This window comes from Falco rusticolus, chromosome 5 (assembly GCF_015220075.1).
Source record: "Falco rusticolus isolate bFalRus1 chromosome 5, bFalRus1.pri, whole genome shotgun sequence".
In the NCBI taxonomy this organism is placed as follows: domain Eukaryota; kingdom Metazoa; phylum Chordata; class Aves; order Falconiformes; family Falconidae; genus Falco; species Falco rusticolus.
Window position 1 is genome coordinate 65,834,933 of NC_051191.1, and position 123,810 is coordinate 65,958,742.

Genomic DNA, 123,810 nt, shown 5'->3' on the forward strand with positions numbered 1-123,810 from the left:
TTGCAGCTGTTTTAGTAGTTCAGGTTATAGAATAGCTGGAGGAAAATCTTACACAGCAGAGAGGTTTCAAATACTGGATGATACTCAGCTATCTCGGGTAACTATTCACTTCTGCCAGGCTGTGCCTCAAAGCAGCCTCAGTGCAGTTGCAGAGCCCATCTGAAGCCTAACTTGTGTATCCCATGCAACAAATTTAGAAAAAAATTGATATCCCATCAGTTTCTGGTACCTAAAGATGATGTTACGGAGTTCTTACTCTCAGAAGGTCACATATGAGTAATCCACTGATGCCACTGAAAAAGTAACCAACCGCGTGTGTTTTCAGTATACTAAGTTCTGCCTAAAATAGAGTACTGAGATATTAGTCCTTTGGAAACAGCTGGAAATGGGATCACTGCCATTCCAGCTTTCTCTTTTCTGTTACATAACTTCCCAAGAATCATTTGCTGGGTTGGCTTGGTGGAGATGAATATTGGCTAAGAATTTTTATTACAAGTATTTTATAAAACTTCTTGGGAAATTTTAGAAGAATGCAGATACTGAAGAGCATATCTTCCATACTAAGAAATATCCTGCTCCAACATAATACAAGTAAGTAAATAAAAGTGTTTGCATTATTAAAAATATCTTAAAGGCAACATGTATGGTCTAACATTGAACAGAGATTGCTAGAAAGGGTGAATCATAACAAAGTTATTAGGTATTAATAAAACCACAAGAATTTCTTTTAGTTAAAGTTTTGCCGAAAGAAATGGTAAATTTGGGAAGCACTCTGACAAAGACTAAAAATTATTCTATGAATCAAATATTTTAGCCAAACATATTATTCAAGATTAATATAAACCTATATCGGCTGTTAATATAATGTCAACAACACTTCACTGCTTAGTATTTTCGAGCAGCTGGTACTTTTAAAGTTTTCTTTACTGTATGCTTAACAAAATGTAACAAATTTACCCATGTTGTGGAAAACCTGAATAAACTTAAAAATCTATTGACAGAAGTGGGAAAGTGGATGTTACAGTCCTAGGAAGAATATGTACAAGTTGTTTCTACTACAAGCTTTTATTATGGAAAAACCAGCCAAAGTTGAGAAAAATACACAAAACTGGAAGACCTATATTGAAGACAAAAATGAAGAAGTAAAAAAATGTTGAATCAGTCATCTTTAATAGTTCAGCTAGCCTGGTACATGGCTTGCAGTTCTTTGGGATATGAAGACATTTTTCAACTCTTGCAAACAAAATCTACCATTTGCTTTAGTAAATGAAGTTGGTTTTAGCTCATTAGTACAGCAATTATTTTTCACAGCTACTGCAGTGAAATTGTTTATTCTAACATCCCTCGACCAAAAATTTTATGATCAGTAATGTATCATTAATAAAGAAACAGAAAAATAAATTTGTATCTCAAAGAGTGACATTAAATGATTGTGTTACAAGTATTTGGGGAAATGGCAAGTTTGAACGTTTTCTGTGTTCAGGTGTTTGTTGGGGTTTTTTTGTAATTTGTAGATTTCCCAACACAAAAAGGTCTTCTTTCTGTATACAGTACACACTTGAAGCTAACTGTAAAGAAGCCATTATTTAATTAAATAAAATTTAATTAAGAAGCCAGGTACTCTAATTAAATAAGTAGATACCATTTTAACAACCTACAGAAACTCCTCTAGCTAAGATTTAGAATCAATAAATCTGTAAATCTTTAAGCCTCATTTACCTTGCACCCATCATCTATCCTCTAATTTATTTAGTAAATAAATAAAGCAAATTTGGAACGTTCATTTGAATTACAGTTTTAGCAACGATAGTTCAAACTGAGTGTAACCTTTATCAACATATGACTTGCAGTTTGTTATTATTCATCATATCTCTTGAAATTAACTTACATTCATTTAACAGCACCATAAATGTTATGGGAAAGGTGACTTTAGATTTTTCACAAATATATATATCATCTGCATACAAAATAATCTGTCTTTTCAAACATAAAGTATGTTTTTAATATTCCACTAGGGTAAGGCTAGCCAAAGACAAATTGCCTTAAAGGAAGACTTCCAGAGGACAAAGCAATGTCCATCCTTTTGGCTGACTGGGGTAATGTTTCACATTCAACTGTCTGGCATTTCAATGTACCTTGATAAATGCTGAATGCTGCAGCTGACCCATTCTGAAATTTCATAGTGTCTCCATGGCATCACCAAGTAGAACTCTGATGGTTTTTTTTGTGGCACTTGCAAACATTAGAGAGGAATGGGAGAAGCAAAACAATGAAAAAGCAGCTACTTTCACCCTTCTTTCTAATTTCTGACCAAAGAAGTAGTGGAGTGCACTTTATGAACTTTCTAGGGTAAAACAAAACTCCTGTGTCTGCTCAGTCCATCTTCATTCGCTTCATATTAAAATTTAAAATTGCAGATAAACCAAATAACTTCCATTAACTACAGACAATGGAAAAGGAATATTTTATGATAGGATTGGGAGAGTGAAGACACACAGGGAGGTCTGGACACAGACAGTGAGGGCATTGCACAAGATAAAATCTGAGTAAACCACTTTTCTCAGGGTTGTATTGAGTTTAGAGGCCAGTCTGCCACAGGGAAAATGAGTGTCCCAGAAGGGAATCAGAGGAACAGCTCAATAAGAAGGGGGAGAGTTAAACACACAAAACTTCTGGCATCAAAGGAGGAGATGAAGGCAAGGAGAGAGAGATTGGTGTATAGCAGACCAGGAGTTTATGGAGTGATGTACAGTAATGTAATCCAAAAGTATGCAACAATTCAGTTACTCATCACTTTCAAAATGGACAAGAGTGATAAGGAAGAAGAGGAACAAAGGGGATGGCAGGATTAGTACAGGAGTTAAATTTCCATATTCCCTGACAGTCATCTTTTCTGTAATGAATTGCTGTATTTTCAAGGCATGATATATTACAAGTCAATCTCCTTTTCAGAGTTTGAGTGTACCTGATTAAACAACAAATAAATGAAGATTCAGTGCTTCAAGGAATGCAGGTGCTTCTGCATTCAGTCAAATGCTTTGCATGATCATATATTGTAAGTCCAGTCTCAATAATCAGGAGTATGAGAAGAAGAAATTATAAAGAGTTCTACAATCCTGTGTTGATAGTAGTACCAACAAAACTGCAGAATACAGTTTCAGAATCTGACAATATCAAGCTGTCCACTTAAGTGCATTATTTTTTTAAATTGTGTCTCATCACAGCTTGTTTTATCACTGTTAGAAAGAATGCGTCTGTAAAATTAACATTTGGGCATGCAAATGTTTAGTTTGCATGCTAAGGTGAGATCAATCCACACCTGAAAATCATAGCAGCACTCTCCTTCAACCTTGGCTTCAGTTCTAAGTCTTGGTGTTGTCTTCAAAGTAGCCAGAAGCTCACATTCTTGGGGTTTGTCGTTTTTTGGTCAGCTGAGCAGCAATCTTTTTAGAGGAAAGTTGTCACATTTTTTTCTCTATATTCAAATATATATGCTTATTAAAGTGTTCTTGCTTAAATTTTCTGCCACTGGGAAATGTCTAAGAAGCTCAAGAAAGGGTGGAGGCACCTTCTCACAGTTGCCCAAAATAGCAAAATAATGAAGCTTAGCCTTGGAGAACTGCAGCTCCAAAGAAGCCAAACCAAGCAGTTGATAGCAATTCATGGATTTTTACCTGTTCTGTGGTCTGACAGTGCTGTAGCACACTGGATGGCTTGTCATGTTGTTGGTGGACACCTCATATTATTGTGTTAATAATGCAGGAGTGTTATTGTGTTATTATTAACAATTGTGTTAATAATGTTACTCTACCAGTGTAACATGTGGCATGGGGCTTATCAGGTTTATTTAGTAAATTTTGAAAAGATCCAGGCCTGGAGGGATGGAGATGATCATTGGAGTTTAGTTTGTACCATCATGATAGATCATATTAATTTACAAAACATCTAAAAATTTTTAATAAAAAGTTTCACATATGTGATAGTGCTTTTGATATTCTAAGACACACAATATCACAACTTAGCTGAACAGTTCACAAATGGGGTATAAACGAAGAAATATTCTAGAACCTTTCTAAAGGGAGATTAGTGTTTTAAAAATTGTCAAGGAAGCTCCATATAAATAACAAGACATAAACATTTCTGGCTCTCTGCTTGGTAATAAGAGCATATTAAGGCTACTTAAATGTCAGCAGCTATTTTTTGTATCATTAACTCATGCAACAGCCAGATAATAAATAACCATTCCAGTAGCATAGATGAAGGAGTAAATTTTTGAGAACCAAATAAAAATTTTAATACACAAGCAGAATTTTACATCCCTACTAGCAAGCAGCCTTTTAGAGTTGACAGATCAGCTATGTGTTTCGAAACCATGGTGATAACACAACTTAAAACCCAAAATGCACAGATAAAACTCATCACACAACACAGCACATACTCAGTTTTCCAGATGTTTGCTAGAAGATAGATAGTTCCAGTAAATTTTAAAAGGCCTTCAACATACTCAACTTTAATTTTGTCAGATAGGAAAACAGAGGTTGATTTGCCAGTTGGTCTTTCCCTACAGACCAGATATACTTTTCGATGTGTTTGAATGAACTAATCATTGTAGATTTAACACTTCATGATTACATTGTCTCTACAGACTGTCTGTATCCTACTGCAATTCAAATTACTATTTTAACACAGCAGTACCTTTCTCCTCACGTTAAGCATTTGGCATTTTGGAAGATTATACCACTTGTCTTGATATTCCAATGGAGCCTGCTGGACTGTGCACTTTCCAGTGGTGCATAATAGGACGGGCATTATCAGCCCACCAGACAGACCTCAGGTTCTGGGAAACAAGCTGAATTCACAAATTCCCTTTGCTCACCTTTTCCCACCCTATGATTCTTCTCCTTTTGACATGTATGCATCACTCCCAGCCAGTACAAGACTCCATAGCTGCTGTATGCCAGTTGTTAACACAGACTTGTGAACAAGTTTCCTTAGTCCAGAGGGCTTCTGCTTTGCCAGTCAGCTGTAGAGATACAGACCAATTATTTCAGCAGCTTTAGCATCTGTCATCATGCCAGATATAGCAGGAAGAAGGGGTAAGGAAAGCAGCAGAGTGCGGTGACCCCTGCTCGGTTGCTCTGTAATCTGCTTTGTATCTGCCACACTTCATGTAGCATGAATCCCTCTCTCACAAAAGAGGTGCAAGCATATATAATGCACCCCAGACATGGGATGACTAACTATGTCAATACAGGTTTTGAATGCAAAAAAATGATCTGTTTTATACAGATCTAGAGCTAGATAGATAGATAGATAGATAGATAGATAGATAGATAGATAGATAGATAGATAGATAGATAGATAGATAGATAGATAGATAGACAGATATTTATGCTTGAATAAGCACCAAACTTATCTGATCTGTAGTGGCAGCAAAGTATTTAAAGGCTATTTTAATTAATAACTTAATTTACTTTTAAGTTCATTTTCATTAATCAAAAGTAGGTTACAAACAAGGGTTTATCACATACAGTTGCTATTGCTAAATAATTAACCAACTGCAATGTGAGCAATCTGGGGATGCTGCAAAGGCTAACTAGCTAGTTATTGTTGGTGTGGAATACAAGGCTTACAGATGTGGTTTTGCACCCATCACTTTTCCAGTGTTACCAAGGGAAATTGGGGATTGTACAGCCTTATCACTGCTGTTTCTACCAAGACTCTTAGTTCTTAAGTAGAAGGTGGTTTGTAGTCCAAGATGGGGCTGCTTATTATGGAGCAGACCTGGTGAGTTTCACGACTCATTTAATAGGAAAAGATCACTTGCTTCCATGACCATTACTGCAGACTTTAGAGATGCTTTATATTTCCTGTGAATCTGCAATTTGAGATTTATCTTCTATTTCCTTTGTTAATTAAGTTTTCTGGTGGATACTTTCAAGTTCATGCTGCACAACATCATGTCCAAAAAAAGAGTGTACTTTTCAGTGAAATGCTAAACTTATCAGGTAGACATGCTTCAGCTAAATTTTTTTGAATGTATTTCACACAACGCTATGATAAAATGCTGCACTAAATACTTCAAAATGTCATTAAATTTACAATTGCAGATTATATGATATTGATCAAACTATGAGGCACACTGATTTCAACTTAGCTGATTTCTCTCATTATTCAAAGAACACAGCTACACCAGAATTGCCACACTGAATTACAATGGGAAGGGCAGCAAGAGAAGTGAGATCCTAAGAACATGTCTGGGATAAAAAACAGTACTGTAGGAACTTGGCAAGAAAGATTTTTATAATGAGTATCCAAGGAAGAAGCAGAGGGAGGAAGAAGCAAGAGGAGAGAGAACACATGCCCTGGGTGAGGCAAGACAAGGAGAAGGCAGCAAAGGGAATGTATGAAGAGTGTAATGGTATGAGATGGTAAAAGACCTTGTTGCAGCCGGCTAGTCTGGAGAGTGCTGCGACAATTGGTGCCCCGTATGAGGCCCTTCAGATGATGAGACTGAGTGTAATGAGCGGCGACAGCAATAATGGCTGTGCTGGGGGATGTTTGAAGTTTTGAACAGTGACAGCAGTGCCCAAGGTAGCGGAGACAGGTGGGGATAACCTGCGATCCAGATCACGTTGAGATAGGCAGGAAAAGCCTGGGGATCTGGATCAGACACCGGTAAAGGTGAGCCGTTGGGATCAAAGAGAAGGAAGCCTGACTGCCGTGGAGTTAAGAGACTGAGGGTAATGGGCGATAGCAGCAGAGTACTTGGCCAGACATCGCAGCAGCCTGCAGCAGCGGTGGGTCCAGAGGAGGTCCGGCCAGACAGCGGTGATGGCTGTGCTGGGGGAAGGCGCGGGAGCAGCGCGGTGCCACAAGCAGCTCCCACTGTTGCTGCTGCTGCTCGGCCTGGTGGTGTTCTTGCCGGTGTTTATGTGCTCATTGAAGGTGTCTCCAGCTGAAGAAGAAATGGGCCACCACAAGGATGTTAAGAAGATTTTTAGGAAAATCAAAATCCCAGATGCTAAGAAAGCAGATAAGAAGAAAGGTGATCAACCTGCAGAAGATGAAAAGCCCAAGATAAAAGTGAAGAAGGAATATGAGCATGAGTTCAGGGACAAGTTGTCCGGACTGTATGAAAAGTTTATTTGTAAAAAGGTTATGATGGTTGATAAAAACATGAGGTATGAAATGTTAAAAAAAAAAGGGGGGAAGGGGGGGATACGTAGAGGAGTTATAGAGGAATGTACGTAAAATTTATTTGTAAAAAGGTTGTAATGATTCTTAAAAACATAAGGTATGAAAAGTAAAAAAAAAGGGGGGGGGAAGTGTAGAGGAATTAAGCTGGGTTAATTAGCATTGATAATATACAACTGTGGGCTGGCTTCAGGGGTGGCGGATTGGCTGATGTAGATAAGGTGCAGCTGTGGCTGGTTAAGTTAAGTGATGGAGAGCCAATGAAGGGAGAGCAGCCGAGGAAAAGGCAGATGGAGGAAGAAGAAGAAGAGAAGAGAGAACACATGTGCTGGATGAGGTGAGGAGAAGGCAGCAAGGGGACTGTATGAGGAGTATGCTGGTATGAAATGGTAAAAGACCTTATTGCAGCCAGCTAGTTTGGAGAGTGCTGCGACAAGTATCTTCTTTTTTTTTTTTTTTTTTTTTTTTTTTTTTCTTCTCTTCTCTGTATCATAGAAGGAAAAGCTAACAATTCCAAGAAGCCCTCTAGTTGACCTCACTAAATCACCCAGGTAGTTTAGTCAAATCCAACTACAGTTCATAACTTTCATTTCTAGATTGTACATATATTCTTGTTATCCCTTTGTTTTTATAAGAGCAATTAATTATCAAACTATATCTCCTAGTCAGTTATGTATTTCTAGCCCTTGCCTTGTGTAATCACTTACTCTTTTGATTGTTTACCTATTTTTCTGTATTGCTGTGGGGTTTTTAGTTATTTTCTTATCCTGCTTACATTCTAGTTAGAAAGAGGGCACTCGTGTTTGCAATCAACAACTTCACAACATTATATTCAACCTTTAAAGTATTTTTGTCTTTCAGTGCACAAGTTTTACCGCATCAATTTACTTTTGCTGAGAATCTGGCCCACTACCTTCTGTAATAACTGATTTAATATTGCTTGCTGCCAAATCTGCCACCTCAAGCCATATTCATATGCTAAATGACCTCATAATGCAGAGGGTAAATTGTTTGAGTTCACTTTAAACATTTTCTGTAATCAACCTAAATAAGATTAATATCTAAACATCTTTGGTAAAAACAAGATTTCCCATTCTAATAAGAGTTTGGATTGTTTACAGTTGGGTCTTCAGAGATAAATATTTTCATTAATCTAGACAGAATCACACTGGAAGAAAATTTATTAATAAATTCATCGGTTTAAGAGAGGAAAAGCCTTTTTTTAATCAAGGCTATGAAATATTAATTTTCAAAAATTTATTTGTACTACTTGTCCAATGTTTTGACAGTATATCGTGACTTTCCTGATCTGTACTGTTGCTGTTAATGTGGTCACAAATTTGGTAGTTCATTTTGACAATTTCACACCATTTGATTAAACATTCTAAATGCAGAACTATTGTCCTACCTAATGTCACGTAAATGCTGTACAGCAAATGTTACTAGTTTACCTAACTCTCCTTATTTGACTAAACTGCTCACCAATCAAAAAGAAATCAGATCAGTTTAGAGGGAATTAATCTTTTTACTGATTTCGTTCTGTTCATTAGGGGAAGAAAACCCTATAAATTCCTGGATAAAAAGCAGAAGATTTTTCTATAAATTCTTTAGAATTAGAAACTATTCTTTATAAGAAAGTGTAAAAAGGAAAAAACAACAACAACAAAAAAAATGGTTCTTAACTATAAACTGTCAAAACAGTACCTTTTAAAAATATTTCAGAACAAAATTCTGACAAAAAGTTGAAGGCTTGGTCTTGTGGAGCTAAACTTACACAATAAAAAGGTACATTTTGCCTTTACAATGGATTTTATTATTTTCTGGGTTTTCATTTAAAAAAATTGTTTATTTAAGTCTTAAACTGGAGCAAACACTGAATGACAGAAAGACCTTTTCAGTGAAATTGTGTCTAAACCATGAAAAGGGATATGAACATATTTATGTAGTTATCTGAAGACAAATATGCATTTTTAAACATAGTCTCTTTTCCTGTTGAAAAAAAAAATAACAGATTGGTTTTTAAGTTTTCCTTTAGGAAGCAGCATTTGATTGTCATCTTGGAGCTGGAAATTTCAGGGGGGAAAAAAGAAGTTCTGCTCCTTAAAATTTGTGTCTACTTATTTCAACACAGTGTAGTCTCATGAATCCTAAAACAAAATACACAAAAATTATCACTGTTTTTCCTGGCAGGCTTATAGCTAGGAAAACCCTTATAATCTGGTTGTATGTACCCTTTGCTTACATAGATACACCTTGATTAGGAAAAACACATTTTTACCTGCTTTATTAATAAGCACATCCTGTTTAACATCTTCATTACTGATCTGGATGATGGTACAGATTGTACCCTCAGCAGCTTCACTGATGACACAAAAGTGGGAGGAGTGGCTGATATGACAGAAAGTTGCATTGCCATCCAGAGGGATCTCAACAGGCTGGAGAAATGAGCTGACAGGTGCCTCCTGAAGTTCAGCAAGGACAGTGTTAAGTCCTGCACCTAGGGAGGAACAACCCCATGCACTAATATATGCTAGAGGCTGACCAGCTGAAAAGCAGCTTGGCAGACAAGGATCTGGACACCAAGTTGATCATGATCCAGCAAGGTACCCTTGTGGCAATGAAGCCTAACAGTATCCTGAGCTGTGTTAGGCAGAGCACTGCCAGCAGGTTGAGGGAGGTTTTCCTTCCCCTCTTCTCAGCACTGGTGAGGTTCAGCAATGTGTTCAGTCCTGAGCTCCCCAGTATAAGAGAGATGTGGACATACTGTTGAGAGTCCAGTGAAGGGCCATAAAGACAATTAAGGCACTGGAGCACGGCTTTTAAGAGGAAAGGCTGAAAGAACTGGAACTGTTCAGCCTGGAGAAGAAAAGGCTCAAGGGAGATCTTATCGATGTATGTAAATACCTGCAGGGAAGGTCAAAGAAGACAGAGCCAGGGTCTTTCTAGTAGTGCCCAGTGACAGGACAAGAGGCAACGGGCACAAACTGAAACATAGGAGATTTCCACTGAACATCAGGAAACACTTTTTTTACTGTGAGGGTGGCTGAGCACTGGCACAGGTTGCTCAGAGAGGTTGTGGAGTCACCATACTTGGAGATTTTCAAAAGTGATCTGGACATGGTCCTGGGCAACCTGCTCTAGGTGGCCCTGCTTGAGCAGGGATTTGGAGATGTCCTCCAGAGGTTCCTTTCAACATCAACCACTATGTGATCCTATGAAAACAAGGGAACTGATTCTGAGGAACAATACAAGTAAAAAGTCACGCAAAGAAATGCAGTCCCGTTAGACACTGTAGACAGAACATCTGGAGAAAGACATGCACAAAGGCTGGAGAATTCTGAAACACAGCAGGGAAAGGAAGAGAACCCAGGCTTCTTGCTTTCTATTTCCAATCTGTATCTACAGATCTGGCAACTTCTCACAACTTTTCTTTAAATCTGAAGTAAACATATTGTTGATGGAAGTGGAAAACTCACAATCGCTATAGCACCTGAGAGTTGTTGAGCTTGGAACTTCTGTGGAAAATATACTGTGTAACTTACTGTAGTATCACTTTCAACCTAATGTCTCGCAGGACATTGCCTTTATTTAAATACATGTTTTAAATCTTTTCATCATTTTACTTGCTTGACGGTTATTAGCAATATTGATTCTTTGGTATTTCTCAGGCTCCTTGCAAATCTGATCAATTGATCAAGCAGGCTTTGGAATCATGAAGGTGAGTTTGTTCTGTCTAGCATTTTAATATTTAAACATGTTATATCTTTACTGTATTTATACATGGCACCTGTCCTGGTTTTAGCTGGGATAGAGATAATTTTCTTCTTAGTAGCTGGTAGAATGCTGTGTTTTGGTTTTAGTATCAGAATAATGTTGATAGCATGCTGACGTTTTAGTTGTTGCTATGTAGTGCTTACTTTAAGTCAAGGACTTTTCAGTTTCCCATGCTCTGCCAGTGAGCAGGTGCACAAGTAGATGGGAGGCAGCACAGCCAGGACAGCTGACCCAAACTAGACAAAGGGATATTCCATACTATAGAACATCATGCTCAGTACACAAACCATGGGGAGCTGGCTGGGGGACGCTGATCGCTGCCCAGGGACTGGCTGGGCATCAGTCAGAAAGTGGTAAGCAATTGTATTGTGCATCACATGGGGGGGGGGGGGGTCCCTTGGGTTTTATTCCACTCTCTCTTTCTCTGTCCTGTTCATTACAATTGTTGTCGTCATTGTTGTTGTTATCATCATCATCATCAATTATTAAATGGTATTTATCTCAACCCACAAGTTTCAGCTTTTTCCAGTTCTCCTCCCCATCCCATTGGGGCGGGTGGGGAGTGAGAGAGTAGCTGCATGATACTCACTTGCTGGCTGGGTTTAAACCATGACAGCACCACAGGTATGTTGAAAATGCAACTTCTCATAACAAAATGACCAGAATATTGTGACTGGAAAAGCTTTTGATTCAAATGCATGGGTATCTATCCTGAAGTTACTAGGCTCAGTGAGAACTTAATAAGGATTATTTAGCATATTTTAAGAAATTGAACTTGGAAAATATATCACAGAGGCTTTTTTTTTTTTTTAATTAGTCACTAAAGCAACTACACTCAGAGTTGTTCTCACAGATTATAGGCTCTACTTACTGAAAATTATTCTCCCAGAGTCAAGAAATGCAATTAATTAAAATTACTTACTCATACTTACTGTATCCTTGCAAAACCCCTGTTTTCCAGAGGAAAAGAGACTCCAAAGAACTTAAAACTAGAAGGATAACTTAGTTGGATATAGGCACACAGTGTAACTAACAGTTTCTTGCTTTTTTCAAAGTCCAGATTTCCTGCAAGTCCAGTAGGAATATCCTTTTGCTGAAGGCTGATCCTGAGCAACTCCCACAACTCAAGTCAACCCAATTTCACTGAAGGAGAGCAAACTAGAGGACAAAACACTATAGGTTATTATTTTATCTTCTTTTCCAATGTAAGGAACGTTTCCCATCTTCTGTTTCATTCTGTTAGGAGTCCAAGTTTAGGAACCCACAGAAGTCACTGTGCTACTGAAGGCATTCTTCATACCGATATCCAATGTAAATAACAACAGTATATAACTATGGAGGTAGCCAGTAAAGACTCCACAAACTATAAGCCAGGCCAGACCTGGACAATATTCAGCTTGCACTGACCGGGTGAGAGAATCGCCATGGTTTAGTCACACACCTAAGCATTCTCTCAACATAAAACAGGTGATGGAGAGGCGGTTTATTTTCATCAAACAGGACAGCTATTATTTGCAAGCTACAGAGTGCTTTCAACAGGAATTAATCTTTTAAAGAATATTTTTTGTCTCTCGTATTATTTCAAAACTGGAAATCTACCCAGTGACTTTGTCCCATATTTGCTGGAATCTGGACTTTCACTCTCTGTATCAGGATGCAACCAAAGTGGATATGTGCAGTCAAGAGTAATGTTAGGATCTTCAGGATCAAGGTTCATGTAAATACTTGATGATCTTGCTTAAATTGGGCAGGATGCAAAGTAAGCTCATTCATTATAAAATGACACAAGAGTCAAATGGAGGTTGGACAGATTTTTTTGGTACTGCATATACAACCTGTTTGGGCAATGACAAGAAGGGCAGACTGCTTCTGGTGCTGCTTCTCCTGCACAGGCTCTGTTCCACAGATTGTACTTTGGTGCTAACGTCTCCTCAAGCCTAGAGTGAGTGTGATGTCCAGTTATCAACTATTCCCTTTCCCCAGTAAGAGTGTGGTGTGAGGCCTTCATCTGCGACATTCTCTTTCTAGTGGGCTGGTGTTGCAGATGTCTCTTTCTATAGCCAGTAGCAAGGTAGACAAGAAGTATAGTCGCTAACAAGCTCCTTGGATCCTAACTTAAGTCTTGTCCATTAGTAACCCATATCCTAATTGCAGAGAAATATCCCAACCACCCTTTCACTTCTAAGTCTGTCTTCATGCCTTTCATTAATACATGACTACATTAAAGGATACAACACTTCAATTGCTCTTAAAAATTCTTCTAAATTGAGCTTCTTTGTGCACAGATCTCTTCAGTGCCTGAAATACTACTTAAAGCATGGACCTGTTTTCCCAAGGTTTACCTAGTAATTGCTGCTGACCACCTCTGTAACCTTTCCAGTGGCATTACTTGTCCCTTTGCTAACAACAACTTCACACAGTTCTTAGTTTCTTCCATTCAGCTAACAAAATTTCTTTCCTATGTATGTGATGCACCTCTCTTCAGCCTGCAACTAATAAAAAGGTCTGAGGCATTAAAGTACAAAAATATTCAAAACTTTTCATCTTCAAAAAGTACTGTTTGTTCAAAGGAAGGAGCTAGGCCGATGTGCCATCTCACTAAAACCAACTGTGAAATGTGAAATTTTGATTTAGTCTTCAAGCAAGATTTCCTCATATCAGCTTCTTGGCATAAACCATATGGAAACAAATTATATAAACAACTTTCAGAAGGTGTATGAAGCAAATTTCTCCTTCTATTTCTAAAGGAAACATGAAACTGTTTTCTAATGTTAATAATCCCTACAATATGGGTACAATCAGTAAGAATTACATGATGATGAAGGCAATACAAATATTAATCTAATATTTTTCATGAAGAAGCCCAAAGACAATAGACAGCATGGAATTCTTTGATGGCATTCGGTAGAAAATTTTACTTTCAGTCAGTGATAGATATCTTTTTCATGGTTATATTATTTGAAGCAGCAGTGAATTAAAAAGTTTACTCAAAGATCCTGGCTTTTCAGATCAGAGAGTAGCACTGGGCATTTTTTAATTTTTATTACAGTATTATTATGCATGTTAACCAAATTGATTTTAAAAAGGCATTAATGTTTTGACAACACATTAGGGCACTTGGATGTGATCTGAAGCTCTATGCCAGGGGTCCTCAAACTTTTTAAACATGGTGCCGGCGCATGGATGAAGTGGCAGGCAGTCATCTGCGGCTTCTTGGTTTCACCCCTCAACCCCTGGCGGGGGGGGCGGGGAGTCTGTAAATATGGGGGGGGCTGGATTGAGGACCCTGGGGGGCCGTATCCAGCCCGTGGGCCGTAGTTTGAGGACCCCTGCTCTATGCCAAAAACACAAATCTCAAGAAAAGAAATACAGTGCAGAACTGATTTTTTTTTTTTTCCAGATGCTCCCAGCATTCTTCTCGGCTGTACCACAGGTGTTAATACATCTTCTTCAGCTTGTGCTATGCATTCCCAGGCACAGCTAGCCAGGCTATGAGAGTCAGTAGTGCCACAGGGAAATTATTAGTTCTAACAAGACAAGTGAGAATGTGCCTATTTTTAACAGAAATGGACTTCGGTCTCTTCACTGTCCTTTATGACTGAAAAACACTGTTTTGGAGGAAGGCTTGATGTTCAGTGTGTTTCTATGTTCCTCGTCCAAACTGTAAAGCAAGGAAGAGCTTCATAGGAAAAGCTATGTGTACTTTTTAAAAGCAATGGAATGTGTTTGTATCTAAGAATATTTGAGTTAAATATTTCCTTTGAAACAATTTCAGCTTCTTGCTCTTTGTGAAGAAGGAACAAAACCCTGCAAGGAAAAATAACAGCAGCTTATCAAGCCTTTCCTATGTAGATTACTGGTCACCGAATCCAATTCAAGTTAGTGTAAAGCAGAATCTGATGTCTAATCATTGTTTGCTAGCCTTGAGGAACTGAGTTGATCTGAGCTCAGAGCCACAGAGAATGTGATACTCCCTACTGAGAAAAGGGTTCCGTTACAATCGCCATTTCACAAGTCTTATCAGTGAAGCAAAACCCAAGAGGAGCTTAGACGTGATTAATTTGATGAATAATTTTCCAGTTATTTTCCCTTTTAAGAAGAAACTTCTTGGTCTTTGTTCTAAGGACTGTTCGGGTATTAACTGTGTAAATCAGACACAACTTGCTCTGGTTTTGGTTTGGGCACAACTTTGCTAGGAAGTGCATGCTGAGCATGCTTCCTGGTTCAAGCACCTTGAGACAGGAGAGGAACAACTCTTTTGTATGCCTGGGTGGCAAGCCATGAGTTTTAGGAAATGGGCTGCTGAGGTACTGAGGTATTTTAGGAAATAAGCAGAAGTTGAACTTTATGTGCATGGGGAATTTTAAGATGGAGATTCAATCACATCCAAATTAGAATTCAGATTCCAGTTTTGCAATGCACTTCAAAAAGCAATTAGCTGGTATCCCAAATAGGAATGTCTTTATGAAATGAAGATGGTATAAGGACATTACTGTTTGCCTCGGGCAGTTTGAGAAAATACCTGAATGATTTGGAAATAAGCAGGCTGATCCTGGAAGTGAGAAGACCTGGGGAAGCAGCTATCAAGTATTTTCTCTGTGACTAACAAAAACACCAGGTGGCTTTACTAACAAGCAAAATGATTTTGCCCCACCATCTCCTTCTTTCCTCAGATGCTTTTGTATTCCGAAAGAAAACTCCATATATTGTAGCTAGCATTTATTTAATTTGTGATTCACAATCACATTAGGACAAAAAAGATGATTTATTTCCATTCTTTGAGAGAAATACTGATAAAATAATAAATGGCCTATTTTAAGTGATTTACTCCCTTTCCCCAGGCCATATTGTTATTGTTCTACATTCTCTGGCGACTCCAAAGATGTAGGTTGTCTTTCCTCTACCCTGCTGTTTAAGGACAAGCTTTCCTAGTCAATGGTGATCACCGTAGTTCTTCCTTATCTCTTGTGTTATCACCTCCTGAGCTATCCTGAGGATCACTGGAAGATGTGTCTGACTCTTTGGATACCCTAGAGAAAGAAACATGCAAGGTTCTGGCTACTGAAATTCTGGTGCAGGACCCTAGTTTAAAAATGAAATGCCATACAGATGAAATTGTGGGATATTAACTATCTAACTTAAAATTAACATAGCCAAAGCAGAAAAATAGTTAAAGTAAATAAAACTTTGTTTTTAAGTTTTAAAACTTTTGGCTTTGTTTTAAACATTTGTTTTTAAAAAGAATCAAAATGGACAACATAGGTCCAAAGATTTATAAAGTCAAGTGACAGGTGTAGAAGTAAAGCTCTAGTCAATTTAGTTTAAGACCAAAATGTAAGTGTCTCCCTCTCTGTACACATCCAACAAGCTATTTAGAACATATCAAGTGAGACACCTGATTTGTGTGCATATACTGTGTCCTCGGATTTAATACAAAGCAGTAAACTTCAGTATGGGGAAGCAGACTTGCTTCTGTATCCCATTTCCTCTTCAGAATTTCTCTGCTGTGTAATTAAATTGTCAGCCGATCATTAGCCCACTGTAAGTAAAAGGCTTTTTTCTTCCTGGCTGGAAATTTTGACAATCCACATTCAGACTTTCACAAAGCATGTAACTTGACAGGCAAAGATTATTCAATCATAACACTGAATCAATACGTTCAGCTCATTATTGCTTTTTGTTTGTGACCAGACAAAACAGTAGCTTATGATTTGGGGTTGTAATAGGGGGTAAATTGTCTTCCTCCTTCTTCTCCATCACTCAGTCCTTCTGAACCTGAATTCTCACTCCTAGAAATTAATTTAGTTATTCCAACTTCCAGAAAATTACATCAGAACTTACGTGGAAACTTGTAACAAAAGGCTAAAATGGATTGTCTTCAGAGTTTTTAAACGGTATCCCAAATATTATTGCTTTTAAAAAGTCAAGATAAAAGCATAATATCCTCTAGTTGTGTAAGAGTTTTTAAAGATTGCAAAATTATTACATGACAGGAAGTGGCAAAACCCAGTGAGTTCTGTATATTACCATGTTTTACATTAAAAACGGGACATTGTGCTCCTTCATAAAAGGAGCCCACACCTATGTGAGCCCACACCTCAAAAGCTCATATCCTTGTCCTCGGGTTGATCTTTTCTTCCTCTCCTCAAGCATTGGGTCTACAGAAAAGTAGCCATGAATCCTCTCTAACTTCTTTTCAGATGCTGTTATGTTGTTGTTAGGCTTGAAGAGTACCCCAGAGATCATCTTAAGTAATCTTCCCCACCAAAATGAGATCACATAGGCTTTGTCCATCCCTCACAGATCTTACTGAAACCTGATTTTAAAGATTTCTGGTGAAAGCAGTTTCTCAGCATCTTCAGGTAATCCAGGGCTGTGCTCCACCATCCTAGCCAAGTTTTCTAAGTTTTTTCACCCAAAATTTTCTATGCTGAAAACCAAATTGATTTCTTCTGGCCTTGGAAAACAATTGGTGATTATCGATATTGTAAATACATATAATCAAGTCACCCTCAATCACCTCTCAGCAACCAAGTTCCCTCACAGACTGTGCTTTCTAAATCCTTCAGCATTCACTCTGCTGGATTCTTTTTACTTTTTCTTCACTTTAAAAATGCATTTCCCAGAGCAGAGAATATACCTTCCAAGGCTTCTTTGGAGTTAAGTGAGCAATGTAAGTAGATGTTTTGTGTACAAATTTCTGCTTCATTAATCTAAAATAAAAACTACTGTCCTACTATGTCTTTTCCCACTATACTGTTTTCTTTATGGAAAAATATCCACTTTCAAATTTCAATTTGCTTCCTTTTTTCTTAGATGCAAAACTTTGGTTTGTAAATACTTAAACGCAATCTTTTTGGTTTCTGACCAGGTCTCCAAACTGCCAGTAGTATTTTTGGAAGTTTTCCCAAAATACTGAAAACTTTCGGCTTCATACAAGACACAAATTAAAAGATATAGTTTGCATTCTATTATGCACATTTTTCAGGAAGATGCCAAGCAGTATTTGACAAAACATAGGGTCGTAATGGAATTTACTCAGGATGTCTTCTATGATTGATGTGGATCCATAGACAATCCAGTTTTTGACTAGTTATATAACCACCTAAAGGTAATTATATGCATGATATATTTCCTCATCAGATTTTAATGTTTGAAAATGTCTAAAAACTTTAGAAGACTTAATTTATACATATATATATGTATATATATATTTATACATATACATATCTACTGCTTTTCCTTTCTACACTAAGCTGCTACCATTCTCAAAATGGTAATCAGATAAATTTGATCTGATCTTTCTTGACAGTTTCTTGTTAGCTGCTTTTACAACATTTACATTCTGTAGGTACTTCCAGTTACTTCAGTAATTTGTTCCATATTGTTTCTGGGAACTGAAACTACACTGCTTGATCTAAAATTCCTCGGATCCTCTTAAAAATTTAAAAAATTTTGGTTTTCTCTAGTCTTCTAGGATCTCTTCCATCTGCAGCTTCCCAGAGATAATCACAAATCATTCAGCAATTACTTTGCCTTATTTCTTGGGGTGGATTTCATTAAACCCTAAGAACTTGAATGTACCATTCTTACATAAATATTCCACGAACTCATCTTTACTCTAGCCTGCATTCCAAACACCTTGTTAAAATTAATTTGTTAAAGTATCCAGCACAATCTATGTTTTCCATGAAGGTGAACGTAAACAATTCTGCTTTCTCTGATGAAAGCAAACAATTGTTTTCTCCATAGAACCTCTTATTCAATCTCTTTTCTTTTTCCCATTTTATTTCTAATGTATTCACTGAAACTTTTGTTGCTTGTGGTGTCCCTTGCTACTTGGAACACATACAGCGTTTAATTTTTCTTATTTTATCCCTATATGCTTGTGTAATTCCTTTGTATTCATCCTTATTTATGAACCAACTTGGCTTCAGTAGTTTAAATAGCAGGCATTTCCTTAGCCAGCCAGCCAGGAATGCTTATTTGAACAAGGCTAGGGAGAGTGTCACTTCTGATGATGAAGCAACAGAGCAGCTGGTGAAACATCCATGAGTAATCTCTTGCTCTGAACAGCTATTTGCAGAACCTGTGCTGCTGCTTGTCCTGAGAGCCTCATGGAGCAAGGCAAGCTGCAGGGCACCCTGACAGTCAGGTGGAAATGATGGAAATGGAAACTGGGAGCCTAATGTGTAGGTTTTACATGTTCCATGCTTTTAAGTTATTGTGCACCTGCTATATGCCCTCTGACAACTTCAGTAGTGATTTTTGAGTTTTTGTTCTTCTCCCCCCACCTCCCATTTCCTTTCTCTCCACAAGGATTTTCTCATAGCAGTGGCATTCTGGCTGTTGCTGGAATGACTTGGTCGCAGAAATCAACACGGACATCTTCCAACTGTCCTCAGTGGGCACTGCTTTACGTCCTTAAGTTGTAGAGGGGCAACAGGCCTTCAGGCAGTAGAGGAAGAAAGGTAGGTGTCATATACATGTCAGACCTGAACTGTTATTCTTGTAATTTAGTTTTATTTTGCAATAGCAATAGTCCAGTCTATAAAATCTCGAAGTGCTGATATTGATTCAGATGAATGGCTTGGTGTCTGCTTTGCAGTGGGAGAAACGTCTCTCCTCCTCTTTCCCAGAGTGTAATTCTTAGAAAGAGTCCACTGCCTCCCTCTGCTATGACTACAATGATCCATAAATTGACAATACGGGTTTGTACTGGACCATTTGATGGTCCTGCGAACCATTTCTGAAAGTGATATGAAAGATTTGCATTAGACATTGAAAGTTACTGATGGCAAATGGCAGCAATCATGCACAATATACCATATCATGCTCAGTGTGTCTTAAGAGAGAAATTTATTTATACTCAACTTTTTTCTGAAAAGTAATGTTAAGTCCTTAAGTGATCTCTGTATAACCTTTTCCCAAAGACATTTCTTCATTTTTACTTTCTTTTTGTTTCTCTAATCTACTTTAACCCACAAAGCTGTTATAAAGATGACTGTCTAAAAAAAAAAAAAAACCACGTCTTTTAAACCTGTAATTTAGAATTTGGGGGAAAAAGGTCTCTGACAAAAAAAAAAAAAAAAAGCCCCTGAAAAGGTAAAGATGAAACCAAGAATTCAGTTTCATTCTCAGTTGTTACACTTTTTTTCCTTTCTCCATAAGCAGAACAGCTACATTTTATGCTTCAGAGTAGATTCTGCCTGGCAGGGTGTGTCTTTATAGTGCAGCCAGAAAGCATGTCAAAAGTAAATTAACAGTAATTAGTTATGCACATTCACTGTTCTGGAGATGATAGTTAAGGCATTGAACTAAGATGCAGGAAGCTGAGGTCCAAATTTCAGCTCTGCTAAAGGTCTGTTTTGTGGGTTTTATTAGAAATCACTTTTCCACTTTTATCTCTTGATTTTGCTTTATAGTTAAGACTGCAGGGAGAGAACTGCCTGTGCATGTGCATAGCAAAGCAGCCTAAGAAAATAGGATCCTGAAACCATCTGGGGCCTTTACTTACTCTTGCAGTATCACACAACAAATAATCCGTGATAAATTTCACTTGTCCTCTGCAAAACCTTTGCTGAGACAGATTTTGTTATGTATTATAAATGCAACGCAGATTTCATCACAGCCTCTGCCAGTAGTTTTTTATTCTTCTGGGGTTTGAATGCCACATTGAGCTGCCTAGAGTCACTAGCATTGCTTTGTCCAACTGTTAGCTGAAAATACATTTTCCCAGAGCTGGCTTAATCTAATCTGTCCTGATTATGTACCAAAATAAGAGAGAAAGAATCATAACAAATGCTGGTCACATATTCATTCAAACAAGAAAGCAGGGAACGATTTATGTGGTCATATACATTCATCCCACCAAAGGGGAGCATTTTCACATCAATTTGATGGTCATCTAGCCAAGGAGAACAGGTTGTTCTCAATACAGTGCTAATTCTGGCAAAAGCCATAAATTCTGAACTACATTAGAAGAAAAATGGTCTCATCAGTGAAATATATGTTTTAAGGAAGAAAGAAGGAAGGAAAGAAAGAAGGAAAGGAAGGAAGAAAGAAAGGAAGGAAAGGAAGGAAGGAAGGAGAGAAAGAAATGAACCTTTAAGTCCTGCAAAATAAGCTTTTAGAAATGATGAAAGAAGAGAACTTATGTTTTCACAGTCATCTACTCACATTTTTCTTAAACTGATATACCAGAAAGCTATATACAAAAGGCAGGTTTCAAATACATTTATATACATGGAACAGTTTAAATGAAAAAAGGAGAGAAAAAAAAAAAAAGAAAAAAAAAGGAAAGGAACTAAAGAGCTATAAAGGACCTAAACAGCTATAAAAACACAGCAGCACTGTCCCATCACAGGAGTTCTTCTCAATAGGGCAGACTCCTCTCCAGGGCAGCAACTCAGAAAACATTTGACTACTCGGGGAACTAGAAGAGGTGGTCTTGACAGGGTTTTTTCCCTCCTATGGCTTTTACCCTGGAGATTAAGCCTTTTGGATAACATCAGTTAATCTGTTAAATGAAAGCAGATGAATGTATATGTTAGGTCAGATTCACTGCAAGTACTCTGATCTTGGTTATGAGGTATGAACTGGGAGGAACTTAATGAAATTTAAAAAAAAAAATAAAATCATTTAGTTTGCCTGCAAGGGTACAAAGGAGTAGCATCTAGACCAGAGACTCTGACCTGTGGTCTTTTTTTCCCTGTTTGGCATAAGGGTTCTTACTCATGTAGATGATTATTTCTGTTCCCTTTTATAATTTATTGGGTCTTGATTAAGTATTTTTTGTAGGCAACACTTGAAATATGTAAATAACTTTTCTTCTTCAGGAATATTGCTTTAATGGGGACCTACAAAACCTCTGTCCCCTAGCAACAACTCTGTGCAAGTTCTACTTATAAATCAACGTCAGATAGGTGGAACACAGAAGGGACAGAGATATTAAATGGGTTTTATTGGTCAAGACCACTTTTTTACCCATGCAAAATCCATCTTGATTCATTAATTAAATCAGAAAAAAAACCAAAACAAAGTAACATTTGCCGTCTTTCTCTTGGTCTAATACCTACTGATTATCTACCAGTTGTCTCAGAAAGTCTGAACAGTTTTGTAATAATGAAATGCTATACAATATTATATTAAATGGCTACCTTGAAGACTTAATGAGATCTGGGTGTTTCATTAGCAACAATAATAATGATCGATTATTGCAATAACCGTAAAATTTGCTTATTGTAGAGAACTGATGTCTATGGTTTTCAAAGACTAGTTCTGCCTATTCTGGCTCATCTGTATATTTCATTTCCAGAAGCATTTGAGCAAATAATACAATGCAACCTGAATCCTAACTAGAAGTATGAGGATAGATATGCTTATTCTGCAAAATTTTGACTTAAATATCACAGATACAAATGTCATATTCATGATCTAAGAATAATACATTGTCTCCTTGTCTTCCACACAATGCTCCTTACTTAGGGTAAAAATTACTCTGATAAGAAAAAACAGACTGCAGAAGGAAAATCCATTTGCTGTTATTTAGATGAGAGAACTAAAAGATGCTTCAATAGACTAAGGAAGATGTAGAAATACATATAATACAGTTGTGTTATCTCTCTGCAGATGGTGATTATCAACAACTTTGGATGGATTTGTATAGTGAGAATGAAGGAAGCTGCTTAGCTTGACCCTTTTATAGTTCACTTTTCTTATCTTAATACTTGCAGAACCACTGCTGTTCAAAATAATTGGGAAAAACAACCTATTTTTACATTTCATTCTTAAAAGCAAACAAATCCTTTTGAATCAAACTCTCCAGAAAACCCCTAAGAAACATACCAAGAACAGGAAGTTTCAACCACCAAATGGTTAGAAAAAATTGCTATAAATTCAAAGGTGACAGATAGAAAGCATTGAGTAATATGCCTCAGTGCAGCACTGGATATAATTTAACTCAGAATTTGTTTGGCCATCCATTAAATCATTTACACCTTTGAAATGTGTAAGAACACAAAGATGTAAGAAGTCTGCTATAAAGGAGAAGGCAAAGTCCTGCTTCAGAAAGTGGCAGGAAATTTTCTGGGAGCATAAAGGGTCCCATTAACATCTCTATAATTTGATCTTACACCCAATACTGGCAGACAGCTGATTACCCATTCTGCACTCCCTTCAGCTGTAAATATTTCAAACCTGACTGGTTTATGTCCCTTCCCCATAACAAAGTTACAATCTCTAAAATGTTTCTAACCTATACAGCTTGTTGTAAAGGCATAAAGTCCATGGTCTAAGAAAGAAATTGTAGTCAAGAAATCAGCTTTGTTCCTGTTTGTCAGATTAAATTCAGAAGAAATACAGTATTAGTATCCAAGCAATGCAGCCTCTCAAAACAAAAGGAAGGCAAGAACTATTAGGGCTGAAGTAATGGATAATAAAAGCCAAGGGACCACCTGGAAAGTAGCTGTGCTTAATATGACCTTAGAGTCAGAAGTCTCTTTCTGAGCTCAGAAAAGCACATCTGAGATAGCCTTTATACTCAGTCAGTGCCAAACAGCCCCTTTTGTGCTCCATCTGGTTCACGGCACCAGCAACAGGAACATTTTTCTGATGTAAAGTAAAGCAACAATAGCATTTTTAAGTGTTGTAGGAGCTCTGAACAGCCCCAGCATTTCCACTCTGGCAATCACAAGAAGTCTTGTAGCCTTTTCACTGGCATCGCACACAAAGACACAGTCCCTCACACAGTGCTTTCATCTTGTTACAAAAGAAAGTATTTCTCAACACATCAAAAAAGAATCCAGGAAGGTGTAAATTTGGTGACAGATTTGTTTATATTTCTGAGAAATCTGGCTGTGTTTGTGCGTATATCATAGAGTTTTCTTATAAATGCAAGGCAAACTCCAGCTCTGTAATAGCAATGCAACAAGGCTGGGATTTCCAACCAAAAACTGGAACAGGAACACAAAAAGTGGAGAGGAAATGCAAAAAAGTGAAGCTGAAGTACAAACAACTTTCTGCAGAAAGCAGCACTGAACTTAGAACATAACCATCAACTACAGTTGTACGGTGGTATCCTGAAAACCTTCAAGGACAGAGATCCTACAAGCTCCCTGGGCAACCTGTTCCTGTGGTTATCTATCCTAACTGTGAAAAAATTTACCTTTATCTAGGTGGAACATCCCCTGCTACCTCTGTTCTCCCACTGTGCAGTGCTGCAAGGAACCTGGCTCTGTCTTCTCCTGAACACCCCGTAGGCACTGGGGGGCTCATGACGTTCTTTTTAAATATCTTCAGTTTGTGTTTGCTTGGTATTCACTTGGGGAACTGGTGAACTATTAAGATGGTTTAGAGATGGGGCACTTTTTATACTTTGGAAGTAGCTGACTACTGGTTTTGTTGTCTGTGTTTGTGGCGCCTACCTACAACCCCACTCAGGCCTCATGGGACTAAGAACTTAACACATTGAAATTGATTCCTGTCCCTGAAAGTCTAAAGCCCACAAAGAAAAGCTCATGAAAAAGGTACAGTAAACTGTTAAGGAAGCACAAGGTTAATGGCCAGTTCATATAATCACAAAGGTCTCTTACCCATTCTCATTTTGCTCATGGAGTACAAATATTCTGCTACTGCTTGAAAAGAATTGATGTTTCTCCTCATTTTTACCTCTCTAAAAATAAGGAAATTCAGGATGGCTGTCAATAATTTTCCACCTCTGTTCAATAGGTACCGTAGTAGCAAAATCAAGATAGACTCCTATATTTCCACGTCCATGTGCCCTTTCTTTTAGGGATTATTTTTAATCATAAGGAAGGTGATCACTGTCAAAAGCCAATCAGTCCCCCTGCCTTTTCTGCAAAGACATCCATTTCTTTAAGTCACTAAATTTTGGGTTTAATGTAGTTTAAATGACATCCCCATGTCTACTTATAGCCTGCATTGAGATTTAAAGTATATTGTATACATTAAGAGATGAAAGTTCAAATAAAACTCTGCCTGCAGGACATTAGCTTGGTGATTTACATTTGTCTGGAACTGTCTTTAAAATGCTGACATTAAGCAAGTGGGCAGAAACTGCCTCAAAGAGCAACTAATCTGTTGGAGATCTTTACTTCCCCAGTCACCCTGACCTCAGGCAGGGTACAGTCCCCTTCTTGACAATGTGAGTTATCCCCATGACTTGTGTAAAGACATCTTAGGTGGGTGCGTTTTCTGCTACCTCCCACTAATGCCAGCAAGAGTTACCATACGCTTCAAGAAAAGAAAAACTCTGGAAAATTCCACACACACACACACACACCCCAGGCAGGAATCCAGCAGTGATTTTGTGGCAAGAGCTACAAGACTCAAATTAGAAGTGAGCTACAGTTAGGACATTCAATGGTGGTGTCACTGGGTATTAGGGCTGTGCCTGTGTGTTTATTCAAGGCACTGAATTTGTTCATTCCCTTTGTGCTCTAGGAAAACCCAAATAAGTTACCTGCACAGATGGGACAATGGACTGGTTTGTGGCAATTGACCAGCTTAAAACTGGTGATTAAGTGATTGACTGAAGTCCAAACCACCTTCATCATTAAGTATTTGTTCCCAGAGCCATCCAAGCAGAATGTTGGGCAGTTCTTATTCCCCCAGGCAAGTCCTGCTGTACCAGATCAGTGTTATCCTTGTATGGATTATAGATATGAAAGTAACTGCAGTGGTAATATTTAGTTAGGAGGAAGTCAAGGCACTTCCCTCTAAAAAACAAAGCATCATTACCTTCTGGAGCAAATAGAGAATTATTTTGACCAGAGCAACAAAGTTAGCAAAAGTTTTATCATAAGACTATATCGTATGCAACAGAAGTTTTGCAATCCTTGTGGATTGTCAATTGTTTGGTTGCAAACAGAGCATCTCATAAAATAATGTTAACATTACTTCTAGGAATGCAAATCTTAAGACTTTGCTAACAACTGTCAAAATATGGAGAATACATTGGCTTCTACAGAAGCAAAAATCCCCAGTACATTATGGTCATATAGGACACTGACAGCAAATTAAATTGCTCTGTTTTCTGAAATTCACCTTCAGCTGAGGTTATACACTTCAGTAAGGCAAAGCCTTCATGTTTTTCCAATAATATACTAGCTCCTGTTACAACAACAACAAAAAAGCTTGGATAGAAAGAGCCTTTCTCATGCATTATGATGCTTCAAAGCATAAAAATTTCAAAATGTTCCCAAGATTTTTTTTTGCAACTATAATGGTGAAAATAGAAGAATCTTATCTGCTTGATTACCTGTAATATGGGAGTTAATCTGCATTAGGGCTGCCTGAAAGTGAAGAAAGTGCAAATGGTTTGAAAATCAACGATCTAGCACCATTTACAGCTGATGATGTAAATGGTAACTTTTAAAAATACCCATGTGATTTAAAGAAAAAAGAAAATCAATATTTTCTTCCTATTAGTTGCCAGTCTTATATGCTACATAAGGGAAAGTGAACTGTAGCTGAATTTCCACTGTATCTTTAAGATTTTAGAAATTTGCAATCATTTTTTCCTCATTTACGACAAGAAATTCAGAATGACCAGACTGTTTTCTGCCAGCATTAATGTATGGAACATGGAGACACATCCTTACAAGTGGGTTTTATGAGCAAATTTAAAAAAAAAAAATAGATAGTGAAGTAAATTGATGTTTTAAAATGGACTTGTTCATTGAGGATAATAAAAGGATGAATTTAAGATAAATATATAAGAAATACTAAAGGAAATAGTGTTTCCCAGAAAACTCTTGAAAACATGGGGTTCATGAGAAAGGTGATCATCCTGAAGCTGAACGCTGCATGATGGCATTTACATACATACATAAGAGATTACATTCTTTCTGTTTTTCCACATGCAGGTGGCTTCTGTTCTTTTTCCTCTTACGTTTGTGCTGTACTCTGTCGTTCTCCCTGCTGGTTTTACTGGGCTCTGATTTTCCTTTGTGGGTGTTAGTATAGGGTTTTCTGAATACCTGAGTGGTTTTAGTTTTAATGTTATTCGGTTAACTCCACCAGACATTTTCTGCCTTAGATTGATAAGAAAATCTTATAAGCCCCATTTTTTTCTGTACCTTATATACATTTCTTTTCAGTAGAAAGTTCAGAATTCCTCCAATACTTGTATTTAAAATTATGTCTTCCACTGATCCAAGTTGACTGAAAGTCATTCACCAAGCAGTTTGAAATGAAACCCTTCCCGGAAACTATGGCCCACAGATTGTTTGCTACATCTCTAGAGATTTTTAGCTCCTCCGAAGACCTAAGTTGTTCCCTTTGTGTGCTCAAGACACTATCTCGGCCTCTTTTTAATCTTTCTGCAATGTGATGTGAAGCAGAAACCTCAGTGCTTAGGCGCTTAATTAACCTCAATTGCACTTGCTGCTCCCTCCGTGCATCAGCAGATGACCGTGACAGTGACTTTACCCTGTAGAGTGACTTTCCCTCTGAAAGCAGGTTCCAAATATTAACTGAGCTGCACAAGACACCCATTACTTTAGGAATATTTTGTATGGGACCGTGAATAGGAACCTCTCTGCAGAAAACTTTTGTTGATTCTTTATGGAGATATCAGCTTGAATTCCCCTTGTACATACATGCACTTGACCTCCTGCAGATGCCAAGAAAGGATATCTATACATTCACAATATTTCCCTAAAACAGCTGAAAGTAAGCTAATACTACTGATTTCATCTATAGCACCACCAGAAGAGCCCTCCTGGCACCATTATTACGTTTGTCCAGCATGTCCCTGATGGCTCCAGAGGGGTCATGTTCTTGCTGAGATGAGCACCAGTGACCCAGCTCCACTGGCAGAGACTCCATATAGCAATATAATGGAAGGTACACCTCAGCCCCTTATTCCAACCTTCTTCAGCCCAGTATACAACTGAGCCCCAACAGGAACTCATTGGCAGAGCATACCCAGCCTTCTTGTGACCTTGCCAGCAACTAACTAGTCCATCAGAAAGGGCACTTGTGCTGCACCCTTGGCTACATGCTGATGAGCAAGAAGCTGCCTGAGCTCCCTGCATGGCAAAACAACCTCTCCAGGCAGGAAAATATGCAGCTTTGTGTCCTAGCCCTCGGGAGCCAGCAGTCTGACACTATGGCTAAGGTCCAGATTTGCTGAGTGATGGGGCTTCTCAAAGCTGGATGCTCACAGTGCACTTGTGTGTGCTACCAGGCACAACCACCCCTCGGTGGCTGTGCAGGCAGCCCCCTTCCTTCCCCTCCACCAACCAGTTTCAGGCACCTACTGGGAAAGTTAGGGCTGTGACAATATTGCCTTAACTCCTGTTCAGAGCCATGACGAAGAGTAGATTCCCAGTAACAAACTCCCAGTAACTGGACAAGTGACAAAAAGACATCCTAGCAGCACCCTGAGGGGCTGTTGCTGCTGGAGGCCCCCAGGCAGTGCACGTCAGGGATATGGCAGAGCAACCCAGCTGCACCCCAGGGTCTGCTGAGGCCCTTCACTGGGGTGGCACCACCCAACACAGCTGCTATGCTCTCCTATGTTTAGGGAACCAGCTCTCCCTGGTTCCCTAAACAGCATTTTCCACTCACTTCTGGTCTCCTGAGCCTTATGGATGCCTTACCATACACGGATCCAGGGCGACCTTACCGGAAAAGGTCAAAAGGGGGGTGATGAAATAGACCCACAGGTTTATGACCATAGCGGAGATGTACAGTGACTTACCCTGAGGTGGAACAGCCTTTCAAAGATAGGAAGTCAGAAAACTTCAGGATGCAACAGAGATACAAGGCTTTGGAAAGGTCATTTCCAGCAGCAACTCAGAAAGTCACAGCTCAGGATTCCAAAGTCCTTTGTCTTTTACAGACATCGGGCAAATGCCATTTTCACTAAGAACATGTTTGATGGCTGGCTGGTTTAGGTTCTTTGTCTGGTTTTTTTTTGAAGTGATAATAAACAGGCCAAACTAAATACCGACCTTCATTAAACTTGGATCCCATTAGCCTGCCTACAGTAATATTGCTGAACTATTGATAAGACCTTTGAATCTCACACAACCATAAATTAATTCTCAGGCTGCAGCTCCTGGAGGAAAGGGAAAGAATGAGGGAGGGGCAGGAGGTGGTAGTGGCGGTGGGGTGTCCCCCCTCTTTGCCTCAAACCCATCTTTTCACCTTCCCAAGCATGTCAGGCCCAGGAGGGGGTTGCTGCAGCCATGGGTCCACAGGAGGGACGTCCAGCCAGCCCCGCCGCCCCCACAGCTGCAGGCCCTGCAGGCCGCGGTCCGAGTCTCTGCCCCTTCTTTCCTTGGTCTGTCCAAAGCACAAGCTTGTTTGTGAGAATATGGAGCAAAGCCACAGTAGTGAAGCTGTATTGCTTTCTTAGTAGCTATAGGTTTGTCATTTAAAGGATTAAAATGATGTCAACCAGGATTATACTGAGCACTGACATCTCAGGCTATTGGTGCATGATTCAGTTGTTACATGATTATGTATGTATGTATGTATGTATGTATGTATGTATGTATGTATGCATCTGCCATTGAGCTGTCTGTCCGGATAATCTGACTTGGGAATGACACAAATGTTCTGTTTGATTCAATATGCTTAAAGTAACTGAACCCAGGCTTGAAGGAAAAAGACCAGGTTCGTACAGTTGGCAAGACACTTGTGCAAGTGTTACTGCGTTTATACTCTTGAATTTTCTTCTGGGGTTCCTCTCCCGCTCTGTGTTGATGCAGATTTACAAATGATACGTATCACAAAAAAGGAGATCCTGAAAAGTCACAAAAATCCAGTGTGAATTTCAATGGATGAAGTAAGTTCTGACAGAAGAGCTGCACTAGAAACATTATTTTTTTTCACTGGTCTGCTTCATGCATTCAAGCATCTTGTGGAAGCTTCAGTGTATGTTGTTCAGCACACTTCAGCAGTAGCTTGCACCCCTGGTCTGGCAGAGACTACTCCTCAAATACAAGTACACAAAGATCTTCTCATACCACTTACAGGACTGATTGCTTACAAAAAACTTTTTTCAGGTTTTGCTAGCTTTTATAAAACCTGTCTCTAAATGGATACCAAAAAGCTAATGGCTCCACAATCCTTTATTTCTGTAGCCTGTATTACACTACCTTAAGTGGCCAGCAAATTGAAAAATAAGCCATAAAACATTTGGGCAGAAGTGGCTTTTTTCACAGAATATTTTAAATGTGACCTACCAAAGATTCAAAATTGAAATTAAAAACAAGAAAATTCATTGTCAAACAACATTTTCCATTGTTAACTGTTTTTTACTTTCCTTATTTCCTTCTGAATACTTTTCTTTGGAAAATAAATTATAAGGAAATTATATAAAAAAAATATCTAGAAAATGTTGGAAGAAGACTTTAAAATTATCACAATTTTTCTGTTCCAAAATGAAACCTGTAAAGTCATACCAAATGCTTAAATTTTGATGGAGCAAACTGCTCTGTTAGAATGTAGTTTCTAGAGCCTTTCTTCAGATTTCTCTGTCCATCACGTTAGAGGAAATAATGAGCAATTTTGTTTGGCCCATCTTAATTCTTTGCCTAAATAAGGTAATAGATTCACTCCCCCTTAACAGAAGACACTTTCGCACCTCTTTGTGGAGTGACATTATTCCCACTGAGACTGCACTGAAATAGTGTATTTCAAGCGAGCAGAAATAACTGAATCTGCTCAAAGTGAATGTTTCTTTTAAAAAACTGCACCAGAATAATCTTTTTGCAAAGTGATTAACACATAAAGAAAATTTTTGATAGATATATTAACATCTTCTATTACCTTTACATGGGGTAGCACATCTAAAATTTTCATTTAATGTTACTTCTATTTAACTGACATTTTATGAGCAATCACTAAACTGAGTCTGACACAGCTCTTCTAAAGGGTTGCAGCAAAGTCCCTTTGATAGCAGAAATTACATCCAAAAATTAGTTCAACTTTTATTATGATAATCTCAAAATTACAGACCATTTGGGGAAAAAAAATCAAAGACTTCTACAGTGCATGCATTTCTCTTAAAAAATAAACTAATAAAAAATAGACTAGTAACATTTCACACACAGGAAAGCTGAGAAAGAGGCAGAGAAGCAAAAATCCTGCACCGGGTCACCTGGAAGACCAGTGGCAGAGCCAGGGGTAATTTCTGTAGAGTAATATCCTTATGTGTTTAATCCTATTGAATTATTCCACGTGTTTGGCCATAGAAGAACTTTTTTTCTGAAGAAACAAATCAGAAAATGTAAAACACAGCCTGGCAATGAAATCCGTACAGACAGAGCCCAATACCCAGCACAGACCCACTAGCATAAGTAAATTTGTATATGCATAGGGGGGATCTCATTGCATATGTATATGCACACCAGGGCTTAAATCATAAATCACAGTCTTAAACCAAGACATTTTAGCATCTTCACTCATAATCCTGCTACCAGGTAGATATATGGAGGACATATCATTTCTTCCTCCTTTATGAGTTGAGGATGCAGAGCTTTGAAATCCTAACAGGTCTGCATCTTTTACAGTTTTGGGTTTACCTGTAGCCATAAACAGAGCATGAGCTTCAGTTCAGTTACCTGTCCTGGGCCAGAACTGCCAAATTTAGTCCAGCTGTTGAATACATAGTTCTCCAAGCTTAAGCAATGCACAGAAATGAGAAGAAGATGTATTCAACTTAAGCTGCACTGTTTCAGTTTCTCCTTTGAGGATTCACAGCTCATTACAGAATGTTGAAAGTGTCTTAACGGCTTAATTCATCAGTCCAGACATTTGTGGATGAGGAAGTGTTTATAAATTATTTGTTCAAGGTATGTTGCTCTAATGAGTGGAATCTGTTCTGAGTCAACCAAGAGCCACAGTCCAGAGGAACAAGTGTTCATTAGGATGAACAGCTCCGAGAATGAAAAGAGAGGTCTAATAAATACAGGACTGGTATTTCTTAATGCTTATTTATGTTTTCATGAGACAGTCATTCAGAGCATCATTTTTTGACAGAATCTGACAGAAATATTTCTAGAGCTTATGGCATTCTTATGTCCACGTTTCCCATTTGAGAATGTAAGCAAGGTCAACAGCGTGACACCTGGCCAGTTTTTCTGCAATTTCAATTGTGTTTGTTTTGTACTTGTTTTTCTTAATCTACCCACGTGATCAGACATACCTTTGCCCTGGGTTCCCAGCATGGTCAGGTCACTCCTGTTTAAATTTAGAGTATGTGTGGGCAGGAAAAAGAAAGTAGCGCTTATGTATCAGCTGCCTTGTATCTGCTGCAGGAGAAGCACAGGATGCTGAGTTCTTGGGAAGGCAAGGAAAGGTAAAAGATCCTGTAATTTCCCTGTATGCACATAGCTCAGGCCCTAAACTTCCGTCTGCCTACCCCTCACTCTGCCACTTGGCAACACACGAGTGGATGCAGCAGACATATCTCAACCCTAATACAACCTCTCAGGCAATGCTGGTAGTGATGACTTTTTTCCACATTATGTTGGAAGGAATATTTCGTAACTTCTAAAAAAATAGTCATTGCAAAGCGTTCTATAAGCATGGTGCTTCTGAGGCTGCACTGGTGCCACATCTGCAGAAACAGTGCTAGAGTACTAACTTCTGGAATCTTTTCTGCGTCTTCTTTCTTTTGGGGAGTTTAAAGGTGATGAGATCTGCTTCAGAGAGCTACCTACTGCACAATGAGTTCAGGAGGTGAAGATGCTTAATTGTTGTCTGGTAATAACCCATTATCCTGTAAGTTTCCACTCAAAGAGAACAAACTGTTTCTCCCAACCACTTGCTTAAACATTTATCCTTGTCAATCCCTCTCTTTCCTTGTAGCTCTAAAACCTTTCTTTACTGTGTAGAAGGAAGAAAATGTTGTGTACTTTTGTGAATGTAAACACATCAGTTGCCATGGAAGCAGGCGCTGGAGCTATGATTACTGCCTGCAGCTGCCACATTTGCTAGGTGCCCAATTACCTTACCTGGTTATTGTAACAGAAAGGAGAATGAGCACAATGCACATTACTTAAGAAAAATGCTTCTTGACTGGCAACTATAAGATAAGTGGCCAAAGGGTTCATGATCTGTTGCTTGCAGCACCCTGTGTCATGTATTTTCATTACAATATATGTTACCTAAGGAGCAGCTAATTAACATAGATGAGAGCAAAACAAAAAACAATGATGAAGGAATGTGTTTATAAAATATGAGATAGCTTTTCAGCTTAGGATAAACAGCACTAGAAGTGGGAAGTGTAACAGTCAATCTTATTTTGATTGTTGAAAAAAGAAGGAAAATATAACTTCCTTTTCTAGAACCAAGTAGCCTCAGAGGCCGTTCAAAACAGGACAAATAAGCATCAGTGTAAGATGATTATAGATGTCAGACCATTCTCTTCCTTCTCCTAACCCTCCTGCTCACTTTGCTCCTTTGCAATCCACTTTGTTTCTACTATAAAACTTTTCATACAGGGCTGAGCCTGATCTAATTAACGGACAAAATAACAGCTAAATTCCGAAACAGAGACCCATGAAGGGTTTGTCTGAGTAGAGTTCCCTGCATCAGTCAGTGTGAGACCTAACACAGACAGCAGCAAGACAACTAGAAAGCCTGGGCTGCACTCACAAGCAAAATAAGAGAGGGAAAGCTTTTGAGCCAAATTGCTGGCAAAGCCTTGAAAGCATAAGCATGCAAACAGTTTTGTCTGAACACAGCAGAGAGCAGGTCTCCATGTCTGCTCTTTGTAAACGTGCAGAGCTGCACACAATACTTGACTCCACCAAAGTTCCCTCTTCTATGCAGAATTAATCCCTCCAGACCCCAATTTCTGTAGACAACAGGTCTACAATGACAGTGTGAATGGATGCTAAATGGATTACTGTGTAAGGACGGAAAGTCTGGAATTTTTTTGCAATCATCTATGAAAAGTGAAGGACCACATCTGAGATGCTGCACTTTCCAGGTGTCATGCTATTACTGATGACAGGACATCAGTCCTGAAAAGTGACATCCTAGAGGTTTAGTCCTTTCCAGCAGGTCTTGTCCATGCAGGTTCTTTGTTAATTTGTTACAAGAAACACACATGGACAAAGCAGATGAGACAAAATGCAAGATGGCTGTAAGTGGTCTAGGCTCTTTACAGTATGTGCAGCATTGCCCTTAAGTCACCTCTCCGTTCTGTCCTGCCTCAGGAGCAAGGCCAGTGTGCTAGAAAAGCACCTGAGCTGGGAAACCAATGGAGAAGACCATGAAGAGACAATACTTAGGATACACTTTGTGGACAACCTCAGGTGCTCCAGAAGACCCAGACCACTGCTTTCAGCTGTCGCAGTCTCCCAAAACCCCTCCCAAAGGCATCCCAAACACGTCCCAACACCAGACCTCCCACATGATCTCCTCTTGTGTAATGCCATAGCACAGTCAGCTTGGAGGTGGTCTCCTCACAGAGGAACTACCAGCTAGGACTCTGATTAGGAAAGGCTATATGCAGTGCCGCAGTCAGAGTCAGGGCCAGTCCCCACCCTGCCGGTAACAAGCAGAGTGGCACTGACATGATCCAGCCTAATGCCTCACTCATGACCTCAAGTTCCCTTGGGATCCACCAGCTTTGCCCTTGCCTCTCCCATATGGCATCTTGCAGCTGGCCAAATGCTATGGATAACCCATGTGGAATTTGCCTTGTCCCCTTTTTCTGGGGCAGTGGTGGTAGAAATTTCCCTCCCTGTCTTGGGGAAAGTCCTTACTAGGTCAGTCCCTTTCCCCATCTTGAAACATGGACACAAAAGCCCAGAAAGGAACTCATTTCTAGCCACTTGGTATTTAGCACTTTTGATCAGTATTTATTCCAGGCCTGACCAAGATACAGGTCCTCTAAAAAAGAGATTGCTCTGCAAGGAGATGATGGCAGGCATTGCTAGTAAGCCCAGGTCTGGCAGTCTCCTTGAGGAGTAAGGAGACTCTTCTTCTCTTATACATTCCAAAGATGTAGATAGTGCCCGTGGTTTTTCAGATTTGGGGATAAAAAAGCCTCTGGAGAACATCAAGGTCCCCTAGGCTTATCCTTCCTTCTTCTTGAGCCTTTCTCACCTGTCTAAATACACAGCATATGTCAAGCAGTGTCCTGGGCTGGCTCACTTGTCTGAGTACTGTAGACAAGTTGAAGGGAAGACAAAAGCTAGAAGCACTCTACCAGATGTGCCATAAAGCATAAAGGTCAAGGTCAAGGATGTGTTATCCCAAATTTGACACGGATGTGCTCAAAGCCCCCTGGAATCATTTCTGTGGCCCAACATAGAGATGTTGGTAAGGTGGTTTTGTCCTGAGCGCCCTTACAGTGGCAGTCTTTGGGAAAGATACAGGAGAGTAGGGCTGCTATTTAATCATAAAAAGATGGTCTAGCTTTAATTCCTGATTCGGCCTATTATACTGTAAGTTTACTTCTGAAGGCATTCTCTTCTAACCCAATTATTAATGTATGCACTTAGATTGCAAAGGGCGCCCAGGAGATGAAACATGCTTAAGTGTTTTGCCATATGGGGACAGCAGCATGTACATATTTCTGAGGCGTGAGCAAAAGTTTATAAATTAAGAAACAAAACAGTGAATGCCATTTTATGGATTTCTCTATTTTAAGATAGTTTAGGTAATAAATTATTCCTTCCTGTTCTGGGAAACTTGTTATCCAAAATATTCCTTCTTTTTTTTATAGTTTTGTAAAAGACTATAGCATGCAAAATTGAATAGGGCAAACTGAAGTTAAAACATGGATATACATTGCAGAAAAAGTATTTAAACTTTCTAGTATACTTATTAGTATCCATTAGGATTTTTAAAGAATACACAGAAAAGTGTATTTACATACACTTTACACTTTACATACACAGAAAAGTACTTTACATTAGCAAAGTAAAATAATTAAGCATTTTTGTGAAACCCATTGGATGTGAATCCAGCTGTTACACCTATCTCTCAAAGTCTGGCCCCTGGACCTAAAGCAATTAACCTTGAATCATAAAGGGCAATAGAGCTTCCTAAGTCTAAAGTTTAAGGCATATTGGTCACAGAAGATGTATCTCTCTGCTAGGAAATAAGATCTCATGTGAGTAGAGGTAGAAACCTTACTGCAATTAATCCTTCATGTTTTATGACTATTTCAAGTAATTCAGCTCACAAAGAATTTTTTAAAGAAAAAAATGCATACTTTATTGTTCTTAACACAATAAAATAGTTGCATTATATCCAAAACCATACTTCAGAAAAATAGGTAAGAAACTATCTCACAGATTACCTACTAATTTAATTAATTTACAAGGCATAGTACATAAATTATTAGCTTAGCTAGGAGCTGTGATAATTTAATCTAAGATAGATCTAATACAATTTAAGTTTTCCCTAATGATTTATCAGAGAGGAATTGGAATTGCTTTTAAACAAATCTGAGAAAATTATTTGAAAAGCAAGAAAATATTTTGAATACAGGTAGCTTTTAAAGTTGTGCAAACCAAATTGTACAACAATTATAGTGTTGGATATATTATTATATATTATGTATATTACAATTACAGTATAAATTCTTATTCAAACAGAAGTTAATAATTTGAATCTAGGACTTTGTTCTGTTTTATCTTTTACCACTAATTAACCATTCAGGTATTTTTTTGGGCAAGGGAGAGACCTGTGTTCCAAGTTTAGGACTGGACTTTAATGTATTAGCCATTTATGTTTGTTGTAAATATGAAATAAGATTGTGATTTTCCATCGTTGTTTTACAGAATGCCATGGTTTCTTCCTTGGTTTCTTCTCTTATTCTTGTGGAATTTTGTAAACTGAATGGTGCTAGTAGTGTTTTCCCTGGAATTCAGCTTGCATGCATCTTAGACCAATTTCTATTTTTTGTATTTATTTATATTTTATTTCTGAATCTTCATATTTAGAAGGTGAGTTGTAATAGGGAAAAAAAAATCCACTTACATGATTTAATAAAAGAGTTTTTTATTTATTAAGAACATAAAAATAACCAGCAGTGAGCAATCTATACATTTAATATTAGTACTAGCAGTACAACAGATAAAGCACAATACTGAACACTTCAATGTCAGTAAACACTTTACATTTTCTAAATAATCTCCTAGAATTAATCACAGAAAATTATAAAATACACCTCCCCTCTCCATATTCACAAAGTTAAGCACTCACGTGGTCCCCAGCCTCCTTCACAGCATGTGTGGTTAAGGGCATCCATGCCGTTTTCTGTGGGTGTGGGTGCTCAAGCATTACACATGCCCAGGCTGCTCCCTACAACCCACTCATCCTCACTGCAGCAAGAAAACACCCTACAACATAACATATGCACACTGCAAGTGTGGGTCCCTACCTGCTGCACCAGATACCATCAGTCCAGTAGTTGGGTACAGGCTACTCGCAGCCTCTGACAGAAGGATGCTCCATCAGGCGCAGACAGAACTCACGGCACTGCCAGGATGACTTCTGGCAGTGCCCAACCTGGTTTCATTTTGATACCACTTCTCACACCAACGCCTGTCCCCCTTGTTACAAATTTTCATGCTTCTAATACAATTCAGCCTGCTTCCTTTTCTCAAGAATGTCTCCGGTGTCCCCTGGTAAGTGTTTAATCCTGCAAATGGTCATTTTAGGCAAACTTCATTGTTGTTGCTTTCCTCTCAGCATTACCAGTTTTGAGGCAACCACCCTCCCAGAGCAGAAAGTGTGGAGTATTGCATTTTCATGCAAGGTTTGTACGCCTGCTGCTTTCCTACCCTGCCTGCTTACCCATGACATCTTACCACGAGTGGCTGCACCCATTTCCTCACGATGGATCATTACGTGTAGAAAGCAGCTCGATGGGATTGACATACAGCGCTCCACTGACAAAAGTATGACAGTAGGGAAACTAACGTAACTCACTTAGCTAGCCAAGGTCTGTTTACAACATTTGGTTTATAACCTCAACTTCCACAGCCACTCACCTGTACGTGGAACAAATAGCTCCTGCTCACAGCAGAACAGCCACTGCATCTGTTCATTAACCCCCAGAGCTGAGCACATAGCTTGTTTGTTCTCTTATCTATTACCGAAGGCTTCTGGGTGCATTTGTTGCCTGGATGCTCAGGGTCATTTGGACAGTGCAAAGCCTACTGGGGGCAAACTAGCCAGCATTATCTTCTCTGTTTTGTTACATGTTAGCTACTGGCTATTTCTTCTTTCTCAAAGAGTTATGCAAATCTAGCAGGTACAGCATTTTGTTTTACTGTTGAGATTCAAAAAGCAAACATGAACAAGATCCCTCCTGATATATTCCCAAACAAACTTGCATTCAGACATAGCATGTAAAGCATTTCTACAGACTATTCAACAGCATCTCTTTCCTTCTCACCACCCAGAAACAGATTTCACATTGTGCTGATTACAGCTGAAGGGGAAAACATCTAAAATTATTTAATCAGACACAACCAAAGGGTGCCCTTTTGCAGACTTATTTTGCATAACTTCAGCTATGTAGTTATGAAGCAGATTTTAAATCATACTATAAGCAGCAATCCAACAATGGAAACCAACTGAAAATTAAGAAGTCATTTAATTGGCTGAAAGCAATTGAGAGCTACCTTTTAACCAGGCAATGCAAATCTTCCATGCCTGAAAAATTACATGATATCGTGACATTTTAATCACCAAAGAACTTTAACGTACCCCATATCTAACTACAGCAAGGAGCACTTATTTTAAAGTATCTTAAATTCCTGGCTATGTCAGCACATATGTAATGTAAATCTGCATGTATTAAAGGAGGATAGGTTGTTAAAGCACTAGTCTGCAACACAAGAGAACTGAGATTTGACACCCTATGTCTTTCCCATGTTGTCTTGGGCAGTTCACTGATGTCCACATTTACAACAGTATCTGATATTTAAAGATGCAGGCAGATGCCTAGTGAGATTTGCAAAAGTTGGGTACAGGCCACTCGCAGCCTCCAACAGGAAGGATGCTCCATCAGGCACAGACAGAACTCACGGCACTGCCAGGATGACTTCTGGCAGTGCCAAACCTGGTTTCATTTTGACACCACTTCTCACACCAACATCTGGTGTGCATAACAACGAACTGGGTGCATAACTTCCACAGTTTTTTTAATTCAGCACATGCTGGAATCAATGGACAGCATTCCTCCAACCTCAGTGGGTTTTAAGTCTATACTTTCATTGCCTGTCCAGAAAACAAAGAAGTCTTCCTTTGGGCTGCTTTATCCCACTGTAGCATAACAAATGAACAGACATGATTCACATTAAATGTATTACTTCAGTGACCCCAAATAATTAAAGGTAATTGCAAGCAGGCAGCTAGAGGGAATAGCATGTTATATTGCACTCTGTAATTCACAGCAAAGAAAGTGGGCCCCTGATATACTGGGGCTGACATTACTCATACTTGGTGAGAAGCAGGTATTAAAAATCCTTTGGTACACATCTCAGCATTGTGTACACTAGAAGTTACTTATTTAAGCATGTACAGTCCTGGTAGTTCCTTTTGCTGTCTCCTCATTAATTAAATCCCTTTGTACTGTATGTGTTGACTTCTAAATTACATTTTGTTTGACCAGTGTCAAACAGGGGAATTCAAAGCGGAGTTTGCTGCTGGTAGAAAGAGTGACTATGAAAAATATCTTTTACATGCAAGTCCTATCCACAGTGCTTTGGCAATGGACGTGGCTCCCAGGCTCTAAGCCAGTCATTACTTCTGCTTACTGGACAAATTAAAATCCCTATAAAAGTAATATTTAACTTGGGAAGCCTTCAGTTCTGGATCAATTCATTCTGATTTAAAACATTCTGGTATAATAAAGCTGCACACACCAGGGTACCAGCTGAACCAAATTCTTCCTTCATAGATATGGAAATCAGAATCTACTTCTATTTAAAATATGTCTTACGTTGCCTCACATTTTTTACATTTTTGTTATCACCTTTTTGTTTCTTCCTTCACTAGACATAAAAGGGAGAAATGTGCATTCTTCTCAGTTTCTCAGATCCATTACAGTGTGGGTCTTCAATTAGGCACTTATACTGAATACAGTTAACAAAACAAAATTCAGTAATCTGGCCACTAAAAAGAAGCAAAACCAAGAAACATTCACCGTAAAATCCTTATTTCTTTCCAAGTACCTGCTAAAGTGTATTTTCTCAATGATCTAGTATGTTTTTGAGTCAAAATCCTGTCTTTTCTCTCATCCTCCATAGTCCACAAGAGGTTAGCCACAAGTGTTCCTTCTAGCACGAGCTCACCTAGACTGTTTCTTATGAAGTAAGAGGAACATATTCTGCTGCCCTTCTTTCCACAGCATACTATAGCTGGCTGGGAAAGAAGGAAGCCCAAAGAAGTTACGTAGCTCCAGTTCCACCTGGTTTCCCTTGGCAATTAAACCAGGTCATTGGAGGGTGGAAGGATGGTTAAGAACACACCTGGCAAAAGTCCAAATCTACAGTCCACTGCCTATGCCATGACTTAGACAAAGACGCTATGTCCTTCAAGCAAGGTTCTGAAGTTCTCAGTGTCATTTCTGAACATGGGTGTCCTATGCAGTAGCACAACTTGCTGCCCCTCTCTATACTGCAATTTGATGTGCTGGTTCATATATTTCCAGTGGGTTTATTTCCTACTAAGAAATTAAGGAAAGAAAAGAGCAGTGGAAGAGCCCTTGTAATGAAGCCAGTGACTTTTTTCTCTTGAGTCAAGTTTTGCCAGTGTATATATTTAATTTTACAACTGGATCATAAGTGAACAAAGCCATTTTTAAATGAAAAAAAAATCCTTTTTTCATTTTTCAGACTTTTTAATAGAAATTGCAAAATATTTTGTTTGGGATTTTAAATACCATGTTCTTACTGAGCAATCACATCTTCATGGTCCTTTCCTTAGAAAACTAGAAGCATTTTGGAGGTTTCCTAAGGACAAACTCTGGTAGATGACTCAGCCAACTTCTGCATCTCATCTGACATCTAGCAGCCTGCCTCCTTGTGTTGTTTTCCAGACTTAACTATGCAAGATGAAATTTTCTTAATAAAAAAAACCCAAAACCTCCCACCATTACTAACACAAGTTTATCTGAAAAATTTTAGAAAATTAGGAGTAAGGGATTGACCATGTGATTTTCAGTACTGCTAAGAAATTCTCTTTGCAACTGAATTTATTTTATATCATGCCATGCAAATGATCTGGAATACAGAAATCCTGTCTGTACCATGCCTTCTAACATAAATAAAGCCTTTTCATTTTCAGGTATCTTGGTACCACTGTGAAATTCTGCTTTTGTTTCCAGGAATGGACAATGTCTCTGTGAGCCACACCACAGTAAAAGCCAGCCAGTACAGCTGATACTGTCTCTGTCCCCTTCCTGCACACAAACCCCGCTGAGTAGTGACTTCCAAACCAGCTCTGCATTACTCATCAGCTGTGATGGGCCACAATTCCCTAAAATTTTGCTTTACGAGAGATATATTAGCAGAAACTCATTTCATCACCCCATACCAGACTGAGAAATTGTTATCACCTTTTCTTGGCAGTCTCTGTAGGTCTGGAAAAGAAAGTAAGAAAGTCGTGTGTGTGTGTGTGTGTGTGTGTGTGTGTTCTGCTTTCATCTGACAGCCTTCTCAGTCCTCTTGGAGGAGCTTATTTTGAAGATCTACAAGTAAATCCTTTGTACCACTACACAGACACAATTATTCATGGTGGATGCATAGATTACAAGAAACAGCTATTTATAGAGACCACATTTTTCTCTCTTTCTGGTTTGAAAGAAGAAAGGAGAATATTCTGAAGGTCTAAATTGCACCTACATAGGTGGACAAATGCCTTTCACAGGGTGAAATGCATTAAATTAGGAGCTTTCAAGATCCAGCCTGTCAGAAACACTAGACTTAGAGGCTAAGGTTGAATTTAGGCTGACTGAATATGGCCAATAACCTCCAGCAACATAAAGCAGTTCTTGGAAGCTAAGCCCTAAATCACCAGCAATGTGCTCTCAGTGATAAAAGAGTAAGACCAAATGTTTCCAGCACACCAGTAAAATTCAGCTGATGTTTTAAATATAAACTGGAACTAAAGATTAAATCTACAAAACTTGAAAGCCAGATTACAGAAGTAATACTTTATGCACAACCAAAGCCCTGTGACTTTTGGTGCACTGTGATTTTGAATGTCTCACCTGTACTCAGGCCATTAATCCAGCTTTGTCCAGACTATTCCTAGCACTGCAGCCCCGAACAGCTTTTAGAATCTGCCTCAAAACAATATCTAATCTCCAGATAAACTTTCCAAAACAGATGTTGGTTTGAGGCATGGGACTGAGTATCGTTTAGTTCTTTTGTATACAAACAAGACACTTTTAGGCTGGAAATATCTATATACATTACTTTAAAAGGGGATGAGTCAATTTTACACTGAGACACAGAGCACTACAGCTTTTACTTTGAACAGTTTTGAGATATGACCTGTAGTGACAACAAAAAGAACAGCTCCTCCGGGGAGTGCTCAGACACCTCAAAAACCTATTTCATGCTCTGTGGTGCCTGCGCAACTGTAACAGGGGTCCAACAACAAAGGTGTCTTTACCATGAAGATGATTGCTAGTACTGTCAAAAAAAAAGCTTTACTGAAAAACATACATCAGGTAGTAAACACATGATACAATAATATAACCACCTTCTGGGATCCCTGATTTTATATTCCTCACTGATAATGAAACTATTCATACATAGGCTAGTTAAAGTTGAACAGGACACTGTTGTACGATATTAGCAGCAGTGACAGATGAGAGACACAATCATAAAAGGGCTAAAAAGCAATTCATGTTATTTGACTGTTTAAGGTGGGCTTTTAAAGGGAAGAGCAAGTTGGATTAAAGAGAAATAAAGAACAAATGCACATTCTCTCCCATCTGAGCTGGTTACAGCAGGGAAATGATTATTTGGCTATTATTCCAAAGATTTATTTTCTGGATGGTGAATGCAAAATAAATGCAATTAAAAAAAAAAAAAAGAAAAAGAAAGAAAATATTAATGAAAAGCCTTGAAAAATAAATGACTGGATCTGTATTTTGCTTTGGCTTTTATTTAACCTCTCACTAGCTTACTGCATGTATCTTCCTTTCCCTGGTAGTGGCATGAAGCCAACGTTTTGCTCAGTATCTATGGTGGGCCCAGGCACAGGGAACTGCAGGAAAAGGAAAGATAAGAAAAGCTTCACTGACCGGCAGCTGACCTGGCTGCCCAGGAGGACAAGCTGCTGGAAATACGAAGGCTGCTACCCAGCTTCACAGTGTCACTGGAAAAAAATTGATCCAGCACTGAAAGTAATTTATAACTGGATATTTAAGGCAAGAACCAGGAAGAACACACACACTTTTACACTTCAGTAAATGTCTCCAGGCTTGTTTTAAATTATTTTACACACGCTTGTTGTGGTGTATTGTGTACAGAGCACTGGCTTTGTTTTATTTGCATTGTCATTACCTGGGTTTAATAGTGTTCGTTGTATTTTCTTAGGCTAAGAGAAAACCCATTTTAGCTCAGGCATACCTTTTATGACCTTACTAACAGATTTACGTTTATGGTACCCCTTCAATGTTAAAACCAATGGCAATATTAAGAGAGTCAAAAATAACAACTTTATAATAAAATTGACAGAGTAATATATATTTTCAGCTAGTTATAAGTTATCCTCCTTTTCTAACAAATAACATTTACATTACAGAAACTAGTATTTGAGTGGAATAAGTAAGATAGAAAGAAATGTACTCCATCAGCGACAGAGTCTGTCATTAACCCTCTTGTCATTTTTTGCTCAGAAATATTTGTGAGATATAACTTTATGCTGTGGTACTGTTGGGATCAATGGCTATCTGCCCACAGGCTTCAGCAAGGTCAATATATCTTCTTGACCTTTTGATGAATAGTTAGCTTAGTGGTAATGTGACAAGAGATAAAAACGTCGCATTTAACTAGCTTATTATGCTTTACTCGCCTTTTAACAACTCTTCTGTAACTACACCACTATTTAAAAAGTCAGTAAAACAGTGCCTTACTTTGTCCAACTGTAAGCTACTTTTGTACTTCTACATAGTGACCAGACAAAATTGTCATCTGGGTTTTTTGTGGGGGTTGGGTTTTGGTTTTGTTCTGAAAAGATCTTCTTTCCTGGAAGTAGATAAGCTGATTAGCTGCCCTTTTACAGGAATTCGATCATGGGAAGATATAATACTGCAGCACTAAGTACTTCGTTGTTTTATTATTATTATTATTTAATTGTCTTTTGTGACTTTAGAACACCATTATGGAGACCAGAAAGCTATTAGCAGCACAGTATGTAAAGTGGGAATTGTCTCTTGCCCTGTGGCCGTCATTTAGCAAAGTACTTAAGCCACTTATCCAACTTCATGCAAATCGTCTTACAGTGCTTTGGTCAATGCTGATGTAACTGCTAAATGGGTGCTTCAGTACATTGCTGAGGAGGGATCTAATTATTCATCTTTTCAAAACTGGGCACACCGTGAGCTCTTTCAGTGTAGCAGGTCCTCCTCTTAACTGTCATAGATGCCATAGCTATTCTTTTTTTTTTTTTTTTTTTTGTCTGTTAGTGTTTTTTAAGCAGCTACTTCACAGTAAGAAGCCCAGTACTTCAACATAACTAGCAGTCTGGGCCTTGAGGGGTTGTAAGTGTGGATCTCCAGTGTATCTGGATCCCAGCTGTGCTTTGCTAGGAAATCACCGCCCACTGTAGGATTCATCTTGCTAACTTCAGCCATCTACAAGGCTTATGTCTTCATTTTTATTGATGTCCCTTATAGTCAGCAAAGTGAAAAAGCAATATCTAAGCAATGACTCAAGTGCCTCATTTTAGACATGTACCCAAGAATGAGTGGAAGTACATAGTTCTTTCTAGTGATCATAAAGTCAGCCTGGGGGTTCGGTTCGTGTGGTAGATATTAAGATTCCTATTATGACCACTCTGGCTAAGGAAGCTGTCATATCAGGAGGCACATAAACAGAAATGCAGTCACCCAGAAATGTTAGAGTTGGGCAGACATCTAATCATTTTAGGAGTCTTAGATACCTTGAAATGTCCACTGCTTTATGAGGGATGTTGCCTCACAGTCCACATGACTACATTTTGCTCCAGGTGAAAAAAGTTCTTGCAACCACAAATCCAGAGGTCTTCAGTATATTCTGCATAGGGTCCCTTGCATGCATTGAATCTAAGTGAGCAAACAAGACAGAAAAATATTAAACAGATTAAATCTAGATTCAGCAGAGATACATGATTTGTGTGTGCAGTCACTGGATCCATAAATACTAGGCTGCTGCCCTTTTGAGACAAAGGTGTTTAATGAGTACATACAGTTAACTTCTGCACTAGACATATAAATACCTAAAACGGGGAATAAATCACAGCTACTAAAGTATTTCCTTCCTCATAAATCAGTGTATTTCTAGTAAACAGCTTACACATTATGGGTTCTTCACATCCACCCACATGTATTTTACTTCTATTTAAGCTGAAATAAGAATCTGAGATCCCAAAATGCTTCCTCCTACTGCCAGATAAATAATGAGACAGAGCCAAGAAGTCTGGTTTCAGAAATTATTAAAGCACAAATCTCCATTCTGTTCACATAGCACTCATAATGCTGCACTAGAAAGATCCAGGTCCACAGGTAGCACTGCAAAGTATCTCATCACTGTCAGTACTCATCATAGCCAAACTGGGAAGAAAATCAAAATGTTTTGGAATCAGCAGATCAGTGTTTCTCCATTAAAGGGGTGCTGACCAAGGGAACTAGGCATCTAGGTAGCATTTTAGCTTTTAATACTTCTGTAAATGAAACCTGTTGCCTTAGTACCAGAACATGTGGCTTTATGTATGACTATGTTATTTGAATGGACTCAGATTATGAAACGGCTGCAATTGCTTTGTATTGGAGACTTGCCTGCTTTATTCTTAAAAGACTTCCTGGAGTTTTAACTGACAAAGAATGAAGCAACAATGTTTTCAGATTTCCTTCAAAAACTTTTCATTCCAAGGACTCACTGGAGCTGCCAATGAAAGAAAATTCTCCATTTAACAATTACAGTTTGGTATCTCTGACTTGGGTGATCACCTGATATGTTATACTGATTTTGCATCATTCACGTTCCTTGATCTAACTAGGACAAACAACCCTGCAGAACCCAGGTATAGCACACAGACTCAATTATTTCTATGAAATAAGTCATCATAAAAAATACAAAGTTAATTGAATCAGGTGAGATCAGTTGTTCATAAATTCATACCGATTAACCTTAATTATACTCCTTTCACTTAAATTTGTTATGAGATTGTTCCATTACTTTTCACTGACACCATATCAAATTGACTATAATGAGCCATTTACCCCCTTTACTGCTCTGAGATTGTGGCATCAACTTCAAAACCTCTAGAATATCCCTGTATTTATTTCAATGTAGTTAAATCAGTACTCTCTGTCATGGTTTAACCTCAGTAGACAGCTAAGTACCACTCACTTGTTGTGCCTACTCACTGGCAGGGCAATATGAGGAGCAGAAAAGGCCTTGACACTGTGTAAGCACTGCTCAGCAATAACTAAAACATAGTTAATCAGAGATAGGTTTGTACTTCAAAGCAGGAAGTTTATGTTCCTTTAATAATTTCTGATTTGTGTTAGATTTTAGGTTTATTCTCCTCATTTCATGTGTATTCACCTTTTGAGAGATTTGGTGACAATACAGGGATTGAATTTTACTTATGGTTAGCTGTACAGTACACACAGAAAAGCTGAAATTTCATTTATTATTGTTACAAAACAGGATAAAAATCAGAACCTGTGTGTGCTTAAGCCTCTGCTTTATGAACACCTCTGCAAGTGAACGCATTTAGTTCAAAGTAAGACTAATAATTTTATCAGGCTAAGCATTATGTAAGATATGATTCCATTAAATAAATGGGAAATAGGGGAGCATTTGCTTTGCTTTGGTTTTGTTATCATTTTGGAACCAATTGTGTTGCAATTAAACTCATTTAGGTGATCTATACAATTATTAACACATTTTTGTGTTAAAAAAATCAAATCAACCTGGAAACAGAAGTTTCCTATATTACCTGGCTTCACTACATTGTTCTTCACACAATTACTAATATTTTTTTTCAGATCTCTAAATAAGCATGTGATTTTTTTTCTCACATTAGCCATTCACATTTTTTAAACCACCTATATATTATAGAAGTTCACGTTGTCGATTCATCTGATGAATGCAGGCAGCCCACAAATCTGTTAATATAATCTATTTCAGTTGAAACCAGGACATAATGATTTCTGTTTCAGTAGCAGTCATTCTTTTTCATTTTTGAAAGCATAACGTCTCAGTTTTCCTAACGATCTGTTAAAAATACAATGGAAATTGTTTGTTTTTAAGGTATAAATTGGGCCCTTAAGTATTTCCATTTCAAGCACACCCTGTTGCTGTTTACAATAAATCTGTCCCTTTCAGGAGCACTGATGATTGGTTCCCTGACTTACTCTCATTAATTCATTTTAGGGTCTCTCCTAATGTTATGGAAAATGTTAGAAAACAAATTAAGGGATAATATATAGCACAAGCCTGTTAACAAGCCTGTTAATCTAAGACTATAAACCAAACTGTCTCATTCAAACTCTTAGTTTGCTATAAATATAAAAAAAAATGAGCTTAGGTGAGAACAGAAGGATATGGAAAAGGTTTGCTCAGTCTTTGCTAATATTAAGGAATTATGAGAGGTTATTTTTCAGAACAAAACTGAAGAGGTAAGGAGAGCAGAAATAGTTGATGACATTAAACGGAGTTAGGGAAAGAGGTGACTTCATCAGAGGTTTTGTATTCTGCAAAACTCTGTCCATTAGGTTTTCCTCTTAAAAAACCTGCTATTTTGATGTATCTCTCACCATTATTTTCAACTGAGGAAGGTAGGAGCACTTGGCTAAAATGTTTCGGTTTGATCAAATCTTTAAAGAATGAAAAGGAAACAATGGAACAGTAAAATAACAGGTCTTATGTGCTCGGATATTATTGTTGAATGCATATGTTTTAGGCATATCCTGTTAAATTTATGACTGGAGTTAACATGCAAAAATATAAAGGGTTAAAGACCTTCTACACATGGTCCTCCTGGGAAATTTCCAACGAGAAACAAACAGTATTCGGCTGCTGCCTCCCGTGTCAGTTATATTATCTTCCCAACATCATTAAATGGATCCCGAGCCTAAGAGTGATGTAAAACAATTATTGCATCAGTGGTTGCAGGAAAAAAAAAAGAAGAGACGAAATAGCGTTTAAAATTTTATCGTTGTAGTTGAAAAATATCTCATAAAATATGCAGCAGCATTTTTTCTCACTTTTGCTATTCAGATGGCTTTTGAAAGACCTTATTAAATCTTTAAAAGAATTGTGAGATAGTAACTTGGGCTGTAACAGCTTACAGGAATGTGCGTGATCATCCACATTCCAGCACCGGTCTGCCTGACAGCTTCTGCCAGAGCACTTAACCTCTTTGAATGACTTTCTCCCCATCCCTGCTGCAGAGATAACATATGCTAAAAATCAAGAGGAGAAAGGTTTTCAGACAGAGGTTTTACCAGATTGTCCCTTACTAAGATGGAGATCTGAGGAAAACTGAGACCTCTGGGGACAAAAGCTATCCACTCCTTACTCTGCAGGGAACACAGGGAAGCAGCCCGGAGCTCCACAGCAATTCACAGGCTCTTACACAGTATTTCAACTCAAACTCACAGTACAGATTCCCATAAAAATGAACTATGTCGGAGTGAGACAGAGGCAAGTTGTGGTGCTCCTTTCATCATGCTCAGAGTTGAAGATGTCCAAGATATTTCTGGGAACAATCGCGTTGCCTTCATTAGTACAGTGATGGATTTCAGCCTGTACTTATGTATTAACTGGGACCTTTCTAAAGATAACTCATACGTATCTTCATATTCTCCAGTTTTTGCCCTGTGATGGCTCCACCCTTGTCTCTCTCCCACAGCTTCCATTTTGAGGTGCTGTGTATTGCCACACAGAACAGGCTCTCCGCAATCCACCATACCATCCAGCCAAAACATTTGGAACAATTTAGTTTATTTTGGATCTCGTGCTTGCTTACTGGTTTGTGTTAAATGGTTTATCTATCCCAAAGTTTACTGGATTTTTTTAAAAATTGTTTTAAAATGCCCACAAAAAGTATGATATTTCATTTATCACTTACCAGGTATTGGATTTTCTCCCTTAGGGTTTCCTGCTCCAGTAAGACATTTTAAGTTATCCGTTTAAGGATTACTTGGTGTTAGTGCATTCCAACAGGAAAGGAACTGTGATCCCATTGAAGTCCACAGATGCCTGAAAGCGTGTAGTTTGCAAAGTGTCATACTTCTATACATGGTATTTGTGTGCATAATATAAAAGAGTAATTTTGAATCTGCAAGAGTTAAAATTATGATGGGATTATCGTCATAAAAAGCATTTTTCAACCTGTTCATAGATTGAGAGATGTTTCTTTTTTGATTCATTTTTTCCTGGGGAATATCCTTTCAAAAAACCCATGAAATAAATATTTTCCAAAGTCTTATTATCATTTTTGTTATGGTTTTTATTACAATAATAATTGCTGCTGTAATGATAATATTATTAATATTGATAGTAGTAGTAGTAGCAGCAGTAACAATAGCAATAATGAGTTACCCTCCCAGATGTTTTTTGCTGCCCCATGATGTGAAAAAAACAACCTTTTGCATTTTGGCCAACACTTCTGCTACTGTGAAGATTCACTTAGCACTGAGAATACCCAGATTATGTGAAAACTGAGCAGATTTCATTACCTCTCTGAAAGATTTCATATAGAATAAAGATACTAGATGACATTTAAATCAAAGCAGCTTAAGACCTTGAGATGCAAATGTCTTTAGTCATCTAGACTTCTTTTGCATTGCATAGTGTCTGCATGTGCAGAAGCTCCCAGAAAGTTGCCTTTCTCTTTCTGTGGGAACACCTGAGGATACCTAGAGTCCTCCAGTGTTCCTGGCAGCAAAAGAGTTGCACAGCATTGCACCAGGGAATGGGAAGCATTTCTTGAGGAACACAGTTCTGGCAAGAACAGGATCTCAGGTTAAGACAGGCCACACCACAGAGACACTGATCATAACCGTGTGAAATGCAGCTAGAAAAAGATTCCTTTGGGAATGGCTTTGGCATTTGTCTCAGTCTGTTTTGGTGGTGCTATCAGTTAAAGTCCCAGCAGACAGAAGGACAGACCAGATTACTAAGAAATGGGGCAGGCAAGGTAGTACTTTTTGCAGCTAAGGAAGATGTTTGTGACCATTCTGGCACAAGTATTCGAGCATATTTGATAAGACAGACAAATGTTTTACAGGAACAGATGGCTTCCAGACCACTCTTCCTTCCCTTGAGCCGAGGCCATGGTCTGTGTCTGTCTCAGGTACAAAAGCATGGCCTGACTGATCTCCATACTGTGACACCTGGGCTAGGTGGATCAGCTCCCCGATGGCTCCTCAGAGTTTCAGGAAGACTCAGCGAGCTGTGATTATCCAGACTTCATTTGAAATACTGATACCAAGTTAATCTGTTAAGGGAGGATATTTTGCAGTTAACTCAACATGACAGAATGCCACTGCTACCTGCCAGAAACACAGTATATGGCTAGGTCATGCAGTAATCCATAATCATTCTGGTAAAATATGTGACTTGGGACAGCAGGGAATATGTATCATCCCTCACAGTGTGGATTAGCTTGATGACGCTGATGCTCCTGTCAGCTGGAGGAAAGATGTTTGTTGGCTGTGCTTAAACTGCCTAGTATTGCAGAAGATGTGGCCATCACACACTTGGCCACTGTGAACTTGCATCATGAACTTGCATTTGTGATCAGCAAAAATGCACAATCAGAGATTCCTATTTCTTTCACAAATGCCTTCTTACACAGCCAAGGACTTCTTCAGGTGGGTACCAGGTGGGGATATGAATCCTTTTTGCCATGCTGCATGGGTGGCTCTGCTGAGATCAACTGCAGGCTGATAGCAGGTCCCAGGAGCTGTAATATATGAAAAAGAAACGGGGAAATGACTGGAGACAACAGTCCAATCTACTCTTAAAAACCCACAAGTCTGTCAGAGACCTGAAGCATTGTCAAGGGGTAATCCAAAATGTGTTTGCTGCATTCAAACCTCTCTAGAGGTTTGTTGGTGAAAGAAATGCAAAGCATCAGAGAACATTCAAATAAACATCCCTGCACTGGAAATGAAGTGTCTAAGTCAGGGTTGCCAGAACGAGCCATTCAGAGTCTAGTGTCTTGTCCTGTGGGAAGAACTGAGCACAGCTTGTGGTTTGGTGGGGAGGCTGCTGCCACCTGTCTTTATTAAGATTTAATTTAATCCTCTCCCTGTTTCCTGAGTGCCCTAACTAGTTAAGCTCCCTCCTTTGTAAGTTTAATTTCCTGCTTCAGCCTGCAGGACAAGAAGTCCACTTAGGTTCATCCTTACAAATGCACGTGAGCTTTCCAGGGCTGCCACAATCTCCTCCAGTATAATAAACACATCCTGTGTATAATGCTTAGCTCAGACAGCACTACTTCTGCGTGTACAACCACTACTTTTAGCAAGGCTGGTTAATGAATGTAGAAATTATTCTATAAAAGCCACACATGGAGAATTTCAAAGACCTTTCTATTTTGCAAGGTTCCAAAGCAGCTTGTTGTTTCTGAAAATGTATATTTTAAACCTATTTCAACTTCTTAACAATTTCACCACTAATTTTCTGCGCAAAATTGACAGGAAGATTAAAGTTTGGATAGTATATTCGAAAATGACATCGATGTTTGCAATAAATATCTCAAATATTTCAGTGGCATGTTTGATTTTTTTTATCCTAGTTTCATTTGTAACTAAAAAGTGGGGGCTAACCCTTCTTTTTGTAGGAGTTATTCCAAAATTCTCTAACTTTCTGTACAAGGCACTGGTTTTTTATACAGAATTCAAAAGAGGAACAGTTCCTATACTAAAAGTCCTGCTCCAAGCTCAGCGGGAGAGAGGCTCCCTCCTGTGGAATGTGAGGTCTCTGTAACTTCTCACACATTAAAAATCCCCTGTGGAAGTAAACCATGCTTTATTTAGTTATAAATTAGTTACATTTTTGAGGTGATCAAGAAAATAGGATAGTTAGATATAATTCTATTATCAAAATCTTTGAGATTAAAAACTCTGGGCATTAAATTCTCAGTGAAATCTCAGCAGAATACCTTGCTGAATTTACTTCCACGGAGCTGAAATTTCTCCCTTTATTTGAAAAGATTGGTCTAGAAACCTTACTAAAGGATGCTGTTTTCAAATCTTCTAAGAGAAGGCCAAGCAGATTTGAAGAAAATAATGAAAAAACCCAGAGTAATGTAGGAATTTCCAGTTCAGAATATTTCCCATTATGGAGGGCACCATTCAATAGCTATGAAGCCAAATAGCTCAAGAATAAGAAAGCAAGCTCCCCTGATGGCATCCTCTCTTAGCTCTTCTTTCCTGTTTTAAAAAAAAAAACAAACAAATAGAAGATCTGGAAAAAAGATTTGCAAATGGATGATGCTGACTGCAGTTAATATTTTTCCATTTTTTCTCAGGGAAAGAAACACAAGCCTCTTACTTAAATACCAGAAAAGTAGTAGTTCTTAGGTATATATCTATAGCATTGTCAACCTTATTATCAAAATTCTATAGATTAAAATGCTTGTTCAACATAAACTCTCTTAATTTTCTCTTTTTACCCTCATGTGCTTTAAAAATGTTTGGAGCATTCTTAGGGCACCAGGACATTCGCTGAAAAAAAGAAAATGCTGTGGATTTAATTCCATTAAAGACATTTTGAAACAATTCTGCATTTTTAACTGCATTTGGCTTTTGGATCCTTTTTAATGAATGGTATATATGCAATATCATTGCTACATTTCCAGTGCTCCATTTCTTGTTGTGCATCTTTTGAAGAGCCTAGTGTGTTCTGGTTGTGTAAGATAATCAGAGAATTCAATCAAGGAGAAATATTTGTCTGAGCTTTTGATTAGTCTCATTAGATTTTTTTATGTTACATTGCAACATTACCTAGATATGAAAATATAGAAAAAAACTCCAAATAAACAATATAGTACATCCATTATATTGTTTCAATTTTTAACAACTTATTTCAGCTTACATGAGCAAATTGCTGTGCATGTTATCCTAGATATATAGGAGCTACCACAATGAGAATAAGCAAAACACTCCTTTAATTTTAGCATGCATATCTATTAGGCCTGCAGGAATATAATTTATATATAATTATAGACAGTAGGTATTTCAAAACTCTCATCAATAATTAGTTTAGCAATTTGAAATAAATGTACTACACTGGATCTTCATTTTGAAAGTTGATTATTAGGCCAATTGCTGTTTCTGAATAGGTTAGTCCTATCCAGATGTTGTTGGTTTATAGAGCCAATACCCCCAGGGATAGTAAAGATAAAGTTCAGTTTCTCTCCTCAGTGGCTATGTTCCATTAATTTCACCACTGGCACACAATAGACACCAGCCAATTTGTTTTTTAGATTATTGTATCACTTCTTAATAAAGAAATCATAATGTACATTTTGTCTCTCACATAGAATGAATGAGAAATGTATGGGGAGAGAACAGTAGCCTCAGCTCTGTTCTTCCCCTGAGCATGGCTGTGCTAGACTCTGATCAGCTGATCCAACATTGATCACGAGCTTACATTGCCCTTTTCCTTTTCACCAGAACAACATTTGAAAACACAACTTTATCCAATTAGACGTCAACTTTGATGTCAGTCTCATATTGCAGATTGAGGTTGATGTGTATGTTAGCAGATTTTTTTACAATTCTTTAGACGTTTTGATTTCTATACATCACCTACCTGCTTGTAAGAAAATTTATAGTTTACTGAGATAGAAATGCCTATTTTTATTTTCCAGATAAAGTGCTGAACCTGTTTCATTTAAGCAAATCAAACCATATTTTTAAACACCTAATGTTTTTAATAGAATATATAATACGCATTTATAAATAGACATGAACAAACACTTGTATTAGTATGTGAGAACAATTTCCTCACGTGAAAGATATTGCACCCATGCCCACTGATTTCGATATGCTTGTATGCTGTTCAAGTTACCAACATCCTATTTCTCAACTGAACAGATGTTTCTGTATGTGCCCGGCATAAGCCAGTGGTACATATGTATGTTTATAAAATAATTGTTCTAATACTATTCAGAGAAAGGACAGTAACATAAGCTAAGTGTATATTTACAACACAGCTAGCTCCTCAGCTTAAATTCCATCTTGCCTTGGTAAAGTGGCAAATTATCTCACTCTTGATCAAAATGGCTCTTGAAAGTCTCAGTAATTGCACACAACATAAGTAATTTCATTTTAGAAACTATACAAGAAGGAAGATGAGCATCCACATATTAAAATTCAATATGGCAAAATCAGATGCAGCTGTAAAATTAAAGCTCAAGTAAATAATCTGCTCAGTGTAGCAGGTCTGACTGCAAGCATAATTACTCCTTTTGTAATTAATTTTAATTAGGTGAGAAGAAGATAGGTAGACGGCTTTAGTAAACAAATCTTAATAAACACAATCAAGAATGGTATTACATCAAAATCACCTGATAAAACTTTCTTTTCTGCTATTAGGTACTTGCATTCATCTGTTTTCTCTTTAAATATGTATATTTGAGTTTCTCCAAGAATAAGAATGTTTGTGATATATGATTTATGTTACAGACATAACTGTTTTCCATTACATGCATTTGCCTATGCCTTGAACAGGTGGGTCAGAAATTAAATTGTAGGCATATTATATCCTGAGATTAGACAGTATTATTTCAGTTACATTTTGGAATTTGATTTGGGCATGCAGATACCTGGACTGTCAGAATCAGAGACACACAGAATAGTCGAGGTTGGAAGGGACCTTGGGAGATTCTCTAGCCTGGCCCCCTGCTCCGAGCAAGGTCAGCTAGAGCAGGCTGCTCGGGGCTGTGTCGAGCCAGGGTTTGCATATCTCCAAGGACGGGAGCCCCTCCACACCTCTGGGCAGCCTCTTCCAGCGGATAATAACCCTCACAGTATTCTCTCACTGGACACCAATGAGATACCACTGAGTGACAAAAGTGGCAGCATCAGGATCTGTATCAGAGACTCTTGGCGTAGGCTTGGTGAAAACCAACAGGATCTGTCGTGCCACTTTTTCCCCAGTGCGAAAAAATTTTTGGAATTTTTTCCAGAGTGGGTGGGGAGGATTTCACTGCATCTGCGGCTGCAGCAGGGGGGTTGCTCTTTGTCCTCCAGATCCTCAGCTGTGCCTAAGGCAGTGTGAGTGCCACATAGACTTTTTCAACTCCTTGCTGCCCAGTTGAGAAAGGACAGCAAAGTGGCATCCCTCCCAGCTGTATATGGCAACTTCCATTGTGCAAAGCTATTCTGGCCCCATGCCCCTTTCCTGGTGCCAAAGGTTATGACTTGGGGGCAGTCTCAGCCTGTTACTTCAGTATCAAGGATGTTTTGGCAAAGTATGCAACACCTTTGTTGGTGGTGTGGCCTTCACCATGCTGCTGTCTCACCTGAGGTCTGGCATCACTGTAAAGTCTCCTCCGCTTTGGCCATATGTGGAAGCATCACCTGCACAGGAACACGCTCATGCAAGCCATATTCCTCTGAGCACCTTCCAGTATTGTAAGGCACTCAGCTGGGGGATCTGCCTTCTGTTGAGGACTCAAACCAGCACTTCCAAGTGTGCAGGGTGAGGATGCCCCACCTCAACAGTCCCAGCTGGAGGAGAGTGGTGCGAGGGTGACCAGTCCAGCGATCCTTTTTCCCTTGCTCTGTATTAGTCTGCATATTGCTGATGGAGCAGATGGTTACTTGTGCTCTAACAGTAGGTCACTCTTGGAAAATAAAATCCATAGTGAAATGAAGAATAGTTCAGAAATAAGCCAAAAGACCAGAGTCATACTGACTTGGCACAAACTAAGGAAGGCTTGATAAAATGAAAGGGAAAACATCTGTCTGTACTGTACTTCATTTGCTTACAAATGAGCACTAGGCCAGTTTGCAAGTTGTACTTTTGAACTCCAGCGAGATTAGTTCAGCTCTGTTTTTCTTATTCAGGTGAGGATAAGTGCATTTGAGAAAATGTATCACTCCTGGTGTTCGCTAATACTTTGAGGCAACATGAAGCTGGATTTATTTTATCATTGAAAATTTATATTTTGAATTTTTCTAATTACTCATGAAAGTACACAGTTAGGGGCTTTTAAGATCAGGATGCCTGTTTAATTGCAGAAATGATATGGCAGACAGAACCGATAGTCCAACATTACAATTTTATCATTTGCCTTGACCGAGGTTTAGAGGATTTTGGTTCCAAAGAAAAGAGTGTAAATAAAGCTGTGATGGTCCATTGCATTTCTGGTCTCCAATGAGGCTGGGAATAAAGGTGACTTACAATGATTTGTACAAATTACCCTGGTCAATTAAAAATTGGCCTCACTGACTCATCTTATCTCACACAAACAGCCTAATGCAACAGAGCAATAAATTCCAGTCCCTGAGAGGCCAGCACTCGGATTTGAACTGGTATTATAAATTCCTGAAATTGTCAGCCCTAGGCAGTTTTGATTTTCCCCTTCTCTTGCCTCACAAAAGTCACCACAGCTTGGACGACACATGAATAAACAGATCTCCAGCTCCTGGGTCAGCATCTATAACAAAAGCGAAAGGCCTTTCCTCAGCCTTGGCCATCTCCTTGTTTTACCACAGATATAAGATGCAGCTTCTGTAGTCTCCTTTTCTGGAAGCCTATGGTAAAAAGAGCTGTGACTGACTTTTGAACCTCAACAATATCTGTATCACCTTTCCTAACTGTGTTTTATCTTTTTTCACCATACCCTTGGGTAGCACATGACAATATTTAACCAATCTCAAACCTTTCATGGAAAAAGAGAAGGCTGAAAGGGTCGTACAGAGGGATCATGACCCATGACCATAGACCACTTCTTCCAGACCACCTTTTGTGCCATGTTCAATATACAGACCAGTATTCACCTGAAAAGCTGTTTTCCTTTGCTTAGGAGTACATTGGTTTTTCTTCTATATGACACATATTGAAATGTATTTTTGACATAAGCATTTGCAAGTTTAATGACATCAGACATGGCAATTTTAACATCGTCCCTCTCTCCCCACAGGCTCCTCCAGGATCCTCCTTTGAGGGCCTTCTAATTTTAACCTTTTTTTTTTTTTTTCACTACAGTTTTGTTGACAACCACAGCAGTACACGTTTGAGCCAAAGTCTATTACAGCTAATTGAGGTTTTTGATTGGCATGATTTTGGATTGTATGCTTCACTTCTTTTTACTTGACAATTAAGAAGTTAATTAAATGATTCTGAACACAATTAAAAATTGTAACTCGGCAATACATGAATTGATATTAGCTTGTACATCCCACATAATATTTGTAAAATGCCTTTTTATTTGTCAGCTGCAGGGCAGTTAGCGTATCTGTGATTGTCAGATGATAGTTTAATAAACTTTGAGCATGAGATTAAACTGGTGTTTAAATCAGCCTTACACTTTGGTTTGTTTTTTAATACAGCACAATTTAGCTTTCTTAACAGAAATTTTCCTGTGTAGATTTGAAACACCTAGAAAAAGAAACTAAAACAAAAAATAATATGAAGATGGCTCTAGAAAGACCTAATTTAACATAGGAAATGAGATTTAGAATTAATTCCACCAAGAAAAATTACATGGTAGGAAGAGCCTGACTTTATAAGATACCTGTTTTCCTGCCTTCTCAAGTTTCCTTATGATTATCACTTAGGTGACTCAGCACTGGGATAAAAAAAAACCCAACACATTTTACTGGCATAAAAGCCTTGACAGGATATGCACCCCTGTTCACATTCAAAGCAGCTGTTTTAAAAATTAATAAATAAATGAAATAAATAAATAAAAAGGGGGGCTCCAACAGTCCCTTAATTTTTTTGGTTCATTCCCCACAAAGAGACACTTTTTAATCCTTTACCAGCAAAATAAATTGGAAAGAGAACATGTTTCTATTGCCGTCTTAAAAAAACCTATAGGATTCAACTATCACTCAAAATGATATTGTTGGAAGAACAAGCAAGCAATTGCTTTATAGCTAAAAAAAATACCTAAGTAATCAATATTTTAAGCCCTATGAATCTTTGGAAATGATGGCTTCTCTATTGTCAAGTAATTAAAGTACCCTGCCCTCCCTCTTTATTTGCAAAAATTACTAACACTTCTTTAGACACTCCTGATGTTACTGAGGGTTATGCTACTGAAAAGTCAGCTAAAGCAGGCATCAGGCAGAAGACAGTCTAAAGCACTAATCAGAACATGAAAGCATAGCTGACAACAGAAGAGTGGCTGGAGATAAGAAGCATTATTTCGGCTAATATTACTACCCCGCCAAAGCAGAACTATGTAGAACAGCCAAATGAAAGCGTTGTTTTAAGAATGCTGCTAGCATGCATTAAGACAGAAAGAATGTAATAAAATGACCTCATTTTAACACCAGTCCTGGTAAATGTTACATACAATAATATGATTTTTATGCATGCTGGTTTGAAATAGCTACTTTGAGCTTTCACACATGTAAGAATACAGAATTGTGTCTCCATTTTATGTTTCATTCCCCAAAAATGTCATGAGATTACAAAGAAATACTACAAGTCAATTATTATCCATAGGAATAAAACGGTTTTGTGATTTATACTTTCTAGTTGATGGCCAAGATAGATATTGAGAACAGCCCCTTGGGCATTCAGTTACCTTCAAGTGACATGGAAAACACACACAGAATGTTCATAATCAACATTTTTTGGCAAAGCCATTTTAATTCTTCAATTCCAGCTCCTTCATGTTGTAGTTTCTTTTTCCTCTCTCCACTTTTATTTGGGTAATAAAAATGTACTTGTGAGATTAATGCCACAGCATTAAAGTCTTACTTCCTAAAGAAGCTGGAGTTTATTGCTGAGATTGGACAATCCTTCACTTGAATCATTTTTAAAATTCAGCTTAATGCAGTCAGGTTCATATAAAGTTCTTTCAGTTGTATGTACTGATCAAAATCTAAAGTTCTTACCATATCAACAGGCATTTAAACAACACATGAGTCATTTTGCAATATTTTGGAATAGCCATTTGCTGCCCTATGGCCCTATGCTGTTCCATTGTTTGCTCTCTTGCCTCTTAGAGCTGCAAAGTACCTCTGCCCTTAATTCTTTATTCTGACCCTTCCCATTGCAAATTCTCCTTTAAGTTATTTATAACCAGATTTGCTTTGGTCAGGCTAGAACTGTGCATATTCTATGTGTGTCTTAGTTCTGACATTTCCTTAACTCAAAATCCTTGAATTTATAACCTTGGTGTTCTTTTCCTTTAGTCCTGCAAGCTCTAATTTACATCATCTGTCAATGATTTGAGAATTTTTATGCCAGGTACTAGTTCCCAAGGTGAAGGACCTTTCAATGATGTTAACTGTTATTTCAGGTCCTCTTTCCTCTGACAGTTTCACAGAGAAGTCTCAAAAAAGGGGAGAGGCAAAATCTGGCAAGCACTGCCTTCAGTGCTAATACTGTGTGCACTCTTGCCTTATTTCAGCAACTAGTCCTCAGTAATAAAGTCAGAAAAAACAGACACCAGAAGCTGACAAGTATTTTTGTGTTCACAGAGCTGGATCACCTCCTCCTCTGCCTTTGCACTTCCACCCTGCTTGCCTCTTTGCCTTTCAGCTGAGCCATCTAGGCCAGCCGTAGCACTGCTTTTACATCTTTTCCACTCAACATGACTGGTCCCCTGTTGCTTCTTTTCCTTCAGCAGCTGGCATATGCACAGCTAATAAACACTAACACATGTGCCCAACCAGCCATTCTTCACAGTCTCAGTCGCTCCCTTTGGAGCTCCTTGTCCCTGCTGGTCTTCCTCTTACAGACCCAAACCACCATGATCACTGCACCCCACCCTTGTGCAGAGACCTGCAGAGAAGAAATAGTGACATGCAGATTACACGATATTCTTGTGACCCACATTGTACACACAAAGCAGAAGATTAAATGCTCAACAGCCTGCAAGAACTTACTCTCCTACACTGCCTTTCTGGGAAGTTCAGCACAATGGTATCCTGTTACAGACTTGGTACAGACTGGAGAGGGGTAAAATCTGATAAAAGCTATCTAGTCGACAATTCCTAGGGAAGAAATAGCATGTTTCATAAAGACCCAAAAGAGGGGGGGAAACCACACAGGCACTGTGTGGCAGCACAGGAAGAACAAAGAGCAGTAGACCAGAAAGTCATGAGAAAGAACTGTGTGTATAACACTACTTGCACATCTCTGTGCGACGGCTTAGCCTGATTCTCCTTAAATATGCTTGACAATAACACAGCAGCTCCTCTTGTTTTAAGGACTATAGAGTCATTTACCTCAGTGACTCCTAACCTAAACTGATTCAAAGGAAGAATGAAGGCTGACCCCCCACTCTCTACCATGTTAACTTGCCTGCAGCACTGTAAGACAAGCAGTTACTTGATAATTATAATGTTGCTAATTTCTATATATTCCTATATCTTCTTTACTGCCTAATGCTTGCAGCAAATAGAAGCCCACTTGAGGATTATTTTTTTTTAAGGATTTGTTCAATTATTTGAATTGGGGGTTTCTAAGTTTCCCATCAATATTTCAAGCCAGGTGGTACCTTTCAAGATTGAAGGTACCGTTGACTTAATTCAACTTAGCTTGCCTCTGACACAGTACAGGTTATTTCTGTGAACTGAAGCATCTCTGGCAGATGAATAACCAAAGCGACCCTTTAATTTTTCACTGTAGAAGCCATCTACCTTTGTGAGAGATTTTTAAACCATTCATAATTACCACATCTGAGATGCATCTCTTAGAGGTTGAATTTAAAGCTAAAAGCTCTTCTGATCATCATAGTTAAAGCTCACATCTTTCAATCCATCATCATCTTTGACATGCAAGAAATGTCTTCATTTCAGCCATGACTTATCACTGCTACTTCGATGTAAAAAAAAAAGATGACATTGCTGCTCAAAATAAATCATGCAGCAATCTTCCCACCTTCAGTGGCCTCCAGGTCACGCTACCCAGTCATTACTTAATAGCCATCATATTTTATCCCTGTTTCTCCTGAACTGTTGTGCTTATGCAAAAATTGCTTTCTACAGTTGTAAACTCCTGGATGGCTTATAATATCTCTGAGTGTAATTGTCTTTTTTTACTTCCATGTCATATTGAAAGCATACTACAGTCTATATGTTCTTCAGGCCTCAACCCCATAGCATGTATCAACAAGTGAACCTACAATTCCTTATGGAAATTGTATCAATTTGGTCTCAGCAGGAGAGAAGACACGATAACGTAACCTCCTGCTTTTGGAGAATATAACATGGTGGATATGAAATATGCAAATTCATTGGTATTTTATGAATCTCCAATTCAGTTTATAGTGTGGCAGCTTCAGGCCACCCTTCATTGTTTCATACATAAAATAACTTCCTTAAAACTTTTACTGGCCTGTGTGGACAATCAGAAAATGTCATTTTTCTTTATTATTTGTCTCATTAAAAAAGTATAGAAATAGAAATCTGAAATTAAAGTATCCAAATTTTTAATGAGGTATTTTATGATATCCTAACACATTTCTGCTTTCAGAAATTTATTTTACATTTTCAGATTTATGTTTATTACAATAGTTTAGTATGTTTATAGTCTCATTACTATGCTTGTTGTAACATGTAACTTGCCTATATTTCCAATCTTTTATTTTTTTCCATTAAAGAGACACTAACAATACAAAGGCATAATTGAAAGTTCATTAAAATTTGGAGTAGATGAACTCAACCCCAAGTTCCAATTAATGAAGGCTCTATTTTCAGCATGAATAAAAGCTAACACCTCTTCCCATCCCTTTTTATTATTTTTTCTTCTTCCTGTCCTAGCTTCTGTCCTCTTGAGAATGTAAAAAGTCACTCTTTCCCTGTCTGTTTGCTGGAAGCAGGTTCCATCTTGCTCAGGGTAGGTCATAGCTCCTCTTCTCCTTACCTTCTGATCTTTGGTCCTGCCTAGGAAACACTGCCTGTCTGAGGTCAATAAGATAACATCCTTCTCAGCTAAAAAGAGGACATGTAAAAAGTAAAACTGTCCCCTTCCAGAACATAAGGAACTGCAAAGTCCCTCGAACCCTGACCATCACTGATAGTGCCAATGATGCAATCTTTTTTCTTGCTTTCTGAGGACTACCTCAATAGCTTGTTTTTAGTCCTCAGTGGGCATCTCCTAAGATATCCCTAAATATACAGAACCTTTCTTTGTTCCAATAAGCTATTTCCACATGGATTCCACCAAGTAATTTGAAAGCTCTCCCTTGCACTTACCTTGGCTTTTACTTTTATTCTGGTAGCCCTGTAACACCTCCTGCATTTACTTCAGCTGTACTTCAGCTGTCTTGAATCTTACTTCTCACAAAAAAGCAATAAGTTCCTATTGGCTGATTTGGTGATGACTTTTAACCTTCAGCTGTGTTCTTCTCAATCTGCTCCTCTTTGTCTCATCAAGAGCATGACAGCTGTTGTTGATATAAAGAACAGACAGTACTGACCATGAGTCCATTCTTCTCTTTCTGCTATGTCTGATGATTGTTTCTGCTGGTGTTCCTCAAGCAGAGTTCTACTTTGTCATCAGCAGAAATTTCACTAGGTATCCAGTTTCCACTTGCACTTTGCTACCATTTCTTTTGACAACAGTATTATAGCAGTGCAGCTCCAAATGCCTGAGTGGAATTATATAAAGTGGGAAAGGAGAATAAGAGTTCTAATCTGCATATAAAGAAACATAATGAACTCAGGAGTATAGTGAGTCTCACAGAAATTAATTGCAGTGTTTCCATGTGATTTTGAAGTCAAGTATTATATAGGCACATTTTCTTATAACTCCATTAGAAATGTGATTAGCTATATTCTAAGTTGCCTTTTTCTAAGTTTGTACAAGGAAAATAAACAATACTTTGAGGAATTGTAATTTTAATTGGAGATTCAATTGAGGGAATAAATCTCAGTGCTTTTTAATTTACTTCTCAGTAGGCTACAAGGTTGTATAATTTCTGAAAAGGATTATCACTGTGTAGGAAAAGTGGCTGACAAGTGCAGTCACACTTTTCTTCCATGTACAGTAATCACAAAGAAATAATGTCAGCAATTATAAACCATTTTTTTAAAAAAGAACACAAACAAGACCTTTTGCTTGACAACTGTAGTTGTGTTTAAGCAAAATAATCAGTTTGATGCATAGATTCCTTCTTTTTGTTAATCACATTTGTTTCACACTGAAGCCTGTAATAATATATAGTTATTCTTTATAAAACAGAAGACACTATTTATCTTCTCAAGTACTTCTCCTTCTGTAAAAGCCAAAAACAGGGATAGAAGATTCTCTTATCTACCTGAACAGCATTATTGCTAAAAGATAAGGAGCTATTTGATGATAAATACAACGGAAATGGCTCAAATAATCTAATAATTGGAACAAATGAATTGCCAGCAAAAGGGTAAAAGTCCTGGACTGGAGCTCAGGATTCAAGATCTGTATGACTTTAGGCAAAGTGAAGTAGGCGATCTCCTAGAGTTTTCTATTGTCTCCACTTTCTAACTGGCAAGCTCAAACTTGTCATACAGCTTTTCACCACCCTGGCTGCTGGACTAACTTATTGTGGCTATTTCTGAACTGATGGACTCCAGGCTGTTTCTGAGGTGAAAACAGCCTGTGCCCTGGCTAAATCCCAGTTCATAGAAGGGTACAACACACAGTGGTCCCACCTTTTCTCTCCTCCTTCCTCATACCTTGGCTTTCAGAGGCAGGAAGCGTGGCCACACAAAGCTAAACATCACATTGTGCAACCATGTTTTTCTGTGGTAAAATTCCCTCTCAAACAATCAGAAGACCAGGACATCAGGATGTAACCCAAGACATTTTTGTCCCCCACCCTCAGTGCAAACAGCAATCCATGAGAAGATACAACAATGAGCTCTATACTGCTATGGTTTTGCGAATCTGTTAATAAAAAAAGAGTTAAACTCCTATGTTTGTTTGGATAAAAAATTAATTCCTTGGACTCACATGCAACCAATTAATGCACAAATCTATGCTCTCCACCATAAATTATTTGTTCTTTGGTCTTTTGTCCATGTGGAATTGTAACTGATTAAAAGCTCAACATCTCTGGAAAACTACTGTAGTCCTGTTCCGTAGGTATAAGTAGGCAAGAAATCAAAAATTTCTTCCACTCCAATGAACTTCCTTAGATGGAAGAATGAAAGCATTATTCTGTGCTTGTCTCTGCATACCTGTGTGTGCTTATACAGGTATAAATCACATTACCTGCTGCCATACCTAACAGCATAACACAGCCCAGCACTGAAAGCGTTCAAAAAGTTCAGAGCAGCTTGCACAATGAGGTAGGAGGGGAAGCAAAGAAAAAATCCTAGAAAGCTGATACAGCATCAGAGCTCTATATTCTATAGAATACTATAAACAGTATTCAACTTTCTTGATTTAAAATATTGCCAAGATGTTGTTTCAGTGCTGTGGAATATAGCAGATATCCTGTGAAGACATCTTTTCAAACATCTCCCTATGATGGAAAAAAGAAGAGCTAAATTACTCAGTGCAGGAGGGAATAAACAAGCTGTTGCTGATGGATACCAGTAGTGAGAGGAAAACTAATGGAAAGTAACTCATGCATGCTTTCCAACTGTCTGTAGTTTCTACACAGACAAATTTTCATGTTATTTTTAATCTAAAATGCATACCATTACATGTATGCATTTTACATATATGTATGTCTATATATTTTTGATGAAACTACTTAATTTCCTTCCAACACTGCATTCTCTTATGTTTGGTGTCTTGCAATAGAGCAAGGTCCATCTCATCTGTACTGCTCTATTCTGAGTTATACTGAACTCTCTGGGGAGAGGGAGAAAGGAGAAAAGAGCATGAAGCAGCAACAGGGACTAAGAAACTCCCAAGAGAAGCAATGGGCAGCCTGCAAGAGGGAGCAGACCCATAGCCATGGAGTTCAAGTTGCATGCCTGCCACTCACTGCCAGCAGATTTGATCCTGTGCCTTCATCTGCCAATCTCACAGAAAATTAACCCAACAAAAAAGAAATGGTTAGTTTTTCAGCAGCAGCAAGGTAAGCCTTCCTACCATGTCGCCAGACTACTGCTACACCCCAACACAAGGGAAAAAGCAGAAGCATTTAATTGGAAGTGTGAGGGAAAAAGGGGGAACTACCATTTCAGCAGCAACCTATGTGAGAGGTGACATGAAACAGTACCCTGAAAGAGATGCTTCCTTAGCAATCCAGAAGAGGCTGTATGGGTTTGTTTGATGACAGTTGCTGAATAAGGGTAAACAACCAGACCTGGCAAGGATCAGAGTTGCCAGGAGGCAGATTTATTTTATTGCATGTTTTAACTATAAAAATATCTTAAATAATTGTCATGTCCTTATTTATTATTTTATATTTTAAATGAAACAGTGATTTAATAACTGGAAGCTTTTGGTGTCCTTTTAATATTAATAAATAGTTTAAGGAAGAAATTCCAATCTTTGGCTGCACATGATTCCCAGTCTGGTAAGGCAAACTTTCTGCAGGGCTCTTAGAGAGGTTGACAGGAGGCCTGTCAGTAACAGAAGATGCCCACAGTGATCTTTCCAGTTAAATTAGTGGCCACTGCACTTTGTGCAGTCCCTTCTTCCAGCTATGATCCATCCAAAAAAATATCCTTGTCTGTCTAGACTGCTCTTCAGCTGAATATTCCAGTTTAAATTACCTGTTGCCTAAATTGCCCGTTGAGATATGGGCTTTTTGCAGCAGCAGGAAATAAGTTATCATCGACAGCACATCTAGGGATCAATTACGTTTCATCAGTGTCAGAAAAAGTACAACTTGAATAAGAATAGCCAGCCCGGATTCAGATTATGGAGAGACCAACTGATTAATTTTTAAAAACGCCATAAGCATATTGCCAAAACCAAATGAAACAGATTCAGTGGACACCAAGCCAATATTCATTCTTGCTGTATTTCCATTACTGCCAGTGGCTTCACATCAGGGAGATATTTGGCCAGATTACTTCCGATTTTCAGGAAGTGCTTTATCCCATTATCCCATTCAGAGTTATTGTCTGGAGTTGACGCAGAGGGGTGAAATCCGGTGGCTGCTGGCACAGTATATCAGAGTAATCTGAAGTGTACAAGAGAAGGAAATTCCTATAGCTTCAATTTCATTAAGCTAAAAATGAAACAGGATACTACAGAGGCCATAATGGGACCACATACTTTCCTATGATCTACATAAAAGATTCCACAAACTGGCAAAGGAAGAAACAACATCCAAATCTCCTGAATCTCCTGTTAATATTAAAATGATACTTAACTTCAGAGACACAGCACACAGCAAGGAACAGTCCACTGGCACAGAGAACTTCTACTGTTTAGATCTAGCACCTGGATTAACAGATGGCAGATGCTGTGGTACTGACAAATATACATGAATGTATTATGCAACAAAGGAGCAAAGGGTAGGGAGGACATAAAAGTGTTCAAGTATATTGATCAAGCCATAGCTAAAGCATGTCTGTAGAAAAATCCCTGAAGTTTCATTTCATTTTGCAGATGGCTGTAGGTAGGGAACTATTTGCCAAATATTATGTTTTGGTGATGTTGTCAAGTTCAGTTCATGAATACATGTAAAACATTTTGCAGACTCTGGAACAAAGCAAGCAATTCACCTTGGATTTCTTCCATCACTTACTGCCTACAGACAAGGACTGTGTTTCTTTGAGTATTTTGGTTTAGTTCCTTTTGACCCATGGCTCTTTCCCACAGATTAAAACTATGTGTTTGTGTGTGTGTGCTTAAACACTTGACTTTCCTCACTAAAGCTGATGTGTATCCGACAGCACCATAGAACACCTTGTGAGACCATCAAAACTAGAGCAGTGGTTAGATGTCCAATTGCAAACCTCAGATCTCATACAGAAGTGTCAGGCAAGATATTTAAAAGCAACTCTCAAGGCAAAGTATATATATTACCACCAGCCAGGTCAAGATAAGGACAGCTAACAATAGTGACAAGCTAGGTGAAAATCAGATTCAGAGAGTCTGCCAGGACTGGAAATACCATAACAGGAAAATTTGATTACTCTTATGTTGATTTAAATGTCACACTGGAGCATTTTTAGACATTGTAGAGGAATGTTTCAAGGATAAGCTACTCAGGCAGCTAAAAGGGGAGAATCTGGTTTTGATTCTCTTCCCAGTGGTATTTTTGGTTTGTGCCACAACGATACTATCAAGGACTAACTCTGTAATAGTACATAAAATGTGTTTATGTTCAACATCCTTGCAGGCAGCATTAAGGCCAAGGAAAGAATCCTCTGCACTAATGTGTGACTTGAAAATGTCAGCTTAGAAGCAGTCAAAAAAGCTAACTGAACATAAAGTAATTATTAGGTATAGAATAGGGAAGAAAATAGGAAATAATTAATACATCATCGTATAAATCCAAGGCATCTCAGCTCCTTAAATACTACATGCAGTTCTGGCAACCCATCTTAAAAATGGTAGAGCTAAGCTAAAAAAGTGATGGCTGATAAAGATGATCTACAGTCTGAAACAGTTTGCAGGCAAAGAGTGATTAAAAGGTTAGGACTTTTCAGCCTAGAAAACTAATTGCAGAGGAACATAATAGTGAACTGTATAATCAGTAGCACAGAGAGGATGAATAAGAAACTTATTCCTTTTTTTTTTTTTTTTTTTCATCTACCAAAAGTAGATGACATCCAGTGAAATTATCAACTGGCATATTCAAAAAACAAAAAAGGGACTATACCTTCTCATACCCTACAATTAAGCTGTATAACCCATTACAAAAGGGCAATAGTGATGCAAAAAACCATTATTCAAATTCATGGAGGAAAATCATTACAGACAATTATACACAAAGGTACTGCCTCTGACTAAAGAAATCCCTGAGCTGCACATTTCTGTAAGCTGCAGAAGTATACTAAGAGAGTATTACTCCACCTTTGTGCTGGTTTTATACTAGGCATCCACTGTTGGACACCATGACAGTGTGCTAGGCTACCTAGATCTTTTGTCTGATCCAGGACAGATATTTTTCTGTTCTTATGTCACTCCCTAAACTGTGCTGGAAATGCCTAGAATATGAACTTTTTCATTGTATTATAATCACTACTACCACAGTAACAAAAAAAACTAAAAAAGAGAAAGAATTATAAAAATCAAAAAGTATAGGAAACAAGGCAGTTATCTATACTGCAGAAATGGTTGCACTTATTTTCAGCCACGATCAGGTTGGACTGTACTTTTCTTGACCTGGCTTACCCATAGCAAATTACTATCAAAAACGCTCCAATAAAAAGTTAGTCTAACCTACCCAAAAAAAAGGAAAGGGAAAAAAAAAAAGAAGGAAAGAAAAAAAAAGAAAAGCCCATTGGGAAATCATTGTGTTCATAGAGCAGCTCTCGACAGCAGTTCTTGCTGGCCAGCTGGACCTGCTGGTTTAACACACAGATTGCTTATAAACTATTCTGGCAACTGGAGCCTATCTGAGAATTTCCTTTCCCAAGGAAACAGGCCAGCCAGCTTTGTGACTGCTTTGTGCACAAAGCTGCTAAAGAAAAGTTAAGGATCTAACCCAAAATGAATATGCATGTACACTTTGGTTTTCTTCCAACTTAATCTCCTGTATGCATTAGTGCATTCTGTCATTTTCTTATGATGACTGGTTTGGATGCATTAATCTGGCATTATGTGGATGTCTATTATTACAGATCTTTCATGTGTGCATCCTCAGGTTGTAGAAAAACAGTATGATACAGAAATATTCTCCCACCATGCATTAAGCAACATATCAAAAACAGATTAGATAGATATCTTTGATATTTTTGATATAGTTAATCCTACTTTACAGCAGGAAATGAGCAGGACTTCTTGAGTCCCTTTAGCCCTGTTTTCATCAACGTCACTAACTATAATAGGAAAAGAAATTAGAATGTTGTAATGAAACCAATAATTTTAATTTTGCCTGGAGGAGGGGTATCGACAGTTCTTATTTAAAAAAAAAATCCAGAAAAAACCTAGTTTTATCTCAAAAGATGCTTTGATGGGGGAAATATGGCAAATAAAATCCGTTCTACTAACAGTAGAAAAAATGTAGTTTAAAATGTTGCTCTACCATTGTCCTCAATAAACACATCTCATACATCAAAATCAGGACCCAAAAATTAAAAAAAATATTTTCAGTTTCTGGGTTACGACATTTCTTCAGGAATAGCGTTTAATTCCTCCACCTTTGACTTGTACATAAAGATAAGACATCAGTCTATTGGATGTATTGTTTACTTGTACCTTAAGGTGAAGACAAAAATCTCCCACATGCAGCCCCTAACAAAAGAGGGCCTTGATAAAATTCAGAGCCTCTAGATGAATGCATGCAGCAGCAACTCCAATATACACTGGTGTTGTGCTCCTGTGTCAACAGTTTAAGAGTATTTATACCTCCACCTACATATACAGCATGTTCTTTTACTACAGTGACCAAAACGCTAATGCATGGTAAAACAACCATGCTTGAGACAACTGAGTAAGCATGTTTTACTCAAAGCAGTGACAGCAGATTACTGAAATTAGCTCTGCTTCATTCCTTTCATTCCAAGCCTTGCAAACAAGTCACATTACCTTGTTGCTCTTTTTAGCATAGTGTTTGATAAGACTATTTGAATATGTCTTCCTAGATCTTTCCTGGCTGTCTCCCCAGTGCCCAGATGACTCAGAAACTGACAGATGCCAAGCACACTTTGTTCCAATAACTGGTTGTATGCATCTCTGAGCCTAAAAATAAGTAGAAAGAAAGGAAAAAATCACACTTTTAAAGTATTACACTTGATTACTAAAGGGAGAGACTAGGAATGGTAGGATAAAGCAGAGCACAGGGACCTGGACAGAAAAGAAATGAGGACAAGGCAGCAAGCCTTAGGCACAGGCAATTGGCCAGGGCAGCAGGTACTCAGCCAGCAAACAACCCAATACATGGGCAGGCCATGCTGTCACTTTATCAACGCTTAAATGCAGCATTACAAACTTTGCCCATGATTCCCTGCTGCTTGGTTTTGCCCACGTTGCTAGCAAGCCTTGAGCCAGCTGTGATAAACTGTAAGAACAGAGCAGTCAGGGGAATGTTATTCACAAGATATTGACTGGCTAGGACAGAACGGGCTTTACCACCCCCCCCCTGGAACTTGTCCTCCCCCTCCAGTTCACAGTGCGAAGCTATTCCTGCCGAACACAATGGATAATAAATCTATACTAAACCCATCTCCTCTGCTTTTGTTCACTGAAAAAAATACCTTCCCAATGAAGCTGTGCAACCAGGCTCTCCCCTGCCCGCAGTGTGAAGAGGAGCCCACTAGCAAGTAAAACAGGCCTGGACCCGGTTGAGAAATTGCTACAGAGGTGATTCATAGTCAGGGCTGTTAAAAACCTTATCTCAGTTCTCTCTGTTCCTGCTGTCTCATCCACTGCATCAAAATCTTTTTACAGCATCACAAAGGACAGATGACATTGTACATGAGGGCAGCCACACAGACCGCCCTCCCTTTCCCTTGGAGACTGCTCTATCTACTTCATGTATCAGACTATGATATAACCCCATAACTTGTGCTGGGCATAGCATCCAAAAATATCCCCTGGTTGAATGTATCCTGATGTATCTCTAGCAATAGCAACCCATTCCCATCAGATCAAGCTCTGCGTGACAGTGACAGTATGCAAAACTGCTCAACAGTCAGTGGCTCAAGCAGAGGCTTTACCTAAGGGCTGTAATATCTGCCAACATCAGCTGCCACCCTGATATAGGCAGGTTAGATAACACCTCCAACCACAGGAAGAAACAAATTGAGGCAAGACTGATGAAACAAACATTGCTTTTATCACCCAAGTCAGGATGCAAGTTAGTCCTGTCCTACTACACAACAAAAAAGCCGTATGCCTGAGGAGCCACTGTTATCTGTGGCTTCAGGACCATCCTGAACTCCTGCAGCCCTTGGCTGTGTTGAGATGTAAAGCAAAGCTCATGGCCATATGATAGTTTTGATATGACATTTCTCAAGTCAGGACATTAGTCAGCTCTAGGCTATGGCCTGGGTTTTCCAAACTAGCAGCTGCACACTCACCTTATCAAAGTGAAGAAAGGCTTGCGATGTTCCAATGAGGATCATTGTCATCTTGTGTGTGTGTGTATGTGTTTTCTTTCCTCAAGCCATCTGCCACTCCCTTGAACCCTGTTTAATTCAGGTGGGGAGTCCCAATCACAGGTCTTACTGCTTCTATAGCTACATCTCCATCAGGCTGAGAACTGCTATCACACTCATTTTACCAATGCAAAAGTAGCTCTTTTCCCCTAGGGGTGTCTAAAAAAGTCTTTAAGTTATCCTACAAGACAAAACAGATTCTTTTCTGTTTCTCTGCTTCCGAAAACAATGCTAGGATGAAAGAAATGTATCTGCAACTGTGAGAAAATACAGGACTGGTGACTGGTACAAAAGCCAAATTGATTGAACTTCAGTTCTGTCTCCTATGACAAACAAAATTGCAATAAAATATCGATCTTAGACTTTCTAAGCACGGAGTTAACTCCTTCCTGGGTACTCTCCAAGTCTGCTTTGGAAGTTTTCCCTTCCCAGGAGCAGCGCCTGGGAGCGGGCTTGGTGCGGTTCGGGCGAGGGAACGCGCGGTGGCAGTGTGGCCCCTCGCCGGGCTGTCGCCGGCGGGGCGCGCGGGTCCCCTTTCCCTCGCGGGGTGCCCCGGGCGGCTGCTCCTGACCAACCTGCACTGCATAGAACACCTTCGACCGTAGGATAAAAACCAACCAAACAAACAAACAAAAGCCCACCAAAACCAAATCAAACAAACAAAAAGAAAAGCCAACTAAAAAAACCCCAAACAAACAAACAAAAAACCCAACCAAGCAAACAAACAAAAAAATACCCAAAAACAAAACCACCCTGAGCGGATGGCCCTTCTTTTTCCACGTGGTCCTAGAGACACACAGAGGAATAACGTTGTGTGTATTTAAGACAAAGCCCTTGCTGTGGAGCTGTTTCACGTTTAAACTGAACACCTCAACGTTCATACTTACACCCATTTCCTCTAAGGTCCACCTGCAGCTGAAAATAATCTGGTTTCAGGGTACAAACCCAGCTTGTCCCGTAAGTGCCAACACGGGGGGGGGGGGGGGGGGTGTGTGCAGAAAAGTGAAAGCACCAACTACCACAGCTTTCATATAAATATTACTTGTGGGGAACTTCTGATGAAGAAAGGTTACATGCTTTAGGCCAAGCACATCTGGTCAGAATAAGTCTTAAAAGGAGTATCTGGTTTTCTGATCTGCTTGACTCCAAGACAAGAAAGCAAATGTTTTTGTATGTGATTCCTCATCCCTTAGTCACTCATAATTAGATCTTTTTTCCAAAATTCTAACGAGCAATCATTCATGACAAGTTGCAGTCCTTTCAGGGAAAACCCCAACTAAATTACTTTGCATCTGCAAATGGCACTGGTACTATTTCCCTCTCAAAAGACTCAGGGTTGGTGGGGTTTTTTTTTTCAATTCAGTCAAAGAGGTGTTAATCCAACATAAATCAGCTTCCAGGAATTGCTATTGATGAGGCAATCAGTTACATGATATTTTCTCATTTTCTTCAGTTTAAGAAAAAGCCTTAATTCATTTCTATTTCAGATCTTGGCTGAGCATTGTCTGAATTGCTGTGCAGGCAAAATTCTTTCTCTCTCCCCTCCCCCCACCCCTACCCCCTAAACTTTCCAGTCAGCATTCCTAGTCACAAGGAGAGAAACCTATGTCAGAAATGTCATTAACAATTGTAAAGCTTAGAGCAAACTGCCATTTGTTTTCTCGGAAGCACAAATAAATATACGCAAGCCCAAATAAATATACACAGTTGCAAAAGAAACCTGTTAACAATTCAACAGTTCTTCCAACAGAGGCAACGCCAATGTGCCAAGAGTTTCCAAACCTGTATGTGGCATCAGTGGCATCTGAGGACAATCTTTATGAGAGTATCTTCTAAATCCTGAATCTATTTCAGGTGTATTTTGTGCGTGAAACCAAATTGCTTTCGACTGTAAAAACTATCCAGAATTGATGTTTGTGCTGGAGTTCAGGAATGAAGAAGACAGCAGGGAAACGGAGGAGGGGGGGAAATGTTTCACATTTTTTAGACTATTTTCTAATCTCAGTCATCCTCACTCATATGTGCTGAGAATGTACTACCTATTGTTTACTGAAAATGCTTTTGTGACTGCCTGTAAGTCAGCAAAAGGGTCTAATATAGTTTCTAACATAGTTTACATTCCTTCCTATCTGTGATGTGTCTTCCCCATTGTTTTTCCTGCCTTATACTGCCTGTTCTTTCGTTGTTTTATCCCTCCACTTTGCTGTTACATTTTTTGCCCGCCCATCGTAGTTCTGCCACATACCTCCAACTTCTTCCTCTCCAGAAATTCTTGCTCCTCTTTCCCAGCTGGTACCCCCACAGCTTATCTCCAACTTTTTTGTTCCTGTACAGAACCTTTCCTCATCTACAAGGAAGGAGCGTGTCACTCTATTTCTCTTAACTAGTGAAACTGTTCTCACGTATCATTAATGTGATCTCTCCAGTGATACTCCACATTAGAACAAAAGGAGATGACATTAGCCAGACTGAGAAGAAAGGCCAGAGCTCCTTCCCCCCTCTTAGAGAAAAAAATGGGAGACAAAGAGTAAATCGGGGGCAAAAGGATTCTCGACTCCTCAGCATGGAGCAAGTTCCTCCTCCCCATCCTGAGTTTTATGAGAATAAGGAAGGTGCCCCAGTTCCTTATGTTACAGTATATCCTGAGACAGGGATCGCCCAGTTTCACCACCCCGTACCCTCACCCCTGCCTGCACTCCTGGTAAATCCGAGCTATGCCAGCTCATTCGAGACTTGGAGTGCCTCTGAAATTACAACACATGAAGATAAAAGCCACTTGAGTTTTCATTTGCTTTTGAAAAACATCAACTTTTCTATAAAAATACCTACATTGCACTTAGTGGGGATTATTACTATATTTTTTCTTGATCGTGCAGTCCTCGATCACCCCCTTCTTTTTCTAAAGCCTGCACTTTCCTTTCCCCAAGTCATTGTACGTTCCCTTTTTCCTCCTCCTTTCAACCCACCGTGAGCAGTGTTTGTTCAAACGGCAGCTCCAGGCTGTGTCCCGAGACGGCGTGAGGGCTCCAGCCTCCCCGGGCCCACGGCCGCCGCCGGCGGCGCAGGCCAGCACAGACCCCGGCGAGGGCACGGCCAGACGAGGGGTACAGCCGTTAATTACGCGATTCCCTCACCGCCTCTTTACAGCGGACAAGGGGAGAAGGCGGCTTCAATTCACCCCTCCGCAGATCCTCAGAAAAGCCTGGAAAGCACCTCAGGGAGCCGGGGAAGCCCCCAGCCCCGCGGCCCGACCCGAAAGCCCCGGCTGCACGGCCGGAGCGCCGAGCTTAGAGCGGTTCCGCGCCTCACGCTTCAGGGCGAAACTGACACGCACGGGACGCAGCCGCGCGTGACGGACAGCAGTACCCGAGACGTGCGACGCGGGATACGCGCGGGCCGGGGCGCGGGGGCAGCCTGCGTTCCCGCGTGTGAACGGCGCGGGGTGTCCCGCGGGGGTGCGCGTGCCGCGGGAGCGCGGGCCGGGGCGGCACAGCCCCCTCGGAGCTCCCGGCGGGCCGGGCCGGGCCGGGCCCCACGCCAGCGGGAGGGCGGGGAGGGGCGGCGGCTGCCTGAAGCGGCGGCCGTGCCGCGCTGCCCTGGGCCGGGCTGGGCCGGGCCGGGCCCTTCGCCCCGGCGGGAAGGGGAGGGGACGGGCGGGCCGCCGCGGCGGGCGGAGCGGGGCGGAGGCGCGGGCCGTGCCTGGCACCTGCGCGGCGGGGGGGGGCAGAGCCCGGGGCGGCGCTGGGCGCCTCACGGCACGGCACGGCCCGCGGCGGCTCATCCCCGGAGCTGGGGTGGCGGCGGCGGCGGCGCAACAGGTTGTCGGCGCAGAGCGGAGCGGCGCCCGGCTGTGCCCATGGCCGGCCGCGGCCCCGCCGAGCAGGGCTACATCCGCACCGTGCTGGGCCAGCAGATCCTGGGGGAGCTGGACAGCTCCAGCCTGGCGCTGCCCTCCGAGGCCAGGCTCAAGCTCGCGGGCGGCCGGGCCAGGGAGGAGAAGGCGCTGCGGATCCACCGGCAGGTCCAGCAGACGCTGGCCAGGAAGAGCCGTGGCTCCTTGTACAGCGGTGAGTGCCCGGCCCCGCGCCCCTCGGGACTCTGTGCTGGTGGCGGCGGGAGCACGGCATGGCCCCGGGGCGGGGGGGACCCGCGCTGGCCCCGGGGGGGGACCCTGGCTGGCCCCGGGCGGCCGCATCCGTGGCCGCGGCTTCTCCCGCCCCGGGAGGTGCGGGCTGCTCGGGCAGCCGCGGTGCCGGCCGTTGGCCCGTACCCGGTTTGACGGAGAATCGTGGCTCCGCCGCTTCTTCCCTTTCTCTTTTCCCACCCGAGTGAGTCAGGAGTTTCGCTCTTCCAACTGCGGACTCGGGCGAGTAGCGGGGCCTGTGCCCTTTTGCCCCAGGGAAGAATCGAGCCAAAATTCTCATCCAGCAGCCTCTTACTGTGCTTATGTTGATACCTGCGCCTTACCCACTGGCCCTGTCTGCGAAATAAAATGGGAAGAAACGTAGGAAAAGTTTTTCTTGTTTTGCTTTGAAAAAAAGAACTAAAAGGATGTTTGGAAAAGGAACGCTAGGAAAGGTGTGAGTGGGAAACAGATCAATGATGTGCATGATACTAATTGAGGTGGGTCAGTCCCTGCATCTCAGACCTTGTGGCCAGCAGGCCAGGTCCCTCGGCAGGGCCCACGCAGCTGTGTCCTGTCCCTGTGCCCTGTGCCCAGCCGGGCCCGAGTAGACACCAGGCACTTGCAGGGTGGCTTTGTCAGGTGCTGAGGGTTAAGCTGCTTGAGGGGTTTGGTCTTAGCTGTGAATGTTGAAGAGGTGTGTTTTTTCTCAAAGAAAATATGTAAGTAAATAAATAAAGCAACCCTTACCATGAAAACTTTAATCTTGAGTTTAAATAGGAAGATATGGCAGACTTATAGGCTGTCTACCACATTACTCACTTGTCGTTAAAGAAGCTGTCACCTCTCGTTTGCAAAAAGCTGTGAGCCAAAGGTCTTTAAATTTGTAACAGTACTTCACTTATCTATCTTGTCAGTCAGAGGAGTATTTCCCTGTACTTCATCTAGATTCTATGTAAAAAATGTCTCACGCTGAAAAATGTATTACAATGCAGACACATACTCTGCTCAAAAAAATGAAGTACACAAGCCACATGAACAAGTACACACAGCTGTGCCACGTGCAGCTACACATGCAAATCCTTAGCGTGTCTTTTTTCATTTAAATAAGGTTTCTAAACACTTTTAAAGTAGCTTAATTTCTTTTTCGCTCAACAGAGAGCCTGGGAAATGTTTTTTAAGGAATAATGGAGATATAACGTAGTGTCATGACCCTGACATCATGTCTTTAAACCATGCACAAAACACTGTGAAGAAGTTCCCATCCTCCTAACTCATCTTAACTTCTCCGGAATACTTTAACAGACCTGGTGTCTTGATTTGCTTTGTTTTTCTAACAGTCAGGTGTTTGAGCCCTTTGTATTTCTGAGATGCCAAAACTTTTAAGCTTCAGGATCAGGAGCGGCAAATGACATGTCTGTTATATGTATTGTTAATGTATAAAACAAACGTTTCTTTTTTCAAATGTATTCCTGTGCCTAACTCGCCATACATTTTTTAGTCCCACTGCAAAACTCAGAAAAAATAAATGGAAGTGGAATGTATTCCATATATTTGTACATACATACATATATACATCTATGCATATCTATCTCTATATATCTTAAATATATATGATGTGAATCAAATGCCTATCGTGCATTTAACATGTTGACTTTCCTGAAAAATAGGTGTAGTGCATGTGTATCCCAATGTGCTTGCTATATAGACTTGCTCAAAATCTGTTTTTGAAAACACTTGAATTCTTGTATGTAGGGTGCCTTTTAAAAATAAGCACTCTTTCTCTGAATTGTAAGAGAAATATAAAACCCACTTTCTCTGAATTGTAACAGTTTTCTAGATACATGGGTCCCATATTCTTTGCAGTTGCAGGGAAGACAACACAAAGATTTAGGAGCAGGTCAGGCCCCTGTGATATAACAGTCCTATCTGTAGAAGTATTTGAGATTCAGCTCAGCAAGGTACTTAGCACATACCTAATGAGAGTATTCGCATACATGCCTAAAATTAGCTAAGCACATAACCACTGGGTATGAAAAATCAGTGGTAGTAAGATCTTACCCAGTATCATCTGTGCACACCCATTTTCTGCTGACTGTACTGGAATCTTTGAAGCTGCAAAAAGTATTCTGTCAGGCAGCGTAATTTCTCCTTAGAGTTTCAAATTAAAGGTGTTTGCTTAGCCTTCAGCATTAACTTTAAATGGCAAAACATCTTTTTGCCTCCTACCCCTGTACTGTTTGCTGTTTCATGTCCTGTCCTTGCCCCCCCCCCGGGTGTATTTCCTCTTTTTTATAATAGAAATTGAGGTAATCCTCAGATTTGAGGATTTCACCAGCTGCCAAATGATTGAAGCTATGTACTGCCTCAGATCTTGACAAGATGTTGTCAAACGTTGTTAATGGTTTTTCAAGCAGTAGTTTAACAACAGCTGCAACTTTTCCAGTTCATCAGTTGCTGAACCTTTATAACTTAAAGATTACGCAGCCCTTAAAAATTTTGAACAACTAAAGCAGGTGTATCAAATTTCTGAATGCTGTTTAAAGGATAGAAACAGAATGGTAGATGGTTCAGCCTCATCAAAGAAAAACAGCATTCAGAATCACATACCTTAATGACTGGTGTTTTTCAGCTTGCATATGACACAACACTATTGATTTTTTTAAGTGCTTTTTTAAACTTTATTCTGTTTATGAGTCCACTTGCCTCTGGTCTTCTTTCATTTGGATTTTGACTGGCTTTTAAAATTCATCTATGGTATTTCTGTTTCTTTAGTATAATCCCTGGACCAAAGTCTACTTCTCTGTATATCCTGTACATCCTTAGCAGTTCCACTGTACAAAAATAGGGCAGAATTGAGTAATGTGTAACACAAAACAGCCTGATGAACTGCTGTCTATGTAGAGATTATTTGTCTAACACAGTTTTATAAACACAGCATGTTCATAAAAAACAGGACAAAACTACTGTGATTTCCAAATCAACAGCATCAAATACAAGACAGTTACAAAGAAAGCCTTATCTATTCTTCATAATTCTTAATTTCTAAAATTCTTAATATATTTTGTTAAACCTGCTTTTATAGGTTTGGGGGAATTTTCTATCCTCTAGGTGTGTATTTTGCAGAATTCTGACCACATTAAGTGCTTCATAGTGGTTTTCTGTTTACATCTTTGTGAGAAAAGGAAGTAGAAAAATTCCTTATTGGTGACTTCCACTTTTTAATTGGTTTCATTAAATTCCTCACCTTTGCTTCCTGAGCCAGAAGAAATTTTTTTCTGAAATTTGAGCACTTGTGTAAATGACCAGCACAAAGTAAAAAATGTTAGAAATCTCCTTTGGGACCAGACATGTGCTGGCAGAGTGATGAAGGAGCACAATCAAAAAGAAAGCTCTTTGATCTTTAGATGAAGTGATTTAGTGAAGTTTTTGATATGCTGTTCTTAAATATCACCATCTCAGTCTGTCGTGAGTGGTGGAATATATATATATTAAAAAAAAGGATTAAAAGATGACAGTCCAGGACACTTAGGAGTCTGTGTTGCGGGTATAATCACACACCTGCCCTGAGCAAGAGTGGACAATGGATACTCAGCAGGTGGGCACTCGGGATGCATGAAAATATTGCAGTCCTTAATAGACTTCTGTGTACAGGTTACAGCTATATTGATGCCTGCAGTGGGGGGTTGAAAGCCAAAATTTGGCTTTCATAGTAACCATTCAAATACAAAAGTGCTGAAAAAGTCTCACAGCTGAGAGTTAACGCTGTACATGATTTAAGGGGAATTTGCTACATCTGACTCCTTAATGGAAGATAATTCTCTTTTTCATACATCATCTTAGAGATGCCTCTTGTCATTGTTGGGTTTGAAAGCCAAGCAAACAGGAGGTTAATCTGTCTGCAGCCATAGGCAGTGATTGCTGGGGAGGAACTTCCAAGGCCTTTGGAGATGTTGGACCTGTCACATCCAGGGGAACAAAGGGGCCTTGAGAAGAGCCTCTGTGAAGACAGATGGGATTTTTGCTCAGTCATCTGTAGAGTCTCCTTCCTGATAGTGCAGTTATTTTGTCAGATCTCAAAATTTTGTCATAACTGTTGCAATATCATGTGATTTTTGCACAGCTTTTATTTTAGGTGAGGAGAAGAGCAAAAGGGTTTAGTTTTCTACTGATCATATCCAAAGCGTTCCTGAGCTGCTTTAGTTCATACTGACGGGGGAGAGGGGAGACTGTGATAAGTGGTTCCTCAGTTGCCCACACTTGGGTGTCAGCTGCTGTCTGAGATGCCTGAGTTTTCCAGAATATCCTCATGGGTTGACAGACATGATGCAGGGCCTGTAGGAAAACCATCCGTTTCTTGACTGGCTGCTGGAAATCCTGTGGTATCCTATGGCCTCTCAAATAGTATTTGTTCCCTATGGATGAGTAACTGAATTGCGTGCCTGTTTTCTGAAGTGAAAGTTTGTGTAAGGCTTAAAACAGAGTCTCACAGTTAGAAAATATTAATCTTAACAGTAAATGAACCCATAATACATTTAAAAAAAAAAAACAACACATGCTTTTTTTTTTTTTAAGTCAGTTGTATAAGAATGCCTAATTGTTTCTGAATATATGTAATACTGAGCAAATCTGAAAGATGGGAAAGACATGTAGGTTTCTGTAGCATGGTGAAAATAAGCTGAAGGGGGCTCACTGGCAGAGGCAAGTTTGGATCAAATCACCTATTCTGCATCTCATAACTAATGGAAAGACACAGCATTTCAGTTACCATTTTTCCCTTTAACACACTGGCTTTTGGCACAAGTAAACAGCACACAGTAAAGACATATGTTTTATGTCTACCTAATAAATCTACAGTTAAAATGCTGGCAAAATATTTTACTGATGTGGTAAGAGCAAGAAAGAGATACTGTAAATGCAAAGTGAAATTCCATAAGCTAACATATGTGTTTATCTCTGAAAGAGAAAAAATATTTAGTGATGGATAGATTCCCAGGGAGACTGAAGGTTAAAAAAATAGAAATGCTTGAAGATAAATAACTGAGAGTAATTTCTCACTAAGTAAACTGGACAAAAAACACTGACTATAAAGAAATAGAAATGTTTGTGTACTTGTCTTTAAGGACTTATATGAAAGTACTTCAATATGCAGCAGTGAATAAAGTGAATCTTTAAAAAGCAGGCATAGGCGATAGCTGAGATATGGTGTCTTACTGGGCACCTGAAATAGTCCGTTGATATGGGAATTATATTACACAAATGAGAGATTTGTATCAATTTTCAGATTGTGGATGTTGATGAACATTGGCTGGAATTTTTTGCAGTATAATACAAGCTTCCTCTTAACTGTTTTCTCATGTACTTAGGTAACCCTTGGGCTATGATAACCTTGTAATGTTACACAGGAATTATTACAATCCACATCATGAGTGAGTTTGACCAAGCTGCATTGTTCCACTCTCATGACGCAAAGTTACTGTGAATGTGTCTTAACAAATCACCTAATACATGTTTAAGTCTGTCTCATGTGGCCAAAATGAAAGAACTGGAAAGCATGAATAAATAAGCAAAGTAACTGCAAAGTATGATTGAATTGTGCCTCGAATGATGGCAGTCTGCAATTATATTGTATTGTGTTATACCATATTATACTATAATTTATATTTTATTATAAATATTATATATTTTATCTAATATATATTTTATATCTCACAAATTTGTACTTACCCAGGTAGCTACATGCTAGTGAGAATAATTCATAAATTATTGTTACATGAGTATCTTGTTTATTTTCATCCTGGTTGAGCCTTTTACTAACTACAGACACCAAGGATCAAAGATACAGGTGTACTGAAGTTCCTAGGGATACTCACGTGCACCTTATGAAGCCCAGGGACTAACTGCACAAACTGAAAGCCTCAGTTATTTGGCACATGTACACCAGGTGCTTTCAAAAATCCTAATAGGCACTTGCCCACAATTTTTTGGCACCTGAATTCCCATGGGTGTGTAACTCCTACTATTTTTAGAAGTGGAGACTTAAGCAGTTTGACAAGTTAATGATTGGCTCTTTAGATTTCTTTTCTGTAGGATCTCAGGTAATATCTGCTATTTTAAAAATTCATGGACAATTAACTTCCTCATTGACCACTGTTCTCTGTTTAGCCTAAACTTCTGTAGCATACACCGGTCCCATTTATGGCCGATTTGAGGTATATCTTGCTTTCATCTTCTGTTTCACCTCTTTAAACCTGTCTGTGTTATTTATATTCTTATATGCAGACTCTCACTTCACTTTTCTTTGAAAATGCATTGTATCAGTGAAAAAGAAACAGCCTGAATTTGTTGGTTGATTGGTTGGTTTTTACTTAAAAGAACAATGCAGTTTTAATGAAAGAAGTAATCACAATGTGCAATTTTATTTTCAAAGCTGAGTCATGGAAAAAAAGAATCAGAGCAGATACACTGTGGATCTTCTACATTATTTGTAGGATTACTGAACCTTTTGGGTGCAGATTTGAAGTGTCATTAAACAACCCTACTTTACAGCGTCATATGCCATGTGTCTCCATAAAGCATATAATTTGTTTGTGGACTCTTCATGCTCTTTGGGTGAAGCACTGAGTAGTGAAGCATTACTTGCTCTGGTATATTATCATTAAACTAGACCTAAGGGAGAAGAAACATCAGCAGTTGAGGTAGACAGCTATGAAATACACAGTCTATACTCAATGTTTGCTATTTGTTTACAGTGGTACATTGTGAAAATTACATCTCTAGAGTGTACAGTAACAGAGGTATTACGTATAGCCCATATTTCTCATCTACAATCTACAGCTGCAGTATTTTGATTTCTTGTGCACTATGCATGTTATAGTCAGCCTCTAATGTAAACCATGCATATATATTCAAAGTGGTTACAGTTGGAAAGTAAGTGTTCTTAGTAGCTGTTCAGTGATACTATTTCTCAGTACTTAATCATCTGTCATTATCTGGGATATTTAAAGTATCAGCTTGCTTTGCTAAAACATTTTTCATTAAATAGCTGCATGAACAACAAGACTTCTAAAAGTTAAAAATATGTCTTAAGTTAAATAAATAGGAAACTGAAAAAATGGCTTGTATCCTCAGAAAGGTTTGCTTAGCCATGTTTTGAATGCAATACACCAAATGCAAAAATCTTTCCATCATTTTGCTGTATGATTTTCAGTTTATATTCTAGTAATGGCACTGAACACTGGGACATTTGCCTAGTACTGTAAATCATCCTTTATAACAATATCGTGTTTTGTTAATATCTTACTAAACTTAGTCTTTGGTTACAGGCAGTTTGCACCGTGCATCCAGTGTTCCAGAGCGTGTCTATAACATGGGGATTACTGAAAATGATTTTGTACCAAGAACTCCCTATGGTTTTTCATATTACCAGTCAAACCAGGTGAGGAAAAGAAGGAAAAAAATATAAATAAATATAATATCACATGTATAATTTATTCATTTTGTTACCACAGATAGTAGCATGTAGATGGTGTTTCAAGGTTTGCTTGCTTGTTTGCTTTTTAAAGCCTGATTTCTAGAAAATGAGGTTTTTACAACTGAGATCTGTTAATGTTTTCCCCCCTTCCAATGACATCTGAGACCAGTGGCTAAATTCAACTTGGTTGTACAATCCTGTGGGTTTTGTGAGAATTGGTGTTAGGGTAGAAAATGAAAAACCATATTAACACCTCACTAAGGCAAAGGGTGTGACAAGTCAGATCTTCATCCATCCCACCAGGCAGCAGCTCAGTCAGCACATCAGTAGCTCAAAGAGGCCGAAGGCCCTACTGCTGCTCACCCAGCCTAACGGTTGGAGGTTGCTGGAGGAAGTCCAGCAATCCCACATGGTAACAGGTGGCATGGGTAGGAGCTGGGAATGTTGGTGAAAGAGGTTAGAGAATTATGTATACAAAGACACCGGAGAACCGATTGCTTTAGTTTCACAGTTATTTTTTTCATTTTCACATTCACAAAAATTCAATTCACAAAAAAAAAAAAGGTAGATTGTTCCTTATAATTTAAAATAATCTTGCTGTAACCTGATTTAGCATTATAAGAATTTCAGCAGTACAATCCTTGCAATGCAATGGTGTTTCTAAACTGTCTAATCATAAATTCACTTGTTATTTTAACCAAGTTTTCTTGGGCTCCTGGCCTGAATGCTAAGATAAATAATTGGTTTTCTGCAGGGTGTATGACACAGCTTAATAACTAGTATGATCCTATCTGAGGAAGCAACCATATGACTTGGAAATCAACACAAAGCTCAATAGCAATGCTGCTGCATGATCAACATTAGTAAACTGAAAGCAATTCAGCTTGAGAACAGAACTATTTCTTTAATAAATAGCTGTATATGGAGGGACCAATTCTTTCTTAGTTTTAGATTACTCAAGAATGGCTTCTCGTTGTTAAAGAGAACAGCCCAGCTTCTGGCCAGTTAATGAGGCAGCTCTGGCTCTGCATGGAGAGAGTTAGACCTGTTTACATAAATACATTACCTTCTCTGTCCTCCTGTCCACTGTTCTCACCTCCATAATTTTTTATGTGAATCCCTTCTTTCTAGAAGAGAGCAACAAGGGGAAAACTGGAGGTGTCATAGTAACCACAAGAAAATACTATAGTTTAGCAGGTGGGATGGGTGGAATAGAATTAAAAAAAAAATTTTTTTTTTTCAAAAGCAACAGTATTTGTCTTGTGTGAAAGCCAGAAAAAGCCACAAGGTCTAGTATTTCCAAAAGCATTTATTTCCTTATTCCCAAACAAGAGATAAAGATATCCTTGCATAGCTTCTGTAGAATGAACAGATAGGTCCAGTGATCCTTGCTAGTTTCAGCAACCTTTACTCCTTCTGTGAGCAAATTTTTGCCTTTAGTAACTCCTCAACAGTGAAATTAAGGAATTTCAGTCTGGCAACTATCTGCTAATCACAATCCCTTCCATTAATAATTTGTGTAAGCTGCTCAGTTTACCTTAAGAAATACCTTTAATGTTATGAAACTTTAATACACCATGGAAACAGTATATATGGGGCTTTGATTTATGGCTGGATGCCACTATGCTTACTGATTTAAAAAAAATATTTGGTCATGACTCCTCTATTTCAAGGCCAGATGGTTTCCCAAGTTGATTTAGTTCTGGAAAGTCTTGAATAGAGTATGATGTCTAATTTAGAGAGTAAGAAAAAGGTAGAAAAATTCTAGAGGCCTCCAATGGCACCTAAAACAGAGGTTGAAGAAAGAGGGTTTGTTGAGTTTAGAAAAGAGAAAATTATAAAGCAATATGATGATCCATTACTGTCCATGCCTATTTGGGACAGGAAAAGAAAAATCATCTTAAATTGCAACTCTAGAGTTAGGGAAACTGTTGAGATGGTGAAATGGTCATTTTGGTTTCCTGGGAATGTTATGTGATATCCTTCTTTTTTAAGGTTAGACAAACAGGGAAGGGACTATCTCTTTTTACTAGATCCTACCACAAAGTGAACAGGAGGGCTAATAACCTTATATTAATAAGATTAATAAAATTAATAAGAATAATAATGCTGACACTTCAGTATGATATTTCAATATCTGACTGATCAATTTTCTCTCTATTGGACAGCTTTGAATTTAATTTTAGTAGCAGATGTGGGTGTTAATCCCCAAGGTGTTTCAAACTGAAATTAAATCTCCATTAATAAACAGACTGTTCACTACCAGATATAATTGATGTACACACCTATTTTGAATTAATGACAGAAGACTTGATGCTTAAACTTTGTCTTCTAATGTTTAGACCATACTTCTTCCTGCCTTTGTTAAGCAGATGCAAAGAAGTGTTGCAGAATCTGATTTAATACACAATTTTGGTGATGTTCACATATTGTTTTCTGATTCTGACAGCAGACCTTAGAATTTTTATCTTTACTTTTTTGGTTTGGTTTCTTTGCTATTAACCTTTTTAATATAGATCTTTGCTATGATCTTGCTGTGACTCCTGTTATTTTATGCACCCTTGAACAGGTGGCCTCACCATCCTCTTATACAAATGGCTGGGGGACGAGGATTACTTACAAGACAATGGAAGAGAGAGCTCAAAGGCAGCCTCTGAAGAGACTAGAGGTTTCACCCCAACAAAGTCCTGAAAGACTGGCATATGTGTCCAATGATTTTCACTATGATGGAGGGATTTCAACTGGATTCTCCATGAGGCATGGAGATAACAGGAGATCCAGTGGGACTGTCCCACCAAGATATGCTCGGTCTGAGATTGTTGGTTACACCCTTCATGATTCAGTGAACAGGGGACGTTCTTTTAAGAGACACTCCCACATGGGGGCTGTGAATGATGCCATCCTTGATGGTGTCTACCCCAGCCCCACTGTACCTCTGTACCATCAAGGAGGCAACAGTCACAGCATGACCAACCTTTTGGAGAAAGAGAACTACCTAACCTCAGGCAGTGCAATGGGACAAGTGAGATCACCAATTGCATCACGTTTGGGGTCTCAGAACAGGCAATCTTTAAGGTCCAGCTTGTACCAAACTACTTTCAGAAGCACACAGACCAGGAGGGAAGCTTCCCAGCCAGCTTCAATAACCAGTGTCACTGCGGAAACAGATGGGAAGAGGATGCCATTGACAGCTGCTGTGGCAGCAGCAGGGAGAAATGGTTTCCTGCAGACTGAACAAGCCACTATCAATGGATCTCAGCTAGGGTAAGCACAGTGCAGGACCTCCTTTGGTTCTGGGGTGTCACAACTGAAGGGAACCTGTTTGTTTAAAAAGAGAAAGTAAACTAGCAGCTTGTGGTTCAGCAGCCAACACAGTGTATGAAATGTCAGTGCAGAGGATGCAGAACATACATTTGCTTTTAAAAATCCACTTCCAGTGCAACAGAGGAAAGGGAGAAAAAATGTATGTGTATGTAGATACTGCAGGATCCACACCTCCTGCTCAGGTTTGGGACCTCTTTTGCCAAGAGTTAATCAATTTTATAAGGAGACATGAAGTAGTGACTGAGTAATTTGAAACCCAACTCACAATACACAGCAATGGATTGGCAAATTTTGTGCTCATAAAAGACTGGGTGATTTCAGCATTGGTTCTCATGAGAATAGGTCAGAAATCTACTAGTGAAGCAGCTTTTGGCAGATTGACAGTTTCCAGTTAAAAGTCCTTCATGGTTTGAAGGAAACTTTTTAGCTTTGATAAACTTCAGTTAAAACACAGGCAGAAATTTCTTTTAGCTCTGCAGCACCATCCATCCCAAGAACAAATATAAACTGCTCTGAGTCCCAGGATCCCAGAGCTTCTCACGGCCTTGAGATCCTACATGCTCTGAGGACACTATCTTAATTTGAAGCCCTTCTAGCTCCATGGCAGAAATTCCCAAAGCTGCACCCAAACGTCAGGAAAATTGTTTAAAATCTGATGAATTATTTTTTTTTTTAAATTACCCCCACCCTCTGCCCCGAAATTCCTATCCAGGCAAGATTTCAGAATGTCTAAATATGGTTCCATTTTCAAAAAAGAAAATTTTTCAGTTCTGAAATTCCCCTCAGGAGTGATTTTTTTATTATTATTTCAGAGTAATTCTGAATGTTTCCAGAGCTTTTAACGTTCCGTGGACAGAACAAACCACTGGGTAAACAGGAGATGGTTACTTGCACTGTTTACTGTGGTTTCTGTTGCTGTTTTATAATCCAGAAAGGAAAAAGGATCACAGGGTTTCTCATGTAAGTTGATCATGGTCCAATTTACAACAGTGTTACTAAGAAATGTCTTTTTCTGTAACTGTGTAGCTGTTAAGTTCATTGTTCTGAAGGCCACCTTTCTTCTTTTTCTAAATTTGCTACTGTGTGAGATGAGGCTTCGTCTGGTACTAGTGCTACATATAGATCAGGTATTTTCTGTCATCAACTACATGTTGTGTGTTATGACTAGATTTACAAACACATACAGTCTTGTGCCCACATCTGATCCAGATTGAAATTTTCTCTTCTGTGTGATGCAAGAGTTAAGAGATCTGGTATTAATGATGTGACTCTTAAGTATTCAGTCTTTCAGTCTTTATAGCAAGTAAGTCCAGAAAAAACAGCTGAGAGCTCACAACAGCTAAAGATTTGGGAGTAGTGATCTTGAAAATAGGTACTCAAGAGGACTTTGTTTCTCAGTAAGACAATTTATAGACACGTATATATCCTACTGACTTAATCATTTCCTTTAAGCACATTCCTGAGTGCATTTCTGAGCCAGAACCAGCAATTTTGGTATTTAATTTTGTGTAGGAGCAATTTTGGTTCTTTTGCAGGTGCAGACACTGCAGTCTGGTTGCCTGCACAAACGTCGAAGCATTTTTCATACCTGCAAATGCAATCATCTATATTCAGTCATTATGCAAGTGGCTTGCCTGAGACCATGCTGAACTCAGATGTAAGATTGGTGACCTAATGGAAATCTTTTAGACAGCATAATTCCATAAGTTCCAGTTTCTCAGTTCAGCTTTTGCTGGAAATTACAGAGGAAAATGATTAGAAGTGCTGTGAAAGCCTCTAAAGTTCCTTCCGCAGATATTTACAGATTATATTTATCTCTGTACTTTTATTTAATTTACTTGCCACATACCTTGTTTAGATTTTCAAATATCCTACATTCTACTTTAGTTTCATAGCTAGGTTTTTGAGGGAGTGAGGGGCTCTTTATTCTACCCAAAGCTAAAAAAGTTTCTGTATAATATAATAGCTGATATTAGTGAAGAGGCTGGTGAAAAGCAGCATGTAAAAAACAATTCCACAAGAGATTTGCACCACTAGGTTCGTAAATGATGAAGAAGAATCTATAGCCATTTTAGCTGACTGAACTCAGTATTTGTTACACATGCTTATATAATAACATGTCTGTGGTATCCACATGCATTATTACCATTTTCAGACATCTAAAATACACATTTAGTAGCTCCCCTTTGTAATTCTCACCACTGGAAGGGCTTGATGCAGAAGTCCTGTTTTGGTTGTAGTATATTCTGGTTCATCCACCTCCAGCTACTATACAGTTTAATGTAGAATTATTTAAAAAACAATAGACAATTTTGCTTTGGGACATACACTGCTATCAAATCAGAGATACTTCACCAAAGTCCATCATTTCACCAGTAGTACAATAATCTCTTCTGACAAGACTTCTTAGTTTCAGAAGTTAGTAGAGGCTTTTGCATTTCTTGTCATTTCCCATTGTCTTTGATTTCAGGTTCTCATTATCTGCTATATTGCTCCATTACCTGTTGCTCCCTTAATAATGGAAGCTGGGGTAAAAAGATAATCATGTTTTCTAAGTAAGTTTTCCAGAAATTTGTATTTTTTTATGCAAACCGCAATTTAAGTCTTTCCAAGGTTAATTAAGAGGATGTAAAATAGTTGTGTAAGGTTAAAGAAAAGTAGTGGACTAGCTGTGTATAGTATTTAAAATGTAGAAGAATTAGCTCATGCTATGAAATCAAAGTAGAAAAATCAGAGTATAGAAACGTTGTCTCTGTATCTTCTGGTAAAGTGAAGCATTTAAAAAGATCCTCATATCAAGGGCTTAGGAAGAGATTCAACCTGAATCTGTCTGAGAAACAGCTCCTTACAGAATCTGACCTCTAAATGTGCTGTGAGCTGGCACGAAATGATTAAACAACACAGTGTATATATCTAAAAAATGTTATATTCTGGCAATTAAGGTGAAGTTAGGACTTGTCAAATCATTCTTCTGTTTATCAACCTTTGTCTGAATGTCCATTTGTTTGTTGTCATTACACATGCCAATTAGAAATGTAGCGATTAATTTTGCCTGTAAACATTTTGACTGTAGGAGTCATTCATTGCATCAAATTCTATTTTGATGAGACCTAGGACACTGCATAGGGTGCTGCAACTTTATAAATACCATTGAGAGTCAAAGAATATATTGCATTACTTATTACTGTCAGATGGACTGTTAGTGAATGTTATTTTTATCCAGTGAAGAGCAATCCTAGTATGGCAGTGCACAATAGGAGAGAAAGATTTTGGCACGTGAAGTATCAGCCGCGAATGGATAACTGGTGAATGGTGGGCTGTTCTCAATCTCAGTGCAGATTTACACATCCAGCACTTGGTTCTCTGGCTGTACGTGTGTTTTTCTCAGCCTGGCAGTGACTGCTGATGGACCTTTACTACTCTGGGACATCCTTGGCGTCCAGGGGCTAAGTTCCCATGTGGATTCTCTGGTGTCCTATGAAGGATCAGCTCATGCAGCAATCTTGACCTTGGATGGTCAGAGTCCTTGGACAGAGTCCTTCTCTGCTGTTAGTCACTGAAATGACTCATAATTTAATACATTGGAGATGTCTGCCGCTTTGTAGAAGGAGACTGAATTTGGTCAAAGTGGTCCAAAGTTATTGCAGTGACTAACAGGGAAGTAGGCATGCTCACATGTGCACATAAATAACATGGTCACAAACCCCTTGATTTAAGAAACCTGACTTAAAACCCAAGCTTGAAAAGCCTGTCTTTCTGTTCTACTTTGCAGGAGAGGAAGAAGAAGAAATATGATCTGGCTTTTTTCCATTACTCATTGTTCAAGATCTTTAAGTAGGTTTCTGATCAGTACATCCAACTTGCAACTTAGCTACTTAGTAGCTACTTTGTTGTAAATGCAGGCTAAAGTAAACTCTGCAATCCTGGAAGCAGTAAGCATTGCCAGACCAGAGCCCAGGGCACTAGAGATACTAACCATAGTTCTGTCTCATTTCACTTTGCTTTAACCTCTCCATTGCCATCCCCAACACACTGTCCCCTTCATTTCGTCTTTGTCTTGCACAAGCATGCCACAGCACCTATAGATGCAGCGTATTTGATCAAAACACTAACTCAGGGGAGAGGAGAAGACAAAAAATAACATGATTTATACCAAAGGGAAATATAAAGGTGGAAACCTCAGGGTATGGGAATATAATTTCATTTGCAACAGGTGCATCAAAATTGCTCTTTCATTTCTTTGCTGTCCTTGCAGCTATACTAATTGTCTTTTGCTTCAGCAAAAGCAAGCAGCAGATGATGATTTGCCATGTAACAGGCAGGAAAAATTCCAACAAAATCCATTTTTGTGTCAGAAACCATGAGTTCATTATAAATATTTTTTATATTTATATAAAAGTTGGATTTCAGTGCATTTGTAGTAAGATTCCCTGTGAAAAATTTTCCTGATTTCTGCCTGGTTTGTCCACCTCGCTGCTCCGCAGGCCATTCTGGGCAAGCCTGGAGGCTCTTTCACTCCTGCTAGTCCATGATTGCCACAGTCTCAGAGCTGAACTGTTGACTGACTCCTGGTGCAGTCCACAAATACATGCTTCGGAAATGTTTGTTTTCTCAGTATCAAAACATTTCATGTTTTGCTTTTGTGAACATTGTTTATTATTTAATATTTCTGCTTCATTTAAAAAAAATCAAAAATCAATTTAAGCCAATTTAGTTCCTTTATTTTGGCATTACATGTAATTGTGTCAAAGTTTTAATTTTAGATGCACTTACTGAGATGATTATCAGGTAAACCATTCTGACTTTAGTAGCTCTGAAGTAGGGAGTTATTGGCAATGATTACTTGTTTCACTGTGGTTCACAGATTGCCCTCTTGTCCCTGTCTGGCCAGACGGGGATCTGGTTCTACACAATTATTCAGTGTTAAAAAAAAATAGAATACTCATGGGTTTGTCCACTCCCCCCTCCCCCCCTTTTTTTTTTCTCTTTCTAGGTGGAGAGTATTTGAAACAAAAAGTAAACAAAAAGCCTGGGGAACATAACCACCTGTCCTAGAGCTAAAGCACCTGATTATGCCATGAATTGTTTTGTGTTCCATTTGCTGGGGAAAAAAATGGGTCTGGTGACCTCCCTGTCCAATTTTTTATATCATTGTCTAACAGTTATTGTTCAGGGAAACATACTGGAAGTTAGGAGGAAAGTAGCCATGCATATTTTTAATCCTATCACAAGCGATGTATACACTTGATTTAATGAGTGATGTTTTTATTTTGTCCCACCTGAAAAAAGGCTTTGCCTATCTACTTCAAACTGCAACAACTTCTATAAACTTGAAAAAAGCAGGTACTGAGCCCTGCTGGGAACTAAGAAACTGAAGAAAGGCATGAAAACAAATATAAAAAACAATTGTCCTATTACTGAGAAAAACATCAAGGTATCTTCATGATCAGTAAAAGATACTAATTTGGTTATGGCGTTCTTTGGATCTTAGTCCTTCATCCACCGGTTTCCATTTTGTTTTTATAATTTGAAGCATGACTTGCTTTGTCCAGAACCTCACATTGTTGCAACACTTCCATTTATGATTTTCTTTCCCCCCAGAATATTAGTATATCTTAATGCTTTTATAATATTTTCTGCTGCTGGAAAGTGAATAATTTTCTAAAGCTAAAGTTACTTGAAAAATACAAAAATTCCTGTACTGCAAGACGTTTCACAAGCTAAATGATAATTTTTCTGCGGTCTTGCTTCACTATATTTCCTGTCTATACTTTTAAGGAGCCCAGAAGGGGAGATGACTCTGGAGCGTGCAGTAAGCATACTGAAGAGTGAAAATACACAGTCCACACATAGGATTCTTGCTGCAGTGACTTTCATACAGCATGAGTGCTTCCAGAAAGCAGATGCCAGAAGAAAAGTAAGTAATTATTTTTATGCAGTTACAATCTAGCAGCGCAAATAACTTTCTATACTGTATCGCACTGTGTACCAACATGAAAAAACAAAGAACACTACAAGAAACCTTGTAGGATACTGATGTTATTTTCCCTAAAATATGCTGATGCTTTTTGCTGTAGATTCTTTTAAATCCATGGAATGGCACTGGTCTATGCTAGCAAAAATTTGGTCTTCAGCATTTTGTGATAGGAGACATAGAAATGTAGAATAAGAATTCACCCAAACGATCTGTAATTGCAGATGTTTATGACCAACTTTTGAAAAATCCCATTGATTAAGATCCCACAAGCTTCTGCAGGCAGGCAAAGAGCTTTACTGCCATTACCAGTTATTCCTAAAGTATAACTTAAATCTCCAGTTTGCAAACTGAGTTGATTAGTTTCTATCCTATCTTGATGGTTATGGAGAAAAATGTCTATTCTTCTGTCCTGTTGATAATAGTCTTTCATATATGTAAGGACTGATAAGTGTGTATCCACTTAGTCTGCTCTTTTTCAGGCCAAACAAACATAGTTCTTTCAGCCTTTTATCATGGAGTCTGAATTTTTTGTCAATATAATTGTTCCTGTCTCTCATTTCTGAATGGCATGCTTACACCATTGGTACAGAAATATCCCAGAAAAGAAAGCTCTGGGAGTACAGTGCAAACTTATCCAAGTGTCAGGGTTTTCTAGGACTGCACAAATGTGTTAATACAGTGTATGGATTAGCCAAACCGGTAAGTCCTTGCTGGAACCGCACACATACATTTATACATTATCTGGATCAACCAAATTTATTAAGTCTCATATGAATGACTTGTTAAGTCTCTGACAAGGATTTTGAATGGGCATATTAAAAATATTAATTTCTTCCTTTTCTTCAAATTTCACTATTGAGCACAATTATGGCTCTCTGGCTGAACAGTTCTATACATTAATGTGTAAGGTGGTTGTCTATTTCAACCATTAAAAAAAATTCTTACACCTGCTTTGTTTTGTATTATCTCAGCGTTAACTCCATATTCATGTATATGCAGTCCAGTTCAGTGTCAGCCAAGCATCACTCAGTCCTTTGTAGTTTTAACTTGCTTCACAGTAGATCAAAGTCTGTTTTGGAAAAAAACAGCAGTACAATTAGTGGTCTTCTGTCTGAGGACAGAGCTTCAGAACTGGATGTTTGAATGTGGTTTATTATTCAAACCTCTCTCTGGCAGCTTCCTGGAAAAACAAGTGGATGAGTAAGAGTTCAAATTGGAGCAGTCAGCCTGAAGCCTTCTTCTATTTTCCTGTCTATCCCACTTTTCCCAGCTGATATTTTCTGTTTGGTGCCCATCAGGCTTGTTCACGTTGGCATTGTCATTTCCCCTTTTTAGCCATTCATCCTGCATTCCTTTTCTTTGTCTCCCAATGCTTTGTGCCCTGATACTTGATAGTCTGTGGGTCTAGTGGCTTTTCTTTTTCTTGTGAACTTTTGGTCTTACAGTGTTTTGGGGAGTTTTGCCTACTGATGAATATTTAGGAAGAACAATCAACAACTTTTGTAAACTCTTTTCTGTATATTAGGTCAAAATAACATCACTTTTTACAACAGCTATAAATCCCTTAAAATTACCAACAGAAATAGTGCATAAATGTTTTAAAAAAAAATCAGCTACAGTATCAGTGTCAAAAGGGCTTATCTACTGTAATAAAATAGGTCGATGTGCCTTCAGCATGCTTTATGCTCCACTTACCTTTAAGATATATATTTCCCTATATCATTCTGCTAGCATCTAGACGATCGCTGAATGAATGCAGGGGCAACCAGGTCAGCAGCGCAGTAGCAAGAAACTGTGCCTTTTGTACAACTGAATCAGAGGGAAGGCAAGCAGGCAGTATAGTCTGTCAGGGCATGAAGGGCAAAAGGTTTTGTTACATTTGTTTTCTTCATGTTGCCAACACCTGTTGGCCATATTGAATTCTTTTTATCATTAAACTCTGGACTACTCAAAACAGTTGTATCAGATTTCTAAGTCTTTCACATGCTGTTGATTCTACACAAGGATGAGTTTGTCCATAAAACCATATGGCATTTTGAGATGCTGGAGGAAACCGTCCTCCATTGTGCATGAGTGTAAAGTATTTTCCATAGTAAACTCATTTCTGAATGAGCCAAGGCTTGCTTATGCCACATCACAGCTCATGTGGGATTCATCATTTGCCACAGCATGTAGAACTTGGAAACTATTTGTTTCCGTACAGCTGCTGTAAAGTAACATCTTCTTAATTCTTCATTCATTTGAGGCCAAAACCCATTTTCTAAAGAGTTAGACATTGAAGAGTAGTCTTTGTTAAATGTGGGTGGTTCGATAGTTAACTAGCTTACAGTGTTTAATGGTCTACATTTTGAAGTTTGCTACGTCATTATTTTTTTTCTCAGTATGGCACAGATAAGAAGTACTAAGTATAATGTATTCTTATTTAATGCACTTTCAATACGTGCACAGAAGTTACCAGAGAAAAATAGAAAATATTGTCTTTCCATCAGGCTGGCTGCTGAGAAAAAAACCCAAACTTGGCACATCAGGAACATTTTACATCCAGAAATCTCAGAGCAATTTATAAAATATTCTGGAGTTAAATCTCAAACATCCATTTCACCAACATGGAAGCTAAAATACAGAGCGATTAAATGTCTTGTCAGAGAGTAGAAATCTAAAGCAAAGCTGGAAGAGATTTAGTTTCATTCTCTTACATTAATTATTAAAATATGATGCCTGCCTTAGTTGTGGATTTTAACTATGACTCATATGAAATCCCAGAAGTTAACAGTCATGACCAGATGATTAATGATCTGTGGTTCAAGTCTTTCAAAGAGGAGCAAACAAAAAAAGTCCCTATGACTATTTAAAGTTTTGCTGGAGGGAGGAGTGAAGTTTGTCATTTACAGTATCTAACTATTCTCTGCTGTGTTTTGTTTTCCTCACAGGTTTTCTCGCTTGGTGGTATCCCCAAACTTTTACAGCTTCTTGATGTTCAGAATGAGGACATTCAGCGGGCAGCATGTGGCGCTTTGAGAAATTTGGTGTTTGAGGACAATGACAACAAACTGGAAGTGTCAGAGCAGAAAGGGATCCCGCTCTTGCTCCGCCTACTCCGACACACAAGGGATGTAGAGACTAAAAAGCAAATAACAGGTAGTGTTTTCTGCAAGTCAAGCACTAAGTTTTAAGTAACATAAAAATTTTCCCTGTGAAGTACCTGATTGTATAGTGACAAAATACAAGAACATTGTCACCTATTCTAAGGTCTTCCCTTATGGTGAAATTCCAAGGTCCTTACTCAAGACAAGTCTTTAAGACAGTAAGAAGGGACTAAGAACTGCAACTTCCCCTCTTAAAAACTTCTTCAAAAATGACATGAGTCTGTTTGCAGGAAGCTTGAAGTCCTAGATATTCCAGAAAAGAAAGTGAGGCTCCAAATAGCAAATTCTGTAGAACCATTTTGGTGAGCAGTGATCAGAGCAGTCCCAGAGATGCCTGGGACCGTAATTAATGCTTGCTACTTAAGCAGCAGCTCAGCCCTCACTTTTTGACACTGTGCTGCCACTGCATACTGGGACCTCCTTGTTGAAGACTGTCCCCCAGAACTGTCAGGTGTTGTAGGTAGAAAGTGGTCGTCCTACTCTCCACATACCCTACTGCCCCAAATTTCTGCTCTGAGCTTTCTCATTTCTATCTATTTACACCTGAGTCTGTCTGAGATCTGTGACAAACAGAAAACTGCCATAGCAACAACATGCTTCCTTTCTGTGTGTAGGAGAGAGAATTCCTGCAGGACATCCATTGGCTGTAAATATCTGTGGCACCATCTGTGGAGTGACCTGTATTGTGGATTCATTCTTTGCAGGGCTTATGTTCTCATCCTTTTATTTCCAATGTCCTTGAGGAAGAACTGTTAAAAATTAGTAGGGCCCACTACAATTTTGAAGGAAGAGCCCTTTGGATCAGAAACCCCATATTATACCCCTTGTTGTACATCAGTGCAGCAGAAGGAATAGTGGGATGAAATGTCCACCGTTACTCACGAAGAAACCTGTGGATACTGCCCTGTTGGCTTTGCAGCAACCAGTTAAGAAATGTCCACTACTTCATCCCTGCCCCCCCTGCTTGAATCATAGTGTGCCTCTGGGAAGTCAACTGCTTGTGACCCATATTCATTCTAGTTAGCAGGCAAGGGAAGAGCAGGCTCCTATCTTATAAATAGAAGAAAACATTATGAATAAATGAATGGGGATTTATTTCAGGTGATCTTTAAAGATACGAGGAATGCAAGCTATTAAAATAACAGTGCTTGAGAAGATACAGAGTGTCAAGCAGCCCTGCCTTGAAGCAAAGGCATGTTGAGACCTTCTGTAATTTTGCATTTTTTTAAGTGTTTGAAATACTGTGTTCCCTAAGCTGGAGAACAAAGCTTTGTATTGTTGGCTCTTTTGGCTCGGTTCTACAGCTCTGCAACATTAAAATGTTTTAAAGTTTTTCACATTCATTAGATGCAGAATTGGGTCACTTAGTAACAGCATAGTTTGTTGTCTTTCAGTGCTATTACACACCAGTGAGGGAAGCAGTGAAAATGGTGGTACAGTGACCAGAAAGCTAATGGTCTTTTCTTGATAGCAATTTCATCATTTCTGACAAAAGCTTTGACTGTTTGTGCAGGATAACTTATTATGGATATCGTGAATATTACTGTCTTCCCCTTCACCAGTGTGAAAATGGATTAAGGAGCACCTTCTTTCTGCAATTACTGCTGTCATTGAACATGATTACTTACAAAACATACAAGGCACCAAGAAAATATTTAAGCAGTATGTTGTGGTTTGTGTAAAGCAAAATACTCTGATATACTTCTATTCACATTAGTTGCAAGGGATGGCTTTAAAAATTACACCAGGAGAGAAGTATTTCTTGCTTTGCTCAAGACCAAATGTGCAGTCAGGAGGAAGTGTACTGGTGAAAATGACACTAGGGCATACTTTTTGCCATCACTTGAGCGATTCTTCCAGCTCCCCAGCAAGCTGCAAGGAGCCTACACTGCAAGGGGCATCCTGCCTGACTGAATTTCTGTGAGAATATTAACTTTGCTTCCAGCCAGTTTTCCAGCCCACACTTGAAAGACAGGCACGAGTGGACTGCAGACAGGAGGTAGACAGTCACTGTTAAACATATGCTTACTAAGGTCAGTGCTTCCAGACGATCTTGACACGTACAGTGATATCTAGGAAACACTGGAATTACTGTCCTGTTCAGACTGACTATCTACCCTGAGAAGGGCTGTAATGTAAGGGTTTTCCAAGCACAATGCAGACCTCTGAGTGCTTTTCTACGAAAACAGTTAAACCCTGCTGACCAACAGTTTCCCTGTCCAATTGATAGCTCACCTTCAAGTTTTGTTTCTCCTCTTGAGTTACCTTTGGCTTCCTGCAGGACTAGTGGAATATGATAGCTGTGTCTGCAATTGCACTGCGGTGTTGTAGCGCTTCCAGGTTAATGCTGAAGTTTTGGACTTCCACCTGGTCAGCATGACAAACCCACCTATCTTTCCACATCATACTTATTACTTCCCTTCTCTGACTGTAAATTAGAGACTTCCAAACGTGTGATATGATAATTAGCTGAATGTGTTCCCTCATAAGAGATTAGTAAAATAGACTTGGTACCTAATACCACACTGAACTCTAGCAAAAGACTCCTGTCCAAGGATTGAAAGTGTATGATACTCATTAATAAAGATGTCTAAGCTCAGCTTTTTTGTTTCTGTTGCTGTGTAGGAAGCATGGCACCAGAGCACTCCACCTGACAAAAACACACAAAGATAAGGAAGTTGTTGGAGAGCAGGAAGTTAAAATTCCAGGACACAGAGGTTTTCACATCCTATACTTCATTACCTGTCAGAAATGTCATCTAATACTTGTGCACGTGAAATAAGTACACGTCAGCCTTAGAAGCTTATCTTTAAGGTCACTGGCTTATTAGTATCTGCAGTGTTAATACAGCCAAATGCATGCCTAATATTAATGCCTAATATCATATCATATATTCTTAAAGAATATTTTGATGGCCTGTATTTTCTTCAAGACCTAGGCTAAGGAATACAGTCTGAGCACAGTGAAAAGACTGAAAGCAATGAAAATGTAGGGAGATAAACGATGATTTCATCAAGTGCTGTGCTCTGCCTCAGCCTGTGGATCCCAGGAGAATGCACAAAAAGCACCAAACCAGTACCCCCACAAAAGTGGCTTTGTGCTTATGACAATGGTTTGAAAGGTGCCAGGGACATGTTAACCTAATGCCCCTGTGCAGAAAATAACTGCCTGGTTTCTCTGTCCAGTTTCTGTGCTTATATGTCCTCTTCTTAGGGGGAATGAGACCTCCTCAAGATTACATTGACTGAATTTTCATAAAATCATTGATACAAGTAAGTAAAAGAACAAAGGCTTTGTCCTTTGACATACAAACAAACTTCTTGCAAATCTCTTAGGAATGAGGTTACTCCTGAATAGTAGGAGAGGATGTCATTTGGAGTCAGTGCAGGAGCCAAGACAGGAATGATATTTTGTAGTAGTTGGAGAGCATGCTGAGGAACAGTAAAATGGCTGTGGTATGAAAAAACCAAAGAAGATTAGCTTTTGAAGGTCAGCCAGATGAGCCTCCAGGCTTGATCTTGTTATCATGCAGCATAAATCTAAGGAATGAAAGGAAATTTTTTACTGCAGGGAAGATTACAGCACAAACATAACTGTCATTAAAAGAAATGTAAGTTTAAATGGAGACCTCACCCATTTTCCCAAATAACCATCTAAGGGAAAACTGTGCCCCTATGAATGCATTATAGCATAGCTGCAAGGAGGGAGCCCACCCCTAAAGACATTTTCTAATGTGAACAAATTCATGCACATGCAGAATGTTACTGAGAAACTTTCAGAGCCCTGTAAGACAGTGCTTGTGCGTAAAGGTAGGATTTTTGTTGGAAAATTTACAGTGTAAGCAACATCTCAAATTCTGTTCTGACACCTCTGTTCTAGGTATCTGTCTATAATTCAAAATGCAGTTGTGCCTTTCAATATGATATTCTCCTCATGCCCTTGCATTTGAGCCATTCTTTTCTTAATCTGCTTCCCTCACCAGTTCCCTTCGGACTGCATGTCTGATATCTTATATGCCTTATTTATCCTTCAGGAAAGTACATTCTTCCTTTTATCCTCAAATTCAGAGGCTGAAGAGCTGATCCCAGAAGAAGGAATGGGCTCCTTCTGGCTGGCCTTTGTTTTGAATTTACTGTTGCCCACAATAGATGAAATTAAATTCAAAGTGTAAGCAGATACAGAAGAAACTTTTTTTTTTTTTTTTTTGCTGTGAACTGATGGAAGGAACATACTCTGCTAGTATTTGGAGGAGGAGGCCTGTGAAACTTAGAGCAGCAAGATGGGGAAACAATTAATGCCTTTGTAGTGAAAAGCAGAAATATATGTATTTGTCCAGGGGAAGAGTACTTTAAAAAGAATTGTCATCTATTGAAATAAAACATAAGCAAATCTGATCGGTGATACAAGTTTATAACTGAGAGTTGTTTTGGTGTTTGGAGACTGTGAGTAGATAAGGGATGTGGCATTACTCAATTATTTGTTTAGCGACAAATGTCTGGACAGTAACAGCGAGGCAGTGTTTAACAGCTTTCCCTCTTACGAGGAATTTTGCTATCAAGTGTTAGAAAAACTTGGTAATAGACATCTCTTGTATTCCAGCAGATTTCCAAAGACCTGTAAGCTCACTCTCTGTACCTCCCATCTACACCCTTTGCGTGTGATTTTTTTCTCCTGCTCAGTGGTCTTTACTTGGAAGTGTTACTAGTCCTGCCAGGTATCTAGAAAGGACAAATTCCTCCCTGGATGTGTGGAGAAAGATCACTCGTGTCAGTGGTGTTAGCTCTGTTTAGCTTGTGTCACTTTGGTAATGGAGAAGGTGGTTGCTGCAGATGGGCAAGGCACATGAAGAGCCATGGGAAATCTGTGCTTCTTAGTCAGGTGTTAGGCTAGAGAGCTGACTTCAATTACGTGGATAATTGTGCCCCTTATTTTGCCCCATTTCCATGCCCTCAGATAGGGGCTGATGAACTCTTATCACCCTTCTGCTCCTCTTCAGGGTATCAAGTGCAAGGCAGGCTCCTTCACTCATTAACATCAAGGAGTTTGAGATTAGGTCTTTCAAACCATGGGGGAGTCTTTTTGCCACTCTGATTTTATTTTGGATATTGCAGGTTTGTTGTGGAATTTGTCTTCAAATGACCAGCTGAAGCACCTGTTGATTAGAGAAGCCCTGCAGACACTGACCGAAGCTGTTCTCATCCCTTACTCGGGTTGGCCAGATCGAGATTACCCCAAGTCAAGTGTTCTACCTGACCCTGATATCTTCTACAATGCCACAGGATGCTTGAGGTGAGCACTCAGTCTACAGGTGCACAAAACAATAGTAATGACAAAACAGTCCTGCACACTTGTTTTCTTTCTTGCTTTGAACTTTGATGGCTCCAAGAGAAGACTTTGCAGACAGATCATATTTTGAAATGCCTCAAGTGTGTCAGACCAGAAGAATTACTGCTCAATACAATGAAAACAGCTTGCTTTATAAGGCTTGTGTATATTGATTTGTTGGGTGTGCTACAGACTAAATATACTCACAACAGAAGATAGTAATCAGAGGGGTGGTTGCAGTGCATGCCGGTATTGAAGTCAAAGAGATCCTTCACTGGATAATAGTTCTTGGTATGATGTATAGTATTAGCCCCTGACAGATGATAGTAGTAAACCCAAAGCTTTTTTTAAATGGTTGTAGGAGTGGTTTTACAAATGAGCATTGGAGAAAAGCTAGCAGTAACTTAAAAAACCCTAAAGTTGTATGATCTGCTGATACAAATGCAAGAGTGACACTTTCATAGGATGTACAGTTCTTTGACTTACATAAGTATCCTTTATAATTACTTTGTTAATACCTTTTTTCATAAGCAATTCCTGCTTCATTTTAATTTCTAAAATTTCTGAAGCATAAGAAGAAACTGAAGTCACATGAAAATATACCTACTCTAAAAACTTGGAACAATTAAGACTCTTATACATTGCTTGAGTATGTGTCTATACTCCTGGCTCACAGAACAGATTAATGATTGCATTTTTTGAAAAGTAACAGTGCAAAACCCCGTGAAGAGTCCTAGACTAATGCAGGTAAAGCAATAAGGTTTATTTCTTTGAAATGCAATTTTGTAGTTGTGCTGGAGCAAAACACAGTTATAGGCAACAATAGGGTTTTTATCATTGCATGCCTCCATTTAGAGAATTTGATTCTATGTGAACAAGAAACTAGTCTTCTATGAAGAGTAAAGAAAATTCACTGTATACACATGTCATTGTTTCAGGGTAGCCTCAACAGAAATTTGTTGTCATGTATGTTTTATTCAAGCAGTGGCAATGCTGTTTACAGTGGATAACTCGTTGTGGATGGTTCCTTTGTGCAGTCTCAGGTTCAGACACCCAGGAGTGTTAGCATTCCCCATAAGAACCACAAAGTTGGCAGCTTTCTCTCACAATTTCTTCCCTTTGTACTTTACTGTTCTATAGCCCTGTAAGTGCCATTTGGGCTACCAAAAGACTAGCATAGTTGAAGGATTAGTTCTGGTGTCATAGGTCCATCAGTGGGACAATTGAAGTGCTTGTGTACCTAGAATTTTCTTTCAAGAGACTGAGCAAGTCGTCTTCATCCACAGCAATATTAGGTATTAATGGAACCACAGTATTTTCTGCCACTTGTGCTGGGTAAACTCTGCTCACCTGCTGTAGTACCTGCTGAGTCCTACCAGCTTTACCATGGGAGCAGTCCTTTGGATAATAAGCAGAACATGCTCATCAGCGGCCAAGCCACCCTACTTTTCTCATCAGCATATAAACCACAACTAATAGTTACATTCCATAGCATCTCCAGGGTCCCTTTGGATAAATTAATAAAGTTAACCTTCAGCCATAATCAATTCTCATCTAAACAGATGACTCAGAAAGGGGACATGGCACCTGCAAGCACATAGAAGTATTCAGTCTTCAGCTGCTGCCAAAGATGCTTACTTTGATGTGTCATAAACTACAGCTAAACTGATTAGAAAATGACTTAACCTAAATTAGGAAAAAGCCATTTTTTTAAACCGAAGTAAACGCTGTCCAACTTTCTGCATGTATTCAAGTAAATTGAGGCTAGGTTGCAGCCAAGGGGTGGATGAACAGATTTATAGTTGTACATTTACTACTGCAGTCAGCTGATAGCCTCATGAACACAGGGGCAGCTGAAGTATAAAAATCACATCTTTAATAAAAACACCTTTTAAAATAACTGTCCATGAAACTGTGGCCCTTTGTGAGTTTAAATTCATTGCACGTTAAGTAAAAACAAATATGAGTATAAAGAGGTGCATGTCTTTTGTTTACACATTCAAAAATGCATGAAAGGACATAGTTCGAAATAATTAATGAGTAATGTATGAGTTCAAAGGTGTGGCCTGAGTTTTAAACTCTTCTTAGTAAAGTACAAGGAATTAAGTTTGAAATTTAGAGTCTTTTAAGCTGCCCAATTTTTCCTTGCACATACATGCTTTGCTAATGTGTCCTATAGCAGAGTAGTTGTATCTATATTGTATGAATTTTTACTGCGTAAATAGCTCCATATCTTACTCATGTGGTTTCAGAGGACAAATGAATTGTTAGCTATACAAAATACTCAACAATAAAGCACCTTTTTCTGGAGGAACTCCTGTCAGCCGACTAACTACTAATTAGCTTCATCTCTAAATAATAATTAAATTTTATTTACTCTGATGGCTCAAAAGCAAATAAAGAGAAACATTAACTATCCATAATAGAATGTCTCTAGCTAATGCTAGTAGTGCAAGCAGGTTGTCTTTTTTCATGTTAATTATCCAAAGCTGCATTTGTACAGAAACCAGTCTGGCTGTTAGGTGTGCTGCTCAGTGGTGGCATGACCTGTTCCTCTCCTGCATTTGGACTACAGAACCATCTCTTCCCTTTGAGCCAGCTGATGGGGGCACATCAGTTTTACTGTGTTATTACTCTTTCTGAGCTTGTTGCAGTGATTTGACGTGACTTGATATGTGATAAATAAGGCATAACAGTAGCTGCATTGTTTTTAATTAAAGTAAATCCTGAACATACCTTACACTGTACAGAAAGTCAATGAGAGAGGCTGCTCCAGAATCACGGTTAGCTCTGCAACCTTAATGAAAAGTAGCTCGGACTGGCCTTATCTGGATGCTCAAGGATACATTACCTATTTTAAAAGTACAATGTCCTTCTCATTTAAGAGCTTAAACACTGGAAATTATAATTAAAAAAAGAAGGGCTTGAAAATTCACACGTAAAGTTGATCTACAGGATTGACAACATACTTTCTAGTAGAGAATAGTTTTTTATGAGGCTTACCGTATTTGTACAGACCAAAAATCCAAGATTTTTAAGATTAACCAGTTTGCATCTGTTTATTGGAAATTAACACACTTCACAAATTAGGTCATTGGAAGTATTCCTTCCTTATGTATTATTAAAAAAAGAAGCAACAACTCTGCACAAAGAAATGCTGAAGACTAAAAGAAGAGCACACCACAGAGTAAAAAATACTGTGCACTGAGGGAATGATGTTACTAATGAAGTAGAGTATATATATTTGCCAGAACATAAATCTGTAATTAGTCTTCCCTTTTGTAATGCTAACATGTTTGTTGTGCATGTTGATAAAGTCTATAGCCTGCAGCTTCTATTACAGGGTAAAAATAGTACTTTGAAGTGCAATACATTATGCATAGTACAGTACTTAGTCATAGAAGAATGCCAAAACTTCTTTTCAAAAATGTACATACACCTATAGAATGAAAGGGACACCCACAGTTCAAATCTAACACTATCATCTGACATGGGCACATGTGCTGTGCCACACAGTTACCAACTAATAAATTAAAGTTTTCTTCATCCTTTTTGACAGAATATCAGGAGAAGTGAATCCACATCTAACAGATAATATTGCAGATACTAACACTGGAATGAGTGAATGACCAGAACACCCCCCATTCTGCTAACCAGATATCTAACAAATAGATAGAAGTATTGCAGAGTCCTGAATTATGGCTGCCGGTGTCAGTGTATGCAGTCAATGATAAGGAAGTCTGATGTTAGAAGGATTTGTTAATCCCATTCTCTAGGTCTGTAGTTTGTTTTAAAGCTTTGCTTCTGACATAGTTTTGCAGAAATCACAGGTCACAAAACTTAACATAATAAAACAAAGCAGTATACACCACACAATTCTGCAGTAGCAGTTAGAATAAATAATGGTACTAGAATCATAGAATCATTTAGGTTGGAAAAGACCTTTGAGATCATCAAGTCCAACCATTAACGCAGGACTACCAAGTTCATCATTAAACTATGTCCCTAAGCACTGCATCTATGTGTTTTTCAAACTTCTCCATGGATAGTGATTCCACCACCTCTCTGGGCAGACTATTCCAGTGCTTCACCACCCTATCAGTGAAGAAATTTTTCCTAATATCCAAACTAAACCTCCCCTGGTACAACTTGAGGCCATTTCCTCTTGTCCTGTCGCTTGTTACCTGGGAGAAGAGACCTAGCCCCACCTTCCTACAACCTCCTTTCAAATATGATAAAAAGCACTGTGCCCTGAACAGGCAGAGTAAGTCAAATCAAAAGACTTCACTGGTTGCCTGACAGGCTGAACAAGTAGAATTGGTATATTGAACTATCTAGAGGGGTATTGCAGAATTTTGCAGACAAGTCTTGTTGTTTTTTAAAGGTAAAGTCACTTTTTCTTGGCCTGACAGTCCTACACTTAATAGTTCTCTCTCCAGTTCCAATACAAATGAGTAGAAGTCTTTAAGATACTTAGTCTCCTCCTCCATACTCCACTGAGTCTGAAAGGGTAAGATAGCACCAGCATGCAGAATATATGGGTTTGAATATTATTTATATACATAAGTGGATTTCTGCCATAACTTTTCCTCTGATTAAAAGGAAGGCTTAGTAGAAGATTGTGTTATAGTTTGAAAGCTGATAATGATCTTGTTCAGTTTTTACCTTCAAATACCAGTTCCCAAAAGTTCTGCAATGCTGAAGTCTGTCCCTGCTCCCTTTTCAGCTCTTTGTGAATTACACAGTAACCCACAAGACAGTGGAAAACTGTAGTTGGAGGAAGTAGTATCATTGCATTTCAGACCACAAGGCTGCATAAACATCAACTTCCATTTGCTCCGAAGAGAAGTGAAGCCAAAGCTCTCGCCGTGTGTAGAAAAGCGTAGTGGCAGCTCAGTTTCATAATAGAAGCTTCTAAAAGAACATAAAGCAAATGACTGATGATAAAAAGTCTTTGAACCAAGGCCTCTTGCATATCATTGCCATTCCTTTAAGTTTATTTCCACCCATTCTTATCTTCTCTTGCCTCCTCTTCAGTTTATCTGCTCCCCCAATTCCTGAAAGGAATTTTGTTATTTCCAGCGAGCAGCTTGCAGCCTGGTGCCTGTAGTTACTGAGTAGATCCCAGATACCTTTCCCTCCCTGTTGCATTTTTGAACTGTGTAATGCATGAAGGGAATAGAATTCCCCAAACTACTTCAGGAAATTTTTATCACATAATTGAGTTAAATTCAAATCACCAGTTTCAGCAGAATGAGTCTGAGGAGCAAAAGCCCTCTTCTTATCAGTCATGTGTATCATTTACAGCAGTGCAAAAACCTTTTCAAACATAGTCACCAGTGTGTGACTCAGTGCTGGCGTAAAGGGAGTATCCGTTTCATTTGGTGCCATTCTGTTTCTTCCAAAATCACACCTGATTTTAATATGTTACATTTCTTTGTATTTACCTCACATCTCTGGATTAAAACAGTATTTCCCAGCAGGAAATTAGCTGATCCTCGACAAATGCCACAGGAACATGGGCAAATGGCTATTTCAGTTACAGATATATAGTTACACCATGCATGTGTGCAAGAGAGAACAGAAGCAGCAGATAAGGGATGAGATAAACAAGGCACGTGGATAGATACAATGCCTCCACATTAGCAGGTGGTATAGTTAGGGCATGTCACCAGGATTACCATATTTAAGCATGCCAGAAGTCAGAGTGTTTTAATAGTTAGATGATGCCAAAACTAAGTTCTGAGTCATGCAAAGGAGAGCATTCCTACAAGCAGCAATCTCCCTACGGCTGTGTTCTCTCCAAGCTCTATTCTCCCAACCGTTCAATACCAAAACAGAGCAGAGATATCAGAAACAGGGTAGCAGAAGAGTTTTTCTATGAGAAGACTCTTGATCTTGACTCCAGTTGATTCTTTTTTCCACAGATGTATTTGTCTCAGTGTACTTCTGATGAAAATGAAGTAAAACAAACTTGCACAGCAGACCTGAAGATTTCTAGGTAGGCTTGAAGTCTCACCGTGGGGGTTGCCACAAGCCACATTACTGGGCCAACCCAACCATGGCAATTGTCCAAGCACTGAGTATTTCAAGGCCTTCAGGAGCTCCACTACGAGAGTCCAACTCCTGAGCTCAGAGGGAGGCATTCCAGTTGACAGGAACCTCAAATCTTAGGAAGCCAAGATGAAGTCAGTTTTGCAATTTTCATTGTTTCAAAAAAATTATTTTTTACATTTATGTTTCTGTGACACTTCTCAGAAACATTCATTTTTTCCCAATCTAATATGATTTTTATTTCCTGGAATTTCTCAAGCTTCAATTAGCAAACAAACTTTCAACAAGGTTTTGCTTGAAATGCTCTTCTCTGCCTTCAAACCAACTCTGACCCTATTCAGAGTAAGGTGTTTACAACTGTACTTGGGTGAGCAGGAGAGCAGGAGCTCTTCCCTTCCCAGCCCCTAAAAGGTGAACAATAGAGTGGCCATATGTGTACAGACGTACACACAAACACCAACATCTCTGACTGGATGAACAGTAGAGCATAAGCTCCTTAACGAAACAGAGTTCATTAATTTATTTCCTTTGTACAACAGGACAGTGCCTCTGATTCAGGCTCTTCTCTGCCTCCTGAGCTATGAAACTCTGCCCCACTGTATCCATGCTGGATGGCAAGGCCAGGTGATGGCCTCTCCTCGCACAGACTTTCAGCATGATCATAGGTGTCAAAAGTCCAGGGATTTCTAGAATAATGTAGTGTGGCGAAACAAAATACTGTATCAGTTGAAGTGTCTTTGGTGAGGGAAATTCCACACTTATCTTTTAATAGTATTTTTAGTCTGTGTGCCTCAGAAACTATTTTTGCTATGATCTAGAAAGGCTGTAACATGTACATTTCTGTCAGCGTAACCATAAACATATGAAAGGGTGACATGCCTCGAATGTGACATATATAAGTAAAATTAAATTCCAAAGGGATGTTTATAGTAGGCTATGCCTACTACAGAGGAATCTGAATATTGGTTCTGTGTTATATAATTCCATGAGAGGATAAATGAACTCATAAATAGGGATATTGTTAAAAGCACGACCTAAACTAAAACTGTAATTACAGTGCATTAGTATTTAATCCAAATATGTACTTCCTGGGGGGAAAAACCATAAGAAATGCTTTGGCAGTATATAAAATGGTACATTCATTTTACAATCATAAGCCACAGCAAAGTTTAAAGCTGCATCTTACTGGCATTGTCATTAATAAAATTTTAAACCTTTCTAATTTCCAGTGGGTAAAGTAAGCATGCAAACTAAACACCCTGAAATTATCTAAAGCAACATGTCCCTCTCTGTTTGTGATGGACGCTGAGTGGGTTATATTTAATGTTACTTCAAACAAAGAAGCTGGAATGTGATACTGCGTGCAGCCTTTTGGCCAGCAGATCTGTGGGAGTCCAAAATAATGAGGTCTAGGTTTGTAATTTCAGCATTCCATAATTAAGAGTTTGTTCAGTTATAAAAATAATTACACGCAAAAATTGCGTTGTTACTTCCCAGGAAGTCAGTAGCTTAAATAGAGCCAAACTCAAGCAGCAATTGTATGTTTGGCTTTTCAAGAGTTTTCAAGTTGTACTTGGATTACCACAAAGCATGGAAAATGTTAGTGGAAAACAGGGCAAACAGTGTCTTTCTTAGAGTCTGAGGAAGCAGAAAGTGTGCAGAGCAGTGTCTGAGCTGCTGTGATAGAACAGAAGAAGGCATCTGCAGAAGGCATCTGGCATTTTCCCCTCTGACTAAGCAGCTTCTAGTGGCTTCAGCTTTTTTCTGCTTAGATGCCAGCAGCTTCTTTGGGAAGCTGGGAATCAGCTGAGCATGGGGTATTTTTTCTTCTTCCTTGTCTCACGCTGCTGGTGAGCAATGGCAGTGGCAGCTGTGTTGCAATTCATCTGCTCAACGTTTTGCCCAGCAGTGGGGCCAGGCTGCTACTCTGACCTACCAGCTCAGCTGCACTCGTGTCCCCTCTGACCTGCTAGCACCCCTCAGAGCATTTCCATGAGCACCTGAATTGCCACATGAATTTGGCCTCATAACTGACATTGGTTATCCTTACATGTTAATGGACAAATGTAACTAAAACTCTTAGAACGTGTGTCTGTTGATGAGTCATCTTGGATCAAAAACTGGTTTAGTGTAGGTAAATGCTAAAAGACGTTTGTGTGCATGGAAAATTTTGCAGGTATCTTTCCTCTGATATTTTGACATAGTTACTGTCCTAAATATTAAAAATGTAACTAAAAATGCAATAATGGAAAAAAGATCTAGTTTGTTTGACTTTTAAAATGATTAATTCAACTTTTAGATTAAGATTTGAGTCAGGTCTTACTTTACCCATCCAAACACAACAGTTTGTTTTTCTGGAGTATTTGTTTTTGTCTGGGAATGCACTGAAATGCAAGTTTTACTTAGCAGAGGCTCAGATTATTTTACAGCTCTGAAGAAAGGAGGAAGTCAACCTTAACTTCAGTATCTTTAAGATTTAGCTGGAAAAGTTTGTCGGAGGGACACAAGGAAATATCTTTGACTAAAACTCTTCTCACCAACATATTCCTTCCTACACAGAAACATGAGCTCTGCTGGCCCAGAAGGAAGGAAAAAGATGAGAGAATGCAACGGATTGATTGATTCTCTTGTGTATTATATTCAAGGAGCTATTGCAGACCATGAGCCTAATGACAAGGTATTCTTTCAGTTGAAAAGCCTTTTCCTAGGGGAAATTGCTAACAGAACTTCTGAGTTTTTTGTTGTTTAGAAACCAGTGTTCAGAAACAGTTGTGATGTAATTGCCAAACTGATTTCTGGGACTTTTAGAACTGCCACCAAAGACAAAAGTTCAGTAAGGAACTTTTTGAAGTATTATTAACCTGCAATCTAAAGGAATCACATACCATAGCATTGGGAAAACTTTTTCAGAATCACTACAGCGCACTAGAAATTTCTGTCTTTTTTAAGAAGTGACATAAAGTCACAGCTTTCAGAGATACTGAAACACTTAGAGTCAAATGTTATGTTTTTAGTTGTCTCAGGGAGCTAGCCGGAATTAAAAAAAACATAATCTGGTTACTCTCCTGTGTATTTAGTATTTAGTGCTATATACCCCTTAGGAAATGAAGAACCTAAATCCCTTTGGGTGTCAGTGTAATTAACAAGCTTGCATCATTTAGAATGGGATTAATTTTCCTAAGTTTTTTAGAAGTTATACTTGCTGCCTAAGCCAGTAACTACAAGGACATTACTCCAGAAGCCAGTTCCTCTTATTCTTTTCCTCCCACCACTGACTGCAGATGAACCCTGAACATTGCTTAGGCTAGATGCCTGTCTATTATCTGGGCAAAGCTGGGTGAGAAGACCAGCTGTCACTTATGAGAAGGTTAGCTGCAGGCTGTGAGGCACTTCTAGCGTGCCTGCTTTAAGTTGTGCTGTGTAGCAGTAATTACTGCACTGTTGTAGCTCTATTCAAGGATTAGTTACTTGAGCTTCTCCATCTCCCTGTATTCAATGCCATTAGCTTCAGGGAGAATCCAGCACATTACACTTGTGCCAATAGCTCCCTGCTGCATTTTGTCTCAAACCCACTCATTCCTTTTTTACTTTCGAAAATGGAGGAACAGGTAATAAAGGTATTTGCCACTAGATTCATCACTCAGAAATTGTAGACCTGACCTTAGCCATGCCCAGAAAGGCACATCTAATTTAAAAAAAAAAAAAAAAGTTCTACGATAGAAAAGGGCTTTTTCCTTAGGAAAGATACAAAATTTTCCTTTTACTGACACTACGGCGAGGTGTGTACATGATCATCTTTACTCTTAAGCTCTTAAACATTCCTTGGCACACTTCTGGTCTGTGCCAAATAGCACTTGCCCAAACAATTCCCAGGCACAACTCAGGAATTATAATGTCCCAGGACCATTTCCAACAGGCATGCACCCTGCCCCGAATGCAAGCCCTGTGTGCCAGTTGGCCTCAGTGCTCAGGAACATCCCAGGGCATGTTTAATTTATCAGTGTAAATGCAGTCTTGTGGATGACTGTGGCACAAAGACTAGCTCTTCTGTAAGCCATTAGAAGCAGTTAGTTGTTGAAGATCCAAAACTGAAAGCTCTTCCCATGTCTCTACATGTCCTTTCAACTCATGCCAAAGCTTTCAAGATTTCTATTCTTTTGTTATTTTAGGCCACAGAGAACTGTGTGTGCATTCTTCACAATCTTTCCTACCAGCTAGAGATAGAGCTCCCTGAGAGCTTTGCCCAGAGCATATATATGCAAAGAAGAAATATTTCCAGCAATGATAAAACACCGGGCTGTTTTGGAACACGGAGCAGAAAAGTAAAAGAGGTAAAGCACATGCTGAGTTACATCACATTTTGTTGATCAGTTGTAGCAACTTCTGGATAATAAGGCTGTAATCTACTTAGCGATCTGTTATTGATGTATCTGGTTGTGTGACACTTACTGGCCCCAAAAATGTAAATTTACTGACAGCCTTTCCTAACACCCATTATCTTGTTCAGCTACTGCTGCTGAAGATGGCATAGAAATTCACTTTTTGTTAGTTGGGGAATACTGCCACTCAGTTTCATCCCCTCTGATGGATCAAAGTGGTATCTGAACCATGTACAGCAATTGTGCAAGTGCCCTGTCTATAAGTGGGCATTCTGATGGTTTCACCAGTGAAACCAGCAAAAGGTGACTTGTCACTTCCATGACTTGCTGGGTTTGGCACCACCTCAGGACCTCTTCTTTTGATGCCATGTGGTACAGATCACAAAGATCCTGGCAACTGGGAGTTCTTGGAGGGAAAACAGGTATTAGGCCCTAGTGTCCGTTGCTGAGAGATGAGAAGCAGCTCCCCCCATACCTATCTCCTCTTTTTGGACAGAGTGGCCAGTATAATTAAATATTGAAATATTACATGTAATTTGAGTTCACAGCCTGACAATCTGCAAATAATTTGGTCATAGAGAGTTACAAAATGGCTAGTTTCACTTGTGATACATTAAGTCATATAAGGTCACTATGTCTAAAAGCTTGATCTATTTATGTGTTTAGAAGCAGCAGGATACCCCGCTACCTGAGGAGAAGAGCAATCCCAGAGGTGTTGAATCGCTCTGGCATTCCACACTGATTAGGATATATCTGTCCTTAATAGCAAAAAGTACCAGAAACTATACCCAGGAAGCATCCCTGGGAGCTCTTCAGAACCTCACAGCTGGCACTGGACCAGTAAGTCAGCTTTTTTCTTTTTCTTGTCATTTAGTTCTGAGTGTGATTGCATAGAGTTTAGGGCTGCAGTGCAACATGCGTACCACACTGAGCTCAAATAACCACTGAGGAGTCACTGGCTCACAGACTTGATCAAGCAGTGCAGCTATTTCTTGCTTGGTAAATACGGGGACTGCTTCTTCTCAGTCTGTGTACACATCCATGTGTGGAAGTTGCTGATTCACTGCACAATGAGGCATGAATAGATGTTAAAAGCACCAAAATGTGGTTTTGTGGAACATAATCAGTCTTGCGGAGAGAAAAAGGTTCTCACACTACCACAGATCACTTTTGTGGTGGAGAAACTAATGGCCTCTGTCCGAGGAACTGGCCGAAGAGCACATGGGAGAAAGAGAGCTCAAAACTTCCTTTGTATCACCTTCCTTTTCTGTTGCAGCTCATAGGTAGCTCTGGATTTAAACTATTTTATGCATGCTTAAACTGATGTAGAGAACCTGCTGCATTTTTTGTGAGGCTATACATTCACAGTAATGACACACTATTGCCATGTACCTTATAACAGATGCCATTTGCAGTGGCCCGGACTGTTGTTCAGAAGGCAAATGGCCTTCCAAGTATTCGAACTATGCTTCATGTAAGCCACCCGACGGTAAAGAAGACAGCAGTCTCACTGCTCAGGAACTTGTCTCGCAACACCTCTCTTCAAAGCGATATAGGTGAGCAAAGAATAACATTGTCTCTTGGGCTTTCTTTCTCTGCTCTTTGTACCTTAAAGTTTTCTTCTTTAAAAAAAAAAATGTGCAAAAAACCCCAATATGTGAGGTTAATAGATTTTTAGGTCAGATACTTGCAGTCATTATACAGGGTTGAAAATAAAAAGTTTTGCCTAAGTGTGGTGGTTTGACCCTGGCTGGACTTCAGCTGGCCACAAAAGCTGCTCTGTCACTTCCCTGTGCAACTGGACAGGGGAGAGAAAATACAACACGTGGCTCATGGGTTGAGGTAAGTACAGGGACATCACTCAGCAATTACCGTCATGGGCAAAACCGACCTGACTTGGGGAAATTAATTTATTACCATTCAAATCAGAATAGGAGAATAAGAAATGAACCCAAAACTTAAAAACATCTTGCCCCCACCCCTCCCTTCTTCCTGGGTTCAACTTCACTCTTGATTTCTCTACCTTCTCCTGCCCAGCATCACAGGGGGATGGGGAATAGAGGTTGCGGTCAGTTCATCACATGTTGTCTCTGCCACTACTTCCTTGTCAGTGGGAGGGCTCCTCATGCTCTGCCTCTGCTCCAGCATGGGTTCCCTCCCACAGGAGACAATTCTGCAAAAAATTCTCCAGCGTGAGTCCTTCCCACAGGCTGCAGTTCTTCACGAACTGCTCCAGCGTGGGTCCCTTCCATAGGGTGCAGTCCTTCAGGCACAGACTGCTCCAGCATGGGTCTCCCGTGGGGTCACAGGTCCTGCCAGAAGCCTGCTGCAGCCTGGGCTTCCCACAGGGTCACAGCCTCTTTCAGGTATCCACCTGCTTTGGCGTGGGGTCCTTCATGAGCTGCAGGTGGATACCTGTTGCATGGGCACAGCCAGCCTCACCATGGATTTCACCATGGGCTGCAGGGGAATCTCTGCTGCAGCACCTGGAGCACCTCCTGCCTCCTTCTGCACTGACCTGGGCGCCTGCAGAGCTGTTGCTCTCATGTATTCTCAGTCCTCTCTCAGGCTGCTGTTGCTGTTGTGCAGAGGGTTTTTTTCCTTTCTTATATATGTTATCACAGAGGCACTGCCACCATCACTGATGGGCTCAGCCTTTGCCAGCAGCAGATCTGTCTTGGAGCTGGCTGGTTGGCTCCATCAGACATAGAGGAAGCTTCTAGCAGCTTTCCATAGAAGCCACCCCTGTAGGCCCCTAGCTGCCAAAACCTTGCCACATAAACCCACTACACTAAGACTCTAACCTCCAGTTTTCTGTAAATTGTGTATTCCTCATCAGATACTTCCATTGATGTTACTTTCAAAAATAGATAATGGAATTATCTACACAGATTTGGAGAGGGAGTTTTTCCTCTGCTTAATATAGGGTAAAGGAAGATGAGTGCTGAGTTCTGTGCTGCCACAGCTATGTAATCCTTTGCAAGAAATCATAGAACATTTTTAATTCTTCTAGCGAAGTTCGTTTCTTCTTCTTTTAAACACAAAGCTTTGGAAGCTTGCAGCTTACAGTTTTCCTGCATAAGTTTTTTGAGAATGGAAGCTAGAAGATGCTATAGACAAAATAGTTCAGTCTTTTTAGAGAACCTTATTTCTAATATGTTATAATTATTTTCCCATCGGAAGCCATTTCTATTCTGAGTATCCTTATTTCAATGTAATGTACATTTGAAATCTTTTCCTACTAATAGGATAAAATTTACATCAGTTGTTGTCCTTGTCCTCTTCTGTGTACCCACCAATGGGGGAAGGGGAAATTACTGGCATACAGCTGCCTCATGGGGCTGATTAACCTCCACAATTCTGCAGAGCAGTCTCCTGAGCACCATTTAATCCTTAGAGAACATTCCCTATTAATAAAAATATTATAACACATTGTTGGGCTGATTTCAAAGGGATAATCCACAAGATGTTAAAAATTACAAGAGGTGAATCCCCCAGAAAGAGTAGAAATTAAACTGAGGAGAAGCTGGAATTTCATCAGGAAAAGCAATTTATAAAAGAATGTGGGAAAGACAGAATAGCAGGAAGCTTTGGAGGAAAGGGCTTCGCCTCAGTCATTTTCTTGCTTTACCCATGGTTGAGAGAACTGGGGGAATTACAGATAAATCTTATCTCCATCAGAAGGTGTTCTTTTTGACTGACTGAAAATATGCGTGAATTCAGTTCAAATTCTCCAAACAATTTTGACCAAAGAAAAACATTTGGAAGGGCACACTGTTTCCTTGTGTCTGTATTTATCAAGCAAAATGAACCTTTGATATTAAATTGAGATAAATCTAATATAAAACATCTGTGAAAGTAAAATTATTGAAAAGCATTAGAAAAATTCCCATTTTACTTGAAAAATAATGTTTGATCTGAACTGATATTTCCATGAATGGAAAAAATGGACTATCATGTCTGACATGATTGCTTTGACTAATACTTAAGCATAGAAGGTGGTTCATTCCATTTTAAAAGTCCTTTTCTAAATGGCATGTACTTTAATCTCAATATGCATGAACCTTGTCACACACCCATCTGAGGAATGAACAGAACTGACAGAGCAAAGCACTGTGTCCAGGTGAAACAATGGATAGGGAGGGGAGAATGGGCCGAAATGCCCCAGGCTATTGCCCAGCGCTACTTCTTACAGTGGGAGCAGCTGGCATGAGCTCTTGCTGACTGCTGTGATTTTCTCTGTCAGCTCTGGTCCACGTGGCACGGATGTCACAGTGTACGGTAGGGCTCAGCTGCTGTCTAGAGCTGTTTGGTTGGCTGGTGGGGTCACATTCAGTGCGGTCAAAGTGATGGGGTGTTTCTTGAATAGGGTTGGACTTCAGGGTATGGCATTCTCATTATATAACTCACACACTGGCTCAGAGGCTGGGTGTGTGCATCCGCTTACAGCCGATCACTGATAGGTGCAGCACTAATTGTGCTGTAGCCAGCCTTTCTCACCTGGTTGTGTTCCACTATACCCATGATTACCTATAGGACACACAGGGTTCCTTGGGAAGTGGCAGCCTGCTGCTAGCACATGCCTAGTGACCTCACTACAGTACATGAGGTATTAATATTCTGTAAGAGGCAAATTACGTACTGTCCAATTTAGTGTGGATGCAACTCAACCTAAATTCTGGGGGTGTAATGCAGGTATGACCATGACTGCTGTGAGAGCACACAGCATCCTGATGTGTGGCAGTGGGAGGAATAAGGTCTTGTAGGACCCCTAGATAAATCTGCACCTGTTACTAATGGCATTATTTATCTCTCTTCCAACTTACAGCTAGAGAGGTTTTGCCTGATTTGGTCTCAATACTTCCTGAGTCTGTCCTGGTTTCTGATATTGTCTGTGAAACCACGGCATCCATCTGCTACACCTTGTTCAATTTGACACAGAACAGTTCACACAATGCACGGCTTCTCCTGAATGCTGATGGCCTACCAAAGATTATTACCATCAGCATGAATGACAGGTAAGATGGTTGAGAAGCCTTCCTCTCTTGCTTTTCCTTTCCCTGGGGAAAAAAGAAACTGCAACCTCTGCCACTTGTGAGGGAAACACCATTGCATCTCACGGTACAGGAGAGCTTAAACAAGTGACCAAGATGTGAATAGAATTGCACATACTGGGAAATGCAGAAAAATCTCTTACAATAACTCTTGTATCCACAGCTAAATGTGCCATGTTCCAGCATTTTAAATAACTCCTCAGAAGATAACTGCACAAGTTTGTCTATATTCTGATATATATATAGTGGCTGATCATCAGATCTTACCTGTCCCCCAAAAATTTCTATCTTTCCTGTTCCTTGTAACACAGTCCTGAAAATCTTTAGGAGTAAAGCACAGGGATACATTTTACAGAACTTATAGAACTGTACTTAAAAAATGTTTGTAAAGTGACATTTTAGAGAATATATCTGAAATTCCTTTAATCATTCTTTAATATGTAATCACATGTGACCAATATTTACTGGAAAAATAATGTTTTATGAATACGAATAATTATTCTGTTTGCCTTCCTATCTTTTTACAAAATGAAAGAGGAAATCCATCTCCGTAAAGGAGACCTCATGAGGCCCTGAATAGTTTAAATCCTATCTAACTAACCAGAGATTTTACCTGCTAGAAAGATCCTTTTGAATGCTTGTTATGCTGAGGTGTATTTTCCTCAGCTGAAAATGAATAGTATGATAGCTGCTCTAAGATGAAGGCTATAAAGAAGTGCTTCATTTCTCCCTAATTTTGAAGAATGAGTGAAGCAGGGAGGCATGATTCATTTGTTTCAGTAGTGAGGACAGCATGAAACACGCTAGAATACCTACAGAGCAGTAAAACAGCATTTAGGAGGTAAGAGAGACAGAAAAAATGCTACAAGGTTATGTTTGCTGAGGTCTGCATATGCATTGTGATTATGAAGTGGGAATTTAAACATGTTGTATCATTCTTTTTGCAAAATCACAGTAACGTGTTCAGCAAAGCTAGTAGGGCTGCTTCAGTCCTCCTCTACTCCTTGTGGTCACATACTGATCTCCACAGCGCTTACAAAAAGGTAAGATCTGGGTTAAAGAGAAGGCATGTTATCTGTTCTTTCAGAACTGGAACCCTCTCATTTGTCCTTTGGGGCCCTCAGCACTTCTGCACTGTTAAGAAACAACCTATGATAGGATTTCAAGTGGTCTCTGAGTTTGGCATTTCTATTATCTATCTATATATCTATCCTGCACAAGTAATGCATGCCCTTAATTTTTTCTCATCTGTGTTCATATTCTCTCCCTCTGTGGTTTTATATCCAGTGGCAAAATTTATAAAAAAACCTAGCTGCTGCCTGACAGAAGTTTCAGGTGGTGAGAGGTGATGCTCAGTAGGTGTCCATCCACCACTGACTGAACCAACCTGACGCAGAGGGCCTAAGGTGCCAGCAAAAGCAAAGGCAGGGCAAAGCAGCTTCCTGTTTTAAAAACAGAGCCGTTTTGTTCATGTTGTTTGTATGGTTTGGGAGCCCAGATGTTACTTACATTCAGACAAAAAGCTAGGACCTGGAAGGGTACTAGCAAACTTTTACTGCCACAGTCAAGCTCAAACTGGCATGACCACCATGAATCAGCCAACAACCTAGTTTGTTTCTTTCCTTTTGAAGTTCTAGGACTGCTTTTTCAACAGACAGCTGGGTTGACTTCAACTGACCTACCTACCTTCAACCTGTATTTCAGTTTTCATTCCTTGTTCTCTTGCCGTTCAGAATTTGTCACCTAAAATTCCCAATAGCCTAAAACTATTCAATTTTTTCAAGCTCTAGCCTTTATCATTGATTAGTCAACTTGTTCCTTCTTGCAGATCTTTTGTTGAAATTTGCTCAAAAAAAGTTGTAGTGTAGTATACTTTAACAGTTTTACATCACACTCAGCATTATACTGCCTCACAATCCAGAAATCTGTGTTCAAGAATAAGGGTGCTGTACCCATATAAACCCTTAACTGGATTTTGTCATCTGTTTTTTTGCAACTGCATTCCTGACTTGACTGTACAGGATTACCCCTGATGGCATGAATTTTCTGAAGTTACTAGTACTTCAGGTATACCTATAAGACACATTTTTTTGGATCTGAGTGTCAAAAAATGCTGATTACTTGCTGTTTCTGTACAAATTGGATCCTCTAGAGATACCAGGTATGGCACTGAAAACTGTAGGCAACCTAAGGCCTAGACATTTTTGAAAAGTCAGTGTAATAAGCAACAGAAATCATTGATCAAATGAGAGTGATAAAATCCTGAGTAATTTTGGCATTGCCCAGTACTCTTAATTCAGATAGGGTTAATATCAGTTGACATTAGTCACCTAAGAGTCAGGAGTCTGTAGAGCTGAGCTAGAAGAATAGGTCAGTGGCGAGAGTTAAGCAACTCAAATGATTCATCCCACCTATCTTACACTGAATGGAGTCATTCCTGGGAGATGCCTCTTCTGTCCCTGTAGAGGACTCTGCCTAGACCCCTACCATGGCTCCATATCAAGCTTTTAGGCAGCGGAACCCACCCTTCCCTTGCAGAACAGGCACTGAAGATAATGAATTATTCTGTTTCTTTCATTCCAAAGGCTGACTTTAAGAAAGCAGATTTCATCAATACCCGGACCACAAAAGCCTATAACTCACTAAAAGATTGAATCACAGCATACCACTGAAGACAAATGAGATCATACGTCAGTTAACGTAACTATCTTCACGCGATTGGTGTTGCCATCATGAACCAGAAAGTATCTCAGAAAAAAGAGGCTGATTTTATGTAAGACTTGAGTGACCAGAGGGTAGCTGTTTTATGTTTTTAATTCTAATCACTGTGCTGTACTGTATATATCAACATAAAAATAACCAAGATGGATTCTTCAGGATGTCTAGGTGAAGGTTCATCCAGGTTAGTTTTGTCATTAATCAGACCTTCAGATGACTGCCTTTAGTCTAGCAGACATTTATACAGAAAGGTTTGAAATGCTGATTGGCAGCAAATTCTTTTCAGACTATTTTATACAGATAGTTTTCTACAGTGGGTAAGCATCAAGTACACTGCTCAGGAAGGACATAGTAGTTTTTCACCCTTTTGTTTCTTCTCACACACTAAATAAGAATCTTCAGACTGTGAGTATACACAAGAAGCTGTTTCACTACCTGCATTATAAAAGCACGAATGAAGTTAAAATTATTATTTTTGTATTGATTGTGTTCACATGCTAACTGTTTCTTAAGCCTCTTTCCTTTGAGATTTCATCAGCAACAGCAATAAAACTGATTTTACATAGGTCTTATCACTCCTTACTCCTCTCATCCTCCCTCACGTGGCTGTTGGAATTTATAACCGTGTCCAGAAAGGGTTTTAACTAGAACCACTATGTTTCAGACACTATGTTTCACACACTTTGGGCTGCACCCATCATTCTTTGCTAGTTGGTGGAAGAGTTATTTGCTGGTGAATCAGTGATTATTTTAAGAAAATTATATTTTCAAAACAATTCTGTTGATAATCTGTGTATAACAAAGGGAGTGGAGTCTTGCCTTTATTTTTTAATAGATACATACATACAAGAGGTTAGGTTCTGTGCTACTTAAGGAATTCATCTAATCCTGCTTCATATGCTTTTACTTGAAATCATCCTCCCTACAGCAATTACATGCAGTGTGATAACTGAAGGACTATGTCTGCACATGTGAGAATAGGTAACAGGAGGACAAAAATTCCAAAGCACCTAAAGGATGTTCCCATTATATGATCCTCAGAGAGGGAAAAGAAGCACTAAAAAACCCCATCTGATACCTTTAGTAAGCAAGATTCATCTCAACAAACCAGTAGTTAAACTGTCCATTAAATCAATGGGAAATTTATATAAAAATATATAAAAATCTGTGGATTGGATTATCAGCTGACATGATCTGGCATTGGTCTTCTGAAATCAAGGGAGTTAAGCTACATTTTTGGCAACCAAGACTTTGGCATATGTATTTACAAGCCTTCCTGCATGAACAGAGCCTGTCCTGTACCCCCATGCTCAACTGTTGGCACGGGAACTATTACAGCTGCTCTTATCAAGAAGGGGATGCATAATCCTTCGAGTTCCTACCAGAAACTTACCACCAGCAGACTGTGACATTACACTGTATCCAAACTTATTTCTGGATATTGGGGAGCTAAATTCTGCTGGTAGATGCACATAGCTCTCATAGGGTTCCCAAGAAGTCCCACGTGCGTGCAGAACAGAATGTGTCCTGGGGAGGTAAGCAAACAATGCTGCTTCCCCACCCCAGATCATTTTCACAGGTCTGTTAGTCCTCTGCATTTGCTTTGAATAAACTCAAATGAAATGCATTCCAGTAAGAGGTTTTAAAAATACTGTCTTTTTAAAGAGGTTGTTTTCAAAATACTCTAGGTCCAAAAACAACATGGGGAAGGGAACTTGCAGCACCACACATTGAGGGAATTGTTTTTACAATTTTGAAAAATATGACAGAAAACAGACAATTAAAATTTAACTTTTTCTTCTAACTTGTTAAGCCAAGTAACTCTGCATATGCCATGAATGAATAAACACCAGGAAACTTGGATAAGTCTGCTTTTACTGCCCAAAATTTAATGGGAGACAAAATTAATATACAAAGAGTAACCTAAATACAGAGTAGCATGGGGAATGAAGAACTGGCAGTGTAAAGATCAGGAAGGGGGCTTTAGAAATACCAAGCGCTGGTTTAGTTCTGTGAAACTCACACTGTATTTAGAAAAATACCAATGCTGGGCATTTTTTAAATGCCTACTTCTACCAGTAAGGTGTCCGTAGGAAGGGGTTGCAAACTCTTCTACATTGCTTCTATTGATCCAGTGATCTTAAAGGTCTTTCAAACCTAAATGATTCTATGATACTATAATAGTGCCTTTTGAAAATCAAAGCAGTGTTTCAAAAGTCATGAAGTATTATCAGATCTGGCAACAACTGAAGCTATAAACAGGGATGAGAAGCAATGACACACCTTATTACAACTGATCTCCTACTTGTATGCAATCAAAAACATTTCATCAGGACTCCAAAGAAAGCAAAGAATGTTAGTCAGAGAAATAATAAAGTGTTCTCTTTAATGCAAAAATAATCTGTCTTTGGTCTTTGTTATTAGTTGAACCTACTGTGGGATGCAGCAACTTATTTTCAAGCATTAGCCCTTTCTTAAAAGGGAAAATTCATTTTTTTAATTCGATCTAGTTACAGAGACTTAGACTTCTATGACAGGAGAATGTTATTGAAGGCAAGCTGTGTAATGCTCCTGTTGGCATCAGAGTACAAGGACCTGTCCAGCTTTATTTGTCCTGTATTGCTGACTTATCAAGCACTTAGCATGCTCTGTCTTCACCTCTCTTTAACTGGTATTTGCCAGTAAACTTTACCATGGGCCATATCACCTCACTGGAGATCACAAACATAATTAGAATCATCCTTATTGTAGGGACTTGAAGAGTATAGCCTACTCACTTGTTCCTTTACAGAGAGGAGACTTGAAACCTTGAATTTAAACATACTGGGTAGTTCCAAAAGTCTTGGCTGAGCAAGGAACTGACCCCACATCCTCTTTTCTGAAGATACTGTCTCAACCACAACTCAGTACAACCACCTTCACTGAATTATTTTAGTAGAAACTCTTAATTAGTATGGGTAGTGTTGTAGTAGATACCAAATAATATAGACAGTCATTCATTGCCAAAGAATTAGTCATTCCTCGTTTAATCCTCTTAACTTTTTTCTACTGTCATTAGTTCTTAATATTAGTGATTTTTCTTCTCCCTCTCTTGCTAAATAGAATTAAGCTATGTAAAATATTTCATTATATTGTGCATGGACATAGGCTTTATGTTACTTTGCTTTTTTGTGGGGTTTTTCTTTCGAGTAGGAACATTCTATCTATTAAGAATGGTTCAACCCTCCGTTCTGGTCCCATACAAAACTGCAGGTGAGATTAACTGGCACCATCATGAGCCACAATACAAGAAGCCCAGCCCTTTCACCAGCTACTGCTTGGCCTGGCAGTACATCCTCAAAAGGCAACCTGTTAAAGCTGAGGGTGTCTCAGACTGCCTGTTTGCTTCTTACCATGTTTAGCTCTTAGGCTGCAGCTTGCCAGAGGCATGTTTTCGTGCCTTTAGGATTCAGGACCAAAATGCCCAACAGTATCCCTCCACAGCCCTCTTGGGGGGTGGTTCATGAGGTCGCCCAATGAGCACAATCACAATGTGAATCACACACAAGCTGTGCAAAGTGATGAGACAAACGTTGCCTAAGTTATTTCATCTCCAGTAGCTGCTCTTCCATTTTTTTACTTTAATTGCTTCTGATGAAAACCTCAGTTTACATTCCTGACTCATACTCGAGACCCAGCCCATGGGGAAGATAACATGACCTTAAGGCATCGTCTGATATGAGAAAAAGATCTGGAGACAGCAGCAGAAATCTGACTGGAGAAAATACACATCTGAGCTCAACATCACAGTGCATCAAGGACAAGGCATGAAGAATCAGGTGTTAATATGATCGTGTGAGTTTATACCTAGCATTTTGGTTTAGATGTTGCACAGCATCTGCCCATTGAAAACCCAGCAGGGATATCTGCTCAAATATACCAAAGACAAAACTGGTTTTATTGCAGGTAGTATAGGTAGATCAGGATTTTGCAGTTCTCTACAGTTATACTTTGGATATTTTAATAGGTTTGAGCATGATGAGGAAATAAACCTATTTTATCTCATTTCACATGTTCAGAGCCAAAAACATTTTATTATACACATTAGAGGTATTGTCAGCTCAGGATCTGGAATTAGTTTGCTTGCATTCTTTCTTCAGCTGTATCTTCCAGTGCTGTGTCCAGTGTGACTGTAAATAATTCAAGTTTACAAATTTTTCCATTACTTAACCTAAGCTCCTATTCCCTTATTTGTATCCTATTATTCTTAGTGATTGCCTCAGATCAGCCTAATATCCACAGATACAAAAAGAGGAAGCAGGCATTTGCCTTACATGTCCTAGCAGCTACAGTTAGAGCCAATACTGCAAATCCCCCCCGAGGTATCAGGGCCTTCTGAACATGTCCATGCCCTTGGTCACAGAGCAGGCAGCACCATGACCCTGAAAGGGAACAGGGACACACCAGCTGCAAATACAGTGCTCGTCCTTAACATCTTTTTTCCACACTGACTACATATTCCCTCTGAAATTGCACAAGGCTTTCTCTTACCTATGCCCTCATTTGCAGTCCCTAAGCTGTAACCATCTATAGGGCCATAAGCCAAGCTGCCACCACTCATGACTTGAGAGGTGTTGGTCTCAGAAGTCCCCAGCCTGTTCTTACTTTCAGGGGCTCAGAAGGACACCACTACCGCCTCCAATGTATTTAGGCATCTGGGAGCCCCTGTAACTTAA

The 123,810-nt window shown here is 39.2% G+C and overlaps 1 protein-coding gene and 1 long non-coding RNA gene across 2 annotated transcripts; one reads left to right on the top strand and one right to left on the bottom strand.

Moving 5' to 3' along the window:
- Positions 1-49,644: 49,644 nt before the first annotated feature.
- On the bottom strand, positions 49,645-74,992 carry LOC119149404. Its single transcript, XR_005104680.1, has 3 exons — positions 74,488-74,992; positions 69,951-70,103; positions 49,645-51,123 (listed from the first exon to the last, which is right to left on the bottom strand). It is a non-coding gene; the product is annotated as an uncharacterized LOC119149404 (long non-coding RNA).
- Positions 74,993-75,200: 208 nt separating this feature from the next.
- On the top strand, positions 75,201-119,662 carry PKP2 (plakophilin 2). Its single transcript, XM_037389917.1, has 13 exons — positions 75,201-75,588; positions 82,970-83,082; positions 85,688-86,382; positions 92,221-92,359; positions 95,350-95,557; positions 100,677-100,854; positions 109,504-109,621; positions 111,114-111,275; positions 111,990-112,163; positions 112,726-112,879; positions 116,152-116,341; positions 117,333-117,420; positions 118,963-119,662. The coding sequence occupies exons 1-13, from the start codon at positions 75,378-75,380 to the stop codon at positions 119,029-119,031; spliced, it is 2,499 nt and encodes an 832-aa protein (XP_037245814.1). The 5' UTR covers positions 75,201-75,377; the 3' UTR covers positions 119,032-119,662.
- Positions 119,663-123,810: the final 4,148 nt, after the last annotated feature.

Bases quoted from the DNA above. Each gene is read 5' to 3' on its own strand.
- PKP2 (XM_037389917.1), top strand. From the start codon at position 75,378: ATGGCCGGCCGCGGCCCCGCCGAGCAGGGCTACATCCGCACCGTGCTG. The intron at 83,083-85,687 runs GTGAGGAAAAGA...ACCCTTGAACAG, and splicing joins CATATTACCAGTCAAACCAG to GTGGCCTCACCATCCTCTTA. The intron at 100,855-109,503 runs GTGAGCACTCAG...CTTCCTACACAG, and splicing joins AATGCCACAGGATGCTTGAG to AAACATGAGCTCTGCTGGCC.